Source organism: Lissotriton helveticus, chromosome 4_1 (assembly GCF_964261635.1).
Source record: "Lissotriton helveticus chromosome 4_1, aLisHel1.1, whole genome shotgun sequence".
Classification (NCBI taxonomy): domain Eukaryota; kingdom Metazoa; phylum Chordata; class Amphibia; order Caudata; family Salamandridae; genus Lissotriton; species Lissotriton helveticus.
Window position 1 is genome coordinate 1608671001 of NC_136063.1, and position 144179 is coordinate 1608815179.

Sequence of the window (144179 nt, forward strand, 5' to 3'; positions counted from 1 at the left end):
ACACATACGTTAAGTCAGATTTTTTAAGTCATGCATATCCACTTTGAGTGACTCCAAAAATCTGTAATAACACAGTGCAGTGCAAATCGCTGCGTTGCTTTACTCTGTCCTGGGAAGTTGTTCCATGAGCATTGCATGGGTGTTCCAAATCAGCTCCCATGGGTTTTGATGCGTTCCTATATTTACAAGAACTTGTAAACCTGGAAATATGCCAAAATCTTACACCTTCCGAGGGGAGGCGTAACAAGGAGAAATATCTCTATTTTTCCTTGTTTCTACCTCTTTCTATGTATGCTGCAGAATCCATTATGCAGCACACATGGAATGAGGAATATGCCTCACAGGATTGCTTTTGTGCCGGAAGGTGGTCCTTCCTGCACAAAAACAATCCTGCATGCAACGCAGGCACACTTGCACCATTATGTAAGGGCGCCTGCATTGGCACCAAGCAGCCATAAGGGTGCCAGTGGAATGGCCATGAATGCACCGTATTGTCTTAAATACAACACATTGCTGCCCTTTCCCAGTATAGTGAATTTCTGCGCTGTAATGTGTGACTTCCCCAAAAATAGGCCCCCATGTTCGTAGACCTCGGTCGAGGGCGGGGCCAGAGGCAGTACCCACATCAGTGCTTCATTTGTGAAAGAAGTTGTGGCAGTGCCTGAAGGTCTGATTAAAAACTGGTGGCTGGTGCATTTAATCCTCGGTGTGGTGCATATCAAGGTTGGTAGTCTTTAATCCACTACTAGAAAATCTTTGCACTTTTTTCTCATTCTTGCAAGGTCCTGATTTCTCCCTTTGTGATGGTTTGCCGTCCTTCTTTTTCTCGGCCTTTCCGATCAGTGTGTTTTTAAGTGCTGGTGACTTCAGCTGCAAAAATAAGACCTTCAACTGTCCGCATTAGCAGTGGAGTTAGCAGCTCAAACTTCAAGAGTACGCACCTTGTCTGGCACATTCGTGGCCCAACTTCCACCGGCATGTACCCTGTGCCTCTCAAAGCACAAAACCATATTTGTGAATTCTTTTCAAAATTCAGCCTTTTGTTAAAACCTAGAACTGCAACAGAGTAAATAACAGCTAAAGAGCCAGAATCCAAAAGAGACTACTTGCAGTACAGTGTTTTGCATTTTGTTCCAAGCCACCTAAAAGCAGCTCAGTGGAGCATTCACTAATTCCTTGCTTTGCAACATGACTGTGTGCAATTAGGCACAATCCATCTCCCTTATTCACATTAATGGGTCTGAAATCAGTAAGTGGGTTGGAGGTTCAGGATCATTCGCAAAGCATTTGTGTACTACCCTCTTTTGAATAGCAAGTGTTTGCAGTGCACTGTGGTTCACAAAAATCTGTTATTTGTCTGCACGTGTGTACATTGCAAATTATGTCATGCGTTCAAAAATCAGCTACTTTGACTTTGCAAAGAAGACATATTTGGAATTTGACCCACAATCATGAAGATGTATATGAGGGAAAGGATGAAACCATACACTGTTTGCTCACAATGAAGAATTATTGATATATTCGCAGACCATAACGGATCAGTGGCTGAGAGTAAGTCAGCCATGGTCAAACATGCAGAATTTCACTCCATGGTCTCAGGCAGAATTACATAACAACTCTACGACATTCTGTCGAGTTCTGCCAACAGGTGGAAAATGAACGTTTAGCATCTTGCAATGATTTTAGTACTTGCAGCACGTTCCGCACTGAAAAATCAGCATGAATGGCATCACACATTGTACAGGTGTGGGTGATTTTGTTTTAAAACCAGGCCCCAAGCCCTCCCAAAAATATGAAAAAGTTTTCGCCTAGAGAAAAACTATAAACGTTAATGTAAAATATGCCCCTAATGCAACTGTAGGCCACCCGTAATCAAATCAAAAACTTTGGGAAAACAAAAAAAGGCAAAACAATATTGCTGCATGCCGTCCATCAAATAACAAACTTATCCAATAGTTCTCTATTTTACTTGATTTTTTATAACTAAGCTTGAAATCCAATGGTATATTTATTTATATATATATATATATATCAACTCCTCCTCACTTCAGATTGTCACTGCCGCCTTCCAGAACAGCAGGTGTCTCGCCCACAAAAGGACCTCCGAAGTCAGGTCCTTACCACACTGCACCTCTCAAGTAGTTACCCACAAGCTTGACGAGACTGTGTGCTGGCCAAAGAAATTTATTTTTAGTCAGCCCTCGGACGCGTTTCGCCTGACCAGCAGGCTTGTTCACCGAAGCTTCATTACGTATTCCTCGCCATTTTAAACAACGTGTTTCACAAAACGATCATGTGATCCAAACTACTGGGAGTAGCAATAGCGAAGAAAGACTCGTAGTTTTACACAGAGCTTTCACGTACAAATAACTTATGTAAAGACATAACCTGGCATAGTTAGAGCATATTACGAAGGCACATGCACAATACATTAAATTCGTTTTCATGTTTCTACATTTTCAAATACTTTTTGAAAGACAATTTTGACAAAACTTTACGTTCACCGTGTGTGGCTAGATAACTTTACAGTAAAATAAATAGCAGGTCTCAAAATTGTCCCACAACATGATTAAGTTAAATCATCGCGCCTTCTAGATTATCATGGTATTCTTCCGGGGGTAATGTGGAGTGTTTGAGTGCCCACTTGGGCAATGTAAATAGAAATTATGATAAATCAACCTGGCAACCTGGTCTAGTATTAACTAATGATCAGACAGAGAAATGCATGCCCACTGGGGCAGAATTCATTGATAATCTAGAAGGCGCGATGATTTAACTTAATCATGTCGTGGGACAATTTTGAGACCTGCTATTTATTTTACTGTAAAGTTATCTAGCCACACACGGTGAACGTAAAGTTTTGTCAAAATTGTCTTTCAAAAAGTATTTGAAAATGTTGAAACATGAAAACGAATTTAATGTATTGTGCATGTGCCTTCGTAATATGCTCTAACTATGCCGGGTTATGTCTTTACATAAGTTATTTGTACGTGAAAGCTCTGTGTAAAACTACGAGTCTTTCTTCGCAAATGCTACTCCCAGTAGTTTGGATCACATGATCGTTTTGTGAAACACGTTGTTTAAAATGGCGAGGAATACGGAATGAAGCTTCGGTGAACAAGCCTGCTGGTCAGGCGAAACGCGTCCGAGGGCTGACTACAAATACATTTCTTTGGCCAGCACACAGTCTCGTCAATCTTGTGGGTAACTACTTGAGATGTGCAATATATATATATATATATATATATATATATATATATATATATATATATATATATATATATATATATATATATATATATATATATATATAACCTACTGGAGGTCGCCAGTAGGTAGTTATGGTTGGGACCTAGTTTCCATAGGAATTCCGCAACATTCTATTTGGAATAACTTTAGCGCCGGTTGACGAATCTTCCTGAAGTCTCCAAGAAGATGTCTCGCTCCGCTCTGCTCTTGTCCTGAAAGTTTCGGGGTTATTCGTCAAGCAGGGGCCGAGAAAAAAGGCGGGTCTCAAAACGAGTTTTCCCCATGCAGTTTCACATAGGGACATTTACCTGCGGCTACAGCCCTAGCTGCTGAACGGAATGACACCAAATATAGCAAAAAGGTAGAGGTTAGTTCACAGTTCACGCTTTTTGTTAAATGGCGTAAATCCGTGCTGTAGTTCCTGAGAAAATCGAAAGTAAAATTATGGATATATCTATGGGCGCGTAGGGTACGCATATCTTCCGCGTAATCTTACGAGCACGAGCTGCATGCTAATTGGCTGTCAACTGTCTGTCAACACTACAAACCAGGAAGTGTTGGCAGGCATCTTGTGTCTCGGTAAAACCGAGGCACAAGAAAACTGAAAAACAAGTGCGCAAAAGATGCAAAGGAGGTAGGGTAGAAACACCCTGACCCCCTAGGCCTGCTCAGGGGGCCCCACAAGGACCCCCAAGCCCCCCCCAAAAAGTTTTTTGGGGGAAAAATCACGGGATGCGCATAGAATACGCGTTTTACGTGGATAAAAGAAAAAAAACAAAGTCTGCTTTTTTTAAAATTAGCTCCCGGGGGGCCAAATCCCGGAGGCAATGTATTTAATTATAATGGGGACCCAGAGGGGCCCCTCAGCCCCGGGGACCACCACCCCCGGGGCTTTAATGTTATGATTGTGGGGGGGCTCACGGCCCCCCGCAGCCTCGAGGACCAACACCCCGGGACTTATTTTCTTTTATAATAATGGGGGGCCCAGAGGGGCCCCCCAGCCCCGGGGACTGCCACCCCCCAGGGCATCTTTTTTTAAATTAAAAAGCCTGTGTGGGGGCTTAAGCCACCCCACATGCCCTGGGGACCGCCACCTCCCCGGCGCACTAAATTCTTAAATTGGGGGGTCCGTGACGGACGCCCCAGCCCCAGGGACCACCACCCCCTGGGGCTTTTAAATGTTGGTAGGGGGGCCGCGCTGCACCCCACCTGGAGCCTTGGGGTGGCCCTGAGGACCGACACCTCCCAGGGCCGGCTCCCGCCCTACCATAGCAAACTGCTTTGGTTTTTGAAAGAGAGAGCAGGAAACCTGCTCTCTCTTTCAAAAACCAAAGACTATTGCTTTTCTATATGGGGAGCAGCATGTTAGGTGGTCCCCATGTAGAAAAACAATGCCGGCTACCACAAGAGGGGTGAAATGCCCCCCAAGCCCCGTGGTCAGCCACCTCCCCGGGGCACTAAATATTTAAATTAAGGGTAGATTTTTTTTTTACGGTAAAATTAGGATACACGTACCGAGCGCGGCGCTCATCGCGACCTCTGGTGTGCATGTGTTGGGTACGTGTAGCCTACCAAGTATGCTGCGAGATTTCTAAGGCGTCCGGTACGCATATCCAAGGAAGAAAAAGAAAAATATTTTTCAGATATTTATCATGTTTATGTGTTTAGATGTTGGATGGCTCTAAAAAGAGCCCTTGCGTTCATTGAGAGATTTTAGTACCTACAAGTAAGTACTGATGCAGAGTCTAAAGTTCAAGAGGAAGACTCTGTTCCCCTCATCTGTAAAATGTACACCATCTCTCCTATAGATGCCATTCATATTGAAACGCATATTGTTGTGGTATATGGACCCCATTCTATAGTCTCGGAGAAAAGCAGAAACAGATTTATTCACATGTTTCCTAGATTTCTCAATCTGTGGACAACATTGATTGGACCAGTTCCATTTCTGCCTTTGGCATATGTTAGAATAGACAAAGGAAGTTTGGGGAAAAGTGACATCAGTTATCCAAAGGTGTCCTTCATAAGCATTTCCAGACCTACCCCAGTCAAAGTGCCTAGGTCATTGCCACCACAGTGCACAATTATGAGGTCAGGGTGTTGGAGATGTAAAAAGGATTTAACCAATGGCATCAATTGTTGCCACTTTAACCCTCTCTGTCCAATCCATTTAATGTCTACATTTGGTAAACCTAGGTCTTTGTGAATTCCTTTCTGTTCTGAGTACCTTTGGCTCCAGAAAATATAGCTGTGTCCCACAATCCACACTCTAAGCATCTTGAAGAAAGGTCTGGATACACTCAGTTGGTCTCTGTAAATGAAATGGCAGTTTGAAAACTAAGATTTTTTTTAAATGGTGGATAAGATGCAGTTTTGAAAAAATAAAATAAATGATTGGCTGTTTGACAACATTCTACACTGAAAACTAGGGTGTATGTTTCTGTTTTTTAAAAGCATGATTCTTATTGGTTAAGAAAAACTGATAGAAAGGAACGTTACATAAGATAAGCTGATATGTTGAAAAGTCAAGCACACTAGCGGTTTTGATTAGCAAAATTGTGTGATGAACTTTTGACCTGTGTGCTCAGTTAAGTGTTTCATGAGGTGTTTCTATGGTAACAGGCAGAAGGCAGAATGGGGGTAGGGTTGAAAGTTCTGTCAGTTGGGCATGGTTAAAAAGTTCAAGCAATAGAAATGTGTGTTTGCTTTTGAATTAATGTGGGAAGAAACGTAATTTGTTATTTACATGTATATGTGTGTATATTGAGTCTGTAGATTCAGACGGAAAGTTTGCTATTTGCCATAGGACTTCCTGATCCCCAAGGCCTACTCAGGGGGTCCCACAAAGACCCCCAAAATGTATTTTTATTTTTTTTAAATCACGAGATGCACGTAGGATACGCGTATCGTGTCAATTAAAAAAAAAACGACAGACGCTTTAGTGCTAATTAGCCTCTGGGAGGGTCAAGTCCCGGGGCAATGTGGTTTATTATAATGGGGGGCCCAGAGGGGCCCCCCAGCCCTGGGGACCACCACCCCCTGGGGCTTTAAAATTATGTATGCAGGGGGCTGATGCCCCCCCCACAGCCCTGGGGACCGCCACCCCAGGGCTTCTTTTTATTGAAATTCCAAAAACCTGTGTGCGGGGGCTCAAGCCCCCCCCCACACGCCCCATGGACGGCCACCTCCCCGGGGCACTAGATTTTTAAATTGGGGGGTCCGTGACGGAACCCCAGGGACTACCACCCCCCGGGTCTTTTAAATGTTCGGAGGGTGGCCGCGCTGCCCTCCTCCTGGAGCCTTGTGGTGGCCCTGGGGACTGCCACCCCCCAGGGCCGGCTCCTGCAGTGTCCCAGGGTACCTACCCCGGGACACTGTAGTTTGCTATGGTTTATGAAAGAGAGAGCAGGAAACCTGCTCTCTCTTTCAAAAACCAAAGACTATTGTTTTTCTATGTGGGGAGCAGCATGTTAGCTGCTCCCCATGTAGAAAAGCAATGCAGGCTACCACAAGAGGGGTGAAAGGCCCCCCAAGCCCTGTGGTCAGCCACCTCCCCGGGGCACTAAATATTTAAATTGAGGGTAGATTATTTTTTTACGGTAATTTTAGGATACGTGTACCGAGCGTGGTGCTCAGCGCGACCTCTGGTGTGCACGCGTTGGGTACGCGTATCGTACCACGTATGCTGCGAGATTTCAAAGGCATCCAGTAAGCGTATCCAAGCAAGTAAAAACATTAAAAATATATATTTTTCAGATATGTTTCAAGCTTATGTGTTTAGATGTTGGTTGGTTGTAAAAAGAGGCTTTGTGTTTATTGGTACCTATAAGTAAGTAGCTATACACAGTCTAAAGATGTTGAGGAGGAGTGTTTTACAGTGTGCTGAACTTTTGACAGTTGAGGTTTGCATGATCTGTTACTATGGTAACAGCAGAAAGCAAATTGGGGGTAGGGTTCAAAGTTATGTGAGTTGGAAAGGGTTCAAATGTTTAACCAATAGAAATGTGTGTTTGCTTTTGAATTAATGTGGGAAGCAATTTGATTTGTTATTTACATGTATATATGTGTAGATTGAGAGGGAAAGTTTGCCATTTTCTGCTTTTGCTAAGAACAGTGAAGTACAGAGATTCTGTATAAGAATATCTGCTGTGTGAGTGACATTCTGCTTAATCTACAAATCAATTTGAAAGGTGAGTTGTTAACTTGGAAGGGGATGTATGTGGTCCATTTTGTTTTTAATAAGAGTAATGTGTTTTTCCTGCGAAAGTGCAAGGGGTAGTTTAGTTGTGTAGAATCACATTCTGAGTTTGTCTGCATTTGGATAATCATTGTGATAAAAGCATTTGCTAAGTTAATGTGTTTCGTGAGTCAGCTTTGTACAGTAAAGTGCAGTACTAAAAAATGTAGAATGTGTGCAGCCACTTTTCCATTTCAAGAGTGGTAATACTGTTGCTTGTTTAGAATTTGAGTTGTGTTTCAAATTTACAATTTTCCACTCAGTATACATACACTACTGCAAACTTTCTGGGGCAGATTTACAAGCCCCTTGCGCCTCTTTGAGCTGCCATTGCGTCACTTTTTTTAGACAATGTTGGCGCAAATAATGCAGCAAATTGCTTATGTATTTGCAAAATGAGTCAGAGTTGTGCACTGAAATGTAGTAGTTATATACATAGAATGTGTGCAGTCACTTTACCGTTTGTAGACTAGTAAATGTGTTTTGGTAAAATGCAAGGTCAAAGATTTTTTTGTCTAGAATCACATAGTGAGTCTGTGTGCATTTAGGAATCATTCTGAGAGAAGTGTTTTTGTACGTTTTGTGTTTGCAGACACATAACTGCTTAAAAATCTATCCTTTTTTCAACTTTTGATAGAATTAGAAACCAGTTATTTATTTTGTTTTTGCAAAATGACTCATGGTTGTACACTAAAATGCAGTATTTATATTTCTGGAATGTGTGCAGTCATATTAGCCCTTCAAGAGTAATTAATAGTGTTTCTTGTCTAGAATCCGACTTGTGTTTCAAATCTACAATTTGCGCCAGTCAGTAAACCTACACTGTTGCATATACTCTGGGGCAGATTTACAAGCTCCTAGCATCTCTTTGTTGTTCTATTGTGTCACGTTATTGATGTAATGTCGGCACCAATAATGCAGCAAATTGCTTATGTATTTGCAAAATAAGGCAGGGGTTGTATAGTACATTGCAGCAGACATATCTATAGAATGTGTTTAGTCACTTTTTCCGTTTCTAGACTAGTAAATGTGTTTTTGTAAAATGCAAGGTTTAATATTATGTGTCTAGAATCACATTGTGAGTCTATGTGCATTTAGGAATCATTCTGAGAGAAGGATTTTTGCAATATGCAAGTAGTAGTGTAACCATCTTCACATTTGTGTTTCAGGCCTACATTTCCCCAGTCAGTATCTATACACTTCATTTATAAGAAATACTGTTATTTGTCTAGAATCACACTATGAGTCAGTGTCTATTCTGGAAAATTGAGAGAGAATGGTTTGGTTGTTTAATGTGTTTGCAGACATATAAATATATGTACTGTTGCAGTGAGTCAGGCTTTAGGGCATGCAGTGCATGAAATTCCTATGCACTATGTAAGTAGTAGTGTAACCAAATTCACACTTGTGATTCAGGCCTACATTTCCCCAGTCAGTATCTCTGCACTCCATTTATAAGAAATACTGTTATTTGTCTAGAATCACACTGTAAGTCAGTGTCCATTTGGGGAAATTAAGAGAAAATTATTTGGTTGGTTGATGTGTTTGCAGACACATAAGTACATGCACTGTTGCAGTGAGCCAGGCTTTATGGCATGCAGTGCCTGAAACTCCTTTGCACTATGCATGTGGTAGTCTAACCATCTCCACACTTGTGTTTCAGGCCTACATTTCCCCAGTCAGTATCTATACACTCCATTTATAAGAAATACTGGTATTTGTCTAGAATCACACTGTGAGCCAGTGTCCATTTGGGAAAATTAAGACAGAATGATTTGGTTGGTTGCTGTGATTGCAGGCATATAAGTACATGTACTGTTGCAGTGAGCCAGGCTTTAGGGCATGCAGTGCTTGAAACTCCTACACACTATGCAAGTAGTAGTCTAAACATCTTCACACTTGTGTTTCAAGCACTTCAGTCAGGCACTCTCCTTGAAGAACTGTAATCATTCAGTCAGCCCCCCAAGTACTGATGCAGTGAAGTAGGACTTAGGAGATGGACTGCTTTAAAGCCCTATGCACTATGCATGCAGTCTTCTATCCGCCTGCACACTTGTCTTTCACATCTTCAATTCTCCACGCTGTATCCTTACACTTCTACCAAACACTCTGTCAGTGCTTTTGCACTAATGTAGTGACCTATTCAGCAGTATGTGCTAATGCAGTCACTGCGCTAAAACTCAAGCACTTAGAAATTCAGTCAGGCACTGTGCTTTCACAAATGTAATCATTCATTCAGTACCCAAGTACTCATGCAGCAAAGTAGGCCTTAGAACATGGACTGCTTCAAACCCCTATACACTATGCATGCAGTCTTCTATCCACCTCCACACTTGTCTTTCACATCTTCAATTCCCCAGTTTGTATCCTTACACTTCCAGCAAACACTCTGTCATTGGCCCTGCACTGTTGTAGTGATTCATTCAGCGGTATGTACTGATCATTCAGTGCGCTAAAACTCAAACACTTATATTTTCACTCAGACACTCTCCTTACAGTACTGTAATCATTCACTCAGTACCCAAGTACTCATGAAGTGATGTAGGTGTTAGGACAAGGACTGCTTCAAACCTGTATGCTGTATGCATACAGTCTTCTATCCACATGCACACTTGTCTTTCACATCATCAATTCTCCACTCTGTATCCTTACATTTCCACCAAACACTCTGTCACCGCTGTTGCACTATTGTAGTGAACCATTCAGTAGTATGTGCTAATCCAGTCACTGTCAAGCACTTATAAGTTCAATGAGGCAATGTCTTTGCAGAATTGTAATCATTCACTCAGTACCCAAGTACTCATGCAGCGAAGTAGGCCTTAGGACATGGACTGCTTCAAACCCCTATGCACTATACAAGCAGTCTTCTATGCACCTGCACACTTTTCTTTCATATCTTCAATTCCCCAGTCTGTATCCTTACACTTCCAGCAAACACTCTGTCATTGCCCTTGCACTGGTGTAGTGACCCATTCAGCGGTATGTACTAATCTATTTACTGCATTAAATGTCAAGCACTTATATATTCACTCAGACACTCTCCTTACAGTACTGTAATCATTCACTCAGTATCCAAGTACTCATGTAGCGAAGTAGGCGTTAGGACAAGGACTGCTTCAACCCTGTATGCTGTATGCATACAGTCTTCTATCCACATGCACACTAGTCTTTCACATCATCAATTCTCCACTCTGTATCCTTACACTTCCACCAAACACTCTGTCACTGCTGTTGCACTATTGTAGTGACCCATTCAGTAATATGTGCTAATCCATTCACTCTGCTAAAACTCAAGCACTTATAAGTTCAGTGAGGCACTGTCTTTGCAGAACTGTAATCATTCAGTCAGTACCCAAGTACTCATAGAGCGAAGAAGGCCTTAAAACATGAACTGCTTCAAAACCTTATACCCTATACATGTAGTCTTCTGTCCACCTGCATACTTGTCTTTCACATGTTCGGTTCCCCAGTCAGTATCCTTGCAGTTGCACCAAATACTCTGTCATTGCCCTTGCACTGTTGTAGTGACTCATTCAGCAGTATGTACTAATGTATTTACTGCACTAAAACTCAAGTACTTATATATTCTCCTAGACTCTCTCCTTACAGTACTCTAATCATTCAGTCAGTACCCAAGTACTCTTGCAGCGAAGTAGGCCTCAGGACATGGACTGCTTCAAACCCCTATGCACTATACATGCAGTTTTCTATACACCTGCACACTTGTCTTTCACATCTTCAATTCTCCACTCTGTATCCTTCCACTTCCACTAAACACTCTGTCACTGCTGTTGCACTATTGTAGTGATGTATTCAGCAGTATGTGCTAATGCAGTAACTGCGCTAAAACTCGAACACTTATAAATTCAGTCAGGCACTGTGCTTGCAGAACTGTTATCATTCAGTCAGTACCCAATTACTCATGCAGCAAAAAAGGCCTTAAAACATGAACTGCTTCAAAACCTTATACCCTATACATGTAGTCTTCTATCCACCTAGCATGGAGTGCTTCTACCCACCTAGCATGGAGTGCTTTAAACCCCTATACACTATGTATGCAGTCTTCTATCCACTTCCACACTTGCCTTTCACATTTTCAATTCCCCAGACTGTATCCTTACACTTTCTGCAAACACTCTGTCATTGCCTTTGCACTGTTGTAGTGACCCATTCAGCGGTATGTAGTGATCATTTAGTGTGCTAAATCTCAAACACTTATAGATTCACTCAGACACTCTCCTTACAGTACTGTAATCATTCACTCAGTACCCAAGTACTCATGTAGTGAAGTAGTCCTTATGACAAGGACTGCTTCAAACCTGTATGCAGTGTGCATGCAGTCTTTTATTCACGTTCGCACTTCTCTTTCACATCTTCAATTCTCAACTCTGTATCCTTAAGCTTCCACCAAACACTCTGTCACTGCTGTTGCTCTATTGTAGTGACCCATTCAGTAGTATGTGCTAATCCGTTCACTGTATTAAAACTCAAGCATTTATAAGTTCAGTGAGGCACTGTCTTTCCAGAATTGTGATCATTCAGTCAGTATCCAAGTACTCATGCAGCGAAGTAGGCCTTAGGACATGGACTGCTTCAAAACCCTATGCACTATACATGCAGTCTTCTATGCACTGACACACTTGTCTTTCACATCTTCAATTCCCCATCCCCAGTCTGTATCCTTACACTTCCAGCAAACAGTATGTCATTGCACTTGCACTGTTGTAGGGACCCATTCACCGGTATTTATTAATCTATTTACTGCACTAAATGTCAAGCACTTATTTATTCACTCAGACACTCTCCTTACAGTACTCGAATCATTCAGTTAGAACCCAATTACTCCTGCAGTGAAGTAGGCCTTAGGACATGGACTGCTTCAAACCCCTATACACTATGCATACAGCATTCTATCCGCCTCCACACTTGTCTTTCACATTTTCAATTCCCTAGTCTGTATCCCTCCACTTTCATGAAACACTCTGTCATTGGCCTTGCACTGTTGTAGTGACTCATTCAGCAGTATGTACTGGTCATTCAGTGCGCTAAAACTCAAACACTTATAGATTCACTCGGACACTCTCCTTACAGTACTGTAATCATTCAATCAGTACTCTAGTATTCATGTAGTGAAGTAGGCGTTAGGACAAGGACTGCTTCAAACCTGTATGCTGTATGCATGCAGTCTTTAATCCACGTGCACACTTGTCTTTCACATCTATAATTCTCAAGTCTGAATCCTTACACTTCCACCAAACAGTCTGTCACTGCTGTTGCACTATTGTAGTGACCCATTCAGCAGTATGTGCTTATCCATTCACTGCGCTAAAACTCAAGCACTTATAATTTCAGTCAGGCACTGTCCTTGCACAACTGTAATCATTCAGTCATTACCCAAGTACTCATGCAGCAAAGTAGGCCTTAGAACATGGACTGCTTCAAACCCCTATATACTAAGTATGCAGTCTTCTATCCACCTGCACACTTGTCTTTCACATCTTTAATTCCCCAGTTTGTGTCCTTACACTTCCCGCAAATACTCTGTCATTGCCCTTACACTATTGTAGTGACCCATTCAGCGGTATGTTCTAATCCATTCATTGTGCTAAACTCAAACATTTATAAATTCAGTCAGGCACTCTTGTTGCAGAAATGTAATCATTTAGTCAGTACCCAAGTACTCATGCACTGACCCAACTTTTACACACTATCATACTAATATAGCTCTTTTTTTCACCAGTGAAGTTAGTTCTTAAAATAACTTTTTTTGTGGGTTTTTTGTTGTTTTATATATTTTTTGTTTCTTCTGAATAATTTTTTATTTAACTTTTGTTTTTTTTAAAAGGAAAAAAAGGACACTGCAGGAACAAAACAGTGTGGAACAAATAAACAAAAAAGAAATCAAGAGTGCGAGCAACGGTGCTCCTCCTGTTTGCGTCTACAAATCAAGTCTATGGATTGTTCTCCATAACAAAGAGTCTCTTTACAAAATTTACATAGAAAAATGAAGTCTCCAAAATCTGGACGGATGTCCGGATGAGGACTTGATGGTCCTGCAGATGTGCTAGGTACAGCTGGTGGAGGTTGATCACAAAGTCTATCACATGCAGCAGGAGCATAGTTTCGGGGATGCTGGTTTTTCACAAGCTTCACCATGCTGGCAGTCCCAAATGAGGAGTGCTTGTTAGGATTGCCCCTGGATAGCACTGTTGAACATATCTTGCATGTTACTTTCGCTGCATTGACTTTCTTCTCTCCATCCGGAAAGGTAAAGAATTTCCATATAAGAGCTTCCTTGCTTTTGGGGACTGGATCTTCTTGCAGAAATTCTTCTTCAGAAGAGTGTTCTGACAGATTTTCCTCTTGCTGTGCAGCCATATTGAATATCAAGATCTGTTGAAAAAAACACCAGCTTCACAAAAAAGATGTTTCTTCAGTGAAGGTCAAAGAAGAATGATTAAAATGGGTGTGGTTCTTCAACAGTTAGAATAGGAAGTATTATGAACTAATCAAATCTGTTGTTTTGAAGTCACATGGGGTACGCGTAAGCTGCTCTTATGGTGCGCATACGTACGACGTACCCCGCGATTGGCGTAATTGCATTTAAAAGTAATCTACGCTTATTAAAACTAAATTAATACTATTTTCATGATTACCTCAGATAATGTCTTGCCATAATATTTACATTAAATACATAGATATATCTTTTTAAATATAAAAAAAATTGCGCGGTACGCGTACCGTGTGCCTTACAAATGTATGTGACGTCACGCGGAAGCGCCGATGCGACCTGCAACACAAAACATATGTGTGACATATACACGGGTAAGCGCGCCGTACGATTAGAGATGCGCAGGATACCATGCGCTGAGCGCTAATCTTAAGCATACCCAAATATTAAATGTAAAATGGCGACTATGTTTCAAGGAGTGTGCAAGGACGGTACGCGTACCCTACGTTTACCACAAAAAAAGCCCCAAAAATATAGAGAAATTAATTTTAATATGTTCACAAAAATATTAAATAAAAAAATTCATTTGTCATTTTTTTTATTATTTTACATAAAAAATAAATTAGCAACAAATTATTATTAAAAAATGTAGTAAATTAGTATCAAAGAAATAAATATAACAATTAATACATTTAAAAATTGACATTTACAAAACCTATGAAATTCACTGATAAAACCATAGGTTTTAGGCACGTTATAGTTAGGAATTAGCATTTAAAAAACCTTGCAAATTCACTGAAGAAACCATAGGTTTCAGCCACGTTATAGTTAGGAATTAGCATTTAAAAACCTTAGAAATTCACTGAAAAAACCATAGGTTTCACACATGTTATAGTTAGCTGGACATTTCACTCATACAAAACCATTGAAATTCCCCCGTTATAGTTAGTTCAGCTAACTATAACTCGCGCGACCGCAATGCACTGCTGATGACGTCACATATTACTTCACTCATGACATGGCCAGTGACATCACTGATGACATCACTAATGACATCATCCTTGTGAAAGAGTGGCAGACCTCCTCTCACCGTAATATAACCTTTGATACAAACATTCAAAAATAAAAACTACATTTTTCAAAAAAATTGAGATAAAATACCAGTTACAACAACCTATTCAGTAATTCCAACATCTACATACTCATCCACTCATTCACCAACAGTTCTATATAGTCACTCATATATGTAGTCACTCATCATATGTACTCATACACCTATACATCCTGTTACACACCGACACTCATCCATAGAGTTACTCACACACATACTCACACATGCAAATAAACCATCAAACATCCATTTACTTGCATATACAGCTATAAACACACCAGTACACTTACTTCTACAGAAACGTACACATACTTACTCTCTTAAACAATCACTTATAGAAACACATACTTATTTATACAGGAACTCTTCCAATCTCTCACTTTCACATATACTCATTTATATACATCAATACTCACATATACTAGTTTAAAACATATGTAGTTACTCATAAAGATACTATTGAGACAGTCATTCACTCACTAACACACCCATACACACACTCATCCACCCATACAGTCCTGCACACATGCTGTCTTCAAAACACATACAAACAGTGAGTAAGTCATTCATGCATCTATGTGCTAAGTAATACCCCACCAAACCATACAGACACTCATACTGATACTCCAAAAAACAACTAATAACCCAAATAGACACTCATATAGCTATTCACCAACCCATGCACCCACTTATACACAAAGTGAGACACTGATACAGATATTTACATATTTAAACATTACTCGCTAATACATGTTTTCTCTAAGATATACTTATTAAGTCAGTTATAGAATCAATTTTACAAAACAAATCCATTTAGACACTTATTTACTCATCATTTTCTCTCATCGACCTTTAGATATAGATATATAGAAAATATTTATTTTTCAGAGAGACACACATTCACTGGATGATGTCATCAGTGGTGTCATCAGTGACGTCATTTGAAATGTCATGAGTGATGTCATAAGTGATGTCACTGACCATGTCATGAGTGCTGTAATATGTGACGTCATCAGCAGTGGATTGCGGGTGGGGATGAATTTCAATGGTTTTGTACGACTAAAATGTCCATCTAACTATAATGCCCCTAAAACCTATGGTTTTTTCAGTGAATTTCTAAGGTTTTTTAAATGCTAATTCCTAACTATAACGTGGCTGAAACCTATGGTTTTTTCAGTGAATTTGCAAGGTTTTTTAAATGCTAATTCCTAACTATAACGTGCCTAAAACATTTGTTTTTTTCAGTGAATATATATATATATATATATATATATATATATATATATATGAACACCACGCTCACCCTCAAAAGAAAGAATGAGCCCGACATATGCTGGCTCCCTCCTGGATTTATTACACGCAAAATCACAGCAAAGTCCTATATATATATATATATATATATATATATATATATATATATATATATCCATCAATAGAAGTTATCTTCAAAAGGAGGGAACCACACACAGGTACGTATTTGTTCCAATCTTTAATCGTGGTTGCTACAGCAGGCAGAGTTCAATCAGGGAAGCAGCAGTATTGAAAAGGCCTGACACGTTTCGTGATTATATCACTTCTTCAGAGGCTTGCTTAACTATCATCACGCTGCCACAGGTGCCACAACTGAAATATTCGATAACCAGTCCCCAGTGGGTGTGGCCGCTCGCACGGCCTTCTGGAATCAGCAGTTCGGCATAATAAAACTACAGTGAGCTGGCGCGGGATACAGTTCATCATTCCAAACATTTTCCACAGTGGGTTGCTTTACCATGTTGTCATCTAGGCTGCTGTATTTTGCCGCAACCATCTCCGAACACCTGGCCCTTAATGCTCACGTTAGTCACGTCGCAGGGGTCCGTATTGACACAGCGGGTTTTCTCCACGGCTAGGCACAGCCGTTATAAATCCATCAATGAGAGACTCACCACTCGCTCCATTGCACAGTTTTATTCAATGGAACAAAACGCGGAGGAGAGAACCGCCTTCGGCACAGGTTAGATACGCAGCTGAGCGTGGAGTGGCAGTTGAAGGGAACCTTCCCTTCTGTTGGGCGCGCTCTCCCGGGGTGATCATGCACGCAATCCGAGTTTCTAACCTACTATAGGATTATAATACAGCTAAACAAATACAGGGAAACTGAACCTTCTCAAGGATGCAAATCACTCACCTCTCCTGGGACTTCAAAGACCAGCATGCTTCAGGTAGTCACGAGGATGCCACGCCCACTTAGGGCATTGTTCCATTGAATGAAACTGTGCAATGGAGCGAGTGGTGAGTTTCTCATTTCCCCTGTGCTGAGTCCAGATGAAGGGGCGTACCTGCCTTGAAACGCCTCGACATATGAAATAATGTGCTGAAGAACGGATCTGCTTGTGACAGCGAGGCTTATACACCAGAGGTGGGGAGAGTGCTGAGTGCCTTCTCGGAGCATGGGGGCTCATTTGTGGAACATATATATATATATATATATATATATATATATATATATATATATATATATATATATATATATATATATAAAAACGAATGTCTGTCTGTCTGTCTGTCTGTCTGTCTGTTTGTCCTTTATGCATTACTACAACATTCATCCGATCGCCATGAAACTTTGGGAAGTTGTGAGTACACTACCGCGAAGGCTTCTGGCATATATTTTTTTGAAATGTCGACCTCCCAGGGCCCTCATAATCTTTCGAATACTGATGTACACATCAGACGGGAAAACAACAAATCATGTATCCACAAGCACTCGAATAAATAAATAGAATTAAAACACCATTCATCCGATCGCCATGAAACTTTGGGAAGTTGTTGAGTACACTCTCGTGAAGGTTTCTGCCATAAAAATGTTTTAAATATCGGCCCCCTAGGGCCCTCATAATCTTTTGAATACTGATGTACGCACAAGAAGGAAAAACAAAAAATAGTGTATCCACAAGCACTCGAATAAATTAATAAAATTAAAACACCATTAATCCGATTGCCAGGTAACTTTGGGAAGTTGTTGAGTACACTCCCGCAAAAGGTTTCTGGTATACATTTTTTTTAAATATCGGCCCCCAGGGCCCTCATAATCTTTTGAATACTGATGTACGCACAAGAAGGAAAAACAAAAATAGTGTATCCACAAACACTCGAATAAATTAATAAAATTAAAACACCATTCATCCGATTGCCAGGTAACTTTGGGAAGTTGTTGAGTACACTCCCGCAAAAGGTTTCTGGTATACATTTTTTTAAAATATCGGCCCCCAGGGCCCTCATAGTCTTTTGAATACTGATGTACGCACCAGACTGAAAAACAAAAAATTGTGTATCCACAAGCACTCGAATAAATAAATAGAAATAAAACACCATTCATCCGATCGTCATGAAACTTTGAGAAGTTGTTGAGTACACTCCCGCGAAGGTTTCTGGCATACATTTTTTTAAAATATCGGCCCTCCCAGGGCCCTCATAATCTTTCCAATACTCATGTACGCACCAGACGGATAAACAAAAAATCGTGTATCCACAAGCACTCGAATAAATAAATAGAATCAAAACGACACTTTGAAATGTTTTCCATATTAAAATGAATACGTTTCAATAAAAATGACACATTGTAAATTGAATGTTATCATAACGAGTTTCCTTGAATTTCCTTTCTTCGGAGATCGCAGCAACGTGCGACGGGTAAGCTAGTATATATATATAAAATACAGTTACTAAATGACATTGGCTACACCTGCAGCCAAGAAACTTCATGAAAAGAAACTATAAACTTGAACTGTACTAACTATTATTCTAATGCATGCTATTCTAATGCATGCTATGGGAGGGCAATTTTAAAAACAGGATGTTGTAATTCATGTAAGAGAGCACACCTACCCTCCAAATGTACCAGAAATAGAAGTAAAAGAGATATTGCAAGATATAAAAGAGGTGAACGCCAGCTCCCAGGAACCCCCAAGCAAATCCTTAAAGATATGCTACCTAGAGTTCTGGAACACATACCAGGCCAACTCTCACCTACGTCCAAAAATCAAAAGAGCCACCAGCAATACCCAACCTGTCCCCAGAAGATACCAAGACATACACATACCAAAACACTTAACAATAACACATAGTGAGGATATTTTCCTTTTGCAAAACAACCTCAATAGCGAAAAACAAATCCTAATATTCTCTACAGCAGATAACTAAACTAAGACGTGATGTGGATGATAGATGGGACCTTCAAAATGTGTCCCAAGCCATTTACTCACATATAAACTATACAAAATGACTATAAAAAATATCAAAAAACAAACATCTTTTTTATGTATGCTCTACTACCAAATAACCAAAGCAGGACTTACTACGAGCTTCTGAACCATAACAAACTTCTAGACTTTGACCAAGTCATGATTCAAACCATTCTAAAGATTTACCCCCGCACAGCCATACAAGGCTGTTATTAGAATTTCAAGCAAAGTATATGGAGACACCCTTAACAATCTGCACTCAAGGCCTCATTACAATGTTGGTCGTGAAGCCTCCAACTGCTGTTCGGAAACCGACCGACTCTGCCAGAGGCATTCTGACTGACTTCGGCAGGTTGCGTTCGGACCGCCTGATTATGATGTCAGCGGTTGGAGCTTAAACCGCTCGGTCAGTCCAAAGCAGTTGCGACTGGCTCTCGGAGTATTCCGGGCAGTCAGAACCGTGCCGTAGTCTCCAATGGACAACGTTTCTGACAGACCAATTATGATATCGTTTTCCAACAGCCTTTCTATGCTGGCCTTTCCGACATGGAACTTTGGGAGCTCCTAGCAGGGCCCCTTCACCCTGCTGCGTATGGCTGGTGGCCGAGGGAGTACCTACGCCACCCCCTGTACATCCCTGCACGGTTTGACAGGCACCATGGGGTGCCTGCCACAGGGTGCAAGGTTTTCGACACCCCACCATTTTTGTATGGGAGCCTGTGTTACGGCCGGTGTACGGTCGTAACATAAGCTCCCATTGAGAAAAGGCAGTATTGAACCAAACAGTTTTTGGTCACTTTGTAATCAGGCGGTCGTACCTGCCGACCAGAGGTCAGTCGGTCCCGAGACCGAGACAGTGTTGGTCAGGAGCAATTCCAACAGACATCGTAATTGGCCGTTAAGTGCAGAATATTCTACAAACAGACAATTTACCTTTGAAATAAGAAAAATTATAGCACTAGATTATATTTCTCTCACAGAGGTAGTCAACCACTACTATGTACTATTAATAAGCCCTTCCTACCAACAAAATTAAGACAAACTTAGCCGTCAATGGGCTTTTTGAAATCACTTGGATTGAAAGACTGCATCACTCAGGACACAGACCTCAACCCAAATTCCGAATGCCATGGTCTATGACAGCACCTTGGCACAGTAAGCCAAAACAAACAAAGCAGTGGAAGATGGTACAATCCATCCCAATTCACCTTGGGCAGAAGCAAACCTACCCTGTACAAATGTATAGAAGCATTACAACTAAGAATGGAACAATCCATTACCCGAATCGGCCCTAAATTTAACAAACAATCCAAAAGAGTGTAATATATGCTACCATTTAATACACACTCTTAATAAATAACAAAGAAGTAGATTACTTAAAAATGATTACTGAAAGCTTATTACAAAATAAATAAAAACCTACCAAAACCTACCAAAATCCGAGCTTCCTCTGACCGGCAACGTGGCAAAAATGGGGCCAACCTCTGTCGGCGGTCCCGATTGCCTAATTAAGATGGGATTGCACATGGTGCAGTCGCATATCAACATGGGAGCATGTACTATAGCTGTAAACCGGTTGTAATACAAGCTCCCATAGAGAAATGGGAGATTGTGTTAATCCCTGCACCCCGTGGCAGGCACCTCAAGGTGCAGGGATTAACAGGGGGGGTACCATAGGTGCCCCCTTGGCCCCCAACCAGAGCCTGCAAGGAAAAGGGGGACCTGCTAGGAAATCCCGGGATCAGGAGCCTACCGGAAACCATACATCGCAATCTGGATGTCTTAATACACCATCCATATAGATTATGGGCCCATTCCAACTCCTGTCGGAAGCCAGCTGGAACGACCGGCTGGTTTCAATTCCGACCATACGACCTAAAATTGTAGGCTTTACAACCGTGATTGTAAGAGGCCCCTTAATGTTTTATTTGAAATAGTAAATATTGGGCCAGATGTAAAACAGTTTTTTAAGGTTGCAAATGGGGAATCGTCCCGTTTGCAACCGCAAAATAGGTCTGGCCCATGTACGAACCCTATTTTGCGAGTCGGTAACCTATTACCGACTCGCAAAATAGGGTTTGTGACTCGCTATTAGGAAGAGGCATACCAAGGGCGTCTTTTTCTGATAGCGAGTCGCAATGGTATGTACCATGTGGGTTTCCAATTATCCAATATCGATTCCATTTTTTTTTAAAACGTAATCCGCCAATGATTGTAGCACATAATTGCAGATAAAAACCTACAAGAAAGTAAAACAACCCACCTGAAAAACACATTACACTTCCAAAAATACATGTAGATTGCAAATAATCAGCAAAACATAATTTAAAAAAATCAAAAATAGTATATGAAAATGCAAACCTACAAATTACTGAAAAACAATGGCAATAATACATCTAAAGGCCTCATTACGAGGTCTGACCGACTCCTTGTTAGAATCATTTCTGACTGACTCGGGTTTGGGGAGTCCAAAAGACTGATTATGATGATTCCGAACACCGTTCATTCGGACTCCCATTGACTTCAGGCTCCCATTAATTTCCGCAGGTTCCCATTGCAAAAAGGGGTGGTTGCAGAAAACCCTGCACCCTGTGGCGGGCACCCCAAGGTGCTACCACACTATCCATGGTTTAAAAGAGGGGTCCCATGGGTACCCCCACAGGCCCCAAACGTAGGCCTCCAGGTGAAGGGGGCCTGCTATGGGCCCCAAAGTCAGTTTCCGACAGCCTTTTAGTGTCGGACAGACCGAGTCAGAAAGGGTGTCGGAATCTAACATCTTAATCGGATTCTCCGAACGCTGGTAATAGTAAATATCGTGTCAGAGGTATACAAGTTTTTTGCGGTTGCAAATGGGGAATCGTCCCGTTTGCAACCGCAAAATAGGTCTGGCCCATGTACGAAACCTATTTTGTGAGTCGGTAACCTATTACTGACTCGCAAAATAGGGTTTGTGAATTGATATTAGGAAGGGGCGTACCAAGGGCTTCCCTTCCTAATAGCGAGTCCCAATGGTATATACCATGTGGGTTTCCAATTATCCAAAATCGATTTCCTTTTTAAAAAAACGTAAACCTCCAATGATTATAGCACAAAATTGTAAACGAAAACCTGTAAAGTAAAAAAAACCACCTGAAAAACACATTATACTCCCAAAAATACATATACATTGAAGTTTCCGACAGCCTTTTAGTGTCGGACAGACCGAGTCAGAAAGAGTGTCCGAATCTGAAATCGTAAGCGGATTCTCCGAATGCTGGTCGGAACCGATTCGGAATGACTGAATGGTTTCCTTATATCATAATCGGTCAGTCGGAAATGTTTCCGAGTCGGTCGGGAACATGGGTTCCGACACCGGTTAGGAAACTCAGAATGCCATTCAGAGCTTTTCCGACCGACATCGTAATAAGGCCCTAAATGTACAACAAACCCACAATATTATATCAAACTTCTAAACTTCCCCTATTATTCTCCCCTATACCGATTGCCCTTAAACAAATCCTTCAAAACGACTTACCTGTTCTGACGAATAACAGCACCATAGAGTTACCTGGTTGCAGGACAATAATAGACTAAAAATGACACAAATAGATTAAAAACTAGAAGGTAGCAGTAAAAGAAATGGCTGCTAAATGAAACAAAAAAAAGACTATCTCCACATAGAAATGAAAGAGAAATATTGTAAAAATGTTGAATGAATGTATACAATGATGTTAAAAAATATTGAACATGTAAAATGTCAAATATGTTAGTATAAATATGTTTTAATTATTTAATATATACTTAAAAGATCTGAGATAAAATATTGAAAATAGGTACATTAAAAAAGTAAAAAGTGAACAAAACTGAAGATGTGCAACATAAAATACGATGTTTATATAATGCACATATATTTTATTATTAAAAAATACAAATACATGTTTATTTACTTACCTTTATAGAAATGTTTGTTTTTTGATGTGCAATAAAGATAATTAAAAATGTTGAAATATACAATTGATAAAGTTTGAAAAAAATAAACAAAAGATAAAAATGTGTGACATGCATTTATTATTTAAAACAATGTAATTAATAATATTTTTGTATACAAACATACAACAAATTATTTTTTATTTTATTTCTAAAGATGAGCAATGCTAATGAAATAACACAAACCTTTTCTACAACATACAAATAAAAGAAGAAAAAATTATAGAAACTAAGAGGTGACATTAACTATTCCCACTCCAATCCAACCGTACTGGGGGAAAGCGTTGGACTCTAAAGAGGTTAAACGTACTATTCCATCTCTGATCTAAACCAATTTGGGGAAAGTGTTGGATACAAAAGCAGTGACCTTTACCATTGCAACTCCAATCTAAACCAATGTGAGTAGGGATTTCGACACTAAAGAGGTGACATATACAATTCCAACTGCAATCTAAACTAATTTGGGGACTGTGGTGGACACTAAAGGAGTGACATTTGCTATTCCAACTCCAATCTAGGCCAATCTGGGGAAGCCGGTGTATACTAAAAAGGTTACATTTACCATTCCTGCTCCAAAATAAACCAATTTTTGGAAAATGTTGGATACTAAAGAGGTGATGTTTACTGTTCCCACTCCAATCTAAACCTATTTGGCGAAGGCGTTGGAGACTGAAGCAGTGGCATTTACTATTCCCACTCCAGTCAATACCAATTTTGAGAAGGCGTTGGACACTCACAGGGTGACATTGACTAATCAAACTTCAATCTAAACCAATTTGAGGAAGGTGTTGTACACTAAAAGGTTACATTGACTATTCCCACACCAATATAAACCAATTTGAGGAAAGTATTGGACAATAAAGAGGTGACATTTATTATTCCCACTCCAATCTAAACCTATTTGGGGAAGGCCTTGGAGTCTAAAGCAGTGACATTTACTAATACCACTCTAATCTAAACCAATTTGGGGAAAGTGTTGGACACTAAAAGGGATAAATGTACTATTTCCACTCCTTTCTAAACTAATTTGGGGTAGGCGTTGGACAATAAAGGGGTGACATTTACTATTCTTAAACTAATTTTAACCAATTTGGTGAAGGTGTTGACACGAAAGGGGTTACATTTTGTGGTAGGCGTTGGACATTTAAGGGTGTGACATTTACTATTCCCATTCCAATCTACACCAATTGGGGGAAAGTTTTGGACATTAAAAGGGTGACATTTATTATTCCCACTCCAATCTAAACCAAATTGGAGAATGCATTGGACAGTAAAGGGATGACATTTACTATTCCCTCTCCAATCTATACCAATTTAGGTAAGGTATTGGACCATAAAAGGGGGATATTTAATAACCTAACTTCAATGTAAGGCTATTTGAAAAAATTGTTGGACACTAAACAGGTGAGTTTTACAATAGGCTCTTCAATATAAATAATTTTAAACAAAGTAATACATATTAAAGAACCTAAATACACAATTTATACTCCAAACTCATACACTTTTTTAACTATAAAATAAATGTAAAAAGTTCTACAAAAATTACCTAATGGACAAACATATCTATGCAAATTAAAAAATTAAAATTAAAAAATATATGTTTATTACTATTAATCGTTAAATATTTTCAAACTTTGTTTGCAGCATTCCTACATTTTTACCCATAAAATAAAAAACTATTATTAAAAATACAAAGTTCATAAAATATAAAAAGTTGTTATTAAATGTTATACTTTTAGAAATGTAAAATATAATTTTTGAAAAAAAGTATAAATTAAAGCACGTCAACAATTTAAACATATTTTTAGCAAAAATATAAAAAAGGTACCATTTTACAAAATGTTTTACTTTTTTATTTTAATAAAAAATTGGCTATATATTTTGATTTAAAAAATCTTTTTTTTACTATGAATGTTTATATTAATTAAAATGTAAATCTTTTTATAAAAATATAAATATAAATATTATCGGTCATGCCCTAGCAGAGCAGTGAGATGTGTTCTGTCTTAGCTCTGGGCTCGCGTTGCCATTTCAGTACCTTCCAAGGCACCGGGACCTTGCTCACACAGTGAAAATGTGAGGAGAAGCCTTCTGTTCCCCGCTCTGTTAAGGGGAAGGTCTGTAGGCCCTGAGGGAGAGATCCTGGTAACAGGAGCACGGACTCCCACTGATGGTCTACCTTGATCCGCAATTTTGCCCACAAGCTCCAACAGCAAGGCCGGGGGATTGAAGCCATGGAGGGCAGACTCTCTGGACCCCAGCACACTCCGAGGCCGCGGAAGCAATGATTTTAGCCCCCGACACCCCCCCGCTGCTACAGCTCCCAGCTGAGGGACATTGACTCTGGGATATGCTCTACACACACCAGGCTGCCATCTTGTGTGATGCATGTTGAGGGTGCTGGACTAAGCCTTGCCAACCATCTATATTGGCAGCTCCCGGGCTGGATTGTGAGTGGAGAGGTGAGACTCCGGACACAATAACTTAACTCCCAACCTGATACCGTTGGCCAGTTGTTGCCGGGACTGTCCCTCAGGAGATGTACTTTTCAGCATTGTGGGCAGCCTTGTGATGTCTTGAATTGGAGCTGCAGGAGCAGGCTACTCTGACCCTGGTGCACACCAAAGCCGCGATGGACCCCATCAGAGGTCCCGGCCTACTCCTGCTGCCTAGGCTCCCAACCAAGAGGCATTGAATCCAGGGTGCACACTCCACCCGACAGGCCATCCCTCTGCGAGGTGCATATAGACCACCAGCCCCCAGACTAGGCACTGCTGGGATTCTGTATAAATTGCCCCCAGGAAGAACTTATATTGATATGGTGAGTCACTGGACAAGATTGCTTGTCCCTCGCGGCTGTCTAAAATGAGGCCACTGGCCCATTACTGCATTGATACGCATCAGGAAGTCTATCTTCCAGCAATGTTGGTTGCTGTGCAACATACCTGGACCTCTGGACTGGGATGATATCAGTCATCTCTACTGTCTGGCACCCACCAGTCCCCAGGGGGACATCAATCAGTGGGGAGTCACTTTCTTACAACTTAGTACTCCCTCTCATCACACTGGGCCCCTAAGGGGTTGAGGGACGATCACATTCTCAGGCCAGGGATGCCTAATGAGGCAGCTTTCCCCTGTCCCGGTGCTGGAGGACATCCTGACAGAACTGAGGTCTCCTTGAACCTGATGGGACACACTTTCGGCCACTGTTGAGTCCCCTACTTGGATTTAGCTATGGGGGTGACAAAGTCGGCGTGCTCCCCACCCACAAATTGTGACAGCTGCAAGCTTGAGCCTACATAGCAAAGATCAGAGCCCTGCATTCAGCATTGGCTACCACCTAACGAGATCCACAATAGGCGTTCCACAGCTTTTACCAGGCTCAGCACATTGAGGAGGATGCTCTCCAAAATCTAATAGGCTCGTACCTCAGCACCTGTGACTGGGACACTTTAAGTCAGCATCACATTGAAGTCTTGTAGCATCCATCACACTTGCTGAACTGCAGATGTCTCTGAGGGAAATCCCTATTGGCAAGATGCCTGGCCTGGATTGCTCCCGGTCTTCTTCTACCGTGCATTCCTACCCTACCTTCAAGACCACTTGCTGAAATTATTGAACTCACTCACATCAGATTTGGGTCTCTCTCCCACGATGGTGGCAGCTGATATTGCCCTTACCCCAAAGCTCAGTAAAGACCCCACACAGATACTAAGCTCTTCACCAAAATCTTGCCAAATCGGTTGGACCAGTACCTACCCAGTCTCATAGACCCAGATGAGGAGGGCTTTATCTGTCATCGGAAAGGGGCGGACAATATTTATCACATTGCACACTTGATGGAGAAGTTTCAATGCCATGGCATTACCGCATGCATTCTTTTGCTCGACGTAGAGAAATCATTTGACATATTACTGGGCACCGCATCTCTGCTATATCTCTGAATGGGGAGTCCACAACAGTGAGAAGCATTGGTTTCACATAGATTGGAGCATGGCTCAATCTATGTGAACCATGGCGTGCCCTGTGGGATCTTGCCTGGCTCCCTAAAAATGCTATACCACAAAGCACCTACATTGCCATTTCCTCCAAGACTGCCCTGGAGATATGGGTCAAGATAGCAACCAAAAGGGAACTCACCACTTTACCCTCCCCAAACACCTCAATTGACTGCAATCCACGCTTTAATCCTGCCCTTGAGACATACTCATTCCTCAGCTGGGTGGAGGGTACATGTCATACATTGTGAGACTTGATTGAGGGTGAAACAATCTTGACATTTGACCACTGCAAATCAGAATTTAATATCCCCGAAACGGCCAGGTCACAGTACTGTCAACTATGAAAATGGGCAATTCACCCCTCCAATGCCCATTGAGCGATACAACAATTCTCCCCATTTGAGGCACTGGTCAGACATTATGATGGTACTAGGGGATTAATATCGCACACCAATCCGGTGCTTCAACCCTCAGCACAGGTCAGGACACACCCATACCAATTTGCAATGGCATGACACCACTGCCGAGGGCATATCCCAGCAGCGTGAGACAGCCTACAAACTGGTGACTCAGTGGTATTCCAGAAACCGGTCCCCGGAAGCTTGTTTCCTTTCCAGTATAAGAATTGGCTTGGTAGTTTGGTTTGCCCTGTTCCCATCATGCACTGGGACAGGAACAGACTAATTTGCATATAGCCAGGTTCTGAGCTGGGATGGTGCAGTGAGCTAAAAAAACGGTGATGGATTAAAACCATGATCTATTGACTTGGTAAGAGTATTCTGCATCATTCAGAAACTCTGTCCATCACCACCCCCCTTTTCCAAAATCGGTTTTATCCACACTATTTGTGGGAGGGTATACTCAGACGTGAGTCCCTTGCTCATTGCACCATCAGGATTCAAGCAAGCCGGGCCGAAGAAGGCTGTGTTGCCAGAAACCGGTCCCCGGAAGCTTGTTTCCTTTCCAGTATAAGAATTGGCTTGGTAGTTTGGTTTGCCCTGTTCCCATCATGCACTGGGACAGGAACAGACTAATTTGCATATAGCCAGGTTCTGAGCTGGGATGGTGCAGTGAGCTAAAAAACGGTGATGGATTAAAACCATGATCTATTGACTTGGTAAGAGTATTCTGCATCATTCAGAAACTCTGTCCATCACCACCCCCTTTTCCAAAATCGGTTTTATCCACACTATGTGTGGGAGGGTATACTCAGACGTGAGTCCCTTGCTCATTGCACCATCAGGATTCAAGCAAGCCGGGCCGAAGAAGGCTGTGATGCCAGAAACTGGTCCCCGGAAGCTTGTTTCCTTTCCAGTATAAGAATTGGCTTGGTAGTTTGGTTTGCCCTGTTCCCATCATGCACTGGGACAGGAACAGACTTTATTATTATTAAAGAATTTTGTACCGCGCACGGTTACCCAGAGGCATCCCAGCGCTTATAGAGACCTAGAGCACACTACCAATACAGAGCGGAGAAGAGCTGAAGTTATTCTGGAAATAGGTACGTTTTCAAATGTTTCCGGAACCTGAGCAACTTAGGTTCAGAGCGTAGTGAGAATGGGAGGGAGTTCCAAGCGCGAGCTGTATGGATAGAAAAACTCCTGCCACCTGAGCGGGCTCTCCTGATTCTCTTTGTCTGAAGGAGGTGTTGGTTGTCAGAGCGTAGAGCTCTTGTGGGCTTATAGGGCCGAATCATGTCCTTGAGAATAGCTGGTCCTTTCCCCTGTAGGCTCTTGTGAGCAATGCAAAGGGCCTTGAAGGTCACTCTCTCTCTAACAGGCAGCCAGTGGAGTGCTTTTAAAGCAGGCCTGGCTGACTGCCTGGCCGGAACGTTCCGCAGCAGCCTAGCTGCTGCGTTCTGCACTTGTTGCAGGATCTTGAACGTTGACTCCGGTGCTCCGAGAAAGAGTGCATTACTGTAGTCCAGGCGTGAGATGATTAGACCTTGGACTAACAGCTTCCGGGAAAGTTCTGGCAAAAGGGGAAGAACCTTACGGGCCGATCGGAGCAGTCCATAGCACACGCCAGCGGTCTTCTTGGCGTGTGTCCTAAAGGACAGATCAGGCTCCAGCCAGACCCCCAGGCTCTTAATCTCCTTCTTTGGGTCAGGCGGGGTGCCCATGCAGCTGGGCCAGCTGCTCGGCGAGAGGGCAAAACTTGACTGGCCCAAGATCATCAGCTCAGTTTTTGAGCCGTTCAATTTGAGCGATGACCTGGACATCCAATCAAACACCTCTCTTAAGCATGAATGGAGCATCTCAGTGTGTTTCTCCAGCTGTGTCAGACCCACCACTAGCTGAGTGTCATCCGCATAGCTTATAGTCTTAAAGCCAAACGGAGACACCACGCCCTCCAGGGGTGCCATATACACGTTAAATAACGTGGGGCTCAAGGATGAGCCCTGAGGCACCCCGCAATGAAGTGGGAGGGGAGGAGTTTCGCGTTACCTTCCCAAACCTCGAAGGTGCGCCCCTCCAAAAAAGAGGCCAACCATTCCAGGGCCACTCCTGTGACACCCGACTCTGCTAGGCGTTGTATCAGCACTCCATGATTGACGGTATCGAAGGCCGCACTAAGGTCCAGGAGGATCACTGCCACTGACCCCCCTGTATCCAAAGTGCTTCTGGCCTCCTCTACCACTGCTAGCAGAGCCGTGTCAGTTCCATGACCCGGTCGGAATCCCGTCTGGGAGTCCCTCAACCGGCCATTCTCTTCGAGAAAGTTGGATAGTTGGCGGTTAACCAACCTCTCGGCAACTTTACTAACCCCTGGTAGCAAGGAGATTGGCCTGAAATTGGCCAGGTTCTGTGAATCCAGGCCGGGCTTCTTTAGAAGCGCTTTAACGACCGCACTCTTCCAGTCCGGCGGCACAGTCCCATGAGCGAAGGAGAGATTGACCAAATCGGTCAAAGGCTCTCCTATCGATGAGGCGGCCTGTTTTAAATACCGCATTGGAACTGGGTCTCGAGGCGAGCCACTTTTCAAGCTCCCGAGAGCCTTCAGTACCTCACCTGAGGTTACGGGGCCGAATGATGTCAGTAGATTTTCCGACCTACTTGAGTCCTCAGAAGAGGCCGAGGTTCCCATCACCAGGGGAAGAGAACTAATAATGCTGTCAATTTTGTTCTTGAAATAAGTGGCCACTTCCAGACATTTTTCCTGTGGTCTATCGTGGACAAGAATGGGATCAGGTGGTTTAAGAAGCTCCTTCTTCACTAGAAAGGCTTCCCTGGATGAGGACGCAGCAAGACTCACTCTCTCCCCAAAAAAGGAGGCCTTAGCAGCGCGTATTGCAAGTTTGTATGTCCTTAATTCCATACGATATTTTTCCCTGCTCTCTGTCTCCGGGTTCCTCCTCCATAATCTCTCCGCCCGTTTACAGTTCTTTCTCAGAGTTCTAAGCTCTGGGGAATACCATGGGGCGGACCCTACTCTCTTATCCCTAATAAGCATCTTCTTGAGTGGGAGCACATGGTCCACTGCATTGGTCAGCCAGTTCCTCATCATAGCATCTGCGGTCACCGGATCCCGCCCTTTCTCCGGCTGGGAGCCCTCCAATCGGGCCTTCCAGGCCTCTACCGGGAGCCTTGACCATGCCCTGTCTATTCTAAATTTCCTGGGTGGCAGAGTGTCATCACACTTTACCTCCCAGTTAGCCATGATCAGTGAGTGGTCGGACCAAGGAAGAGCGAGGGGGGACATAGCTGATAGACCCACCATATTCGTAAAAAAGGGGTCCAGGAGATGCCCTTTAACATGTGTGGCCCCGGTATTAATCAAGTTCATCTGCAAGGCACACAACTCACTCATCAAATTAGTTGCCATAGGGTCAGTTGCTTCATCGAAATGGCAGTTGAGATCTCCCAACAGAATGAAGTTGGACGAAGCTGAGGCCAGGAGAGTGGTAGACTAATTTGCATATAGCCAGGTTCTGAGCTGGGATGGTGCAGTGAGCTAAAAAACGGTGATGGATTAAAACCATGATCTATTGACTTGGTAAGAGTATTCTGCATCATTCAGAAACTCTGTCCATCACCACCCCCCTTTTCCAAAATCGGTTTTATCCACAGTATGTGTGGGAGGGTATACTCAGACGTGAGTCCCTTGCTCATTGCACCATCAGGATTCAAGCAAGCCGGGCCGAAGAAGGCTGTGATGCCAGAAACCGGTCCCCGGAAGCTTGTTTCCTTTCCAGTATAAGAATTGGCTTGATAGTTTGGTTTGCCCTGTTCCCATCATGCACTGGGACAGGAACAGACTAATTTGCATATAGCCAGGTTCTGAGCTGGGATGGTGCAGTGAGCTAAAAAACGGTGATGGATTAAAACCATGATCTATTGACTTGGTAAGAGTATTCTGCATCATTCAGAAACTCTGTCCATCACCACCCCCCTTTTCCAAAATTGGTTTTATCCACACTATGTGTGGGAGGGTATACTCAGACGTGAGTCCCTTGCTCATTGCACCATCAGGATTCAAGCAAGCCGGGCCGAAGAAGGCTGTGATGCCAGAAACCGGTCCCCGGAAGCTTGTTTCCTTTCCAGTATAAGAATTGGCTTGGTAGTTTGGTTTGCTCTGTTCCCATCATGCACTGGGACAGGAACAGACTAATTTGCATATAGCCAGGTTCTGAGCTGGGATGGTGCAGTGAGCTAAAAAACGGTGATGGATTAAAACCATGATCTATTGACTTGGTAAGAGTATTCTGCATCATTCAGAAACTCTGTCCATCACCACCCCCCTTTTCCAAAATCGACTCAGTGGTATTCTACACTGACCCACATATGTGCAATTTGGGGAAATGATGTGGGCTTACGTCTAGAGCAGCAGACCTTGGAGCTGGGGAACCGGGTTTGAGGCTCGGCGGGGACGCTCAACATCATGTGATTCTGAGCAAACCACTTAATCTCCCCGTGCCTTACAAAAATTAATGTGTCCTTGTGTAATGTAGCTGCTGCTCATGTAGGGCACTCTGATACCTGAAACCTTCAGGTCAAGTTTGCGCTATATAAAACTTCAGAAAAAAATAAAAAATTAATTTACCCTGCCACCTCCTGTTAGCAGTGTGGCACGGTATGGCCCTGGGGATACTTATTGGAAGGAAGTTCTCAGTCACATTAAAGTTACAATGGGCTTTCCTCTCTCTGCTTCCTACAACACAGCTGTCTTAGGCGTACGCACAATAGACTTGGAGATAATGACTCACACTGATTGCTGCCTACTAAGCCATATGTTAGATGCCGCCAGGCAGCTAATAGCACGTCACCGGAAGAAACTCTCCGCCCCTCCCATTGTCCTTAGGTTCACGCGCCTATGACTTGCAATGGCCATGGAGCTCATATCCCATAAGATAGCGCACACTGGCACAAAATTTGCCAGTACCTGGCAACCACTGCTCGGCTATTTCACCCACCTGGACCATTCCTGCTTTAAGCCTCCTAAGCTCAGAGCACTCCAATTCTTTAATTAGATAGCCACTTGACAAAGTGCACTGGGCCCAATAGTTGTGATTCCCTGAACCCCTCGCACCCTGACTTTCCCTCCCTTTACCCTCTCCTCTGTTCCCAGACTCTCAGACTCTCCCTCTTTGCATGGACTCTGGTCACTCTTGCACTTGGTTGGTCTTGTGATGTACATCTCCAGCCTTTATTGTATCACTGCTTAACTGTCATTTTTATTCAATTTTCTAGAGGAGCATGGTGTTCCTCAGTAGCACTGGCTGCTTTATGTTTAGAGTGTTGCATCACTGTACTCATGGTGATGAGGAGGATGCATTTCTTATGCTACCAGTTTCTCATGTTGTACCCTGTTTTGACCTGTGAAAACTTTCAATAAAAAGATTTCTAGTAAAAAATATACATATAAATATTACAAAATAAATGCAATCAATCAAAATTAATAACACATATTTGTATTTAAGATATAAATTTTTTTAAACTCTCCCCATCCTAATCCTGTTAAAAACCCAATATCCTGCTACTGATAACAAATTAAACCATTATTTTTACACATAAAACAAATAAATTCGCAAATTCATAACTAAAAAAATACATTACTATAAACACAGACATAAACAAACCTCATGCAATAAAACATGGTACAATAAATTATACACTAATTACCACTAACAAACAATGTTACATACAACAATATTTGCTGCATTGATATTTTAAAACAATATTAAAAACAACACTAAAAACAATATTTTAACTTTGATATTCCTGTCAACGATATTTTTGATTTCCCGATATGCTTGACATGACATTGAGTACTTCCACAGGTAGCCTCTGGCCCCCACACAGTGTGGTGTGCGTTACCCATCTCCCTTCCATTCCTTATGACCTGACTAGTCCTGCCTCCGCCACCTCATGAGCGTCAGGCTAGAGAGATGACACTGAGGGCATAACCCGTTTCACCTTCCAGCTATTCTTGAATTGGGTCATTTTTTAATGGGCTAGCACAAGAACATAAAGCCAACTGTATATGTGTGTACATGTATGACGTGTGAATATATGACTGTGTGCTACAGTCAACCTTTTTTGTCCCCACTCCTTCCTAATATAGGATTTGGATGCCACCTTGAGTGCATGCTCCAAGGGTAAGGTGCCACTACCTCACCCGACTATGAGGGTAAGCATTACAAATGCATGATCCTGACACTGTGTGAGGCCACATCTGCACTGATAATGTATGCATGTAGCTTAGAATAAGAGAAATGTGTTAACACTGCTCTCATAACACTTGTCTCTTTTCAGGGAAGACACTAACAAGCAGCATTCTTGACTGTTTAAAATGCTTACTTGCTGGTTGTATGCTCTTTTAACCACCTACTAAATTTGGTACACATGGTTGATTAACCTTAATCTGCACTTTTTTGGTCCTGAAGAAAGCCTTGTCACCTCTGTTGAGGGCATAAAGGCTGAAACATGTCGACCAGTTAGAGTCTATGACAGGTTGAATTCTCCTGCCATAGCCCTTTTCTTTTAATCCTGAACTCTGGATATCCTAATAAAGTTTGTTCTGACGAAGCAGGGAGTTAGTTTTAACTCACTTTCACCTTCCTTTTTCACTCCCTCCATGCCCAGCTCATCTGAAGGTTTTAGAATACCTCTTGGTCATAAAATGAAACATCCCTGAGCTCCTCCCTCTCAGTGAGGGTTTTTTTATTCTGCACTGCAACTAGGTACGGGGTGCGAGAAGGTTACCCAATGACTACGCATGCCACCTATGGGTGGGTGAGGGAAACTGTCCTTTAAAAGGGATTCTGTGCACTCCTTTTTCATTCTAGACCCTGGGACGCTTTTTTGTGTTGCTAGATTACATTAGAGGGGAATTGCCCCTTGCTGGCTATTAAACCTCCTCAGGCCTCCTTTGTGTGTACTGCATGATATTTTTGTATGACAACATACATTTTTATATTTTGTCCAAACAGTGTGGGAACACCCACGCTCCTCCCATGTAATGCCTCCATGGGACATAGTAACGAACGGCAGCGACGTGCGCTGCCTTGCGTTTTTCCACATTTATCAAGCCACGCAGGGCCACGCAAGGTGGCCTTCCGTGGCTTGGTAAATATCATTCTAGGTTTTGCATTGCCCTTGCACCCCCTCATGTGGCGCAAGGGTGAAGCAAACCCATGATAAATATGGCCTATGAGGGCTTGCACTAATCCACCCAAGTAAGGCTCCCTTGATGCAAATTGTCGTAAAGCGCAATATGCACTAAGAAAAGAGCAGCTTTCAATCATAAAAATACGTTTGTGCTTGAGAGTAAATACCATTTGAAGATTATCCATGCACTAATCCTTAGGAAATGTGATTTTACGTTTCTATCAAACATGGTCAGTTGTGAAAATAAAACAGAATCTGTTTTTATGAGCAATTTTATTTTGAAAGGAATTTCAAATGTTCTCTCCCGACACCAGGGGGAACTTTCAAAGGTGGTGGTGTCCTGGGCAATTTCCCACTTTGCCAATGCCTTAAAGCGTCTCTAGGAAACAGAAACAATCAATTGTTAAATGCTAAGATATGCAGTACCGCTGGAACTATATATTTTCATAACTTTGATATAACTCATGCTAATGAACAAAATGAATCCCTTTAAGTTTTTTCAATGCTTTAATAGAAAGAGGATACGCTATTTAGCACTGTTATGGCGTTAATGCACTTTATGTTTTCATTGTTTGTATAATAACCTGGGGTGCAGGTGTTCTCAGCCCCATGGATTATTTTGAGAGGGTCATTATTGTTAATTGGTCCTTTTTTCATCATTTCTGAATTCTGAAAATGCGTTTTACAGTGTTATCATGTCTGTTTATGTGAGTTTTCTGTTTTATCAACTCATGTGTCCATGTGCATATGTGTTTTCTTGAATGACCTCACATCATATGTTCCCAGTTAGTGTATTATACAAATATACCTTTTTGAGTTCACATTTATTTTATTGGTAACTTGACTCTCTTGGGTGAATATACTTTTATTCTAATGACTCTAGGTTGCTGTTGCGCTATTAACGTTTTCAATAGTATGCGCACAACAGGACATTCCCTCCTCCCCAAAATCCTTCCCCTTACCGCCCGCTATGCCGAAGAACTCTCGGAATCAGGACATGTTGTCTACAGCATTGCCTTTTATTCATATTAATCCAAGTGAATCATCATAGTCCATTGCCAAATAAAAGTATCCTTCTTGTATATAAAAGAACTATTCACAGTATCACTCTTTATCTGCATCAACCTGTCAACTGCAATAAGGAGATTAGGTACGACATTACACTTTAACATTTATCTCGGCCGTACACTAAGACAACTTGGCCGCACATTTCAAACTTACACTTTAACTTTTAACTCGGTCGTACACGAGAACTTGGCCGTCTAGGCCGCCATTTTCCCACTCGGCTGTGCACATTGCGCTGGCAGGCCCCTATGCGCTACAGCAAATAGTTACATTACTTGACATCAAGGGCACCGCATACCGCACGGGTCCACCGGGGCACCTGAACACAGGCATCTTCCCCACAATCCCCGACTCGGCTGCCCACATTGCTCTGGCGGGCCCCAACGTACTACAGCCAACAGTTACATTACTTGACATCCAGGGCAACGCAAACCGTACTGGCCCACCGGGGCACCTAAACACAGGCATCCTCCCCAAGATTCTACTCAGTCCATACGTGGTGGATTAAGGCAGTGGAGTCCATGACTACCGGCAGGCCAGTCCCTCTGCACTCATGGAATCTACCCCTTCCAGGGGTCCATTGAATGTCTGTACCTCCATTGTTGTGCATCCCCCTTTATTGTAAACTGTCAGCGCTCCGCCTCATGAAGCCTTGGCCTTCTGCAGGGTGGGTGGGTGGTCGACTACGCTCCTGTAGCCAGGCTGTGGTCCGAGGAGACAAAGAGAATGAAATCCCTGGAGCACAGCCATAAATATCTCTGCTAAGTTTCGTTTCTGATAAGTTTCGTTTTCCACACCGCCAGCCCTTTATTATTCAGCCAGCCCCACCTCCTTCTCTGATCCACGGCAGAGGCTCATCCCTGCGGCGCAACTAAGGGCGCCCCTCCCCTAGTCGCTGGAGGCGCCTGTTCAGTTTCATGTAGTGTTATTTCCTGCTTATATTGTTTTGTATATAATTCCATTGCAGTCCATTGGAGTGGCATGTGTGAGGTATGTGACTTACTTCGTGACTGTTTCTGTGTACATTTGAGCATGTTTTTTGCCTCTTGTGCTACGTAAACAGTAATGGGTGTGAAGTGACCTTCCGTAAGACTGACTTACCCTCTTGTAGGATGAATTGTATCACCATCACTGTGGCACTTTGTCATTTTCCCTTTTCCATACCCAGTTTTGAGTAGGTATTGCCAATTTTTGTGCCCATATGTTAGTACTCACTCACATTTACACCCTTGCAGTACGTTTTGGACTGCATACAATTCCATTTACGTGGCAAATAATTGCGCTGGTGAAATTCAAGCTACTACAGCATGTAAGTTTCCAAATTGGATTTGTGCACAGCAGAATTGGTTTATGAATCAGGCCCACTGTCTCACCACCTTGTCTTATTTTAGCTACTAAAAGGACTTGAGAACTAAGTGTCTTGGAATCGGTACAGAACCTCTAGATGTTATTTCTATGATTCTCAATGTATATGATGGATAAAGATGAGTCACATAAAGGGGCATTTTCACAATAACGTGGCAAAGCTTTTTGTTAAGTCAAGAAGGCTAACAACAACCTTTGTCACTTTAGAAATCCAGGGCTGCACCATATTTACAACAATGTGGTGCAGCCCTGCATTTCCCTCTGTGCTGATGCTAAATTTAGCTGCCAAGCGCCAACACAGGCACACTTGCACCATAGTGCGAGGGTGCCTGTGTTGAGGGAAAGATTGTTTATGTGCAGGAAGGTTCTTCTTCCTGCACATAAACAATCTTTAAATGCTGTTTTGCAACTTCTAGGTGTGCTGCCTAGTGCAGCACACATACAAGTTGCAAAACAGCATTTTTTTTAAAATGATTATTTATGTCCAGGACGGTCAGGAAGGGGGACCTTCCTGCACATAAACAATCATAGGCAATTTACTGTTTATTTGTCTGATGCACAAGGTAGCACACATGGAAACGGCAAAAACGAGGAGAAATAAAGCATTGCTCCTCGTTTTGCCTGTTTAAGGCCATATTTTTCTGGTCTTAATTTTGGCACTGCCTCCTATTTACAAGCCATGTTAAGTGGCTTAACGCTGCCTTGTAAATAAGGCGATACCCCTATCACCATCAAAATGTCACGGAAAGTGATGTTGTGGTGGCGATAGAGGTTTGTAAATATGCCCCAAAGCTTTCGATCTATTGCATTAGTAAGTAGTAATATATAGTTTTGGAGGACAGCAGCTCTCCATTGGGTATCTTCTAAGAGAATCAAACCTGCATTTCTGATGCTTTTACTATGGTGTCATTTATTGGTCACCAGAGCTAACAACTTTGACCCCTGGCTTGCTCCCTGTGATTCTTGATAGTACTTTGCAACCCCTGTTCTCGGGAGGTGGCAATTTAGTGCAGGGGTGGTTCACTCTTTTAGTCCTCAGGGTTCTGCTCATGCTTGCTTTCTACTATTAGTAAATGATAGACTATTATTAACTATAAATAGAGCTGGAGCTGCAACAACACCTGTGTTGGCATAAGAGTATTTAAAAAAATGGTTTTAAATGTATGTTGTGTGCATGCTTGTGGGTGAGAGAGTGTTTGTGTAAGGGAGACGGTGTGCATATGTGTAAGCAAGTCTGTATGTGTGAGCATTTATTTATTTATTTATTTGTTAAGCTTATAAGGCGCGCAGCTACCCACAAAGGGTTTCCGGGCGTGGGTAGCTGAGTGTGTGAGTAAGAATCAGTAGCAGGTAGTGAATGAACATGAGTGAGACTGAGTTGTAAGTGAGAATGGATGAGTCAGAATGAGAGAGACTGAGTGACTGCACGTAAGTGACATTGGGTGAGTGATAAGGCGTAAGAATATGTGTGAGGGAATTTTATAGTGTGGGTGAAAATGAATGAATGTAAATGAGTCAAAGTGAGTGAGAATACGTGAGAGGGAGTGAGAATGAGGCAGTGAGAGTAAGAGTCAGTGCAAGTGACTGAATTAGTTAGAATACACAAGCGAGTCAGTAAGAATGAGCGAGTGAATGCAAATAAGTGTCAATTAGGGAGCATGAGTGCAAAAGAGTAAGACTGAATGAGTGCAAGTGAGTGTTGAATAAATGAGAGTGAGTATGAGTGAGTAAGCATGGGTGTGGCAGAGTTAAGGCATGTGATCATAAGTAAGAATGTAATGTTAGGCTTGTTAGTCTGTCATTGCCCCTGTCAAATAGAAGGTAAATATTGCCGTCTAGATGCACCCATGGCAAATTGGGTTCATACTGGAGGCAATTCATAGTATGATAGACATGCATTACAAAATTCTGGTATTGACATACAAGAGGTAATTCTTGGCATATGCCACACACAGAGAAAATGCTGGCACTGGCATACTTGAGGAAAGCTCATGGCATGGAAAAACCTATGGGAAAATGATGGTATCACATTCATAGAAATCCTTGTCATAAAAATAATCGTGGCACACGGGAGAGGGCAATCATAAAAAAATGCTGGTCTTGATATGCGAGAGGTAATTTTCCAAGTAAGAGTCACCTGTGGTATATGGACGGCACTAATAATTTTGAAATGGCGCATTGTATGTACTTTTTGCCATATGGGGCACTCATGACATACAAAGGGTACCCACGACAAATGTTGGTCCTCGCACAATGGAGGTAATTTTTTTATATATGGGAATGTATAGCACATTTCTAAAAAATGGGTTCAACCCCCGGGGGAGCATCGGATTTCGTTGACTTGGAACTCCATTAAAGGTTTGTAATCTGTGTTCTTTCAGGGGCACTGTTATTTCACAAACCTATGTGAAAAGTGTGATTTAAAATAACTATGACCTCATTTTTTTAATTGAGTTCTCTGGGGAGGACCCTCCTGATACCTGCTAGAATATGTCTTGATCATTTGCTTCACTTGTACTCTAAAAATCAAGGTGAATCTTGTGCCCTACCACTTTAAAAGATCATATCAGCACCTTAATATAGGTGATGACTACAATTGACATTTGTCTGTTTTATGTTGTTATTTTAATTATGCAGTTATTATGGCACTTCAGCCGTTGAAAGTATTGTAAATGTCATCAGGGCTAAGAACATGAGACATCACTTACTGGGAAGATGCAATGTCATAGGCCATATGATGTCACAACCTCTACCATTTTGGGGAATTGATGTCCATGTCCTCTTAAAGAGTTTCCCAAAGTTCAAATAAATCACTGATGGCCCAAATAAATATATGTCAGATCTGACATCCTTGATGTGGTATTCCCCCTACTGTTTGCCTTTGCTACCCTCCTTGGCTGAACCTGATTTTATTAGGACTCTTCTCTCATGCTGCTAACCAGTGGAAATGTGTTTTTGCTCTCTCTCTTGACAATGGTAACATTGGTATACCTAATTGGCACCTTTAATATACAAGTGGGGTGCTCACTCATTGTGTCACCCAGTAAAGTAACATTATTGTGAAATATATGTCATCCCTGCCACTGCAGCCTGTGCAGTTTTAGCAACCATTTTGACCTTGCAAAGTTACCTTTTTGCCAGGCCTTAAACCAATTTTTTAATACTTCTACGTCATCCCTAATGTAGGCCCTTAATGCACATAGGGCAGGGTGCATGTTTTTGAAAATGTAGGACATGTGTACTTCAGTTTGACATGTCCTGACAGTAAAAAACCTCTAAAGATGATTTTCACTGTAATACGCCTATCTCTTCAATAGATTAACACCAGGTTAACTTTTTACCCTCAGAAAATGATGCCGTTAGTTTGGGAGCAGGTACAGAAATTATTCTTCCACTCATTTGAATTGTAATTTTAAAACGTCTTTAATAGTAAAGTGAGATTTTAAGTTACTATTCTGAAAATGCCACTTTTAGAAATTTGGCATTTTTCTGCCTAAACGAAATATGCCATTCTAAGTAAAATAGGAATTGGTGATTTAATGGGAAATGGTGCTCAGAGACAAGTCCACTAGAAGTATTTACCCGGTTTTTTATAGTCCTTGCATGTAGTGCTCTCTGATTGGTGCTGCTGACAGTTTCCTCGCACTTGAGGCAAGATATGGAATTACAACCTCCTCTAGATTGGTTGATACACCCCAATGAGGACATATATATTAAAAATGACTGATGCAGGGACTTGGCCTCGTAGTTCTTTTATTTTGCTGAATATCTGTTCATATACAGACGTCCCGCTTTGCAGGTCACGTGGATAGAATTAGATAGGGGAGGCTCACAAGAAATTTAAGGGACAACTACATTTGCTCTGTACACAAAAGGATAAAGGGAGAATACTCAAAACTGTTACAACACCTGCTTGTCAGTACATAGTCGTTATTGATCATGTGGATTTGCAACCCACTTTGGATTTGATTTGGTGTAAAGATAACAGAATTGCAGCTCTGAATAAGTATTGGGGAATTCCCTATAAGACAAAATACATGTTGACTACAGAAACAAGAAAGAAAATCCAACAAATGACGAAAAGATTAAAGAAAAGAAAGAATTCCAGAGCAAGGGCAAATCAATTGGTACAATGTGCATTAATTGACTGATTCAATTTGTGCACTCTAATTAGCGTGTGCTAGAGACTTGTGTGGTCAAATATGCTGTTCTGCCAGTGCCCAGGTTCACATGACTGTGAATGACTCTCCTGTGGTGAGATGTGTATTCCTTCCAGACAGGGAACACATGTGTCTAGGGTGAGGGTCTAGGGTGTTCTTCTACTGAACAGGATGGCATTGGGAGTGTACCCTTCTTGCGCTTCATGGGGTAGCCTATGCCCACCCCCTTCCTGACCTCTAAGACTGTCTGTCACTGGAAAATGCAGCTAACACTTAGGCCTGCTTATCCTTTGTCCCCTAGACAGATTGAAACCACAGGTTTATTTAGTAATGTATGTGGTTCATTCTGACAAGGATTTTAATTATTATTTGTGTGAGAACCCCTGCCCCTCTCAACTAGCAACTCAGTTTCAACAATATAGTATTTCTTACTTCAACAAATTTGCCTTGAGTAATATTTGAATGAATTATACATATTTTAATTGATCCAGAGTGACTCATAAATGGCAAAATGAGGATCGGCTGCCAAATGTATGGATAGCTGCAGTTTAAAAGACCTGTGGGAGTATTTTATAGGACTTGTAAGCCTCAAGTTAAACCCTTATTTTGGGTGCACCCTGAAGTGACCTGCTTTCAAATGAAAACTCTTTAATGTGTGGATTTGTTCTTTCAACTGGAAAATACATTTGAGAAGTACTTAATGTAGACCTATTGCTGTAGAATACTTTTTCTTCCTTTACTATCCTTTAATGAAAATGCATTAAAGTATTAGATTTGGCTTGAGACCTTCCTTGAAATTGGGGCTAATGTTGGCAGCCATTTTGAAATGGTCCAAACATTTTAAGGTGACTGTCCACTTACAGTGCAGTGAAAGAGGGCTGGGAGGAACAGGCATATGTACACGGGGAGAAAGGGGTGTGGGGTGCTTTCAAGGCTCGGTTCAGTAGTCCATAAGTGAAGAACTGTTAAGTTCCAATGCCTCGTCGCTCTTTTCAAACCTCAAGATTCCTGTAAGGTGTTTGAGGAAGTTAGGAGCAATGGAAATGGGGAAAGAGAAACACGAAGATATCTCCCTTAGGACGCAGTTGCACTGTAACATATGCTCTGCCTGCACTGCTCACCTGGTTCCTCCGTCAGCTAGATTAAGTGTTTGAATACTACATAAATAAAATCGTACTAGTTAAGTTCTCCTCTATAATGTTCCTCTCCTCGCATTATTTTTCTTAGTGTTTAACTATACCTATCTGTCTAACGGAGAGACCATCCTCTATGAGTTCATGAGTAATATTGTATTTGACAATATTCTGTTTGCTTTTATTTTCTTATCACACATCATTTATTTTGTAAATTTCGATACTCATCATATTCTTTAGATAATAATTGAGTCTTTAAACTGCATTTGTTTTCAATTCTGGCTTTCCATTGTCAAGAGTTGATCTTTGCATTTTTCTTTAAAAAAGAAAGAAATCACTTCTATGTGTGAATTTGAAGGGCTCCCTTTCTTTTCCATTTCTGGACGTTCCATGTCTCAAGAGATTTCTGCTTTTATTTAAATAGAAAATAAGAGAGGGTTTTGATTTCCCCCTTAGGACGCTGCTGAGTAAGCTGGATGGCATCTGATGATTGATGCACGTGCAGCTGTTTGCAAAAAGTGTATGTGGTATCACGGCCATTTATGGAGGTGCACAATAGGCCGAGGGGTGGGCGAAGGCCTTGCTGTTGAAGGCAAAACAAAGGATAAATCTAACCTGCGGAACTCATGGTGGAATTAACCATTACAGCACTAATACCATGGACCTGTTTAATTGCTTCTTTAATTATTTAACAGTATGCCAAGGCCAGGCAACAAACCAAACGCGAAGCCCCTGGTAATGGGCAGTTCACTGCCCAACCATAACATTGTAAGGCCACTTAATACACTCATTTATATTCAGTGCCAGGTTTATCTTTCTTTCACGCGGTGCAATGCAGCAGACTACCTTGCTGCAGTGCATGAAAAGGAAAGGGACAGAATGTGCAGTATGTGCCATTATACAGTGCATTCCTATCCTTTCCTAGTACTGGTGCACTTTTGGCTGCATAGAGCCAATGCAGGCACCCTTGTGTCATGGTGCAAGGGTACCTGTGCTGTAGGCAGGATTGTTTTGGGCATGAAGAGACATGTTCCTGCACAAAAACAACCCTGAGAGGCATGTCCTCTTTTTATGTGTGCTGCAGAATATAGCACACATAGAAAGAGCTAAAAACAAGGAGAAATAAAGGTATTACTCCTCGTTACGCCTCGCCTGCGGGGGCACAGCAGTTTGACGCATTCTCAGGTCTACTACTAATGGTAAATCTGAGAAGGCACCGAAATTCATGGGTGCATGCATGGGAACATCCACCCTCCACCATCGGAATTCCTTCCTGCCACAGAGTAATGCAAGGCTACAATTTGCATTACCTAGTGTTAGTCCAGATGTATCAAACCATTCAGGGCCAAGCAAGATTAATCTCACTTAGTTTTTGTGTTTCCTACGTGCCCCATTGCTTGCCGCAAGGCTGACTCAAAAACTTGAGAACATGGGACCCTATTTTTTAGCCTGCTCAGCGACAGATACATGAGACCTACTCTTAGTAACAGACGTCTACGTTGTCATCTGTGACCGTGTGCAAATCCACCAGTACCAGATCCTTGACCACACCCAAGCTGCCCAAGTTCCTTTTCCCTTATTTTTTCAATAAGTCTGCAATTTTTTAAACTTTCTAATAGATTTGAGAGCAAATAGTCCCTCACTCAGCCACTGCAAAGCAAGGTCTGACATGAACAGTGGAAGAATACATCATACAATCAGAGCACTGCGTAACTAAAACGTTCCTTGACAGGGCAGACATAAGAATAAGAAGGAAAGCCATAGAATTGTGATTTCTGAAGTGAGATAGACAATAATGCATTCTAAATATGAGCAATGAGCTAACGTAAAGCTTACCCTAAAATGAATGTAAAGTATTGGAGACTAAGGGGCATATTTACAAGGAAATGGCACAGCGCGAAGCTGGGGCACATTTTTCAGTGCCACCCTGAGTCATTAAAAAAAATTCTGGGATGTGCCATATTTACAAGAATACTGCGCACCCCTGTGTTTTCCCTTGTGCTGACACTAGAAATAGCTGCCTAGAGCCAACACTGACACCTTAGCACCATAACACAGAACAAAAACTAGGAGAAATAAAACTATTTTTCCTCGTTGCTTTTGCATGGCGATAGTTTTTGACACTGCCTCAGATTTACATATCCTTGTAAATCTGGGGCAGCATCACAAAGCAATGGGTGTTGTGGTGGAATGGCCACATCAGTACCCATTACACACCCCTTTGATGTAAATATGTGAGTGAAGCGCTACCATTTTTACATGGTGGCTTTAAGCCATGCAAATTGGCATAAAGTCACTTTGTAAATATGTAGCAGGGCATTTCACCACTGGAAGGACTGAAAAAGTGACCTTCTGGTTTCGCAATCCCCTTTTATACATACCCAAATTGAGATTTAACAGCAAACCAATAGAATGGTCCTATTTCAAAATAGCTGTGCTCCGCGGAGAACACTGAGGAGAAGACAAAGTGTTCTTATGAAGTCCACAGTGGCAGTCACTCTCAGTCTTGAGTATGTGCTTTACTGTGAAGTAGGGTAATGTTCTTCCCAACATGATTGACATCTGTGATGCACCCGCTCTCAGGGCAACAGTGATGTCTATAGAACTAATACATGGAAGAGACAGCCCTAAAGTCATACAAATCAGCATTTCTGCTGACCAAGACCACAAGCCTATCAAAAGTAGACAATGTCCACTCAGAAAATGATCAAAGACCCACAAGTGAGAGTGAGTGAAAATTATCACTTTCATCCTTTGGAACCTTTTCCACTTCTGCTACCATTTGCCTTAACTTATTTTCAGCACTGGCCTACCTGATTCATGTAGAAAGCGCTGAACCCTTAACCCAGCCAGGGTACACTAAGCTTGAATGGCCTGAGAGATATGATACTCAGTTCTCAGCATTTCTATTTCCTCTGACATTGAATGAACTTAATTGCTTTCGGGGAAACATGTCATTTTCAACACCGCTCAATTTTTTATTTTTGTGACACCTAGTGCATATTGTTGTCCAACCTAAACTCACAGCTACTGGCTCATTCTACAACATATGCTTCCCCAATTATTACAATCCCAAGATATTGAGACTTCTTATCCTCAATTCAGGGCTTTCCTGCAACCTTTTATTGTTGTCACTCACTCTAGGAGTGAAGGGAGTAAGTCTGGATGTGACTTCGACAGTAAATAAAAAAGCCCTCCTGGTTTTGAAGTGGGAGTTATCCCTTTATGCCTGTGTGATGTTCTTTCTACTCCAGCTGTATCAATGTTCATGCCCTGCTACACTACAGTGGCATCGAAGGTGGTCCCTGCTGCAATGCCGTGCTGCTGTGCCTCTTCCCATTTACTGTGGATGCTGACCTTGCATGGCTCTCGAGCCTTAGCGCCACACGCTACCACATGCAAAATCTCCTGCCCATACCTAGAAGAGTATGCCTGCTTCCTGATGTAAAAGCTGTGTACCTCTCTCAACCAGCAAGCACATCACCTGATTTCTCTGTGAGGGAGCACAGTGACAGTGTGCACCTACCTGAGGGTCCAAAGCCACATTTTTTCCTGGCACATTATGCATGATTTGGACTTCACAGTGCCCCGTCCTCTGCACCTGCTGGACAACCTCAAAAACTGCCTAACCCACAGTTCTATCATCCATCCAAGCTGCCACTCCCTACACTCCACCCATTCTTGTGACCCAAAGAGGTCTGGCTGGCTAAGGACACTCTGAAATCAGTAGCCATGACTGTAATTTCTGTGAATGAGCCCTTCATCCTCTCCTGGCACCCTCCATGCAGTGCCCTAAGTGGAAGTAATAGGTAGAATGTCTGGACTTATATTTCACTGCCACAGTGGTGGCAGCAGAATGAAATCTAGAAGTACTACTCGACCAAGAAGTAGGAGACGTATATAAACCTTCTCATACCCTCACAGAAGCAGAGTCACCCCACATGTATGGTACAATGGTCACAGTCCTCAATGCCTACTTTGAACCTATGGTAAATCCCATTTACAAGAGGGTTATCTTTCTTCAGGCCCCTAAGGAGCCAGAGGAATTGCTTGCTGGGTGTTACATGAGACTCAAAGAGCTAGCTGCCACCCGCACGTTCACAACAAACTACATGCACACACCATCCAAGGGTCCACGTCCTCCAAGTTAAGGGAGCTGGTAACAGGTGTGCCCCTCCATGATATTCCCACTATGGGCCAAACCAAAGAGCTCTCAAGAACCACAGCATTCCACATTGTTGTGGCCCAGCCCGAACCAATTAAGTCAGATTCCCTGAACTTGGTCACACCTGCCTAGTCACCCCACAAAGAAAGCCATGACCCTCACTGCGAGCCCCTTGTGGCTACCGTGGCAGCTCAGCTCATCACCCAGGGGAGTGCCCAACATGTGGCAAGGCCTGTGTGTCTAAGCAAAAGTGTGCCGCTCTAGCCAGCAGGCAGAGGCAGCACCACGGAAAATGGAAACACATTTGCTGGCTCTCCAGAGGACAAGGAAGGGGAAGTCCTAATAGACATGGATGAAGATGGCATGGCAGAAGTGGTGAAGTGGTGATGGCAGTAGGACATGGGCACACTGCAAACCACTCTCCAACAAAATGGCAGGTCCTTGTGGGAATGAAAGGCCTGGCAGCCAACATCAACACAAGGGCCCCCATCAGCATAATGGTAGGAGAGACCTGAGATTTTCACTTTCGCCTGGTGAAAATCAGAATTTACGCATATGGGCAAATACACCTATTGTCACTCAAAGGGTGAATCATGACCAGCATCACCCACGACGATCAAACGACTGACATCACAGTCTTTTTCTTCTATGAAGGCACTGGCATGCTACCGAGTAGCCGGACTCTAGAGAAACTCTGACTCACAATTCGCACTATGCGTTCATACCAGCCAGTTAAATGACTTCCTGGTGGACTTCCAAGAGATATTCAAAGGTATTGGGTGTCTAAGGAACAAAACAATGGCTCTCTACATTGACCAGTCAGTCCAACCAGTAGCTTTAAGACAACATACGTTTTTTCCCTAACTATTCTCATCTGGCAAAATGGCCCCTCATACAGACAAGACTAGTTCTGCCCATTATATGTCTCAGAGTTGTTTAGGGAAGGTGAATTATTAAATTCGATATTCAAAGACCTAACCATTCTCACCCAACCGAAGCTTGCAAAGGCTCAGACCCCAATGGTTTGGGAGGGCATCGTGAGGTTATATGTCTTCTCTGTTGACTCTACCTTGGCCTACTTTGAGCCTATCAAGGATATCAGGCAGTCCATGAATGCCAGCCCCATATGGCTAGGTGCAGTGTTGTCACAGAAACAGAATTGTGGTAAATTGGCACCAGTGGCCTATGTGAGAAGAGCACTTACTCATACAAAACAGATCGAAAGGGAGGCAATTAAAATTCACTGGGGATGTCATCATTTTCATCAATATGTGAAATACAGTGACCACAAACCTCTGTTCCTCTTGTTCCAAAGGTTGGCCTCAAAACCACCACCTCACTTAGAATATTACAGAATAACTCTTTCAGAGTGGAATACACACGGGGGTCCCACAACCCAGCATTACACATGACACCACTGAGCTGCTCCCCAGCTAGAATAAATTGAGGCCCAAGAAATGGAGACATATATATGGTATGTGGTAGAAGGGTCACAGCTAAAAACCCATGATGCTGTGTGCTATAGCAGTAGCCATGCACCAAGATGACTGCTGATGTTAGTCCTCACACTAAAAGAAACGAGATGGTGGGCAATCATGCGGTCTCACTGGGGGCAGTGGACCCCCAAAGACCAGAGGATACTAAAAGCACTCCATAATGTATGCCACGAGTGGTTAGCAGTTGGTGAAGGATGCCTGCTCTGGTTAGTCATCCTGCACAGCTAAGTGCCTGAAGCATTCCAACTGGCTCACAACAGTTACCAATGAATGGTGAAACAAAAAGTGTGGTTCCCCCTGCTAGATGAACTGGTGGAGATGACCCTCCAAAACGGCATTCTTTGTCAGGTCATGGGGAGCTTCAACGACCCCCTTCCTCCATCTCCATTTAGACGCCTCTCCACCACAAAGACCTGTACCGCCATTACCCAGGCCGATCCATGAAAATGCATTATATGCAGGATGTTAAAATTTACAGATGACATGTAAATTTAGAAATGTACATAGGACAGGTCTTGTCTGACTGTAATTGATTACGAGTCCATTTCAATCTTTGTACTTCTCTTCTTATTTTTCCTCCCTTTTCTCACACTTTCCCATTTACTACTACTGTCTCAACTACTCCCCTATGTTGTGCAACCCCCTTGTTCCTAAATTGTATGAATAAATTACGAATGAGTTACGGCAGAATTGCTTTGGCGACTTTTCTAATTTTTCTATGTGGTTTAAACTATTGTTGTGGTCACTTGCAATATATGTACTCCTTAAAATGTGAATTGAGGGCATATGTTCTCCATACCGGCTATTGATATTAAGTATTAGTATTGTAGTTTATACACACAATACCGACTCCTCCTTGTAATGAATTTACTTTCTCAAAATATCGGTTACGGACCACTTTCGTATTCCCCTATTGCACCCAGGTCCGATTGACTTTTTGGGTTACCCCGTTATTGATAACCCCTTCCTCCATCATCATAGCGGAAAGGCCTCGGCACTTGTGGCTGTGTGAGAGCCTGGATGTTAACTAGATGATGGTTGTCAAAGAATCCAAAATACCCGGTGATTTTGATAGTGACTCCCACCACATGAGCTATTAAAAGAGCTCTGAGTCCAAAATGGATCTCGATTACAGGATCAAGAGATGACTGAATACTTTAGATCATGGGATATAACACACAGAAAGATCACCCCATGGCCTCAAGTCAACTGAGAGGTGGAATGTAGCATGAGAACCATGAACAAAGTGATCCGTAGAACGATGATAATCAGCCAACTGAATAGGCTATATATATCCCTTTTTGCAAGACTCCACATACCACCACTGCAGTAGTACCCAGTCTGGTCTGCCTAGGACAGGTAGTTAGAAAGAACATTCCCCATCACCCTTGTTTGGTAACAGGATTATTAATGAACAATGCATACTCGAGCAGCGACAGAAGAACAACAACAGCTTTAATGACAATTGGTCAGTGTTAGCCTCTGAGAGGGAGATGAGGTGATAGTAAAGGACGAGTACCCCAGCAGCAAGTTTCGAATAACTTTATGTCAGGGCATCATGGTCACAGCCCAAAAAGGGACCAAATAGGTCACACAGAATATATCTTTCTTCCAGAAGTATCGAAGTTGTGATTCTGTGAGGATAGTAGCTAAATACAGTGAATGTCAAGAGGTCGAGAAAAACAGCTCAGTGACAAATGGGAGCCAATTTATGATGGTGGGACAAATTCTCCAGCTCTAAGTTCAGAGACTAATGTCAAGAACGGTTCCACTCCTGGTCCAGCTCTGCACAAGGAAGCCCTTAGTGATGAAGTGGTGTCCACCTCTGTTCTGCCCAGGGGTCTGAAGATCTGATATCACCGGAGAGGATGATCCGCAACGCACAGTTGCCTCAAAGACTTTGTAGTATAGAGATGCTTGGAACCAGTATGGGAATATGTTACTCTGGAACCAGTTTGTAGGATACAGTTGGTTACCTAAGCTTTGTTTAACGTTTTTCAAGTTGGGGAGCAATGCAATGATGTGACTCCCCCTAGGAGTTAAGAGAGTGAGTCACTTGAGAAAAGGTGTTTTGGTTGCCATCTCTGGATTTGGGATCATGGTGGTCTTGTCCAGACGTACATCCACAGTAAATAACTGATCCTACTTAGTGTCGGGTGGAAGTTATCCCTTGATAGCTGTGTGTGGTGTTTTCCTGCTCCCTCTGCATCCATGCCCCTCCCCCACCACACTACACATCCTACTAACTACTCTCTGAGCTGCTGGGCACCTATGAATCATTTAAAGCACCAGCACTGGAATGTTTGGATTGCCATTAGTAGAAACTGATATTCAGGTCCCTGATGTGTCATTCCTTTACTTTGTGTGACTTGCTGAGATCTAGAAGAACAGGGTTCGACAAACATTGCTTTCCTTAGATCTAGGGGTGGATATATATATATATTAGAATGTTTAAAACAAATACATTGATGTTCAAAAATATTGTGAACTAAATATCAAGTATCAAAATAAGGCTAGATTTGGTGTTCTTAACTTCATATGCATGTTCATTGACAATATACATACTGTCGTGTCAGGGTACATAAGTGGAGGTAACTATGTTAAATCATAACCACATCTATGTACGTTTGCCCATGTATGTAGATGTTTAGTTAAGTATATGTAATATTTACTTACCTATACACTTCACTATAAGTAGGAGTCAATATTTAGATCAAAATATTTTAGCAAATTAGCATTTTTTGTTGACATATTTTGAGATTTTCTAGTGGTATATCATGGAGGCATATTGGTCCTGAGGGTTATGTGGGTATACACCTAATGTCTCAGTGTTTTCTGTGAATTTCTTTACCTTCTCCAGGTGCAAAGTTCAATATTTATAAAAATATGACTATGGAGTAGGTGGTGCCCGATCCGAAAATCTCTGTTGCATTCCCCATCCCTGGTGCTTAATATATATAAATTAGTCTTGGTACACAAAATCTTTCTCAGGAGGTCACTGCCATTTTCCATCACCCGGGATTTTCTACTTCAACCGGTGGCATGGCCCTCTGCCCACAAGGGCTGAATTCAGTTGGAATACCTGATCCGATTTGCAGAGAGTGAGGGAGTCTGACCCCCCTCACCAGAATTAAATGTAGCTATAAAAAAGTGAGTTATTAGTTGGGGGTGGTTGGGAGTCCACCATATATAATAAAGTCACCAACCTGTTAGGTCCATTCAAAAGTTTCAGTAATTTAAGCGTGACCTCAACCCTTGGTAGTTATGACACAGAGCAGATGGGTTTAACTTAAAGAAAATGTGTACAGCATTTAGAAGTACTAAAATAGTTTAAAAGATAAAGGCATAACACAATAACAATCTCACTCCGATTTAGGAACATTGAGCAAAAATATATTAAACAAAATGAGAAAAAATCCTCACAGGGCAAACAGATATACATTTTACCTTGGGACTTAGGGCCTGATTTAAATTTGGGCGGTCAGCCCATCCTTTACCAGAGTGACAGAGAAAATGACTCTGTCGCCCTGGCACTGGCTCCCGACGACCACATTTTGAAATGTCTGTTGGCCCGCAGAGCATATCATATAATATATAAAAGAAATGAGCGGGACCCCTTGTGCCAGACCTGGGGAGTAGGGTGCTACTGACAGGTAGAAGTAAATGTCCCTTGGGGGAAAGTTATACCAAATCTGGGTCTCAAAGTACCCAGCAAGAGAATTTATAGCCCATATGTTAGATCATGCAGAGTTATATATACAACTATTACAAATATGAAATGTATATTAAAATATATTTTTTATAAAAAATCGACAGGTATTACAATTAAAAACACTGTAAAAATGATTACACTAGCAATAAAGTCAAATTCATATACCATTAACATCAGATATACCATACACAAAGAAAACACCAATGATTTACTGTGGAAATTATTGCAAGAGCATTGATACCTGATTCATGTACAATTGTGATTGTGAATCTTATCCAGCAAACCTAAAAATCGTATATCTAAATTTTATGTACCAACAAACATTCAACAGAGAGACAAATATACAGACAGTACATTTTGTCATTTAGAAACACATCCGGTCTGAACAATTCAATTACTAATCCTAGATACAATCTATTGTTCTTATCTGTAGGATAAGCTATTTCCACGGATTGTGCTGGATGAAGCGTCAACTCGTTTCGATAGTTCTATTGATATCCCATCTTTATCAAGACAAATATAAGTCTCTCTTTATTGGCACTGTTTACTGACACATCAATTCACTTGACTTGCCGGGCATGTTATTGGCTCTTAATCTAGAGATTTTGGTGAGGTCAATGGTGGAGTCTTTATGTTTAATTTCTGTAAGAGTCGTTTTTATCATTGGCTTTTCACATTAAAATTTCTCTATGGCGTTTCACATTGAAATCCTTGCTTATAGATCTGTAAAGTCTTGCTTCTTATCACCTACTCACTTTAAATCTTATTGATAAAATCTTCAAATAAGCGGCTGTCTTGTGTAGTGTCTCACATTAAATTACACTTGGAATTGTGCTAGCTAGGCTCCAACTCGTGCTTACACTGCAGGTAAGCCGGCTGCTGTCAAGGCAGTTCCTGCCAAAGCATTGTCATTTTGCTGGCCAGCTCCGTCAAACATGACAGAGCCATACAGCAAAGTAAAAAAATTTTTGTTCATAAAGAAAATCCTACAGCAAGATTTTCATTTCGTTAATAAAAAATCAATGACCCTCTCACCATGGGAGTTTTCTCCAATGGTTCAAGAGGCATTGTGCACTTTTTAATGTCCCTTACCGACAGATTTTGACTGGTGGTGACGGCATTGAAAATTGGCTGTATGTTTGCCCATTTAAATTAGGTGGGTTGACATATAGCCAAATCTCTCATGGCTTGACGAAGTAAGGTTGACGACGGTGGAAACAGAATAGTCTCCACCGTCGACAAACTATGGTCCACCTCATTTAAAATCTGACAGGTCTACAGTAATGTATGTGGGAAACTCAGTCGCAACAAATTTGCCTCTCTGCCAACATTTAAATTGGGCCCTAAGCCTGTGAAACAGAAGTGGAAATCCTACAGTGGGGTAAGGTTTTAGACTGTATCCTAGGATGAACTCTCAATTCTAGACCACCGTTAGATGACATCATGCTGAAGCCATTGATTTGGGAGCGAAAGCTCAAAGCAGGAAAACTCAAATTTTGCATCCAGGGAAGTCCTCTCTTCAGCCTGATACTTTCCACACCTTTTTCCGTTAAGGTTTCTACTTTCGAAAAACTGCAAAATGCCACCATCACCATGGGAGAAAACTCCCATGGTTACAAGGGACATTGTTTTTTTTATTTTACAAAACATAATCTCACTTTGTTTTTTTTGTTTTGGGAAAAAAACATATTGTAAGTTTGTGGTGCTGCTACATTATGTTGATGGAGCAGTCCACCAAACTTACAGTGCATTGACTGGAACTGCCGATGCTACAGATGTTCACCGGCCAGAATCCCTCCGGGTGACAGAATACTTTACTCCATCACCCTGATGAAGTAAACACCCGTACAGCAAACTCTAAATCAGGCAGTTAGTCTCTTTTCAGAGCTCAGAATCCTTCAGTGATGAGTACCACTAGGTGGACCCCTTCTCTCCAAGCTAATGGATGTGCTGCTTGAAAGAAGTTTAGCGATGTAGAAACCTGTTTCTTCAGCCCAGAAAAAAATCACACCTTGAGCAGGTTGTCTTCACTAGTTGGCCTGAGTTTGCCAGAGGCCTGGAAGTACAAAAATGCCTAAGTCTTACCTTTTCAGAGTTGATGTGTGAAGTCCAATTAGAAACAGCCAAGGGTCTCAGGACGTAAGGAACAGTACTTGTGGGGTAAAAGTCACTCCAGCAGGGGCCACCAGCAGAGTTCAGTTCAGGTCCAGATGCAACTGGTCAGGTGTCCATGCAGCCACACCGGAGGTAAGTTAACTGACCTTTGGAGTCCATTTATTTGTCCTGTTTACGATAGGTAGCAGTTCCATCCCTTTAGGTCTCCACACAGGTCTCAAACAGTTGGTGCTGTCCTTCTTCTGTTCTTCCACAGGTTCATAAAACATTTTGTGAATGAGGAGACAGGATGGCACATTTATGGCTGGCACCGGCTAGTGAGTGGAATTGACTCCTGGCTCCTCCCTAACCTTTAGAAGAAAAGTTCCCAGAGGCAACCTGTAGGAGGGATGGGCAGATATATGGATTTGGAGGGTGATTTGATTTACTATTCTTGGGATATATATTGGTATCACACAACAGTAACATATAGATATAGAGCTCTACGAGTGTTGTTCCTTCCTGCAGGAAACAGGTAACAACATTGTTGGTTTGGTTTTCTCCCCTTTGCCATGGGTCCTCCAAGGAGGCTGTCACCACCAGTACCCTCAGGGAAACAGGAAAAATGGGGGTAAGTGATCTGGTGAGACTATGTGGTTGTTTTTACCTTTAACATAACACCGGTGAGTTTCTTCTTAGGCCCAACATGCTTGCGATCTTTCTTAACCCATCTCAAGTGTTCTATGATTACCCAACTCCAGGGGTGAATGTGAACACCCTTCACCAGTTTTCAGATATATGCCCACATTCTTGATATTTCTATGTCTGGCCCGGGAAATTTTGGTGACCAATGTCCTTACTTCACTGGAATGGAGCAAACACCTGCCCTTGTAAACTGGATTAGGGAAACTCAACTAAAGGACAACATATTTTGTGCCTGCAAAACATTGCTAAAGCTTGGTAACTTGTCAGAGCAATTCATGATAAGGAACAGAAAGTACAGAACCACACTGCTCAATATGACAATGGTGCTCCCCTCCACCCATATACAATCAACCAAAAGTAAAAACGCTTCTATCCCAGGGTTTTACGGGCTTCCCCAGTTCTGGTCACTCGTCGCACTGCCACAACCTATCGGCCTCTAGGCGTCCTCTGGCAGTATCCACAACTCCTCCGGCTACACTTCATGAGGGTCCTCAAAGCAGTTGGTGTTGCTTGTTCTGGCTCCCGGCATTCCTGCAGTGCAATCCATGAACAACACCCGATGCTCTGTGTTCTCTCCTCCTCTTGCGCACTCTCCAAGTCATTTTCCTGTGTCCTCTGTCTCCATAGAATGGTTCTTGAGATACTGCGGCACATCCTCCTATTGGTCTGCCCTTCCTTTGGGGCCATTGCTCTGCCCCAGCACCAAGAATGAGAAGTCCCTTCTCAGTGTCTGTAACGTTTTCATCTTTCCTAGACCCTCTTCTGTCCTAACGTACTGCCTTTGTTTCTCTTTCCAGGATTGATGGCGATTTCATCATTTGGAGGTTTGGCTTAAAACGGCTTCAGGCAGTGAGTTTTTCAAATTGGGAGGGGGTTCTCCACACAACCTTAACCACCTTTGTAGCAGATCATGTTTACGCTAGGGGGAACCTTCACCCCTTGTGCAGTGCCTTTGTGCCCACCCGGAGGTGTGGCGAGGATAATAAGTCGTCCCCTCCTCTGTGGTCACTCCAAATTAGTTCTGGGGCTAGCTCTAATCCCACTGGGTTTGGTGTTATCCTTACTGGGGGGACAAACGCTGACCATCTCCAAATTGTATCTTACATTTACATGTGACTGGGCAGGCCTGTTTGAAGGTAATGAAGTTCTTGAGTCCATCCAAGCTGTTTTTCCTGACCAGAGAAGAAAAACACCTGCCCACACCTAGGCCAATGTTTCTGATTTGGGAGCAGTTCTCACACCTCATTAGGTCATTAGGGTCAAGCACTTTGCTGGACAGTTGCTGGAGAGCAAATGTAAATTAGCCTTCACAAATATCAGGCAGGGGAAATATAACTTTCTAAAAGTTACAGTTTCTAAATACATATTAAAATGCAACTTCACTATTGAATTAGACCTTTAATAAAAAAGAGTTTGAATTATTTTTATAGCTGGTTCCAAACTTAAGATACAGAATTAATATTTTTTAAATCTGTACTCTAAAAGCATTGATACCTGATCTGGAGAAACATTTCATGAGAGATGTTGCAATAGGGGGCATCATCACCATAGTTTAGAGGGGAGTAGTTCACATGGGTTAAGTCAAGCAGAGAGCCAGGGCCCTAAGTTCCTTAGTGATTTCTGGCAGTGACAGTGATATACCTTAGGGGTAATTGGGTTTACAGCATGGCTCAACCCAGACCTGTGTTTGCTGACAAGGATAGACCTGTACTTTTCAGTTTGAGTTCTATCAGTGAACAGGAGAGGGTTTCCAGGTGAGCTCTTGGTCAGAACAGGAGGAATGTAGGTCATCAGATGTACATAACGTGGTTCATTATCCTATGAGTATCATTATTTTTGCAGCACTCCATGTGTTGAGGGAGTAATGTTAAGCTAGGTTGATGACCGGCTAAGAGATTTTCCATTAGTCCTCTTTCTGTGTCAGCAGTCATAGTGGCTTCAGGAGTAAAGTCATTCATCTGTTTTTTTAATTTCAAACCATCTATGTTCCGTGTGGCTTGATTTCTTCGGCTGTTGATTAGACTAGGTGAACAGTCCTTTCTTTCAGTTGATAATTTTGAGTTGTTGTACTCTTTTCTCAGTGTAGGCGATTTATGTTGTTTTAGTCCTTTTTTTCTGTTGATATTATAAGTTAGTCTGTTGGTCTTATTAACCTATTCTAACCAGAGCACAAAGAAAAGGTCTGGAGACAAATGGCACCATCCACAAGGAATTGGTCATTTGTGCTCCCAGCTCTATTCCCTACTTGCTGCCCTGATATAGGTTGAGAACAAGTCCCTTTTGTTTCTCCATTGGACCTTGCTTAATTGACTGCATCTTTTGAGATTCTACAATCATTTTCCCATGCAGCATGATCAGACACAAATTGAAACAGGCAATTAACAGTAATTGTAGCCAAAGGAGGACCATGTTTGAGGAAAAGGGGGACTGTGCCCTGGGCTTCATTGATCGGACTCCTGACCATGTACTTGAGGCTGTCTGGAGAGAGAGAGCAGTGTTCACAGGTTGGAGAGGGGACGCCAGGGGACCTTGGTTTTATCAAGTCACCCCAATGTCATCGGGATCTTCACCTGGGGCTTTTGATCTTCTTCTCTCTCAGGATTCACCTCTGTTGAATCAGCCACTAAGGCATTCACTGGGTAATAGGGCAGGGGTTCAGAACCAGCACAGCAGCCTGAAGAGACAGCCCAGTGTGACAGAAGTGAGGCTTACCAGTCAGATGCAAAAACAACAGTTGATTGACAGAATGCAGAGCAATGTCATACATTCACCCCAGTATAGAGATCTGGGCCTAAATCCATTGTTGTTTTGCTCACCTTGCAATTCAAGTTTGAACCCAGCCATATGCAAATCAGTGTTAACCCTGTACCCCCTGGGAACAGTCCAGCCCGAACTGCCAAGCTAGGTCCTCCCTGGACTGGAAACTAGCATACTAGGACCGGTTTCCGACTTTCGGCCCTCATCATCCAGGATAGCTTGATTCCAATGGCATGGAGAGCACGGGACTCACGTCTGAGCATATCCGTCCCACTCGGGGTGACAAATGCAAAAACAACAGTTGATGGACAGAATTCAGAGCAATGTCATACATTTACCCCACAGTACAGAGATCTGGGCCTAAATCCATCTTTTATTTGCTCACCATGCCATTCCAGTTTGAACCCAGCCATTTGCAAATCAGTCTTGACCCTGTTCCCCATGGGAACAGTCCAGCCCGAACTGCCAAGCCAGGTCCTCCCTGGACTGAAAACAAGCATCCTGGGACCGGTTTCGGGCTTTCAGCCCTCATCAGCCAGGATAGCTTGATTCATGTGGCATGGAGAGCACGGGACTCACGTCTGAGCTGCCTGTCCCACTCGGGGTGACAAATGTAAAAACAACAGTTGATGGACAGAATGCAGAGCAATGTCATACATTCACCCCAGTACAGACATCTGGGCCTAAATACATTGTGTTTCTGCTCACCATGCCATTCCAGTATGAACCCAGCCATATGCAAATCAGTCTTTACCCTGTGCCCCATGGGAACAGTCCAGCCTGAACTGCCACGCCAGGTCCTCCGTGGACTGGAAACAAGCATTCTAGGACCGGTTTCGGGCTTTCAGCCCAGACGTGGGTCCCTTGCTCACTTTGCCACTGGATTCAAGATAGCATGGCTGATGAGGGTTATGAACCCGAAACCGGTCCCAGGATGCTTGTTTTCCAGTCCAGAGAAAACATGGCTTGGCAGTTCGGGCTGGACTGTTCCCATGAGGCACAGGGTCAGACTGATTTGCATATGGCCATGTCTGAACTGGGGTGGTGGAGTGGGCTAAAGAGCGGTGATGGATTAAACCCAGATCTGTTGACTGGGTGTGAGTGTTAGATTGGTTCAGATGCTCCGTCCATCACCACCCTCTTTTGTACCACTTTGTTTGCCATAAGTTGGCAGGGTATGCTCAGACGTGAGTCCCTTGCTCACTTTGCCACTGGATTCAAGCAAGCAGGGCTGAAGACGGCTGAAATGCTAGAAACCTGTCTTCGGAAGCTTGTTTCCGGTCCAGTGAAGGCATGGCTTGGCAGTACGGGCTGGACTGTTCCCATGAGGTACAAGGTCAGACTGATTTGCATATGGCCATGTCTGAACTGGGGTGGCAGAGTGGGCTAAAGAACGGTGATGGATTAAGCCCAGATCTGTTGACTGGGTGTGAGTGTTTGATTGGTTCAGATGCTCGGTCCATCACCACCCCCTTTTGTACCACTTTGTTTGCCATAAGTTGGCAGGGTATGCTCAGACGTGAGTCCCTTGCTCACTTTGCCACTGGATTCAAGCAAGCCGGGCTGAAGACGACTGAAATGGCAGAAACCGGTCCTCTGAAGCTTGTTTCCAGTCCAGGGAAGGCAGGGCTTGGCAGTTTGGGCTGGACTGTTCCCATGAGGCACAGGGTCAGACTGATTTGCATATGGCCATGTCTGAACTGGGGTGGCAGAGTGGGCTAAAGAGCGGTGATGGATTAAACCCAGCTCTGTTGACTGGGTGTGAGTGTTTGATTGGTTCAGATGCTCCGTCCATCACCACCCCCTTTTGTACCACTTTGTTTGCCATAAGTTGGCAGGGTATGCTCAGACGTGAGTCCCTTTCTCACTTTGCCACTGGATTCAAGCAAGCCGGGCTGAAGACGGCTGAAATGCCAGAAACTGGTCCTCGGAAGCTTGTTTCCGGTCCTGGGAAGGAATGGCTTGGCAGTTCGGGCTGGACTGTTCCCATGAGGCACATGGTCAGACTAATTTGCATATGGCCATGTCTGAACTGGGGTGGCAGAGTGGGCTAAAGAGCGGTGATGGATTAAACCCAGATCTGTTGACTTGGTGTGAGTGTTTGATTGGTTCAGATGCTCCGTCCATCACCACCCCCTTTTGTACCACTTTGTTCGCCATAAGTTGGCAGGGTATGCTCAGACGTGAGTCCCTTGCTCACTTTGCCACTGGATTCAACCTAGCCGGGCTGATGATGCCTGAAATGCCAGAAAACAGTCCTCGGAAGCTTGTTTCCGGTCCAGGGAAGGCATGGTTTGGCAGTTCGGGCTGGACTGTTCCCAGGAGGCACAGGGTCAGACTGATTTGCATATGGCCATGTCTGAACTGGGGTGGCAGAGTGGGGTAAAGAACAGTGATGGATTAAACCCAGATCTGTTGACTGGGTGTGAGTGTTTGATTGGTTCAGATGCTCCGTCCATCACCACCACCTTTTGTACAACGTTGTTCGCCATAAGTTGGCAGGGTATGCTTAGACGTGAGTCCCTTGCTCACTTTGCCACTGGATGGAAGCAAGCCGGGCTGAAGACGGCTGAAATGCCAGAAACCGGTCCTCGGAAGCTTGTTTCCGGTCCTGGGAAGGAATGGCTTGGCAGTTCGGGCTGGACTGTTCCCATGAGGCACAGGGTCAGACTGATTTGCATATGGCCATGTCTGAACTGGGGTGGCAAAGTGGGCTAAACAAAGGTAACGGATTAAACCCAGATCTGTTGACTGGGTGTGAGTGTTTGATTGGTTCAGATGCTCCGTCCATCACCACCCCCTTTTGTACCACTTTGTTCGTCATAAGTTGGCAGGGTATGCTCAGACTTGAGTCCCTTGCTCACTTTACCACTGGATTCAAACAAGCTGGACTGAAGACGGCTGAAATGCCAGAAACCGGTCCTCGGAAGCCTGTTTCCGGTCCAGGGAAGGCATGGCTTGGCAGTTCGGGCTGGACTGTTCCCATGAGGCACAGGGTCAGACTGATTTGCATATGGCCATGTCTGAACTGGCGTGGCAGAGTGGGCTACAGAACGGTGATGGATTAAACCAAGATCTGTTGACTGGGTGTGAGTGTTTGATTGGTTCAGATGGTCCGTCCATCACCACCCCCTTTTGTACCACTTTGTTTGACATAAGTTGGCAGGGTATGCTCAGACATGAGTCCCTTGCTCACTTTGCCACTGGATTCAAGCAAGCCGGGCTGAAGACGGCTGAAATGCAAGAAACCGGTCCTCGGAAGCTTGTTTCTGGTCCAGGGAAGGCATGGCTTGGCAGTTCGGGCTGGACTGTTCCCATGAGGCACTGGGTCAGACTGATTTGCACATGGCCATGTCTGAACTGTGGTGACAGAGTGGGCTAAAGAACGGTGATGGATTAAACCCAGATCTGTTGAATGGGTGTGAGTGTTTGCTTGGTTCAGATGCTCCGTCCATCATCACCCCCTTTTGTACCACTTTGTTCGCCTTAAGTTGGCAGGGTATGCTCAGACGTGAGTCCCTTTCCTCACTTTGCCAATGGATTCAAGCAAGCCGGGCTGAAGACGGCTGAAATGCTAGAAACAGGTCCTCGGAAGCTTGGTTCCGGTCCAGGGAAGGCATGGCTTGGCAGTTCGGGCTGGACTGTTCCTATGAGGCACAGGGTCAGACTGATTTGCATATGGCCATGTCTGAACTGTGGTGGCAGAGTGGGCTAAAGAACGGTGATGGATTAAACCCAGATCTGTTGACTGGGTGTGAGTGTTTGCTTGATTCAGATGCTCCGTCCATCATCACCCCCTTTTGTACCACTTTGTTCACCTTAAGTTGGCAGGGTATGCTCAGACATGAGTCCCTTTCCTCACTTTGCCAATGGATACAAGCAAGCCGGGCTGAAGACGGCTGAAATGCTAGAAACAGGTCCTCGGAAGCTTTTTTCCGGTCGAGGGAAGGCATGGCTTGGCAGTTCGGGCTGGACTGTTCCTATGAGGCACAGGGTCAGACTGATTTGCATATGGCCATGTCTGAACTGGGGTGGCAGAGTGGGCTAAAGAATGATGATGGATTTAACCCAGATCGGTTTACTGGGTGTGAGTGTTTGATTGGTTCAGATGCTCCGTCCATCACCACCCCCTTTTGTACCACTTTGTTCGCCATAAGTTGGCAGGGTATGCTCAGACGTGAGTCCCTTTCTCACTTTGCCACTGGATTCAAGCAAGCCGGGCTGAAGACGGCTGAAATGCCAGAAACCGGTCCTCGGAAGCTTGTTTCCGGTCCAGGGAATGCATGGCTTGGCAGTTCGGGCTGGACTGTTCCCAAGAGGCACAGGGTCAGAGTGATTTGCATATCGCCATGTCTGAACTGGGGTGGCAGAGTGGGCTAAAGAGCGGTGATGGATTAAACCCAGATCTGTTGACTGGGTGTGAGTGTTTGATTGGTTCAGATGCTCCGTCCATCACCACCCCCTTTTGTACCACTTTGTTTGCCATAAGTTGGCAGGGTATGCTCAGACGTGAGTCCCTTGGTCACTTTGCCACTGTATTCAAGCAAGCCGGGCTGAAGACGTCTGAAATGCCAGGAAACGTCCTCGGAAGCTTGTTTCCGGTCCAGGGAAGGCATGGCTTGGAAGTTCGGGCTGGACGGTTCCCATGAGGCACAGGGTCAGACTGATTTGCATATGGCCATGTCTGAACTGGGGTGGCAGAGTGGGCTAAGAACGGTGATGGATTAAACCAAGATCTGTTGACTGGGTGTGAGTGTTTGATTGGTTCAGATGCTCCGTCCATCACCACCCACTTTTGTACCACTTTGTTCGCCATAAGTTGGCAGGGTATGCTCAGACGTGAGTCCCTTGCTCACTTTGCCACTGGATTCAAGCAGGCCTGGCTGAAGACGGCTGAAATGCAAGAAACTGGTCCTCGGAAGCTTGTTTCCGGTCCAGGGAAGGCATAGCTTGGCAGTACGGGCTGGACTGTTTCCATGAGGCACAGGGTCAGACTGATTTGCATATGGCCATGTCTGAACTGGGGTGGCAGAGTGGGCTAAAGAACGGTGATGGATTAATCCCAGATCTGCTGACTGGGTGTGAATGTTTGATTGGTTCAGATGCTCTGTCCATCACCAATCCCTTTTGTATCACTTTGTTCGCCATAAATTGGCAGGGTATGCTTAGACGTGAGTCCCTTGCTCACTTTGCCACTGGATTCAACCAAGCCGGGCTGAAGATGGCTGAAATGCTAGAAACCGGTCCTCTGAAGCTTGCATCCGTTCTAGGGAAGGCATGGCTTGGCAGTTCGGGCTGGACTGTTCCCATGAGGCACAGGGTCAGACTGATTTGCATATGGCCATGTTTGAACTGGGGTGCCAGAGTGGGCTAAAGAACCGTGATGGATTAAACCCAGATCTCTTGACTGGGTGTGAGTGTTTGATTGGTTCAGATGCTCCGTCCATCACCACCCCCTTTTCTACCACTTTGTTCGCCATAAGTTGGCATGGTATGCTCAGAGGTTATTCCCTTGCTCACTTTGCCACTGGATTCAAGCAAGCCGGGCTGAAGACAGCTAAAATGCCAGAAACTGGTCCTCGGAAGCTTGTTGCCAGTCCAGGGAAGGCATGGCTTGGCAGTTGGGGCTGGACTGTTCCCATGAGGCACAGGGTCAGACTGATTTGCATATGGCCATGTCTGAACTGGGGTGGCAGAGTGGGCTAAAGAACGGGGATGGATTAAACCCAGATCTGTTGACTGGGTGTGAGTGTTTGATTGGTTCGGATGCTTCCTCCATCACCACCCCCTTTTGTACCGCTGTGTCGCCATAAGTTGGCAGGGTATGCTCAGACGTGAGCCCCTTGCTCACTTTGCGACTGGATTCAAGCAAGCCTGGCTGAAGACGGCTGGAATTCCAGAAACCGGTCCTAGGAAGCTTGATTCCGGTCCAGGGAAGGCACGGCTTGGCAGTTCGGGCTGGACTGTTCCCATGAGGCACAGGGTCAGACTAATTTGCATATGGTCATGTCTGAACTGGGGTGGCAGAGTGGGCTAAAGAACGGTGATGGATTAAACCCAGATCTGTTGACTGGGTGTGAGTGTTTGAATGGTTCAGATGCTCCGTCCATCACCACCCCCTTTTGTACCACTTTGTTCACCATAAGTTGGCAGGGTATGCTCAGACGTGAGTCCGTTGGTCACTTTGCCACTGGATTAAAGCAAGCCTGGCTGAATACGGCTGGAATGCCAGAAACCGGTCCTAGGAAGCTTGATTCTGGTTCAGGGAAGGCATGGCTTGGCAGTTCGGGCTGGACTGTTCCCATGAGGCACAGGGTCAGACTGATTTGCATATGGCCATGTCTGAACTGGGGTGGCAGAGTGGGCTAAAGAACGGTCATGGATTAAACACAGATCGGTTGACTGGGTGTGAGTGTTTAATTGGTTCAGATGCTCCGTCCATCACCACCCCCTTTTGTACCACTTTGTTTGCCATAAGTTGGCAGGGTATGCTCAGACGTGAGTCCCTTGCTCACTTTGCCACTGGATTCAAGCAACCCGGGCTGAAGACGGCTGAAATGCCAGAAAACGGTCCTCGGAAGCTTGTTTCCGGTCCAGGGAAGGCATGGCTTGGCAGTTCGGGCTCGACTGTTCCCAAGAGGCACAGGGTCAGAGTGATTTGCATATGGCCATGTCTGAACTGGGGTGGCAGAGTGGGCTAAAGAACGGTGATGGATTAAACCCAGATCTGTTGACTGGGTGTGAGTGTTTGATTGGTTCAGATGCTCTGCCAATCACCACCCCCTTTTGTACCACATTCTTCTTCACAGCAGCAAAACCTTTTCAGGGGTCCTTTGCAAAAGGGGTATCCGACCTTGTGGAACTATCTTCGGCCACAGCCATCTACATCATCCGTGTTTAGATTTTTTTCTTCAATTTTGGCGACTATATCCAAACGTAGAAATGTTCACCACAACCATCCAGCGATGATGCTCCCTCATTGGACACCTCTTACAGCCTTGCCCCGCTGAACTTTATCTTCTCAGACATGTATTCTCAGAATTTATTCCAAGTCCGAAGATAAGGGCTGACCTGGCCCAATCCACTTCTTGTATCCGAACTGTGCTGCATCGAGGTCAAACACATTTTTTAACTTTGACCCGGTCTTATACGACCATATGCCCGCAGTTGAGGCTTTGATCATTTAGGCATTCATTTTTTACTAAAAGGATTAAACATTTGTTACATCTGTACTACTGATTGGATGCGTTTTGTTTTGGTGCCAAATAATTTTTAAAAATGTGCTCTATTTTTTTTTATTTGGCTTGGGATTTTTCTTCCTTTGTGGTTTCACTACATTACTGTTTGTTTGCTGCATAAATACACTACAATTTGCCTCTTAGTTAAACCTCAGTACTTTTTGTGCTAAGCTACTCAGGGTTAAGCACAGCCTAATTTAGTGACTTTTTGTGGTTCACACTGCAAGAGAATGTGGCTGTTGCTTGACCCGGGCTCACACCCTTGTCAACCAACAACTAAATAGCTCACATTGGTGTTTATTGGTATAGATCTGGACTTGTGTTTGTACAGTGCCATACAGTGATAAATTAATAAAATAAAAACCCCAGATAAAGAATTTGACATCAGAGTGACCTCTTTTTAAATTGTTCCTTAGTTTTCCATTGGCTATTTCCCCTTTTCCAAATCCAAGTGCCTTACTTTCCTTTTTGTACAATGTAGATGGAGCTGTGCAGCTTTAATGGCCTTAGCAATGCTGAGCTTCTGAAACTCTGCAAGAAGGGGGCTGAAAGCAGGAAGGGTAGCTACTGAACTGGATCTCCAGGTTGCTTTCAGAGCCTTTGAGGAGGTGCCGAGGTGGCACTCTGCCCTAGGAAAGGATTATGGTGATGACAATGAGGAGGAGGGAGCAGATACAGAGCAGGGGGATAGATAGGACCCTAACCAGGGTCCAGTGCGGCCAGGAAAGCCCAACTCAACCCCAGCAGATAACCAGAATGCCCCGAGGACAGGAGAGAAAGCTCAAACTAGAGCTGGCCAAGTTGGTAAAAATGGAAGTGAGGATCTTGGTCCATGAGCTCAGTCTCCATGAGCTGGACATAAAATCCATGCATGTAGAATCCAGCAATATTGGTGGAAGTGTACCAGCATTGCCCACTGGAGAGGTGAGGGTCAACATATCCAAGAATCTGGTGCCCAGCTATGTGGTGTGAAATGATATTGATAAATGGTTCTCGGTATATGAGGTAGCTCTGAGGGTACACAAGGTCCCATACGAGTACTGAGGGGGTAGCTTGTGGAGGTTCATGCTCATAGTGGGGTAGGAGGACACATGCCTTATACTTGAGGTAGAGGATGAGACCAATATCCTCTATGAAGACCACACTTAATTACAAATTTGGACTGTCCCATGAGAAATACCATCAGAGGTTTAGGGACAGCTACGGATTCCCAAACCTGTCCTGGGTGGACTACTTTCATTATGCCAGCAAGGAACGGAAGGGCTGTGTGAGGGGAAGCAAAGTGGATGATTTTGTTGGGCTGTACAATGTGATTGTGAGGGAGCACATGCTCAATACCTGTTTTACAGAGCTGCATCAACACCTGGTAGACAGCAAGCCGGCTGACCCCGGGAAACCTGCTGAGGAGATGGACCTGTGAGTCAGCACCAGAGCATCCAAAAAGGCATCTGGAGGGGCCTCTCAAAAGGGTGGTCAGGGTTCACACCAGAGGAAAAATGAAAGACTTCTCTCAAGGCCCTCAAAACATTTCTCAGTGGATAAGGTACCAATCCCATGCTTGTAAGCTAAAAAAATACTTCTTTACTAAGAACACTGTCAGGTTTGTCCCGAAGTGCTATGAGTGTTATCAGCATGGGCTTATCAAATGTGATCACAAGTCCCCAAAATGGGCATACCCCTCCAGTGCTGGGCAGACCCAGAGGTTGGCTAGAGTAGTGCTTGGGAGGAGATGCCCCCGGTTAGTCAGGGAGAGACCGGTGAGGTTACTCCAGTGTCCTTTGGTGACATGGAGATGGTGCCCAAGGCACACATGTCTTCCAATACCTCCAAGTATAGGCAGTGGGTCACCATCAATGGGCAGAGGGTGGAGGAACTGGAGAACACAGGAGCCAGTATGAATACTGTCAGGTGTCATCTGGTATCCTCAAAGCAGGTGATTCCCAATACATTGCACAGGGTTGTATTAGCAGACAACCAGGACAGACACTACCCTGTAGCTCTGATTCTCTTTGAATGGGGGTGTCCTCATGTCTTCTGAAGTTGCTGTGAGCACTGGTATGCCTGTAGACTGTCTGCTAGGGAATGGTACAAGAACACATTGCATGATAGGAAGTCAAGCTCAGGTCACACCTAGAAATGTTGGGATTGCCTGAGTGGGTCTCTGTGACCATCAGGTCTATAGCTGCCCAGGAGGGGAGGAGTAAAGGTGGCCTGGAGCCGGGAAAAATGGCTGAGACACTTGCCAAGAGAAGGAAGGGGAAGGAGCATTGGAAAATAACCTTGTATGTACCATGAAAGTGGTAGATAGAGCGCCAAAGTATGCCACCCCGGGGACTAGAGGGGAGGACATTGCCTTGCTTGGTGATCTACCTGAGCTTGCTAATTGGCAAGCTGAAAGGATACCCACCAAGGAGGAGTTCTGTAAGGCACATAAGGAGTGCACAATATTGGAGGGCATGAGGCAGCAAGCTGAAGCCCAGGCAGCTGGTTATATCTCTGGAGATCATCTCATATACTGGAAGAAAGACCTCCTGTATACTGAGCCTAAGGCACCTGTGCATGGGGCAACACATGTGTTGGGGGTCCCCCTATGCTACAGCATCATTCTGCTGGGGCTGGCTCATGAGATTCCTCTAGCAAGACATCTGGAGCAGGACAAGACCTTTAACAGACTTGTCTCACACTTCTATCGGCCCCGGATGAGGATCTCCACAGATGAACTGAGTAGGACCTGCATAAACTGTCAGGCCAGTGGGATGTCAGGGAAAAAGCTAAAAGCTCCCATGAGCTGTCATTGCACCCCCTTAGAAAAGGTGGGCATCAACATTGTAAGGCCTTTAGAGTCCAAGACGGCCTTATGCAACAGTTTTATCCTGGTCTTGGTGGGCCACACGAAAAGAGACCCATAGGCCATACCTCTGAGGTTTGTAACTGCACCTACAGTGGCTAAGGCCCTTATGAGGACTTTCACCAGAGTGGGTTTTGCCAAAGAAGTGGTGTCAGACAGGGGTACCAATTTAATTTCTGCATACGGGAAGGCAATGTGGAAGGAGCATGGAGCAACTTACAAGTTCTCCACACCCTACCATCCACAAACAAATGACCTTATTAAAATAATTAACAATACCCTAAAAGACGTGATCATGGACTTGTCTGAGCCCATGAGGCAGAAATTGGATGTCCTCTTACTGTGCCTGCTGTTTGTGTACATGAAGGTGCAAGAGAAGAGGTTTGTGTTTGGCTCCTTTGAACTTCTTTATGGGCACCCTGATAGAGGACCTCTCAGTCTTGTCCAGGAGTGGTGGGAGCAATCTCCCATGAAACCCATCAAGTATGTGATTAGCTATATGTTAGCTGTTAGGAACCAAGTGACCAAGATCTGGAAGATAGCTTCTGAAAACTTGTACATTTGGCAGGAGGTTATGAAGCAGTGCTATGACCAGATGGCTACCCCAGTGGAATTCCAACCTGGGCAGAAGGTGAGGGTAATAGAGCCTGTGGAGCGTAGGGCCCTCCAAGACCATTGGACGGGGCCTTGTGAGGTGGTTTGCAAGAAAGGGGAGGCCACCTAGCTGGTGGACTTCAAGACCCTGAGGTACCCTTTCAGGGTACCACATATCAAGTGCCTCAAATCACACTATGAGAGGTCTAAGGTCACCATGCTGGTGGTGATAGATGATGGGAGGAGGAGAGCATTCCAATCCCTGACCTCATGTCATCAGAAGGCAAGGATGGGTCAGTAGAGGGTCTCTGCCTTGCTAATATCCTAACCCCAGAACAGCAGAGGTACTCGCTTTTGGGCTTACATATCTGTGTACCTATGATTTTGAAAGTGAAGATAGCCCCCTTTCCACAAACAAAGTATACAGGCTGTCTGACAAAGTAAGGACCATTTCAAAGAGGGGGTGACTAAGATTTTGCAATAGGGGTGATTAAGAACTCCAAAAGCCTCTGTTCCAGCACAGTGGTCCCGGTAGCAAAATCTTCCCCACCGGGCGCTGCCCAAGAATTCTAGGACTGCGTGGACTACAGGGGGCCTTACTCAGTTACCAATACTGATGCTCACCCCAGGCCCAGAGCAGATGAGGTCCTTGACAGATTAGGGGCTCCCAAGTTCCTGAGTACTTTTGACTTAACTTCAGGTTACTGGCAGATTGCCCTATTTGAAGGGTTTAGGGAAAGGTCAGCCTTTTCCACCCCAGAGGACCACTTTCAATTTAGAGTGATACCCTTTGGGCTACAAAATGCCCTATCATATGACTCAGTTAGACCTAGAAGGAAGTATTGCCATTTTTCATGAACACATGACTTTCCTAAAGTTGCCATCACTTTTTCACATAGGCTTGTGATACACATTTGCATTTGTGACACTTTCGGTTAGTTTCCTAAAAATGCCAACCTTGCTTACACGAGTCAACTTTGCAAGAATACTATTGCATTGCTTTGACAATATGTGCAAGTGCTACCGGTACGTTGTGCAAATGCACTTGTTATTTTCATTCATATGGTGACACAGCTATCTCTAGCACACAAATAATGGCAGCCTGATCACAATCTCAGCACAGGGCAAGGATGCCTTGTTATAAATAAACATCTGTTTCCAGGTATTGGCAGAGGAGGCACTTCTGCTGACATCGAGCGGTCTTTACAGGCTGACGCCTGTGGCCACCAGCTGACTAACATCTATGTGAGGTGTATTCAGCACGTGAACAAGACAGAGTCCTACATTCTTACCCAACCTATAATGTGGTTGGATCATCCAATAAGGGAAGTCTCGGTAGAACATGCACATACACACTAGACATGCAGGTTAGGGTCAGCATTGACGGAGGACACCAGATGGTTATATTATTTTATATGCTTGCATGTATATGTTGTTTCTGCATGATGGCTGTACTTTTTGCATTGTTCATTCAATCAAGCATTTGTATAGCGCGCTACTCACCCGGAGGGTCTCAAGGCGCTTTGGGGGGGGGTCTGCTACTGCTCGAACAGCCAGGTCTTGAGTTGCTTCCTGAAGGTGAGGTGGTCTTGGGTCAGTCGGAGGTGGATGGGGAGGGAGTTCCACGTCTTGGCCGCCAGGTAGGAGAAGGATCATCCTCCCGTTGTGGCTCTTCGGATGCGGGTACGGCGGCGAGGGCGTGGCTGATCAATCGAAGCTGGCGGGTGGGAGTGTAGATGGTCAGGCGTTCGTTGAGGTATCTTGGGTCTTGGTTGTGGAGAGCTTTGTGTGCTTGGGTGAGGAGTCGGAACGTGATTCTCTTGCTGGCCGGGAGCCAGTGCAGGTTTCTCAGGTGTGTGGAGATGTGGCTGTGTCAGGGAATGTCCAGGATGAGGCGTGCTGAGGCGTTCTGAATGCCCTGGAGTCTTTTCTGGAGCTTAGCTGTGGTTCCGGCATAGAGGGAGTTGCCGTAGTCCAGTCGGCTGGTGACGAGGGCCTGGGTGACCGTCTTCCTGGTTTCGGTGGGGATCCACCGGAAGATCTTACGTAGCATGCGCAGGATGTTGAAGCATGATGAGGAGACGGCGTTGACTTGTCTGGTCATGGAGAGGGAAGAGTCCAGGATGAAGCCCAGGTTGCGTGCGTGGTCTGTTGCTTTGGGTGCGCTGCCCAGGGCAGGGGGCCACCAGGAGTAGTCCCAGGCGGAGGGCGAAGATCCCAGGATGAGGACTACCGTCTTATCTGAGTTCAGTTTCAGGCGGCTGTTCATCATCCACTCGGCTACGTCTTTCATCCCTTCGTGTAGGTTGGTTCTGGCGGTGGCGGGGTCGTTGGTGAGGGAGAGGATCAGCTGGGTGTCGTCGGCGTAGGAGATGATGTTGAGGTTGTGTTGGCGTGCGATGGCCGCAAGGGGGCTCATGTAGATGTTGAACAGTGTGGGGCTGAGTGATGATCCTTGTGGTACGCCGCAGATGACTTCGATGGCCTCTGATCTGAACTGGGGGAGGCGGACTCTCTGTGTTCTTCCGGCGAGGAAGAAGATGATCCATTCCAGTGCCTTCTCCTGGATTGCGATGTTGTTGAGGCGCTGAACTAGGGTGCGGTGGCAGACCGTGTCGAACGCCGCGGAGAGGTCCAGGAGGATGAGGGCCGCTGTTTCACCGTTGTCGAGCAGGGTTCGGATGTCGTCGGTGGCTGCGATGAGGGCGGTCTCGGTGCTGTGGTTGGCCCGGAAGCCGGACTGCGAGTGGTCGAGGGATCCATTCGTCTCGAGGAAGGCGGCCAGCTGTTTGTTGACGGTCTTCTCGATGACTTTGGCAGGAAAAGGAAGAAGCGAGATGGGGCGGCAGTCACTGCCTTGATATGTCTTATAACTTTCACCCGCTTGTGTCCATTGATCAGTGCAGCACATATAATCCATACAAGAATCACGTTGGTTCAATAAACATTGAAAACATCCCTGTTAGAAATGGGCGTCTCTAGTTGGCAGGTTTGTGCCCTGTCCAAGTAGGGACACTTCCTTCTGGTCAGGATAAGGGTGTTACACTTCTAAAATAACTCCGGCTCACCCCTTTGGTAGGTTGGCACAAGCAACCAGGCTTATCTCAGAGGCAATGTGTAAAGCAAGGACTGCAACACCGCCGCCCTGCTGGACAACCTCGCCAACCTCGGACTCAAGCAACTGGTCAACACCCCCACCCACTTCGCCGGCCACACGCTTGACCCCGTCTTCTCTTCCAGCAGGCACATCACCTTCAGCCACTCCACTGGACTTCACTGGACCGACCACAGCTACGTCCACTTCAGCTTCAGAAGAACCACGACCCACCACCACCCGCAACAGGTCCCTCGCAGGAGCTGGAGCAAGATCACCGCAGAGCAGCTCACCGCCTCCCTCAGCCAGAACCCTCCTGCCAACACAACGGACCCCATCGAAGCAGCTTGCAACTTCACACAGTGGCTGACCGCCTGCGCCGACGACCTCGCGCCACTGAAGAACCCCCCCAGCAGACCCAGAAGCAAGAAAGCCTCCTGGTTCACCGACGAACTCAAGGACTCCAAGAAGCACTGCCGCACCCTCGAGAAAGCCTGGCTCCTCAACCAGACCACAGACAACATGACCGCCCTCAAACACGCCACCCGCAAACACCACCAGCTTATCCGCACCACCAAGAAGACAGCACTGAAGGAACGACTGGACAACAACACCCACGACAGCAAGGAACTCTTCAGCATCGTCAAGGAGTTCTCCAACCCCAACACCGGCAACAACAACATCACTCCCTCACAAGATCTCTGCGACTCTCTCGCCTCGTTCTTCCAACGCAAGATCGCCGACATCCACAACAGCTTCGGCGCACCATCCACGCACCCAACCGTCGAACCAATGCCCCCCACTGCCACCCTCTGCACCTGGACCACGGTAACCACCGAAGACACAGCCCGCACGATGAACACCATCCACTCCGGATCTCCAACCGACCCCTGCTCCCACCACGTCTTCAACAAGGCCGACTCCACCATCGCACCCCAACTTCGGGACATCATCAACACCTCCTTCAACACCGCCACCTTCCCGGAGAGCTGGAAGCATGCCGAGCTCAGCGCCCTACTGAAGAAACCAACGGCGGACCCCACCGACCTCAAGACCTTCCGCCCCATCTTGCTCCTCCCTTTTCCTGCCAAAGTCATCGAGAAGACCGTCAACAGTCAGCTTGCTGCCTTCCTCGAAACGAACGGATCCCTCGACCCATCGCAGTCCGGTTTCCGAGCCAACCACAGCACTGAGACCGCCCTCATCGCGGCCACCGACAACATCAGAACCCTGCTCGACAACGGGGATACAGCGGCCCTCATCCTCCTGGACCTCTCCGCAGCGTTCGACACTGTCTGCCACCGCACCCTAGTGCAGCGCCTCAGCAACATCGGTATCCAAGAGAAGGCACTGGAGTGGATCATCTCGTTCCTCGCCGGAAGAACCCAGAGAGTCCGCCTCCTCCCGTTTCGATCCGATGCCACCGAAGTCATCTGCGGCGTTCCACAGGGATCTTCACTCAGCCCCACCCTCTTCAACGTCTACATGAGACCACTCGCAGCCATCGCACGCCAACACAACCTCAACATCATCACCTATGCCGACGACACCCAACTGATCCTCTCCCTCACCAGAGACCCCGCCACCGCCAGAACCAGCCTACACGAAGGAATGAAAGACGTCGCCGAGTGGATGAAGAACAGCCGCCTTAAACTGAACTCAGACAAGACGGAAGTCCTCATCCTGGGACCCTCGCCCTCCGCCTGGGACGACTCCTGGTGGCCTCACGCCCTGGGCACGGCTCCCAAGCCAGCAGACCACGCACGCAACCTGGGCTTCATCCTCGACTCTTCCCTCTCGATGACCAGACAAGTCAACGCCGTCTCCTCATCGTGCTTCAACACCCTACGCAAGCTCCGCAAGATCTTCCGATGGATCCCGACCGAAACCAGGAAGACGGTCACCCAGGCACTCGTCACCAGCCGACTGGACTACGGAAACACCCTCTACGCCGGAACCACAGCCAAGCTACAGAAAAGACTCCAACGCATCCAGAACGCCTCCGCCCGACTCATCCTGGACATCCCACGATGCAGCCACATCTCCGGCCACCTGAGGGACCTGCACTGGCTCCCCGTCAGCAAGAGGATAACGTTCAGGCTCCTTACCCACGCACACAAGTCTCTCCACGACTTGGGCCCCAAGTACCTCAACGACCGCCTGACTTTCTACACGCCCACCCGCCAGCTACGTTCTACAAGCCTCGCCCTCGCCGCCGTACCACGCATCCGAAGAGCCACCGCCGGAGGAAGATCCTTCTCCTACCTGGCAGCCAAGACATGGAACTCCCTCCCCATCCACCTCCGGCTGACACAGGACCATCTCGCCTTCAGGAGACAACTCAAAACCTGGCTATTCGAGCAGTAGCGGACCCCTCCCACAAGCGCCTTGAGACCCTTCCGGGTGAGTAGCGCGCTATACAAATGTTATGATTGATTGATTGATTGACATAACACATAGTAATACAGTGAAAACATTGCAAAAGGGCAGCACATCAGTTAAAAAAATATCCTAAATGTATCTGTATAAAACTAGAAAAAAATGATAAAACTCCAACTTACAGTACTTAAGATAAACATTTAGCAAGATTACTCTTAAAATACAGTTCCTTGAAGTTAATATCTCCGTCTGGGACTATAAAAACAAACACAACAGTTCAGCAAGACTGCGAGGTTGCAGGCCAGCTACTGTGTCCAGAATAACCACAAACAGTACCTTGGAAATGCAAGGCATCATGGATATTGCGATGAGCTCAGAAGAGGTGGTGTTGCTGGCATTAGCAAGCGTTGGCAGGCATTGGTTCCTGAGGTCAGTGCAGAAGTTGTCGGGCCCTCGAAGTCACATTCGTTGCAGATCGATCTTTGTGAGGTTCTAGTCAGCAGTGCTGGCATTGATGGCGTCAGGTCTTCTATGTGAAGCTGGAAGATGTGACGTGCAGTGTCCACAAGTCCTGGTGCATACAGCGCCGTCATCGTTACTGAATCGCTATCATCAGTAGACCCAAGGTTGCGATGCGAAATGGGGAGATGCTTCTTGCGGGTGTCCACTGGTAGCGGTGCAAGCTGAAGCATTGGGTGTTGAGGCTGGAGTCGATGGCATTGATGTCCGTGGTCTAGGTCTGCATGTACCTCATGAGCGGTGTCCATAGGCCATGGTTTAGGCATCAGCGTCTATGTCAGCATGGAGTGGGGCTTCAGTGAGCCGAGGGCTGTGATGTGAAGTGGGCGATACTTTGTTTTTGCCAGGAGCAGTGTCCACAGGTCATGGTACAGGCAGAGGCATCAGTGACAAAGTCGTGTCATCATTGGTGATACCAGGGTGGTGATGTGAAGCTAGGAAATGCGAGGTGCGGTTCCCACAGGTCATGGTGCAGGCAGAGGCTTCTGTGACAAAGTTGCGACTTCATCGGTGATACCAGGGCGGCAATGTGAAGCGAGGCAATATGAGGTGCCGTGCCCACAGTTCACTGTGCAAGCAGAGGTGTCAGTAATGGCATCGGGTGTTGTCGTTGGTGAGACCAGGGTTACATAGTGAAGCAAAGCAATGCTCCGGGCAGTACTTTCAGATCACAGAGCCCCCAGCAGGGTCGCTGATGGGTGTTGATGTTGTTTTTCTTCTGTTCCAGCACAAAACACACAGTTCTCAGTTCTGTTGGCAGAAGAACCTGAAGTCTTTGATGTTCCTGATACTTCCAACTTCAGGCAAGTTCTACTTCAAGCCCTTGGAGAAACTCAGGCATTAAGTTGCAGAAAGTTCAGTCCAGTCCTTTCACTGCCCAATGCAGAAGCAGAAACTAGAGGGCAACCCCAGCAAAGCAATGCACAGCAAAGGGGCAGTACACCTCCTGGCAGTTCTTTCAGCTCTTCTTCTTGGCAGGGTTCTTAGTCCAAAAGTTTTCTAAAATTGTGGGTCAGAGCCCCAGTGCTTATACCTGTTTTAGTCTTTGAAGTTGGCAAACTTATAAAAAAAGTAGTTCTTGCCTTACTAGAACCAGTTCTGTCCTCCCTGGTCCAGCCACATTACAGGGGGTGGACATAGCATTGTGAAAGGGAGACACAGCCCTATTCAGGTGTCAGTGACAACTCCTCCGACCACTCTAGCTCAGGAAGACCCATCAGGATTTGCAGGGCACACCTAAGCTCCTTTTGTGTGAGTGTCTGGAACAAATGCACAAATAGCTCCTGTCAGTCTAAACCAAACATGGATTCCAGAGGCAGGCACAGAATGGTCAAGCAAGAAAATGCACACTTCCTAAAAGTATATTTGATGTTATTGGTATTTGTTTTTTGTCAAATTTATGTATCATGTATTGTGGTAAATGTTGTAAATATGTGAATAGGTGTAAATAGTGGAATTAATTCAATATGTGTTGGACGAGAAGGATTAGAAGTCTTTTTGCATCTACGTTCCCTCTTTTGTATATAATTTTGAAAAAAAAAGTAGTGTTGAGAGGAGAAAAATGTCATTGATTGGAGTGGCGTGTCGTAGACTATAGTGGTGTGGAGTGCAGAAGAGTGGAGTGGCGTAGCATACAGTCGAGTAAAGTGGCATAGATTGGACTACCTTGTCATACAATAGAGTGTTTTAGCATGCAGTAGAGTATTAGAAAGTGTTGTAGACTACAGAAGAGTGAGATGCAGTCTAGTTAAGCATTGTAACCAGCATTACAATATTTTTGAAAAAGACAAACAGTTTAACCATGATTACATTACTATACAGTCATACTCCTACCTAGCACTACATATACTATTGAGAGCATAGTGGGAGTACCGTCTTCCAGTACCCTTGGGATAGCCTAACTCCCATACATGAGTATGATGTTTCAGGAAGCTGGCTATCATCTATGAACAGGCTATAATCTATTGTAGGCTAGAGGTCAATGTCAGCAGGACTGCACTCACCCACCGTGCCTCGCGTTCCAGAACAATCCCAGCAGAAGTGCTCCTCTGCTGAATGTAATGCAGAGGCAGTTTATATAATAGAAGCACTGTTCCGCCAAAGGTCCAGAGCTGATGGGATGGTGTGTCTGGAGCCTTAGAGCTGTTTCCAACCGAACAACCAAATACAAGGGCATTGCTTTCTGTGTTCCTAGCCTTGAACACAATGTATGAGCATCATCATAATAATGTTTGCTCATAAATAAACTGCATGTAGAACAGATTCATAGTAATTTATTGTGCAAATGTAAAACGTGAAAAGTCACCATTAAAAAAAAATGGCACGGTAAAATGTGAAGTTGAAATGGGGACTCAGGGCGGGCCTGGTTATGCCTTACAACACCAATAATGATCACAACATACTTGGTATTAATATATCACAAAGTGAGTGGTGTAAATGTATGCAATTGTTTCCTGAGAGCACATGACTAATCACAATAACCACCAATAACCACTAGATTAACCACCAGTTTAGTATTCCAGAGTAGCGTGCTACTCACCACAAAGTGCTTCAATGCCTCTTCAGGGGTAGTAAGCTATATACATATATATTTACACTTGCAAAGGTTTAGGGGTGGGTAGAGGTAAGGGGAGGTAAGTGTGAAACATGAACCTTCTGAAAATAATATGTTTGATAATAAATAAGCATTGTCTAAATTATCAAATAGGTAATCAACAAATAAGCAAATGTGACACCGTGGCAAACGTTAATTCAGAAAAACATATACTGTACACAAAGAGAGCGTGTTTACAGCTTTACAGCTTCATCATCAATAAAAGGTGGCCAAAATGTATGTTTCAGAAATTGGTCTCATGTTACAAAGGTTTGTTACTGCAGGTTGGTTGCGTTCAGTTGTTGGAAAGGCCGTGAAGCGCAAGCTTAAACTCTGATGGCTTCAAGGTGTCTTGCAAGCAAAAGCAAAAGAAAAGTACCGCAATCCAAGCGCAAGCAAGCAGAAGAACACCAATCAAGAAATCAGTAATTAGTCCAAGCTCCAGGGAAGAAAACAGGCACAAGAGACAAAGTGAAGTCCACAGTCCACACACTCTGACACTCACCAATGAAAAGAAAGTAAATAAGCGTGACAGTGAAGCCAATTAATGGTAAGTAGTACGTGGGCTAAAAGCCTCTTTTGACAGTTTTTTTTTAAGAAACCAAAGATTACCGCAAACGTCAGCTGATGCGCTGTCTCACGCGAGACGCAAAACCTATTTATACATTATGACTATAGACTCAAATCCCACTGGAAGTATTTTGTCCAAGACATTTGTAGTTTGGTGTTATTCTGTTTAGTTCTTCTCTATTGAGGAACAAAAAATTAAATGTAAATTATCGTTTTTTACCTCCCCCCTTTTTTTTGACTCATGCACAAACCTTGCCATTATAAATTGACTCCATCTAAATATTTATACCCAGATGAATGCCATGAATGTAACAACAGCGGTGTAATAAGGCGCCGTTCTATCAAGAAAGCTGACCTTCATGATAGAGATAATAAAATAGTGTACCTGCACACACACACACACACACATATATATATATATATGTATATATATATATTACCTACTGGCGGTCGCCAGTAGGTATATATAGTTAGGATTTTTTCTCTATGGGTTTTTTGAAAATTCTATGTCTAATAACTTTGGCATTTGTGGATGGAATTGGCTGAAATTTTCAGGAAAATGGCACATTTTGTTTCTGAGCAGCCCCTGAAAATTGGGGGGGGGTTCGTCCAGGGGGGGTCGAGAAAAAAGGGGGGTCCCAAAACGTGTTTTTAACATTGAGTTTTCCATAGGGCGGTTGGCCTCACTTTTAGCCCGAACGGCTGAATGGATTTGCACGAAACTTGGCAAAATTGTAGGGACTGGTAGCCCGATGTGCCTTTTGTAGGTCTCAATATATGTGCTCCAGTGGATTTTGAGAAATTAACGTTTAAAAAAAGATATATATCTGTAACAGCGGACCGGGCAGCGCTCCAGTTCGCGTACTTTTCGCGCAACGGAGCTTTGTGAAGCGAAGCTGATTGGTTCTCCGGCGTCTGTCAACATTCCAAACAGTCCGTAGCGGCCGCCATCTTGTCTCTCGGTAGGATCGAGAGACAAGAGGAGGCGAAAGGGAAGGGGCAAATGACGATAAGGGGGCATAGTAGATCCTCCCTGACCTCTTAGGTTTGATGTACCATTTTGCCAAGTTTGGTGTAATTCCGTTCAGCCATTCAGGCTGTAGACGTATCTAAATGTCAATAATCGAACGGCTGAATGGATTTGCACGAAACTTGGCAAAATATTAGGGACTGGTAGCCCGATGTGCCTTTGCTAGGTCTCAATATATGTGCTCCAGTGGATTTTGAGAAATTAACGTTCAAAAAAAGATATATATCTGTAACAGCGCTCCGCTTCGCGTACTTTTTGCGTTACGGAGCTTTGCGAAGCTGATTGGTTCTCCGGCGTCTGTCAACATTCCAAACAGTCCGTAGCGGCCGCCATCTTGTCTCTCGGTAGGATCGAGAGACCAGAGGAGGCCAAAGCGAAGGGGGAAATGACCATAAGGGGGCATAGTAGATCCTTCCTGACCTCTTAGGTTTGATGTACCATTTTGCCAAGTTTGGTGTAATTCCGTTCAGCCATTCAGGCTGTTGACGTATGTAAATGTCCTATGGAAAATTGCATGGGGAAAACACATTTGAAAGTGTTGAAATTTAGAACCAATTAAAATGTTACTTTGGTTTTGTATTTGTGTGTGATGAAAGTTAATTGGTTATGTATATATGTCAAATGAGAGGAAACCACAGCCATTTTGTGATACTACTGTCTGAGGTACATTTGTGAGGAATTTTTGGTGGTGAATTTCTGGTGTTTGATTTACACAGTACTAACACTTCTCCTACTTTTAAAAAGGTGAGTTGTTAATTTGTAAGGGGAACTATGTTGTACACTTGAAGATAATTTGAAAAATGTTTTCTGTTATTTATTTGCAGTCCTTTCTGTTATACTAAATACTTGATAAAGTTAGTTTTATATTATGTATTACTAAAAACGATAAATGAAAGTGATTATTTTTTTCTGCAATTTACAGCAAGCAATTTCAAAATAAAATGGCTCACAATGAAGAGACCGTGGCAATTTCTTTTGAATTGTCCACTACATTGATTGAAATTGAGAGCACCAATAATGAAATATTGTCACATGGAGGAGATGACTTGTATGATTCCATTAGATTGATTGAAATGGACAGCACCAATAATGAAATATTGTCACAAGGAGGAGATGACTTGAATGATTCCACTACATTGATTGAAATTGAGAGCACCAATAATGAAATATTGTCACAAGGAGGAGATGACTTGTATGATTCCATTAGATTGATTGAAATGGACAGCACCAATAATGAAATATTGTCACAAGGAGGAGATGACTTGAATGATTCCACTACATTGATTGAAACTGAGAGCACCAATAATGAAATATTGTCACGAGGAGATGACTTGAATGATTCCACTACATTGATTGAAATTGACAGCACCAATAATGAAATATTGTCACAAGGAGGAGATGACTTGAATGATTCCACTACATTGATTGAAATTGACAGCACCAATAATGAAATATTGTCACAAGGAGGAGATGACTTGAATGATTTTTTTGATCAATCTGTTGATGGCGAATTTATCGAATGTTTGGAGACCATAGAGTTACAAGAATCATCATTGCAGACTTTTCATGAGGAAATTGCTGATGAGGACATGTTACTAGTTCTTTCAAATTTAGAAAATTCTGAAGAATAAATTTATATTTAGAAATCAAAAATTGTTTGAGACATTATTCATTTTTATTTTTAATTTATGAGGTTGTAGCGAAGTGATTGTAGTATAAAATGAGACTTATAGTATAGAGTGCAACATTTTTATGTTACATGGTAAGTTTACTCATATTTACTTCCCTTCTGCCACTATATTATCTCCAATGTGTATTTGATATCTCTTCTTCATCTCCGGCCTCCTTTCTCTCACTGTGTGTCTCCGATGCATCTTATCGCTGCTATTTTGTGTAATTACAGAAGAGAGTAAAATAAAATAGTTCGGAACGTGAAAAGGGGGCAAAGTAGAGTACCCCTCACCCCGTAGGCCTTTTCAGGCGGTCCCAAAAGGATCAGTTTCTGCTTTCCTGAGAGATTATGGTATGAGTTCCATATACCACAATAATTTGCATTACAACATGCAAGATATCTATCTCCTATTACCAACTTTTGGAGATATTCGCGCTAAGCGCGAATATCTCCAAAAAGTTATACCTGCCCTGAGCAGTTGTTAGCCATGTTATCCAATGGGAGGTGGATAACATGGCTAAGAGCATTAGCTCGGTAATGCATGAATATCGCTGACTTTTTAGCGATATTCATGCATTGCGGCCGTTTTTTATCGCATTTGCGATAAACCTTGATAATAGCAAGGTTTATCTTCGATCATTTCTGACGATGCTTAGCGGTAAAAAATTCGTTGGTAAGCATCGTTAGCGATAAATATCGCTTAACTTTGGTAATATGCACCAACGTCTGTTAACGTTCGATTCGAAGGAAATGAGGAAGTGTTGAAAAACATTGTTTGCGCCATCTTGCCTTTTTTGAAATGCCACACTTTTGTCGTGCACGGCAGCCATTTTAGATGCCTTGACCAGACCCACTCTCTGCACGCTGTCGATTCGTAGCATGGCTCCCCACCCTCGCAAGCATCTTCCCCAGGCACTGGTCACCCCCGCTCTCTGTCTTATGCATGGGCAATAAACCTCCCCCCATCTGCGCTGCTCTTCCCTGAGAATCACACTCTGTGCCCGCCCGACACCTCCCTTTCGCCCTATTCACTACCGCACCCTCTGACACTCCTCTTCCTCTGTGTCCGATTGTCCAGGCTATCAGCTAGCCCTGCAGATGTAGTTTATGGCTCCAGCTGTAAAGAATCACCCCTCTTTAAAGGAGTTATAGTAGATCAAGGCCCACACCCTATGAGATCCGTCACACCACACGTGTTCCTACTATCTGAAAACCATCCTGTATTGTGATTGGGGAGGGGACCGAGCCTGAAGCGGAAGATTCCAGGAATGACTCTTTGTACATCAAAGTTTTTACAATTATGTGTCACATTAAAAATATATAGCACTCCAACAAAGTAGTAGGAATATAAAACTTTAATAACATATAAATATATACAACAAAACAAAAACAGTAAAAACATTTAAACAACGAAGAGACCGTGGCAATTTCTTTTGAATTCCTGATGAGGACATGTTACTAGTTCTTTCAAATTATGAAAATTCAGAAGATGTTGCCTGGGGGTGGGTCGTCAGTAGCAGTCTGTTGTGCGAATAGTTCCAAGGCAGCAGAACGCGCTGAAATCTAGATGGCACGAAAGTGATGTCTAGTAAGTTGCCGCCCAGCAAATAACGGCGTGGGGCGCCGCGGGGGGTGGATTGTCAGTAGCGGTCTGTTGTGCGAATAGTTCCAAGGCAGCAGAAAGCGCTGAAATCTGGATGTCACGAAGGTGATGTCTAGTAAGTTGCCGCCCAGCAAATAACGACGTGGGGCGCCGCGGGGGTGAGTGAGTCCAGTAGGCACCACAGCTATTCTTACCGGCATTGCAGAATTACTGCTGGGGACAATGCCTGTGCTGTAGCAGGGTCACAGCAGAAACAAAAAGGATTCTGTTGAAGATGTTGTTGGTTTTCAATTTGAAAACAGTTCTGGTGTCAATTGCTATGCTAATGTAGTGGTTAATGTTTTGTTTTCTCTAGAAAATGTAAAAGAGGGGGAGGCAGTCCAAAGTTCCGTTAAAAGGGCAAAGGAAAGGATCGGTGGTTTGAACTATCAGTCAAAAAGGGGAGGGGGTGCAACAATTTTTCCTACCGGGTCACACTGTGCTTTCACCGGAACTGAGGTCTGCAGGATTCTAGTAATTCAAAGTGAGGCTGGCGCCAGCATGGGAGCGCCGACGTCCCGCGGATACAGTTTCGTCACTCCACGGGCGATCATGGCAGTCATTCCCCATCGGGGGTGTCTGCGGGGGTCGGAGACTCCCGCGGCTCCTGTAGAATCTTCAAGGTCGTGGAGGACTACGGTGGTGGAGTCAACCAGTGACCGGGCCATTTCTTTATGCTGGGCCCGCTCTTGCCAGGTCGACCGCCATTTTGAGAGTTCGGTAGCTACTGGCGATCGCGGGGTCAAATGAGCGGACGGGCTCCACCCTGCCGGGCGAGACGTTGCAGCATCGCCACAGTGGAAGAACCCTTTTCCGGGCGCTTGGAGCGCCGAGGGTGCAGGTGGGAAGCCTCCACTGGGGAGGCGGGAGAGGCCTGTTCGCATCGTCTCTCCCTCCCAGTGCACCCCACGGCGTCTCGCTTGAGATTTGTTATGGCCGGACCAGGCGATGAGGACGAGGGGGGGGGTCGGAGGCATGTGCAAGACATCCCCCCCCCAGTGTTGTCGCAGCCATTATTCAAGAGAGAAGAAGTGTCCCGTCCGTCTTCGGGCCGGGCTTCCGGTGGATGTCGGCCGGACGCCCCTGGCTCTGGCCCCATGAACGGGTTTCTTGGTTTATCTGCTGCAGCCGGATCCCGTCGGCCTCGGCCCCCCGACCGTTGGTGGCCGGACCGGAAGAGCATGTGGCGGGACTACCTGCAACTCTCAAGGGCCACCGCGGCCGGACTGGGAGAGAGAGGCGAGGGTCGAGGAGACATTCCCCCCCCCTGAAACTCTTCAGCGTTGTAAAGGCAATCCCCTGGCCGGGTCCCGCTGGCCTCGGCCTCTCCTCCGGCTACACCCTATGTTAGGATCTCCTGGCCGAGGCGTGGCAGCAGGATCCGCCTTATATGGGCTGCTCCCGGCTGGGCGTAGCCGCAACCCTGCCCCACCTTGGAAGTTTCCAGAGTGGGGGCGGATGTTCTACTGACTTGCATTTTCCCTAGTCTATCGATTTTTTTGGCGTGGCAGGCGGTGGGACAGCGAGGGGTGATTTGGTTTCTCTTACTGTTTTTCTGGTCTCTCACCACTGGCATATTTCTAACGTTTTCTTGTTTCTAGGACATTAATAGGTTTTATCATTACGTTATGTTATCGTTTCTTTGTTCGTTGTTTAATAAAAGTTTATGTTCATCAGTGGCCTACTGATTTTCGTTTTCCTATTCTTTTCTTTCCAGGTTGTTTCATGCTAAAGTTTCTGTTAACAGGATACAGTGATCACTTCGTTATTATTGCATATGTCCTTTTCACTAGGGGTGCTCTCTGGTCGGGCCAGATGACGTATCTCTAGTAAATGGTCCGGGTGAAACAGGTGCATCAATCAGTGGGGAGTAGATAGGCATGACAGATTACAACGGGGGAGAAAGGTCCGCATTACGTACCCTTTCACTATTTGCAAAGATTTTCCTACGTATATTTGCAAACAGGGAATACCTCCAAAAAGAACCAATTCCCAAACAGTCAATGTTTGGGGAAACAATCAATCAATGAGGAACGAAATAGGCACGACGTGTTAAAGGTTTGCGTTACCTACCCTTCACTATCTGCAAAGGGAGAGAGAATATTCCTATTCTTCCTCGTTTGCAGGCAGAGAAGATTCTTAAGAGAACCAACTTCGAACAATTCAATGCTCGATTCAAACAATCAAGAAGGGGTACTGTGAACACAAATGAACGCCGCTTATGTACATACACATTGGTATTATCAGCAGGTTGTTCCTAATGTTTCTATTTTAGGGAGGTCAAAAAGAGATCCCATTAGTGGCCTACTGATTTTGCTCGATTCCTTTTCTTTTTTTACACGATTTTTCGCTATCTGCAAAGACTAAACAGAGTATTGCGACTCTGTGCTTGTTTGTAAATAGAGAATGAACCAAAGAGAACAATCAATCAAATGGAGAGAGAAGCAGGCACGACGGATTACAACGGGGGCAAAGGCCTGCGTTAACTACCCTTCACTATCTGCAAAGAGAGAGTACTCCTAATAGAAATGAGGGGTGGGGGGCAGCATTCAAAGCAGATCAGTGTGCATAAACACGAAAATGTTTTTACTTACCACGTACTTGACATTCGACAGCTTATGATATGTGCTATTAAAAAAACATTGAAATTCACTGAAAAAACCATAGGTTATAGACCATATATAGTTAGGAATTAGCATTTAAAAAACCTTATTTTACTCACACAAAACCATTGAAATTCCATATATAGTTAGTTGCACTAACTATATATCGCGCACCCGCTATCCACTGCTGATCATGTCACATATTACATCATTCATGACATGGTCAGTGACATCACTGATGACATCACTGATGACATCTTAAATGACATCACTGATGACATCACTGATGACATCTCATTTGACATCATTCTTGTGCTAATACGATAAACCTCTTCAGACTTTAATATAACCTTAGATACACTCAGTGTATACAGACACTCACACACTGCCACTCATCCATGGAGTTACTCACACACCCAGTCAGTCATGCAAAGAAACAATCTCACCTCCATTTCTTCAACTATACAGTTAAACACACCTTACTTATTGAAACATATACTAACACATATTTACTCTCTTATACAATCCCTGATACAAGTTCACAATGATCGATACAACCACTCACTCATTCAGTGGCTCTCATGCACAGTTATTTATATATGCCAACTCTCACATGTACTGTGTTTTACATATGTATTTAGTATGACATGTAGCATTGAGATATCCATTCACTCATCAATACACTCATGCACACAGTCAACTGCCCATGTAGCTGTTTCCACATGCACTCTTGAACTCATACACCTAGTGAATAAACTGCTCACACATCTATGCACAGAGTCACACACCTTACAGCCACCCCCACACAAACTCAATCTCCCATAGAAATACTTGGGCAACCAATTAATAACACATATAGCCTCTCGTATAGCTAATGATCAACACATGCAGCAGTTTACATCACAACAGACATAATGATGCACAAATTAAGACAGTTTAGTCACTAACCCATGCATTCAGTGAGACATATTTAATCACTCACTCATACAGTCAGTCACGCACCTACTAAATCCTTCATCCAGACACTTATACATCCACTCATTCTTCAATATGTAAGACATATTTTAACTTTACAGAAACATACAGTCACTGGATGTTGTCATCAGTGATGTCATCAGTGATGTCATTTGAGATGTCATCAGTGATGTCATCAGTGATGTCACTGACCATGTCATGAATGATTAATATGTGACATGATCATCAGTGGATTGCGGGTGCGCGATATATAGTTAGTGCAACTAACTATATATGGAATTTCAATGGTTTTGTGTGAGTAAAATAAGGTTTTTTAAATGCTAATTCCTAACTATATATGGTCTATAACCTATGGTTTTTTCAGTGAATATATATATATATATATATATATATATATATATATATATATATATATATATATATATATATATATATATATATATATATATATATATATATATACATATATATATAAGGTTATACTGTACATTTTAATCATATAAATGAAGTGTAGACTCAGGAATCTTTGCTGTCATGTTAATTATGGTTAATTGGCTGTGACAGACGGTTTACAATGGCACCGGTTCCTCTTGTCTGGGAAGGCTGTATCAATTTCAATGGGCATTGATAGGAGGCTCTTTGATTCATTGTGCTGCCAGGTTAGCACTTACCACACACAGATATTACCAAGAAGAAAGCATAACATTGTTCCGATGTCACTGACACATAAAAATGTGTGAAGAGATGAAACATAATTTCGTGGTACACGCAGTTTCATGAAGGCTCCAAAATAAAGGCCTGGTTCTGCCTTAAATCATTGACGTTTTCAAACAGAAAAAATACTTTTCAAATTACCTCACATTACATTGTCAATCCTACGTCAATATGAGAACACGTTTGCAAAATAGCCGGTGAATAATAATACTTTGCTCTGCGAAAAATATGATTAATCATATAATATATAATATAATATATGATATGATATAATCATATAAAAAGGACAAGAGTTGCACTTCATAGTGGAAATCCACATGCGAATATATCACCCCTTGGGTTACGTAGTCACTCCAATAAAACTCTTTCTCTGCTCTGTGATCCCCACAAACCCCAGTAATAACCAAGAGGTTGACCTCTCCACATCGTTTTTTTAGGTCACCCAGCAAGGGGTGTGCATCAATGTTTAAATCATCTAAATCTAATCCTTCATCATAGCCACAACAAATACGTGAAGAAAGCTTCTTTAAAGAAATTTACTTTAATATTTTTGCTAAATTTCTGTATTATTACTTGATGATGCCAAAATATATCATAGCGTAATGTACTACGTCACGTACCACACACAATGGAAACCAGACAGAAACAGAAATGTTACTTTTCATAACAATTTTGTATTGTTTCTTTACTCTTATCTTGTAGGATCGTTTGAGTAGACAGTCACAGGGGATATAAAACTGGACCTCCACATACAACCAATGCTTTACCTAATAAGTAGACTACGCCAGCATATCTTGTCAGGTGGTCACTCCCTCTCATTTCGAATACAGCCCTAATTAGTTTAAACTATTAGTATCCGCACGAGAAATAGAAAACCCCATTAGAAAAATGAGTAGGACTGCCTTTTTTAGCGATTCTGTTGCTTATGGTAATGTTCACATGCTTGTGTGTGATAGATATGAATGCACTAAGAAATCATATATATAAAGACATCCATACGCATACAGAAAATATCCATATGTGCGCGCACACACATACAGAGACACATGCAGGCAGATAAGACACATGGGTACAAGTACACAGGTAAGTGATGGTGGTTGCATGGTTTGTTTCTTGACTGTTTGCATGCATTCAATGATGAATGCATGGTTGGATGACTGCAAGTCTAAACAGTGGGGTGTGTACGCAGGATGGATGGACTTGATTGCAAAGATGGTCCGATAAATAGATGGAAGTCTGCATCAATGGATGAATGCTTAGGGCCCAATTTGGAAGTCTTTAGGAAAGCATTCCCACCGAATCAGTTCCAGAATGCTTTCAGAACGACTCGGATTGGGGGAGTCCGACTGAACGATTTGGATGCATCCGGACGCATCTGAATATGATTATGTCAGACTCCCATTTACTTCAATGGGACCCTGTGTTCCGAACCTAAATAGGAGTACAAATAGGATTATGCAAGAGTAGGAATGAATAGAGAAGGCGTAAGAAGTAGTAAGAGTAATTAGAAATTGCTATATGAGTAGGACGATGTATAAATAAGTACGACTAGACAGGAATATGCAGGAGTAAGTAGAGCCATAAGCAGAAATAAATAGTAGTAGGAGCAGGAATAAGTAGGAAGGCGTAACTAAGAATATTTATACCAAATGAGTGAGAAAATAGAAGTTGACATAAGAGTAGGAGAAAGAATGAGTACACACAGGTGTATGCAGTAAATGATTAATACCACCGGGCCACACCGCTGCTCAAAGCACTACATTGGCTTCCTGTGAAAGAGCGTGCCCTTTTTAAACTTGGCTGCCTCACCTACCAGGCTAGGTCGGGTACCGCCCCTGAGTTCATCTGCTCTGCTATTAAATCTTACCTACCAGGCAGAGAACTTCGCTCCACTCATTTGGCCCTACTAGCCATTCCCCGCTTCAAAAAACAGAGGGTCGGTGGAGCGAGGTTCGCTGTTCTGGCTCCAACTTTCTGGAACTCCCTCCCTGTTGCCCTGCGGACCTCACCTTCCTACCTTCAGTTTCGGAAGGACCTCAAAACCTTCCTCTTCACATTAGCTCACACCACTTAAACCTCTCCTGTTGCTGCCGACCTCCGGTTCACTCATAGCGCCATGAAACCGCTGGGTAAAAGCGCGCTGTACAAATGTTTTTAAATTCAAATTCAAATTTTAAATTAAGAGTAAATAGAAGTTGGGGTAGTAAGATTAGGTGTAAGTATAAGCAAAATAATATGTACATGGCAGTGAGCATGAGTGAGAGTTGGAATAAGTAGAAGTAAATAGTTTGGATGAAGTAAGAATATATAGGATTCCGACAATACGTGTGCAGGATTAGGTAGATGAAAGAGTACACATAAGTATAGGCACTAATAGAAGAGAAGGCAAAACTATGAGCAATAGCAGGAGTATGTTGAGTATTTGTAGAAGTAAGAGCGGGGTTAAGCAAGAGTAAGTAGATGTGTTGGAGTAGGAGTAGTGATTGATAGGTAGGAATAAGTGAAAGTAAGTTTGGGAGAATGCATAGTCAGAGTAGAAGTGAGCAGGAATAAGTAGTAGTAAGGCTAGGGCAACAGTATGATTAAGAATATGAGTAGGAGTTGGTTGCGGGTGTAAAAGTAAGAAGAAGCAAGAGTAATAGCTGTAAGTGAAAATAAAAGGAGTAATATATAGCTTTAGGGGTTAGAAGGACCAAGTCAGAGTTAAATGGTGTGAATAAAATAAAATAAAACTAAATACAAGTAAGAGTAATAAAATATAGGCGTATGTATGACTAGGTAGACAGAACAAAGTATAAATGAAGGCATGTAGAGTAAGAGTAGTATTATATTCAATAGTAGTAGAGGTACGAGTCAGTAGGGTAGAATAATTACAGGTATGTATGAGTGAAGTATGAGTAAGTAAGAGTTAGAATTCGCTAAAGTATGAGTTAGGAAAGGCATCAGTTGTGGTAACAGCAAATGGGAGTTGGTAGAAGCAAGAGAATGAATAGGATGGTGTAGGAACAAGTAAGCGTGCGCAGGAGTAAATTGGAGTACGTTGAAGGAATATTATAAAAGTATGTGTAAGTAGGAGTAAGAATAGGCATAAGTACAGTAAAGTGTGTGAGGGGAGCAGCAAGACTAATGAAAGGAAAAATGATAGAAAGAGCTTGAGAGTATAGGAGAAAGGCAAGAAGGAAGAAATGCAGGGGAGCAGAGCAAGAAGATTGATAGCGAGAGAAAGAACGAGAGTGCACAAGACAGATAGCGAAAGAAACAAGCATTTGCAATGCAATAGGTCTCGCATTAGGAAAGTTTGAGCTATTGGTATTGTAAATGGCAAAGTTTTTATTTATGGTTTTTTTTTTTAAATAGCTAAATTAATAGCTTTGTCATTTACAATGCCAATAGTTATAACTTTCGCAAATGTGATACCTATAGCATTTGTAATGCAATATGTTTTGTATTTACAAACCGCGAGAGGACAAAAATACCGCAAATCAAACATTCTCGACGACAGAGAGCCCCTGAATTTGGTGTTGTCCTTGTCATTTTTCAACCCAGGTCATGCCAAAGTCAGTGGCGGAACCTTATCCGTGCGCTCAGGCTACCTGAACCGAACCCTAGTTTAAGGAATGCCGTCTTAAAGCTGAAAGCTTATTAAGTGCTATGGTAACCAAACAGCTTTTAACATCTAGTCATAAATTGCAAAAAACACCACCGGAGATGAATAATTTGCAAAAAATAAATAAAGAATAACTCCATGCATTGTTTTATGCGGTACACAGACTGGCACTTTTAAGCTCTCACTACACACCATCACCAAACAAGCGGCCATTACAAAAAGTAAACAGCAATCCGGACACCCACCTGAAAGAAGCATTTTCAGGGACAACGGCGTCCATCTGAGAGGACGATGTGGTGAGTGAATCGATCCGACTGAGCAGGGAGGGGCCAACATCGGAGTCCCTGGGTCGGCATCTGCAGCGGGCCGCGGTCCACAGAGGGATGTGAAGGAGTGAACTGGGAGCTCTCTCCCCGTAGAAATAAAATACAGCAGCTGGGAAGCAGGCAGCCCGAGGTGAGGCTGCCGTAGCCAGTGCGAAGAAGAGACGGTCTCCTCGAGGCTGCGTCTGGTGAACTTGGGACCGCAAGGGAGAGGAGTGTGCACCGAGAGCAGCCGGGTGAAACTTCAGCGGCAGATCGAGACTGCAGGGAAACAAACAAGTCAAAACGAAACCTCAGAGCCGCGCGCGTGAGCTTCTACCGTAGACAGCTCACGTCGCGCGGCTCTTAGGTTTCGCTTTCCAAAGCGCATGGCAGAGTCGCGCTCGCACACAAGCGCACTCACGAGGTCAAATCCGAGACGGAAAATGCGCGCGTCTGACTCTGTCCACATTTACAATGCAATAGGTCTCGCATTAATTAAGTTTGAGCCATTGGCATTGCTAAATATTGCAACACCAATTGCAACAAAAGTCTATAAATTGTAGGCCCAAAAAATGTGTATTTATTTTTGTAGCAATGGTGGCATGCTGCCCTTTAAATGAATATGTTAAAAAGTAAAGTGCGCCATACTGAGATTGCTACAATAGTTAATTGTGGATGCGTTAACAATTGATGTGTGCACTGATGGCTGGTGGTGTGTGTGCCTGTAGAAATAGTGCACTGATGCTGTGTGGTTGTCGTGGTGGTGGTGTGTGTGGTGGTGTGTGTGGTGGTGTGTGTATGGTTGTGTGTGTCGTGTGTATGTGGTGTGTGTGATTGTGTGTGTGGTTGTGTGTGTGATTGTGTGTGTGGTTGTGTGTGTGGTGTGTGTGTGGTGTGTGGTTGTGTGTGGTTGTGTGTGTGTTTGGTTGCGTGTGTGGTTGTGTGTGTGTGTGGTTGTGTGTGTGTGGTTGTGTGTGTGTGTGTGTGGTTGTGGGGGTGTGTGGTTGTGGGGGGGTATGGTTGTGGGGGTGTGTGGTTGTGTGGGGGTGTGTGGTTGTGTGGGTGTGTGGTTGTGGGGGTGTGGTTGTGGGTGGGTGTGTGTGTGGTTGTGTGTGTGTGGTTGTGTGTGTGGGGCTGGGTGTGTGTGGTTGGGAGTGTGTGGTTGGGTGTGTGTGGTTGGGTGTGTGTGGTTGGGTGTGTGTGGTTGGGTGTGTGTGGTTGGGTGTGTGTGGTTGTGTAGGTGTGTGTGGTTGGATGTGTGTGGTTTTGTGTGGATGTGGTTGTGTGTGGTTTTGTGTGGATGTGGTTGTGTGTAGTTTTGTGTGTGGGTTTGTGCGTGGGTTTGTGCGTGGGTTTGTGCGTGGGTTTGTGCGTGGGTTTGTGCGTGGGTTTGTGTGTGGGTTTGTGCATGGGTTTGTGCGTGTGGTTGTGTGTAGTTGTGTGTGTGTGTTTGTGTGTGTGTGGTTAGGTGTGATTGACTCTCGCTGCGCAGTGTATCGCGCTAGGCGCGAGATCTAAAAACACTTCATTAAAATAACACGCTCATCGGATGAAAGTGTGAAGACAGAACAGCGGGTCACACTTATGAGAATAGTCTAAAATGATATATAACAAGCTCGCATTACGGCAGAACAGAGCTATTATGTAACAGAGCTCTTATGTAAACTAGCCATTACCGAGCCATTCTCTGCTGACAACCGATACAAAGACAGCCCTGTCTGGCAATTGCTGACTGTGCCTGTAACCTTGTTCAATGTTACCATACAGAGGCGGCAGAAATAAACAGGAATTTACAATCATGTTCAAAAGACCTTTATTGAAATATAAATATATTAGCAATATGACATGGCAACGGGTTCCCACCTAAGAAAACGTGAACCATGGTACCCTAGTATTGGTAGCTCAAGGCGATGCATTGTCTTTACATTCTGGGGTTGTGATAATGCCTCGGGGAACTAGAAGAATTTTCCAGCCCCTGTTGACAAGCTCACCCACTTAAAATGTCTACACCCACTCCCATAGACTACACACACCTTGAGGAGATGGCATGTCCTCAGCCATTGTTCCATGGGGAAAGCCCACATAACCAGACTATAAACATATGGAGACTAAGCATAGTGACTGGCACACACCATGTTATAAAGCATACACACTGAAGAACTGAATAAAACTGATATTAAATTGCAAAACTAGACAATGGAATGTTTACCTGGCACTGCGGCATACCAGTATGATTCAAGATACTACTACACTTGAAAACTCAGCCCATTTACAAGTTACACGGTATATCGACTCTCGGTATATATCATCACAATAAGACATAAAACACGATACCAAAAAAGTTAACATCGACTCGTGTTTCCACAGTGAGCAATGTAACTCTTAGTTCCGACTTCCGGAAATCCAGCCACTCACACAAAACCCAGAGCAGCGAAGCAAGCTATTAAGAGGTGGATCTGCAAACCGTGGCTACTCACACTTTAAACAGGTGGAGGAGGAGGACTGGGGAAACAAGAGGCTTATGGTCTCCTGCCAGTAGGCATCAGCAGTTTCGACATCTTCCCTCCACAGCCACCCCTCCTTCACAGGTAATCAATCCCAACGAGATTGGAAGCATGTATCGCGGGCTCATGAATCATTCTACTGCCAGGGTTTCCAACCAAAACCAATGTGTGTCCAGTGAGCGTTAGGCATGGAGCAAATCAACCTCACCGCTAGCCCAGTACACTGAACGATCAACCTATTTTTCCTTGTACATAACAATAGAAGGTAGGAAAGATTTTCGGGTCATTTCAGAGCGCTGGGACACAGACATTTTTGCTTGACCGAAACAACCGAAGACTTAGGGTACAACAGAAAGAGAGCAGTGCTGAGCTGTTTCAGAACGAGGGATACTGTTAATTTCTCAATTAATCTAAAACAAGCTCAAAGTGCAAAAGAAACAATAACTAGATACAGAGCTGTTGTAATAGGTTTGAGCTTGAGGCTGTTCTCGTATGCAATCTTGCAAAATTGTGGTCAGCAAGTAAGGCATTGTGAGATTACAGTCGTCATGAGGAGCTATGCCTACACTCCTATAGCCAACATCTTAAATTAAAATAGAAAAAGTGTTTTATTTTAAACAAGCATTTTGCCCGGATACAACCATTACAGGACGGCATAATGAGCAACATGGAAACAAACAAGTCAAAACGAAATCTAAGAGCCGCGCGCGTGAGCTTCTACCGTAGACAGCTCACGTCGCGCGGCTCTTAGGTTTCGTTTTCCAAAGCGCATGGCAGATACGCGCTCGCACACATGCGCGCTCACGAGGTCAAATCCGAGACGGAAAATGCGCGCGTCTGACTCTGTCCACATATTCAGTATACTAAAGTATACATGAGGTCCCTTCGCTACGCTCGACCTAAACATGACTGGGAATGACAGAGAGATGTAGTTAGAAATCCCCAGAGAGAAGCGAGAAAGAGGGCAGGAGAATTTAGATGAAAAAAGGGTTGTGGAGGGATAATGGGGATAGTAAGAGTATATGAGAACATTCTGAAGGAATATCAGTTTCGCCATGAGATATTCAGTGTGCGATTAAGTAGTGTAATGACATGCCTCTGGTTTGTTACATGAGTGTCCCCTAGCAACACAAAGGGTATCTCGGTCTATGCCGTCATTATCTTAGCACTTAGAAACTGGCTAAATTGCAGCATTTAATGATATGTGAAATGAACTGACATTGTCATATTCTGAAAAATGCAGACACTTTAAATTGGTAGATCCTACCTCAAAACGCTGAGGATTTAATTGGTCATTGACAGTGCATTCGCTCGGCTGTAATTTGGTGTCATTGCAGTTTTATACACAGTACCTCATTTATTGCTCTTCATGGACATAATTTAGGGGTCGTCAAGGACCTCAACAATGAACCCTGGTTTTCCCTTGCGGTCTCTGACGCTGGCTTTGAGACCCCTGGCCACAGAGGTGGCAACATTAATGACAAGATTATAGGGGCGGCTGTCCATTTCATATTTTCTAAACATTTTATTTTATACAAATAGTGAATAATGTTTTATTATTAACTATTAGTGTACTAAAACATAGACCATGCTTAGCTGACACAGAACATTTAGTGGCAGCTCCAGTAAGTAAGCATATGTTTAAATGTATGTTGTGTGTCCGACCATGAGTGTGTGTATGTGTGAGCATGTTTCTGTATGTGTAAGCATGTGTTTGTGAGTAAAAGCGAACCAGAGTCAGTGACAGGTAGAGAGTGAGATTGTTTGAAATTGAAGCCAAAATCTTCTATACATCAATGCTGCGCCAAAGATGCTGTGCTGTCTTGCGTCAAAGGGAGAGAAAAAATGCATCACATCTACTAAGATATGGTGCACTGTTTTTCTCTTTTTCCACTGGTGCAGTTTTGGTAACCATGAGCCAATGCTCACACCGTTGCGCCATGGTGCAAAGGTGTGTGCTTTCTCTGAAGCATAGGATTTGCAGCTTTAAAGCTTTTCCCACACTGTAAGTGTGCTGTACAATGCAGAACACATGCAAAGTTGGAAAATTAGGAGAGAGAAAAACATTTCTTCTCATTATGCTTTCCTCAAGCAGTCGTAAGACATCAGCGGAAATTCCTCCTTACCAATGTTTTTAGATAGGGATTTGCTTCAAAACCTATAGGTGGTTTCATGGGGACACCCATGCACTAAACATGGAAAGCTCACTTGATGCAAAATATTTGCAAATCAGAACACAGCACAATTTTGCGTTAATATGTGATATTTTTAAAGACAAATCAGGATTTGCGTTGTATAATAAATGCAAACCTAACACTTTTCACGGGGTTGGCATCGCAAAGGTGAAAGAAACAGAATGCAAAGTGTACGTAAACCTGGGCCTTAGTGTCAGAGTGAGTATAAGGTACATTAAGAGTACCTTATACTATGCAAGTCCCTGGGACCACTGCATGTTCTTTAAAAATATTTTGGCACCCATTCACAAAGGGTTTGTGAGTGGTTTACCACTTACTTGAGTTGGTGGTAAACTGCGGGTGTTTTGCGACCGCAGTTGCGGTCGCAAAACAATAGTACATTGGTGTTAGAGTTGCTATTAGGAAGGGTGCTCTTGGCACGCCCCTTCCTAATAGCGACTCGCAAAATAGCGTTTGTACATACCACCACTGTTTTTCGCAGTTGATTTCCCTTTTGCAACTGCAAACAACGGTCATACATCTGCCCTATTGGTTATGTGCTGTCACTTCTCTATCTCTATCTCTGGCAATTAAAGGTGAATCGATGCGTATGTTGCTGTGGCTAAAAAAGAAGAGGCAGCAGAGCCCAGTATTATTTACTTCTGATGCTGCAGGGCTAGGCATCTAGGAGATGTGCAGACCTCTCCTATATCAACCTCAACTCGATAAATTCGGCACCTCTGTCCCAAAATAGTAACAATGCCTCACTGAATTCGTTTTTCCCAAAAGAAGGAATTGCAGGGACCCCAGGTGGAGATGTGATGAAGCCCAATGTATTGTATATATTCTTACTAATTAATTCAACTGATTTAAAGGTAGCACTAATTACAATGGTTAAAAAATAGTCTTGGACTCACATATGACAAACAGCGTAGCCCTTTGGAATGCCATGAAGAGAGAGGGCAGGCTTTTACTTCTGGAGGGAGGGGGAGCTTTCACCAGTGGATACTCTGGGACATGCCTGCACTGGCACAAGGAGAGTGGGCTGTGTGTTCAGGGGACTAGTTCAGCAGTCTGCTCCAGATCACCATTGCACTACAACAGGGAAATGAGAGAGGCTTTCAATGGTGGCCTTTTCGGTGCCTTTTCTGAACTTGAACAAGAAGGGAGACAAGGTTTTCTTCAGCAGCCTGCTCATACACTTGCATGATGTGGGAGGTAGGTTGGGCTTTCTCAAGGGACCTATTCCTGCACCAAAAATGGGGGGGGGGTGTAGGGCTGAAGTGCCTACTTTTATCAAAAGCAAGGCTTGCACACTGGGGCCGCTAGCTCATGCCTAGTTGGCCTGAGGCGAACATTCCTATAAAGGAATATTTTGCCTTTGTGAACAATGGTTAAAGGGGCAAACCTTGTTAATTGTTTTACCTTGCTCACTTCGTTTCGGTGCTCACACACTCTTGAGGCACTTTTATTCCACCGGACAGATCAGCTGGGAGCCCTGGTCTACGCCCTGTTCCGTCATGGCTTGTGCCGATTGCGCGCAGGGCGTTACAGACCGGGCACACCCTTCTGGTCATGTCAGGTGCTCGGCAGTCATTTCCGGGTGCGGAGTGGTGTAGTTTCCCTCCACCACCATCTACTAAGGGAGAGGCCTGAGCGGACGCACTTACTCCGGGGGGAAGCTTGCCGCTGCTGCTCTGGCCATTGCAGCTTACAGTGGTGTCCTCTCTTACCTGACTTATTTTCAAAGCCTACTTTTAAGACGCTTACGCTGTATGTTAGTTTAGCCTGTTTCTTAGAGCAGCTGTATCTGTATATCTTTTAAAAATAATCTTAATTGTTTTACCTTCCTCACTTCCTTTCGGTACTCACACACTCTTGAGGCACTTTTATTCCACTAGTCAGATCAGCTGGGGGTCGCGGTCTAAGCCCTGTTCCGTCACAGCTTGTGCCGATTGCGCGGAAGGCGTTACAGATCGGGCATACCCTTCCAGTCACGTCAGGTGCACAGCAGTCATTTCTGGGTGTGGAGCAGTGTAGTTTCCCGCCGCCACCACCTACTTAGGGAGATGCCCGAGCAGACACGCCCAGCGGGTGCGCCGCTGGCTCACTGAAGGCAAGCTTGTCTGCGCCCATTTGTACCTCGACCAGTCCCAGGGTCATAACCTCTGCCCGGTACCTACCTGAGGGGTGGTCTGGTCTGAAGTACTTTAGAAATTAACTACTGACCCGTTACCCAGTAGACAATAAGGGTATCTGCCCATTGTTAGATCTACAGAGTGAGCCTAAGCAATTAATTCATTGCAGGTTACCCCATAACTGTTGAAAGATCAGAAATCGGTCTGCTATAAAGCTTCATAAATATTCAGAGGAAAGAGACATGAAGGTGTTCCAGGGCATGCATATTAATGCGTGTTCTCTGGTTAAACACAACACAGAATTTGCAGAGATGGTGAGCTCCCACAGGATCGACCTAGCATTCTGTGACGGAAACGTGGGCCGATACTACCTCGAACTCAGTCCTGGGTCTGGCCATCCCGGCAGGCTATGCAATTCTCAAGGCAGATCAGACTGATAAGAAGGGCGGTGGACTAGAAATTATTTTCAAAGACCACCTGGTGGCAGCAGTTTTATCCTTCCAGATTACATTAAGCAACACTTATACGTTTAAGGGCCTCCTGCTATATAGGCCCCTCGGAGCTAAAACCACCTTCTTAGATTCCATTGGTCCCTTCATCAAATCGAGCTGCTTGTTGGGGGACTTTAATTACCACTTAGAAAAACAGGCTGACCGATGGCCAGTTTCTCGCTTTGACAGATTGGTGAACAGCCCACTCTCAATGCAGGACATACTTTAGATGGTATATTTAAGTCTAACCCTCATCTGAAGATCTCAGAAGTAATACCTGTCCCATGGTCAGACCACAAGGCCATAAAGCTATCTTGGAGTTTCAATCAACATAACACAAGACCGGACAGTTCCAGTGTCTTAGTTAACAGGCAGGACTGGAGCAATATCACTGCCCCATCCTTACTAGTGTCCCTCTCCAAAACACAGCCCAACTTCAACACAGACGCTAATACAGCTGTCCTCAGGTTCTCCAACTGGATCAAAAATGCTGTAGAGCACATGGCACCTACAAAGACCTTTTCCAATAGGTGGAACAAGCCCTCAGAACCCTGGTCCGAGCCTTGAGAGAGGGAGACATTTGTGAAAAGGAATGGGCTTTTCCAAATGTGGAGAAACCGCAGATGGCCAGCATATACGGCATACCGAAGGTACACAAGAATGTAACGGACCCACCTCTAAGACCCATAGTAACTACCATAGGCTCAGCTACGGAGCCTCTAGCCAAATATATTGATGCAATTCTATGTGCACATGTATCTCGGACACCGGCCTTTGTACAAGACACAAGACACATTATCAATCTAGTGGAGAACATTACCTTTTGTCCAGATACTCAATATTTGGTAACAATGGACATTGAGGCACTTTTGTAGTAATATACCTATTGATGGAGCCTTGGAAGCCGTACATTGGTCTATCAACATATAATATCCAGTGTCCAACCTTATTTGTCTTAGAGTGCCTCAAAATAGTACTATGTGATAACATCTTTGAATTCAACAACAACCTATTTAAACAAAAGCAAGGGGTAAGTATGGAGGCATCATGTGCACCGACGGTAGCCAATATCTATATCTCACAGTTCGAGAAGAGATTTGTTTTTAATGAGATAGCCCCATTCTATAAATCAGTGACCAAACGGTCATGATACATAGACAACATTTTCTTCATTTGGAATGACACTTATGAAAATCTTCAACAATTTCTAGAGTGGATCAATCTTTGTGATGATAATATACATTTTACTCATCACATAAGTACAGAACAGGTTGAGTACTTGGATGTGCTGATAAAGCATGAGAGAGGTATCCTGATGGTGGATTTATTTGTCAAGCCCACTGCCAGGAATACCTTATTACATCATGACAGCTACCATCCAGCAATACAGAAGAATAGCGTCCCGTTTGGCGAATTTTTACGTCTGCGATGGAATTGCACCAATATCGCAGATTTTGATATTAGGGCAGAAACAATGAAAAGCAAGTTCTTAGCTAGGGGCTACCCCAAAAAGATCATAGGAGACTCCTATAAAAGAGCTCTTTTTTACGATCGACAGCATCTATTGACTACTATTAAAAAAAGGAACCAGCATTAGTGTTTGTTACCAGACACTCCATGCTGAATGAGAGAATCAGGCAGGCAGTATGTGCAAATTGGCATATACTAAATGTGAACACTCCTAAAGCAGAGCAGACTCCTGAACCCATGTTTGCCTACAGATGAAATAAGTCTATAAAAGATCATGTGGTACGTTCACGCATGAAGAAAACACATGTTTATCAATAAAGGAGTATCAGAGAAAACAAACCAGTGGTAGGAACTTACAAATGTAGGAAGTGCAAATCCTGTGCAACAGCCATAGAAGCACCAACACTACATTTCAATGATCAAGTAATTGCACCGGCAGAACTGAACAATTGTAGGACATCGAACGTGATTTACCTGTTAATATGTCCCTGCCAACTAGGATATGTGGGGGAGACAAGTAGAGCGCTGAATGTACGATTAACAGAACATAGGTCAGCGATTAGAACCAATAAAATGACGGCACCTATGGTGAATCTTTATATTGAAAAGAACCACGGACCAAAAGACATGCAATGGTTTATTTTGGAGAGAATCAATCAGAGAGAAGGGTCACATACAGATAAAATGGTCTTAATCTGGAGATACCCTGGGATCAGGCTATCAAATAGAGAGTAACTCAATAGAGAACATATAGTGCTCTCAACCAGTTTTGTCATCTTGTTTGCCCTTGCCCTCCTCCCTTAAACAAAGAGGTTCTGCTTTATTAACACTCTTAATACAAGTTACAGGATTGTAGTTTGTAGTGAACAGAAACATTTTCTTTACGATAGTATGTAAGCTATAATGGACTATAGGTACCGTTCAATGTCTCATCCATACAGTAATAAAATATTGCCCTTTGGATGTTAAGAGAACAACCTCTATAATACAAAATAAACTAGTCCCTGGTCTCTTGTAATATGTATCAAGGACTTTTCTATTATCGATATAAGGACAGAAAGCAGGTGGAGCCAAATTGATTACCTTAAACATTGGAATAGAGTGACGTATGTATATGGGCAACACTTGTTAGTTTGTCCTGATGGCGCAGTGAATTCAGCATGCCGAATAATGTTGGTGGTAATGTTGGGTATAGCTAAACGGATGCAGATCTGTGGTGCATTACAGGACTATTTATTACACCTATGTGGGACTCATATTAAACATCAATAGACACAAAAGAAGGTGATAGAAGCATGATACAGATAGTGCTCCTTTAAAACATAATACTATAGGCTTATTAGCTCTGTCAAGGGTGGCGCCCTTTACATTATCTGCTTCATCTGAGACATCGAAAACAAATATAGGGCCATATTATCAAAGAAAGGGTGATACATTATCACTGCTTTAATCAGCAGCAAACTGCTACTAAAGCGGCGAAAATGGGCTTGATAATATGCCCTTGTGAATTCTCATAAAAGCCCAGGTTAACACCACAGTCCTGCCAAGTCTCACGCATCAGGCGTGACACTAAGACATTTCAGTGTGGTACTCCGCATTACGGCACTGAAATGATTATGTCACGCATATGCTGTGTTAGCTCTGCCACTAAAAGCCCTGGTTAAAGCTGAGCCTGTGGCAGCGCGCCGCCTCTGACTTGCACGTGCTGCTCCAGCAGTCTGTTGGCATCCGCACTCAGCTGCTTGCTGCAGTATAATTTCGCTTTCCAGAACGCGGGCGCGGCTATCACTATTCGCCTGACATCATCGCAGGGGACGTCACGTCACATCCTCCTGCCGGAGCGCAGGGTTCGTTTTGGGAGCTGCAAGGCGTGTAGCTAGTTTGCGGGCAGCACTGCGAATCATGGCCGGAATGCTGCAAATAATTTATGGAGCAGGCATCGAACGATGCTGCTCTCAGCGCTGCCTGCTGCAGCTCGCACCGGGCCACGCCACAGCCTACTAGTTTTCCCAATCACCATAGGCGCCACGGACGAGAGCGGCTGTGCGGCATTAGTTTCAGTTGTTTGGCAGACAGCGCACTATGGGCCTGCTGCTGCCTTCAGCTCTCAGCACGCGGCCCGGCAGGCTTCATGATCATTAGGCTGTGGTGGTGCATCAGCATGACTGCCTCAGTTGCCGCCTGCAGTCCAGTGTAGCCAGTTCTGCCATGCCAAGAAAGTCGGAGAGTAGTGTCCAATCTGGACTGTGGCCGTGTCGCTGCCCGGGACTCTGAGATCATCGCAGCTGGCCCGTGTTATGTCCACGTACGGCCAATGGGGCTCTGCGCGGACACAGAGTAAGTGAAGTGTCTCGCACTGTTTCTTCTTGTATTCCTACTGTAATTTACTTTTAGTAATACGTCATTCAGCCTTCGTACAGTTACATACAGCGGTTCTGCATGTAGTCTGCACAACCAAGTTGAATTCAGCTGTGAAAGTAAAGTCTGTCTGATTCAAACCTACGATTTAAAGGTCACATATACATGACCTAAATTCCTAATTATCGCCGTATCAAGCCGAACCTGCCTCAGAGTGAGTATACCTTAAGGTCCTTTTCACAGGTCCGGACCGGCAGGCAGTTTGGTCTTGTGGCAGCAGTGGCACCTTTATTTGTCTGACCTTAGCCCAGTTAATTAATGTCCTGATACGCAGTGTTGGCCAACTGCATGTTGAGCAGTTTAATAGCGCTAACTCGGCCCGAAGGTATTCAGTCTCCAGCCATTATCAGGGTCTTGTTTGCGGGGGCAGACTCTTACTCCCCAGGACCACCATGGTCACAGGTGTACCGGAGAGAGATTGTGGGCCCTCCTCTGTGTCCGCTCGCATGCAGGGAGGCTCAGGAGTGCCATCCGCTCTGCTGTCTGGCGGTCCGGCTCGGCCTTTAGCAACTCCGTTTAACTGCAATCTCATTAACGCTGCCCTGGCCTCAGAACACGAATCCGAGGAGGCTTGAGCCACAAAGTAATTGCCTCCACACTCCTGGGGCCAGAGGGGGCACCCCCAGGGTGTCAGTTAGGAGTGCCACTCTCTCTGCAGCTCTGTGCCCGTACTTGGTCTTCTTTGGACATTAACTCAGTGGCTATTTCAGCAGCGCAGCTGCGTGATTGCCGGCGCAGGCCTTGGAGTGCCAATCCGGGATGGCTGGGGTCTCTCTGTTGCCACGTCTTCCCTCCTGGGGCCCAGGGGGGAGCATCCTCTAACTAATGGATACCCCATCGGCTCACTTTTAAGTCAGGATACTACCGGATGGGACCCGCCGGCTGGTAGCTTTGATTTCTGCTCCTCACTCCATCAGCTCATGTCCACGCCCCCTCTCTGTTTGTACCTGCCTGACTATAAGTTTGAGTGTGTTCATGTGTCCGATAATTTGTGAATATGTGCATACAAGTGTGTATCTATTTATATGTATGTGGTCAGCCCTAAGCAAGTGTTAACACGGAAGGTGTGCACTAAAGCGGAGCCCGATAAGAGAACTCCAGTCATATAAATCTGACGCTCACCGGAAAGGTCAGTGACAAAATCCGTCATGGGGAGCGGGTTAGTGGTGGAAACCGGAAAGGGCATACGAGGGTGGACACTGCCTTCCCTCTGGGCTGGGAACCAGCGTAGGCATGTTTAAATGGGTATTCAACACTCAATCACAGCCTGTGTACACTGCACAGGCATGTAAGTGTGTTGATTAACAAAGACAAATGACCTATTTTTACCTCACACCCCCATTTCATGGCCCTCTTCAGATACGGGATTGCAACAACATCACAATGGGATCAGCATCCTATACTATCATGGCACTCGAGATAGGTGAGGTTTGGACACTAGGTCCAGTATTCACCATTCTGAGTATTCTTCACAAAGGACGTTTGTGTCACTAGGACTTAAGCATTAATGATAAGTGAGGCAAAGGAGTTCATTAACTCTTGCTCAGGCATTGTCCCAGGTGAGGGTTCACGCCAGCCTGCCCGTAGCTGCCAAGTTTTCACATTGCTATATGTGACATTTTCATAATTTCATTGTAATTATAAGTCAGCCACCGCAGTCGTTTGCACCAGTTTTAAGATCTTCTTAGAGTTTCTTGATCTAATTTCTGAAATTTTTGTGTCACCCTCATCTAAATTGCTTGATTTTATGCTCGCAAGAAAATGTCACTCATAATTGCATTGAAATTTTGAAAATGTCACACATAGCAATCTGAAACCTTGGCAGCTATGATACCAGAACCTGGGCTTCTATGGGAATTCACAAGGGCATATTATGAAGCCCATTATCGCCGCTTTAGCGGCTGTTTCCTGCCAATAAAATCAGCGATAATGTAGCGCCCTTTCTTGATAATATGGCCTATAGTGCTTGGTGATCCTGTAGGGCTATATTATACCTAACAATTTTTAATATGTATATTTACATAGGTTAAACATTAAGATCACCAAAATTATTTTAAGCAGTGCTAAAAATAGTAAGATCGATATTTTTTAAATAAAAGGCACGTAAACATAAACAATATAAGTATGCGAGGTACTTCTGGACGAATAAACACATATTAGAATATGGTAAAAAGACACCCCATGATGGAGGACGATACATACACATTAGACAATATGAACAGGAAAGACTAACGTCATGACGTCATTACGTCAGCCAGCATCGCGAGACAGTATTTAATCCTGAAGTAAGAGCAGGCCAGCCTCACGTCATGGAGAAGCCAGTCGGAGATATGATTAGTTAGGCCACATAATCGGTAAGTTAAAATCGACCACGTAAGGGCGGGAAGACTCACACAATAAGGTCAGTCAGTGGCAGAATTCGGGGAAAATTGACTCGCGTAATCAAGCTGAGTCACTTTTTAGGTTTTGCCTCGCCAAAAAGATGCGCTCTGCGCATCTTTTTCGCGCAGGCGAAATCCTGATGAGATCTGTAGTGTGGCTTTGGTTCGGCCCTCGTCATTCATTGGCTGGCTCCATAAATGGAGCCTAGCCATTGGACGAGGGGCCTGTCCGTCAATGCCGGACCAGATTCGGGGGCGTTCCCGACATTCTTTGGCTTTTGCCGACGTCACGCGACGCCGGGAACGCCCCCGATTCTGTTCCGGCATTGCCGGCACCTCCCTTGCTCCCCCTCCCGCTTGTTTCCTGGTGCCCGCCTTCGTGCTCCGGCCGGCCGTCGTCAGCTCTCTCCTCCCCCTTTCCCGCCCCCTCTCGCTTCTCTCTGATGCCCGCCTTCCGGTGAGACACTGTGATGAATGCCACTGAAAGCCCTGGATGGACTGGGCTGGGTCCGGGTCAGTCTGCTCGGTAGTGGGCTGACTAGTGACTTGAAACATTGAAAGAACATATTTGAACCAGCCTTTGACAATAAATTATGACGTAATGCAGCTAACACAAATGTTACGTGTGAAACTGCAGACTGTTATGTTCAGCCAGAGTGGAGCTTCAGAGTGGAGCTTCAGAGTGCAGAGTGGAGCTTCAGAGTGGAGCTTCAGAGTGCAGAGTGGAGCTTCAGAGTGCAGAGTGGAGCTTCAGAGTGGAGCTTCAGAGTGCAGAGTGGAGCTTCAGAGTGCAGAGTGGAGCTTCAGAGTGCAGAGTGGAGCTTCAGAGTGGAGCTTCAGAGTGGAGCTTCAGAGTGGAGCTTCAGAGTGCAGAGTGGAGCTTCAGAGTGGAGCTTCAGAGTGCAGAGTGGAGCTTCAGAGTGCAGCTTCAGAGTGCAGAGTGGAGCTTCAGAGTGCAGCTTCAGAGTGCAGAGTGGAGCTTCAGAGTGGAGCTTCAGAGTGCAGAGTGGAGCTTCAGAGTGGAGCTTCAGAGTGCAGAGTGGAGCTTCAGAGTGGAGCTTCAGAGTGCAGAGTGGAGCTTCAGAGTGGAGCTTCAGAGTGCAGAGTGGAGCTTCAGAGTGCAGAGTGGAGCTTCAGAGTGCAGAGTGGAGCTTCAGAGTGGAGCTTCAGAGTGGAGCTTCAGAGTGGAGCTTCAGAGTGGAGCTTCAGAGTGCAGAGTGGAGCTGCAGATTCAGAGTGGAGCTGCAGATTCAGAGTGGAGCTGCAGATTCAGAGTGGAGCTGCAGATTCAGAGTGGAGCTTCAGAGTGGAGCTTCAGAGTGGAGCTTCAGAGTGGAGCTTCAGAGTGGCGCTTCAGAGTGGAGCTTCAGAGTGGAGCTTCAGAGTGGAGCTTCAGAGTGGAGCTTCAGAGTGGAGCTTCAGAGTGGCGCTTCAGAGTGGAGCTTCAGAGTGGAGCTTCAGAGTGGAGCTTCAGAGTGGAGCTTCAGAGTGGAGCTTCAGAGTGCAGAGTGGAGCTTCAGAGTGCAGAGTGGAGCTTCAGAGTGCAGAGTGGAGCTTCAGAGTGCAGAGTGGAGCTTCAGAGTGCAGAGTGGAGCTTCAGAGTGGAGCTTCAGAGTGCAGAGTGGAGCTTCAGAGTGGAGCTTCAGAGTGCAGAGTGGAGCTTCAGAGTGGAGCTTCAGAGTGCAGAGTGGAGCTTCAGAGTGCAGAGTGGAGCTTCAGAGTGGAGCTTCAGAGTGCAGAGTGGAGCTTCAGAGTGGAGCTTCAGAGTGGAGCTTCAGAGTGGAGCTTCAGAGTGGAGCTTCAGAGTGGAGCTTCAGAGTGCAGAGTGGAGCTGCAGATTCAGAGTGGAGCTGCAGATTCAGAGTGGAGCTTCAGAGTGGAGCTTCAGAGTGGAGCTTCAGAGTGGAGCTTCAGAGTGGAGCTTCAGAGTGGAGCTTCAGAGTGCAGAGTGGAGCTTCAGAGTGCAGAGTGGAGCTTCAGAGTGCAGAGTGGAGCTTCAGAGTGGAGCTTCAGAGTGCAGAGTGGAGCTTCAGAGTGGAGCTTCAGAGTGCAGAGTGGAGCTTCAGAGTGGAGCTTCAGAGTGCAGAGTGGAGCTTCAGAGTGGAGCTTCAGAGTGCAGAGTGGAGCTTCAGAGTGGAGCTTCAGAGTGCAGAGTGGAGCTTCAGAGTGGAGCTTCAGAGTGGCGCTTCAGAGTGGAGCTTCAGAGTGGAGCTTCAGAGTGGAGCTTCAGAGTGGAGCTTCAGAGTGGAGCTTCAGAGTGGAGCTTCAGAGTGGAGCTTCAGAGTGCAGAGTGGAGCTTCAGAGTGGATCTTCAGAGTGCAGAGTGGAGCTTCAGAGTGGAGCTTCAGAGTGCAGAGTGGAGCTTCAGAGTGGAGCTTCAGAGTGCAGAGTGGAGCTTCAGAGTGGAGCTTCAGAGTGCAGAGTGGAGCTTCAGAGTGGAGCTTCAGAGTGCAGAGTGGAGCTTCAGAGTGGAGCTTCAGAGTGCAGAGTGGAGCTTCAGAGTGCAGAGTGGAGCTTCAGAGTGCAGAGTGGAGCTTCAGAGTGGAGCTTCAGAGTGGAGCTTCAGAGTGGAGCTTCAGAGTGGAGCTTCAGAGTGCAGAGTGGAGCTTCAGAGTGGAGCTTCAGAGTGCAGAGTGGAGCTTCAGAGTGGAGCTTCAGAGTGCAGAGTGGAGCTTCAGAGTGGAGCTTCAGAGTGCAGAGTGGAGCTTCAGAGTGGAGCTTCAGAGTGCAGAGTGGAGCTTCAGAGTGCAGAGTGGAGCTTCAGAGTGCAGAGTGGAGCTTCAGAGTGCAGAGTGGAGCTTCAGAGTGCAGAGTGGAGCTTCAGAGTGCAGAGTGGAGCTTCAGAGTGCAGCTTCAGAGTGCAGAGTGGAGCTTCAGAGTGGAGCTTCAGAGTGCAGAGTGGAGCTTCAGAGTGGAGCTTCAGAGTGCAGAGTGGAGCTTCAGAGTGGAGCTTCAGAGTGCAGAGTGGAGCTTCAGAGTGGAGCTTCAGAGTGCAGAGTGGAGCTTCAGAGTGGAGCTTCAGAGTGCAGAGTGGAGCTTCAGAGTGGAGCTTCAGAGTGCAGAGTGGAGCTTCAGAGTGCAGAGTGGAGCTTCAGAGTGCAGAGTGGAGCTTCAGAGTGGAGCTTCAGAGTGCAGAGTGGAGCTTCAGAGTGGAGCTTCAGAGTGCAGAGTGGAGCTTCAGAGTGGAGCTTCAGAGTGCAGAGTGGAGCTTCAGAGTGGAGCTTCAGAGTGCAGAGTGGAGCTTCAGAGTGCAGAGTGGAGCTTCAGAGTGCAGAGTGGAGCTTTAGAGTGCAGAGTGGAGCTTCAGAGTGCAGAGTGGAGCTTCAGAGTGCAGCTTCAGAGTGGAGCTTCAGAGTGGAGCTTCAGAGTGGAGCTTCAGAGTGGAGCTTCAGAGTGGAGCTTCAGAGTGGAGCTTCAGAGTGCAGAGTGGAGCTTCAGAGTGCAGAGTGGAGCTTCAGAGTGCAGAGTGGAGCTTCAGAGTGGAGCTTCAGAGTGCAGAGTGGAGCTTCAGAGTGGAGCTTCAGAGTGCAGAGTGGAGCTTCAGAGTGGAGCTTCAGAGTGCAGAGTGGAGCTTCAGAGTGGAGCTTCAGAGTGCAGAGTGGAGCTTCAGAGTGGAGCTTCAGAGTGCAGAGTGGAGCTTCAGAGTGGAGCTTCAGAGTGCAGAGTGGAGCTTCAGAGTGCAGAGTGGAGCTTCAGAGTGCAGAGTGGAGCTTCAGAGTGCAGAGTGGAGCTTCAGAGTGCAGAGTGGAGCTTCAGAGTGCAGAGTGGAGCTTCAGAGTGCAGAGTGAAGCTTCAGAGTGCAGAGTGGAGCTTCAGAGTGCAGCTTCAGAGTGCAGAGTGGAGCTTCAGAGTGGAGCTTCAGAGTGCAGAGTGGAGCTTCAGAGTGGAGCTTCAGAGTGCAGAGTGGAGCTTCAGAGTGGAGCTTCAGAGTGCAGAGTGGAGCTTCAGAGTGGAGCTTCAGAGTGCAGAGTGGAGCTTCAGAGTGGAGCTTCAGAGTGCAGAGTGGAGCTTCAGAGTGGAGCTTCAGAGTGCAGAGTGGAGCTTCAGAGTGCAGAGTGGAGCTTCAGAGTGCAGAGTGGAGCTTCAGAGTGCAGAGTGGAGCTTCAGAGTGGAGCTTCAGAGTGCAGAGTGGAGCTTCAGAGTGGAGCTTCAGAGTGCAGAGTGGAGCTTCAGAGTGGAGCTTCAGAGTGCAGAGTGGAGCTTCAGAGTGGAGCTTCAGAGTGCAGAGTGGAGCTTCAGAGTGCAGAGTGGAGCTTCAGAGTGCAGAGTGGAGCTTCAGAGTGCAGAGTGGAGCTTCAGAGTGCAGAGTGGAGCTTCAGAGTGCAGAGTGGAGCTTCAGAGTGGAGCTTCAGAGTGCAGAGTGGAGCTTCAGAGTGCAGAGTGGAGCTTCAGAGTGCAGAGTGGAGCTTCAGAGTGCAGAGTGGAGCTTCAGAGTGCAGAGTGGAGCTTCAGAGTGCAGCTTCAGAGTGGAGCTTCAGAGTGGAGCTTCAGAGTGGAGCTTCAGAGTGGAGCTTCAGAGTGGAGCTTCAGAGTGGAGCTTCAGAGTGGAGCTTCAGAGTGGAGCTTCAGAGTGCAGAGTGGAGCTTCAGAGTGCAGAGTGGAGCTTCAGAGTGCAGAGTGGAGCTTCAGAGTGGAGCTTCAGAGTGCAGAGTGGAGCTTCAGAGTGGAGCTTCAGAGTGCAGAGTGGAGCTTCAGAGTGGAGCTTCAGAGTGCAGAGTGGAGCTTCAGAGTGGAGCTTCAGAGTGCAGAGTGGAGCTTCAGAGTGGAGCTTCAGAGTGCAGAGTGGAGCTTCAGAGTGGAGCTTCAGAGTGCAGAGTGGAGCTTCAGAGTGCAGAGTGGAGCTTCAGAGTGCAGAGTGGAGCTTCAGAGTGGAGCTTCAGAGTGGAGCTTCAGAGTGGAGCTTCAGAGTGGAGCTTCAGAGTGCAGAGTGGAGCTTCAGAGTGGAGCTTCAGAGTGCAGAGTGGAGCTTCAGAGTGGAGCTTCAGAGTGGAGCTTCAGAGTGGAGCTTCAGAGTGGAGCTTCAGAGTGGAGCTTCAGAGTGGAGCTTCAGAGTGGAGCTTCAGAGTGCAGAGTGGAGCTTCAGAGTGCAGAGTGGAGCTTCAGAGTGGAGCTTCAGAGTGCAGAGTGGAGCTTCAGAGTGGAGCTTCAGAGTGCAGAGTGGAGCTTCAGAGTGGAGCTTCAGAGTGCAGAGTGGAGCTTCAGAGTGCAGAGTGGAGCTTCAGAGTGCAGAGTGGAGCTTCAGAGTGCAGAGTGGAGCTTCAGAGTGGAGCTTCAGAGTGCAGAGTGGAGCTTCAGAGTGGAGCTTCAGAGTGCAGAGTGGAGCTTCAGAGTGGAGCTTCAGAGTGCAGAGTGGAGCTTCAGAGTGCAGAGTGGAGCTTCAGAGTGCAGATTCAGAGTGCAGAGTGGAGCTTCAGAGTGCAGAGTGGAGCTTCAGAGTGCAGAGTGGAGCTTCAGAGTGGAGCTTCAGAGTGGAGCTTCAGAGTGGAGCTTCAGAGTGCAGAGTGGAGCTTCAGAGTGGAGCTTCAGAGTGGAGCTTCAGAGTGGAGCTTCAGAGTGGAGCTTCAGAGTGGAGCTTCAGAGTGGAGCTTCAGAGTGCAGAGTGGAGCTTCAGAGTGGAGCTTCAGAGTGGAGCTTCAGAGTGGAGCTTCAGAGTGTCAAGCGCAATGCCAATAGCTCTAACTTTAACAAAGGCAAAACCATTGCATTGTAAATGCTTGTTTAATTTGTTAAAATCAACCACGCAAGGGCGGGGGACTGGCACAATAAGGTCAGTTAGTAGCAGAACTCAGGGCAAATTGAATTGCGTAATAAAGCTTAGTCACTTATTTAAGATAACTCCAATTATAGCGAGAGGAAAACCGTGTAAAAAGCAAGAAGCGGGCATCAGCACATGGACGTACTATGTAATCCCTCTAAAATATTAAAAAAGGGGAACAGGAAAAAACATCTTTTAATAGTTATTGGGATCCATGTAGCACGCTATATAAAACATGCATCCATATATAGGTGCAAGCGTTGTTAACAAATAAGACTGTACGCCACAAATATGCCTTCCTTAACTGTCATAAAACATATATATATTGGGTGTTCACAATCATATTGTATGAGAGAATTGTGAACATCTCACCCGTAAGAGGATAATAAAGAAGTCTGTGTACGTATTTTGGATAGAAGGTCCATCTCATTTATGTGTTTTACCCATAGAGGTCGTCATATTAAAAGAAAGAAACCTGAAGGGTCCATCAAGGAAGTAAAATCCTAACCTGGAAGTGACTACATAAGTAGAATAAAATCACATATGTGACTTCAGGTAAATTATATCCTTTTGTCTGTCATGTTGCTATCTTAAAAACAAGCCTTCATTATTACTGGTTCGGTTTAGGGTTACCATTGCCTTCTTTTCCTCCTGCAGTGTATTGGGACGCTTGAACCCTACAAAATAGTTTCACTTATCCTCCGTCTACAACATTAGAAATATCGCACTGCTGATGAGCCCGTGCTCATAATAGGTCAGTATATAGACTACATAAGACTGAATTAAAATGTAGATATGTCTAGAGGAGTAATTGCCTATTTATTCCCGTTTTTAGATAATCCGTGTCAGATTCTGGTGTATCCAAAATAGTGGAGACATATAGTCAAGAAAAATATAAAGAGAACTATCAGCAGATAATAAGCAAGTGATAGCAAACAGGAATCTGTATCAATTATATTCTGCATAGTTTCCCTCCCCTTCCAGAAAATGAGACCCTATGAACCATAGATGGCATCCATAGTTAGGATGATTACATTGAATTGTATTGTGTATTAATTACACTAGTCCGAATTATAGAATATATGGTTTAGTTACGGCACAAGAGCATGACAAAAATCTCTGTTTTGAGAAAAGATAAGAGGTCCTACCTAGTTACAAAGAAATGAGTAAAGCAATATAGGTATGTTATATAGGTATGTTGGTATCGCAAGTTTATATATACATACACATACATACCTTTCTATCCTTTTGTATTTGGTACTGACTTAGACTAGTCAATCACAGTACGTTGCAGTACAAGCGAGGAAGGGCCAGCTTGAAAAAATCTCCATAGAGAATAATACAGGTAATCTTGATTCAAATTGGAATCACTGTCAGATAAAAAAAGTATAAGGATGCCTGTAGTAAATCAGCCACTAGGAAGGATACAATTTAAGTAAAATGTTCCTATTTTTTGTTTGGTGCTGATTAGATGGATTATTTATAGTGCTTTCTGGTTTAAATGAGGAAGGGCCAGCTTGGATAAAATTTCCCAAGAGAAATATACAGGTAACCTAGACTTAATTCCATCTAAAGGAATTCCTGCTAATTATATGTAGTATAAATATAAGGAAGATTGAAGTATAGTAGCATTAAGGAAAGTATAATCTAAGTAAAGCATACTAAATGGAGAGATCCTTCCAAATTAGAGGATCCAATTCACTTACGATTTTGTTAACTAGTCTCTTAAGTCCTGAAGCTGACATATATATTTATATATATATATATATATATATATATATATATATATATATATATATATATATATATATATATATATATATATATATATATATATATAGTTTTATTATTGACACATACAACCAAAGAAAAATAAGCCCTGGGCGACATCCGAGCATACAGTGTCCGTTGGTAAATCTTCCAAATAAAGAGACTAATAAGCAAACAATAGAACTAGAGATCAAGGCATTTCCGATACGACAGCATCCTCCCTTGCTGCTGGGGGAGCACAAATATCTCCTCTGTAACTGTTCCAGACACCCCAGATTTTCCCCCACTTCCCGGGCCTCCCCCTGGCGACATATACTGATCGTTCTCTGAACATACACCAGTCTATGTCCTCCATCCATTTCCCAATCTGGTGGGTCTGACTGGCCCCCCAAAGCTGGGCCATATTGCGCTTGGCCCCGGCACACGCCAGCGCAACCCATATCTTCCCATGTGTGGTGAGATCAGTTGGCTCCCAAACATTCAGGAGACAGCGGCGTGCCTCCACCCCCAGGCTCACACCCCACACTTCACGTATCTTGTCATGAACATTGACCCAATATCTCCGTATGTCAGTACAATCCCACAACATGTGCATAAACGTTCTGGTCTCACCACAACCCCTTCGACACTCTCCGGTCACAGCCAGCCCCATTCGCACCATCCACGGTCCTGTAACATAAGAGCGATGAAGGACCTTCACCTGCACCAACCGAAGCCTCATCTGTATTGCGATCACTCTTGGGTAAGACACGGCCTCCCTCCAGTCCTCATCATCCAAAACCAGGCCATCTTCTCCCCATTGTTCCCTAAGAGTTACAAGCGGGTCCTCCGTATGGTTAATGAGTTTTTTATATATCAGGGAAATTGTTTTGGTCGGAAGATGTCCGTCCAACACTCGATCTTCCAACGGGGAGGCTTTCGGGGGTGTAACTCCACGGGGGATTTTGCCCAGCAATGCGTGTCTAATCTGTGTGTACCGAAACCGCTCGCTCTCCCGCAATTGATGTCGTTCCTGCATAGCCTCAAATGTAAGGATCCCGTCCTTCCCCCACATATCTTTGACCTGTGAGATCCCAATAAGATCCCATCTGTCAAAACCTTTTGTCTTCCATAGGCCTCCCAGACATTCAGCGTTCCATAATGGCGTAGCCAAAGTTATCCTCCCGTCCCATTTAAGGGAACGATTGACCTCATGCCACACCTGCACCGCAACCGCCGCAGGCCCAACCAGGGGAAAGCGGCCTTTCTGGCATACAAAGCCCTTGTATATTCACCGCCGGGCATCTGACCACAGTCCATTGCGTATCCGGGGTCAAGTGGTGAACCATAAATTGCTTGATTGATCGCCGCCAGCTGGGTCGCCCAATAATACTTCCGAATATCTGGCAGGCCGATCCCCCCATCATACCATGCCAGCGTAAGCTTCGAAAACGCAATCCGCGGCCTGCCATCCCAAGAAGCTGCAGCTGGAGAGATTCAGCTTCCTTAAAATATGATGTGGGTACTGGGTCCAAGGAGTTCTGAAGTGCATACAGGAAGCGAGGAAGGGCCATCATTTTGAACAGAACGGCCCGTCCCAGCAAGGAAAGCGGCAACGAGGATCAGAATATAAAAGACGGACCCAACCTACAAACTCCAAACCAATGCCCATCTTGCCCAAGACCGCAAAGAGATAAGGCCATTCGACTCTATCGAAGGCCATGGTAGCATCCAATGACAACAGGGCTGCCGGCTCATGTATTTTCGATGCACCACCCAGGATCCCATGCAGTCTACGCAAATTAAAAGCGGTATTTCGGCGGGGCATAAAGCCGGATTGATCCGGATGGACCAGCGTCGTAATAACCTTTACCAGCCGATTCGCGAGTAGTTTTGCTAACACCTTCAGTTCCGCGTTCAAGAGTGAAATCGGCAGATAGGAGTAACACTCCACCTTCAGTTTACCGTCCTTATGTATAACTACAATATAAGCGACTCGATGATCGTCAGGTAGCCGGTCCTTTTCTCTACTCTCAAGAAACATTGCTCTAAGGAAGGGGCCAGTTTATTGGCGTTCACCTTATAGAGTTCAATGGGGAGCCTGTTCGGGCCAGAGGCTTTCCTGAAGTGGACCCCTCTGATAGCCTGCGCCACCTCGTCGGTCGTGAACGCGTGGAATCTAGGTAGTCCCTGTCCTCATCCGATAGGGTGGGCATCGGAATATCGTGTATCATGTCCGCATATATATATTTTTTTAAATAATTTTTAGTGTGTCACACTATTCACAAAAACCCTGTAATATAATGTTTAGCACAAAGCACTGTTGTATGAGAGAATGTATGGATGCTCACCTCACCTGAATCGTCACAGTGTTGTTCATTTTCATCTTTCAGACCATAGCCTTGAAAACTCAGCAATGTATGATAGATTGGACGAACTATTGAATATATAATATCAGTAGGCTCAAACTCTAGATAATATATTTTTCTTACTTTTTAGTTTTCACTGGTAAAAGAAAAATCCTGAAGAAGGCATTTGCCGAAACACGTTGGTGGTATTCTGCAAATCACTACCAGTGGTTCTTGTGTACATGATGTCATCAATTTTTGTTGCATATTGTGTTTGAATATTGTAAAATGTGATAAATAATGTGTTATTTACCGTGAATTCTAAAGCTATCTACGGACAAATGTATCAATAGAATATAAGGTATTATGTGCAACCATTCATGTGCTGACGCAAATTGTGTATACATTGTATTTATATATATTTTTATATCTACAAAAGTAATAAGAATATTTTTCTAAATTGGTTGATATAGTGTTGTTCATGTATCCAATATGTCTAGAGTTTGCGCACTACCCTATTGCTAATCAGCACTGAGCCCGGTGTTTCCATATTTTACAAAATATTCATATGCTGATAATACAGAGCAAGTTTTATCAATCTCCAGCAACATTGAAGAGACAGCAGACCGGTTCAACCACTGTATGACTCAAGTCCATCAGTGGATGAGTCAAAACTGTCGGAAATTGAATTGGGGAACACAGAGGTTCTTCTATTTGGTTCAGACACCTCATTCTGGACACCTAGATGGTGGCTGTCCTGTTTGGGAGACCTTCCGGTCCCAGTGGAAAAAGAAAAGAATCTAGGTTTTGTTTTTGAAAATAAATTGTCTTTTAAAAACCAGATTAGCTCCCTTACCACCTCAACCTTCTACATATTGAAGTTGATTAGGGAACTTTGCCCCTTCATTCCTCCGGAATCTTTAAATATCCTGGAGATGGCACTAGCCTTGTTCAGGGGGGGTGTGGCTTGGAGGCCGATGGAGTTGACTGCTTAAGCGCAGAGCTCCGCTTCCATCCCCGCAAAATCCTGATTTAAACCAGTGCTCTGGATTGCCCGACGTAACCAAGCAACATAGGAGGAGTGCGAATCTGCCCTGGCTCCTGCCCGACAACAAACAGGCTGCGGGCTGCAAGTTTTGAGCAGTTTTTTGGCCTGGGAGTGCTGGCAGTGACGGAGCTTAAAATGGCAGCGATGTTGGTGAGGGGCGATTGAGTCTGCCACTGAGGCTGCAGGGAACCACCCGTTGGAGGAGCGAAAAGCGGCAGGATCCGGTGCGCTGGTGCACCGTGGGACTGGCTGGCAGGCTGTGTGTCGTGGAGCACAAGGAGATCGTGAGGTGAGGCACCCGGCGTCGCGGGTGTGAGGCGCAAGTGCAGACCGCAGAAAGTAACAGACAGGTGGGGAGAGCCCGAAGCCTGCGGCCCTGGTCCCTGAAGGCGACGCCATTGAAGCTGCGAGACGTGCAGCAGAGAGCAGATGCTGGGCAGTACACGGCGGAGCGGAGGCGACCTCAAACCTGCCGCGGTGAGTGGGGTGCGGCCTGAACTGCGGCCCCCGGCTGCGGAGGCGGTCGCGGGACTGAGGGGGCAGCTGCGGCCTGCAAGTTGTGGTGCGGAAGAGAGCTGGTGGACAGTGGGGGCCCATGCTGTGAGGACCACTGGAGCCATTGGGCGGAACCGGTGGCTTGAAGAGGGGGGCCCCCTGATGTCAGGGGGGCTCGCGTCTGGCCCCTGCGGCAGTTTACTCCATAGAGGGGGAGCACGACGGACAATAATGAGGAGCGGTTGGCAAGTGGTGAGTGCCCGGATCTGTGCACTGATGCAGTTAAGAGCGGACAAGATCGGGCGAGGCTCTGAGTTGCCGGGGGGAGATGAGGGCGCAAATACCAGCATTTACTGCCATGGTAGCATCAAGGGGCAGGAGGAGCGGACCCTGAGCTGGTACAAATGGAGGGGTATGCAGTGCGGTGTGCAGGAGGCAATGGAAAAGCAGTGTATTGACCACCTGTGGGGATCTGACACGTGGCTTCTCTGCGCTATCGACGGCTCATTTGTAGGAGAGAGAGACATTGCTGATTGAGGCCAGGGGGTGTTGGGCCTGGTTCTGTTCGAGATCTCCGGCCTTGAACTGTCGTAGAAGGCGGGCATCCGGTACATTGGGGCATCTGCGTTAGTGAGGGGGCTCTCCAGGCGAGCAGGACATCAGTGCTTGTTCGGGGAGGACTTGGCCATTGACAATCCTTCGGGGATTCGGGACACCGTGGCAAGCCCACTTGTGCCTCACCACGATCCGGAGGCCCAGGACATGGGGAAACCAAGGAGGAAGCAAGGAGGGGGACCCCAACCGCCGGACAGTGAAATGCGGTCTCAGGCTGAACTACATGAAGCAGGAACATCTCAGGATCCTGGTCTGCAGCAGCAGTTTGACTGGATACTGGCGGCAATAGCGTACTCGCGCACAGCCCTGCAACAAGACATTGCACAGGTGGCGACGGGGCTGGGGCTCCTGAGAGCGGACCACTCTAAGCTGGTGGACAGAATGAAACAGGTGGAGGTTACACTGCAGGAGGTGGCACCGGCCCACACTGTGGAAAACAAAATGACGAACGCACTGTAACGCATACAAGCATTGGAGAACTGGGCAGATGATGCGGAAAGTCAGAATAGACGAAATAACATCCAGGTGGTAGGCCTGCCTGAAAAAGTGGAGGGGTGGACATGGTGCGGTATTTGGAACATTGGCTGAGCACAGTAGTGGCAGCGGAGGGTTTGTCACCCTTCTATACACTGGTACGGGCGCACAGAGTACCAGCTACACCGCCACAGCCAGGGCGTCCCCCCCACCAGGTGGTGGCTAGGCTCCTGCATTATAGAGACAGGGATTTCTTGCTCCAGAAAGCGCGAACAGATGGGCCAGTTGAAAATGGTAAAGTGACTATATTTCCGGATTATACATTGGAGATCAAGCGCCATCGCACGTCCTTCCTGACAGTTAAGAAAGAGCTGCGGTTGGAAGGCCTTCAATACTTGTTGTTATTCCCAGCAAAGCTGAAAATAATGTTAGACGGTGGCACGCATTTCCATAACACTCCGGAGCAAGCATGGGCGTGGTTGGAAACCTATAGGGCTGGAACAGACCGAATGTAGCGGCGCCTTCAGGAGTCCCTTGGGGGCTTTCCCCAATGCCAGTTACAGTGCCTTCGACGCAAGCGACAGGACAGATGGAAGCCGTCGCAGTCACAAACTGGGTTTGAGAGTCAGGAAGTGCTGGATGCGGTGATGGCATTGTCAGGTGAATCGGTGTTGCAGTCGCCGGGGAGTACAGACTCAGAGAAGGACAAAGCACAATCGGACGCAGAGGCTTTGGAGGCGGAGAGTGTTAAAATGTCACAGGTTACTCCGGTCACAGCGGATGGACTCTTAGATGAGTGATGGTCTGCTTTACAGTAAATGGTGGAGGAGATGTGGGTCGGATGAAGGAGGCTTGATCATAGGCCCTGCATCAGTTACGGAAGGTTGTCGGGGGAGGGTCTGCGGAGTTTCATGGGAGGCTTTGTTGGGGTGGGAAAGCACCTCTATATGCAATAGCCTGCAGATGTATGGTAGGGTGCACGGGTAAGAGGAGTTACCTGTGTTTAATTGGGGGATGGAGGCGAGGTTACTATTTGGACGCAAGTGGTCACCTGTTGGCGCTGGCCCCCCCCACAGCCCATAAGGCATGCCTGCAGTGACTACTGGTAGGCTTAGGTGTGTGGTAAAAGTTGGAATGGTTTGGATGGGGACTAGCAGTTTTGTTCTAGGTCCTGTTCTTGGGGGGGAGGGAGGGGGGTTCGGGGATGGGTTGGGGCATGGTGTTCACTGGTGTGTTCAGCTTTTTGCAAGGAGGAGAGGGTCGGTTGCTTTATGATGATGGGGGCAGTGCCTGATTTGCGTTTAGTCACTTGGAATGTACAGGGACTACACACGAGGACAAGGCACCACAAGGTCCATGCGTTTTTAGTTAGGAGAGGTATACATGTAGCATTGCTTCAGGAAACGCACCTCACTAAATCGGAGGGACTTGCATTGCAGCGTGGATGGAGAGGGCAGGTTTTCAGTACCACATATTCAGCATTTGTGAGGGGGGCATTGATCTGCATCAGGGGGGTCCCCTTTCAGGTGACTAAACAAACGATAGACTCTGAGGGAAGATTTGTGGCGATTGAAGGGCGTTTGTATGACAGGGATGTAGCGTTATGTAGTATATATGCACCGAATGTGGACCAGGCACACTTCCTAGACAGGATGTCTGGCACATTGGCACATTATCTGGCAGGCCCGATATTGCTTGGAGGGGATTTTAACTCAATAGTGGATCCCTCTCGAGACAGGTCGCATCCTCCCTTTCTGAATTCCCCTGTTCACAGATTGTACAAATATGGGAAACATCCTTTACAACGCAACTTTTACCATGCAGTGCCTTTACGACACAACTTTTACAACGCAAACCATTACAATGCATTGCGCTGGGGGGCGCTCTAGGATAGGGAATAAGTCTAATTTACTATCCAACACTTTCCATAGTGTCCACGGGGACTGGAGTTGGAATAGTAAATAAAACTATTCACTATCCAGCACCCCAAAGCGCTATGCGTTGTGAAGGTTTGCGTTGTAAAAACCATGTTGTAAAGGCATGCGTGGTAAAAGCATGCGTTGTAATGTCATACATCCTCCAAATATAGGTTGGATTGGCAGATTAGATGGAACTTGGTGGATGTGTGGAGATCGCATCATCCGCAGGACTGGGATTATTCCTATTCCTCGGCGCTGCACGAACTTCATGTTCGAATGGATGTGATATTATGCTCAAAGACGGTAGTGTCCACCATAGCCCACTCTGAGTACCTTACTAGGACACTGTCTGACCACAACCCGTTGTTGGTTACCATGCACTGGACGAGGGCGAGGTCTGACATTCCTACCTGGAGACTGCGCCCGAAACGTTAGATGACCCAGTATTCCTAAGAGAAGTGGGAGAAGGGATAATGCAGGCCAGGTTCTACCAGGGCAGTGGAGTGGGATGCTTTTATGGTGGTGGTAAGGGGACTATGTATTAGTAAGTATGCTGGAGTGCGGAGGGTCCTGTTGCAGGATGTAGACAGAGCAGAACTTAGATTAAGATTGGCAGAACAGGCAAGACCTGAACGGCCGGATGTGCAAAAAGAAGTGGAGGAAGCTAAGGAAGCAGTGGCCACGGAGGTAGAGAGATTTTGCTGCTTTGATTTTAGGAGATATGTGGAGAAGACCCATGCGGAGGGGGATAAAGCGGGTACGCTGCTGGCATGGCTGGCTAATCCAACTCCGAGGGGCTCCCCGATCATGGCACTGACAGCGGGGGATGGGAGCGCAGTATACACGCAGAGAGAGATTATGACTCGGTTTCAGGAGTACTACGAGAAGCTGTATGAGAGTAAGTTGGTGGCAGGTGAGGTGGATATAGACTCCTTTTTGGAGAGCTTGCCGTTACCACAGCTGGAGGTGGAACAGGTGAAGCAGTTAGGCGGAAGTATAACGATCGAGGACATTCGGAGTGCATTCAAACATATGGCACGTAATAAAACCCCAGGCGTGGACGGATTGCTGATAGAGTTTTACTCACAGTATATAGACTTGCTGGCACCAAAACTGCCTGAGGTCTATAGTGAAGCCCGAGAGTTGGGTCAACTCCCGATGTCGATGCGAGAGGCACTCATTATTCCACTGCTAAAGCCGGGACGAGAAGTTATGGATACAGCTGCTTATCGTCCATTGTCAATGTTATCCACGGATTATAAGATCCTCATTCGAATCCTGGCTTCGCGCTTGCTGCAGCATATGACCTGTTTAATCCATGAGGATCAAGCCGGGTTTATCCAGTCTAGAAATACCACCACGAACATACGGAGATTGGTGAGGATTTTAGGGGAGGCCCTCATTGATTCGCCCATGGCCACGATACTCGGTCGGTAGACATAGAAAAGGCTTTTGATAGCTCAGAATGGCCATTTCTCTATAAAACAATGGGGTGTTTTGGGTTGGGGGACGCCTTTGTGGGATGGACAACAGTGTTGTATACATCTGCAGTGATGAGAGTAAAGGTGGGGACGATGATCTCGCCCCAATATGTAGTGGCTCGTGGGACTCGGCAGGGTTGTCCACTGTCCCCACTAATATTTGCTTTGCCTATAGAGCCTCTCGCAGCGCGCGCTCAGCTGGGACAATGGTACGAGGGCCTGACGTTCAGGGGAGAGAAACAATACATTTCGCTTTATGCGGATGATTTGCTGATGTTTTTGGCAGACTCGGTGAGTGCACTAGCGGGGGCGACACGGTTGCTTTCAGATTTTGGCGGCATTTCCGGATTGAAGGTGAATTGGACTAAGACATGCTTATTTCCAGTACAACGGGGGAGGGCAGCACCTACGATGCCGCGGGCCATGCGGTGGGAGCCATCTTGTTTGGCCTATCTTGGTGTGCATATTTATCATGAGGCCAATGCTATCCTGGAAGGAAACATAGGGAGGTGTATACGAGCACTGAAGGGCAGCATGGCATTTTGGAGTAACCTGCCGTTGTTCGTGATGGGGAGGATAGCCTTGCTAAAAATGGTGGCACCTCCTAGGTTGTTGTACTTGTTTAGAACATTACCAGTGTGGGTGCCGTGCTCGCTGTTCAAGCTATTGAAGTCCATGATCGGGGGGTTCCTCTGAGGGTCTGGGAGACGCAGAGTTGCACAAAAGACACTGTTGAGGCCGAAAGCGGAGGGCGGGCTGGCGGTTCCTGACCTGGAACTTTACTATATAGCAACGCAGCTAAATGTCCTTACACAGGCGGTAGCAAAGGAGTTTAGGGGTCCTGAGAACTTGAGGGGTAGAGGAATACCAAGGCATATCCTATCCTTTATCATATTACAGCAGCGGTTGGACCTTAGGGATCTCACATTGGAGGAGAAAACACTGCCGTCATGCTGGAATCGGAGTCAGCGGCGAGCTGGTGTACCACACCCATATGCCTCTGAAATTCCATTGGGGATGGTTACAGCATTACCCCATGGTGGAGACTGGTCGACCTTGCAGGAATGGGAACAAGCTGGGATCCAAGTGCTTGGGGACTTATATGAGGACGGAGCAATACTGCCCTACCAGGCGCTGCAGGAGCGATACGATCTCCCTAAGGGAGGATTCCTGGTGCACGCCGCCCTGGTGCGGGCGCTGCAAAAACATTTGAAGGGGGGATTGATAGAGCCTACAACAACGATGGCGTGTCAGTATGTGGTGATGGCGGCAGGCACATTTAAGGCAGTTACATACCTATACACGAGAATGCTGACAAAGGGACTGGTTCCACTGGATACATTAAGTTTAAAGTGGGAAGTGGGCATTGGAAAACCCATACCGGAAACTGTATGGGGACACATTTTGCGCAGGCCATGGAAAAGCACCAGAAACGCACGATTTCAGCTGGTGCATTATTTCATAATACGCAGGGCATATTTGACACCGGGTAAGATCATGAGACATTTTAACATTGATAATGCGGTTTGTCCTAGATGCACTAGGGTAGGAGTGGAACTAGAGCACATGTTGTGGGAGTGCCCGCGCTTGGGGGATTACTGGAGTGAAGTGGGATATCTCTTGATTCTAGTTACAGACCGTGAATTAGACTTTGACATGGCCACGTGCATACTACATTGGTTCCCACATACCCCCAAGGCAAAGGTGACGAGCAAATTTGTAGATATGGGACTGGTGCTGGCGAAAAGAGAAATAACAATGCCCTGGAAATCCAGCGAGGGTCCCAGTAGTAGGAGGTGGAGGGCCGAGCTGATTAAATGGGCTGGTGCGGAGAGCACTATTCTGATTAGGCAGGCGCGACGCTTGAACAACGAGAAAACATTAGAAGCGGCAAGAGCTTGGGAGGGACTAGTTCAATCCCTGACCGACCACCAATCAGGAGAAGCACGAGAACGAAACGACCTGGCGCAGGAAGGACACAGAGACACCCAATGGGGTAATCCTGATTTTTGGTCAACACACCCCATGCACTATACATTTGCGGATTTATGGACACACCGGTGAATGGGGGAGGGGGGTGGAGGGAAGGGGAAGGGGAGAGAGGAGGAGGTGCTGGTAGTGGGGTTAGAATAGCTGATAGTTGGGACTGTTTTATGGGACTCTGAACAGGAGGTATATTGCAACTGTGAGCAGAATGTTTAGACTACATTTGCAGCAAGACCCGGTACATGGCGGAATAATTGGTATAATATGTGACCTATTGGTTACCATGGAGGTTTTGGATGGGTCATGGTTGAAGTGAGCAATAAATTACCTGAATGTTGTGCTGTAAAACAATAAAATATGTTTTTTTTTTTAAAATAGCCTTGTTCAGATTGGACTACGGGAATGCACTCTACGTGTGGATCCAATCACAGCACCTTTAAAAACTGCAGCATCTGCAGAATACAGCTGCTAGACTGCTGATGGGTATCCCAAAGTCTCAGGCAGTCTTGCACGAGTTCAAAACTTTGCTTTTGGCTCCCAGTGGCCAAGAGGATTATTTTCAAATCCCAATGCTTAATGTTTAAGGCACTCCATGGGGTTGGTCCTCAATATCTGAGGAGCCTACTGAATTGGTAGATACCTCCTAGAAACCTAAGGTCTGGCCAACTTAAACTGGTACAAACACCCAGGATCAAGAGAGCTTGTTGGGGTGGAAGAAGTTTCCTGGATGGGACTACTAAAAGCTGGAACTTTCTCCCAATTAGTATAAAACATAGCTCTACATTTTTGGCTTTTAGAAAAGCAGTAAAAACATGGCTCTTTGTCAATTAAGTTTCACACACCACGCTGCAGTGGTGGCTTTGCTGTATCACCGGGTACTAGCGCATAGACACCTCCGGGCAGTTGCGCGCTCTATAAATGCTCACATCAAATCAAATCGATGAAATCAAACCTATAGCCACTGCGTGTATGCTTAGTTGGTGTTGAATAAATAATTAAGTTAAAGTGTCAATATTCAGGTGTAAGAGGAACTTGACCTAACCTCTTTGGTGTTGTGATTGCGCAAAATATCAAGTAAAAGAATTATTATATGAAAATATCATGTCAAGAATATTGGGATGTCAAAAATATCGTCAACAGGTATGTCAAAGGTAAAAATATTTTTATTGGTTTGATTTCAATATCATTGTAAAAATATCAATTTAGAAACTATCATTGTATGTAATATTCGTAAGTGCTAATTTGTATGTAATTTATTGTAGTGTGTTTGATTCTATGTTTATTCTTTTTTTATTTGTGTTTTAGTAAAATAGTTTAGTAATTATGAAATTGTTGAAATGTGTCTTTTTAGTTGTATTAATGTTTAAAAATAATGGATTTAGAATATTTTCGAGCAGTGTGATATTAGCTTTTTAGGGGATAAGGGTGAGGAGCTTTATAAAAAGTGGATATTTTTGTCTAAATGTCATGTTAATTATCTTAATGTTATGCAAATTCATATACTGAAAGGCTTGTTATAATAACAGTTTTACGAACTAATAATTTGTGATCAATTACAATATAAAGTAGTTATATTGCAATTAAAAATATTTTTATTGAAAATATTGATATACATATTTAAATTACACATAACATACATATTAAAAATATTATAAAATGAAATGCAATTTGAAGCATATAATATTAGAGTGTTGTTAACAAAAAAAGTATCAAAATTAAAATGACTTTTTTTGTGTTGGAAATTACAACATCATTGTAAAAATATATTTTTTTATATTTTTCTTTTCAAAATGTGTTTTATATGTTTCATAAATTTATCATAGCTAATTTTGGAGTTTGATTTCATTTTTTATTTTGTGGGTCAAAGTTTAGGAGTGGTAGTAAAGATTATTAAAATTGTATGTATTTTTATTAGTGATAAACATTATTTTATATGTTAATTTTCAATTAGGAATTTATAGGATGGTAGTTTGGTTAGTGAGTTTTTCTGTCAATGTTATTTTATTATATAGATGAAAAATATGCATGAGTATGGAATATTGTTTGCGTAGATTTCAGTAGAAAATTTACATTTCACCCCTTTAGCATCCAATACCTCCCCCATTAGGCTTAGATTACAATGAGAATAATAAATTGGAACCCTATTGTGTCCAGCATGTACCTCAAATTGGTTTAGATTAGAGTGGGAATAGCAAACATCTCCTCTTTAGTGGCAAACCCCATCCCCAAATATATTTAGCTTTGAGTGGGAATAGTAAATGTCACCTTTTTAGTGTCCAACACCTTCTTCTAAATCGGTATTGATTGAAATGGGAATATTAACTCGCACCCCTTTAGTATGTAACATCCTCTCCAAATTAGTTTATATTGGAGTGGGATAAGTAAATGTCACCTTTTAGTGTCCAATACCTTCCACAAACTGGTTTAGATTGGAGAATAATAAGTGTCACTGCTTTAGTGTTCGAAACCTTCTGTTTAGACTCAAGTGGGAATAGTAAATGTCACCCCTTTTGTGTCCAACACCACCTTCAAATTGGCATAGATTGGAGCGGAACAAGTAAATGTTACCCTTTTTGTGTTCAGCACCTTTTCCAAATTAGTTGAGAATGGAGGGGGAATAGTAAATGTCACCCATTTAGGGGACTATTAGGAGGGGGGGCAGACTTTCATCCGCCCGCCACCCTAGTAGTGCTAGGACCGGCCGCCAGTGGTGCGGCGGTCCAGCACCGGCAATTAGGATGCCACCGCCACGGTGGCATCCACAACATTGCTCACAGCACCGCCCGGCACAATGCTGTGGATGCACCTTGTGCATTTGCATGCACAATGTGGCAGGACCACGCAATGCCTGCCACATTGTGCATGCAAATGCAGGGGGGTACCATAGGTACCCCGATGTGCACCCCCCACTCCCCAACACCCTGGCCCCCACAATCAGGGCCCACATGCCTTTCCATGGCGGCGTTGCCCCCATGGAACGGCACATCTCCGCCTGAATTATAATATGAATGGTGATGTCTTCCAGACACCACCACCATATTCAACCCCTTTTCCAACCGGTCAACTCGTCGATGGGTGGAAAAGACCATCCACCGGGGTCCCCCCGCCATCGTAATATGGTGGGGGTTAAATGGGAGAAGGGCGGTAAATAATGCCAGGCGGATCGCCACCGCCATATGGGCGGGTCCGATCCACCCGCTATTATAATAGACCACTTAGTGTCCAACACTTTCTTAAAAATGGCTAATGCTGGAGTGCGAATATTTAATTTTATAATTTTAGTGTGAAATCATTTGTTTAAATTATATTTGTATGTTATAGAGATAGTTTTATTGCATTTAATTGCTGATGTTTAGAAATATAATAAAGCGAATAGCTGTACATTTGCTATAAATAATATTGCTAATTATATATTTTTATATAATAAAGATATGTAACACATTTTCAAATTTTATTTATGTTTTCAAACTTTATTTAATGTATATTTTTCCATTTTTATGTATTTGAATTTCAAATAAAAAATAAACATTTATAAATAAAGATGTTTGGTAAATTTTTATTATTAATTAAAACATTTACATCATGTTTTAATAGTATTTTATGTTGTAAAAAAATGTTAATGTAAACAAAAGTGAAAAATGTACATTTCTTGATTTGTTTTATATACACATTTAGAGCAGCATTTTAACATACGATTGTTCAGTATCTATCAGATATTTATGTCTATTTTATAATATATCATTTATACTGTACAATTTAAAAAAACATTCTACAACATTTTTTGACATGTTTTTCATGTTGGTGAGTACTTAATACATTTATTTAATTTTTTTAAATGATTTCCTAATTATTTTTATTGGCGGATAGTCTTTTCATTTGTTTCATTTAGCAGCCATTTTGTTTTACCACTACCATCTATTCATGCCATTTTAGCCTATTTTCTGGAATCTACGTTGTGGTAAGTTGCTGCTCTTCGTCACAACAGGTAAGTCCTTTTTAAAAGTTAATTTTAAGGGTTTTGAGGGTAGGAGAATGTTGAGGGGATGTCTAGAGATTAGATAAAGTGTTGTTTTTGTACATTTTGTTGTGCTACTGGATGATTAAATGTAATGTATATGTTTTTTTGGGGATTGTAACATGTTTTTGTGGGTGGGTTACCGTGTTTACATTGTCTATGAACAGAGAGTTACCTTATTTTTTTAAGGAAATTACTTTTAGTTTAGAATAAAGCAATATTTGTAACTTTTTTCAGTTCAAAAGAAATATTTTAAACTTTGATTTCCTTTTTTTCATGTTTTCAGGAGGGTTTATTATTTTAGAATGTTTTCAGGTTTTTATGGTTCTTAGGGGCCGATTACGCCGCCCGCCATCGTTGGGGCAAAAGGCACCACCCACCACAGGTGCGGCGGTCCCGCAAAACGAATTAGGATGTGCCCGCCACACTGGCAGGTGCATCCTGTATTTTAACAATGCGGTGGGTGGCAGCACCCGCCACAATGTTAAACATGTTTTGCCTATGCATGTACTACGGGACAGACACCGTGCGGTGCCTGCCACCTTGCACATGCATATGTAGGGGGGTACCTACACCTACGGCATCCTACCCCCCACCCCCTGGGGGCCCGCAATGGGCCCCAAAAGGCATTCTCCGCCGCATCATAATGCACGGCACCACCTCCATTGCCCCATGGTACCGGGTCCGCAAGGTGGGCGGAAAAGGCCCGCCTTGCGGGAGCACGGAGGACGGTCTTTCCGTCCGCCGCAGTACCTTGCCCATTCCCACCGCCATCCTAGTTTTCGGTCGGAATTTTCAGGGTGATGGCAGGAAATCCGCGACCGGCGGGCCGGCGGTCCTCACCACCGGCCTGGCGGTCGCAGATTTCCCGCCATCGTAATCGGCCCCTTAGATACTTTGGATTGTTTCAATGGCTCTCTGTTGGATTCATATTATTGTTGCATTTTTTGGGGGCTTTTTTGAAAGACTTATTCCAGTTGTTTGGTGGATTATTATTTTTGATTACATGGATATAGAAGAAGATCTGCAGGTACAGAACAGTAAGTCATACTTTTTTTTCTTTGTTTTGGGTGGGAAATGTTATATTTTATTTTCATGTCATGGCTATTTGAAAATGTGTGGCTAATGTTTTGTATTTATTTTACATGATAGATTGATTTTGAGCTTTTTAGTTGGTGAGGTTCACATTTTTCAAGTAAATCATTTATATATTATTTTATTATCTCAGTCTTATTTAATATTGGAATTGTATTTAATGTTTTAGCTGATGTAATAAAATATTATTTTTATCATTTATATAAAAAAATTATTTGTCAGGTTGGTTTAGATTTTGTGACACTTATTTGGGACGTTTGTAGGTTACTATATATTTATAATATGTGTTTGGCTATTATTTGCAATACATCTGCTCCTTTTTTGTTTAAGAAGAGTTTGCCTTTAAATTGCAGCATGTCAGACATTCTTTTTTTTTTTTTTGCTAAGTATAGTTGCAATTTGGCTAACAGATTGCTCCATTCGTAGTTGTTGGTACCTTTGCTCTTTTTGCAATGCATTTATAAAATTATAGAGTGTAGGTCGGGCTCTGCCTCATGTGGATTGGAAGGCATCTTTCCACTGTGTTGTTTGTTTTGGTTTTCTGTGCCAAGGTGAATTCATAGACATTCTACCAAGGTCTTTGGAATTAGGGTTGGTGTCTGTGACCTGTGAGATGAATTCTGTCAACTCAAGTGTCTCCAAAATAATGCATATCCGGTCTTAGTTTGTCTTTGTTTTGTTGTCCAAAAGGACATTTCACTAGTCCATTGTAATTGTTAGTTACCTCTGTATCAGGGACATGGGGTAGTGCTATCATTTATTTTATTTCAAAGGCAAATTATCGGTTTGCATTATATTCTAGACTTAGGGGCTCATTACGATGTCGGGCGGAAACACCAACTTGGAATTGGGACCGACCAACCTGGGCTCAGCGGTTCTGACCTCCGGATTACGATGCAACCAAACACTGTTATGTTGTAGTCCTATTGTTTACTGTGGGATCTCATGGTATGCCCGACAACCAGCCATAATACTGGCTCCTATGGGGAGAGAGGGAGTTTGTGGAAAACCCTGCACATTGTGGCAGGCACCCCACAGTGCCTGCCACACAGTGCCAGGTTTTACAGGGGTTTCCCTTAAGTACCCCCTCGGCCATCAACCACAGGGTGTGGGGTATAGCGGACCGTGCCAGGGGCCCCCAATGTCCCTTTTCAACAGCCTTTTTGTGTCAAACAGGCTGACTCAGAAAGGCTGTTGGAAATCAACATTGTAATCTTGAGGGTGGAAAACGCTGTCCATAAGGGTGTACAATGCTGTTCCGACTGACACAACACTCTGTGAGTTGCTCAGAACCAAGTCAGAATTAACCTCAAGCAGTAAACTCCGCTACGCTGACTGAGTTTGTGGAATTCAGACACTCCGTACTCCACTGAGGAACACAAAATTCCTAAACTCCGCCATTCGGGCACGGAGCTGAGTTTTTTTTGTTCATGCGCTCAAGCCGCAAGGGCCAAGAGTCTCAGGCCACTCGCAAGGATGTGCAAAACTACTCACACTGCTAGAGAGCTCCCACGAGACTTCACGCTCACTCGCACAAATTCCAATCTAGCATTCTTAGAGCCGATCGTGATCATTAGTGGAGCGGTCGAGCAACTTTTGTGCTTGAGAATGCAGTTGAGAGGGATTTGGAGTGGATTTTCTTCTCAAATTGGCCATTAGTTGACTGCAAGAAGCTATTTTAAAAAACCAGAGACTCCAACTTACTGTTCCTGCCCAGCAGGCTTGTCCCAGTGCGTTATCCCTCTCCTGTTCATTTTTTATTGGTATTTGGAGCTGTAAAGATCACTCTCCTTGTCTGCTACATATATACTAAAGGATTTGAGGGCTATGGGGCCCATTACGATGCCGGCCGGAAAAGCCTTCCAACCGCCAAGTTGTCATTAAAAATCCCCCCACATGGGCAGCGGCATTTCCGTTGGCCAAATTACGATGCAACGTACGCAAAATCAGACTGCGGCAGACAGATGTCACAAAACACCGTCCACCACGGTCAGAAAAGCTGCAAATCTGACCGCGGTGGACTGGGAAAGCTGTACAAAGCTCAAAAAGACGGTTCCTGCTGCAGCATGACCGCATGGCCAATTACGATGAGAACGCGGAGCTGGCAGACCAAGCACTGCATCGGACCGCCTCGCATGCACACAGGCCAGATGAATGGCATGCAGAACCAACACCCCACATTAAAGCCGAAGTGTGCCTGTACTCCTGGCTTCCCTCAATCACAACACACATGCCACAAAGATACACCCCAACCTGCACCTGGTAGGAAAAGCCATGCACATCATGGAAGAGACATCTGGAGATCAACACCCATGTGGACACACCCACATACCACAGTACAAAAACAACACCTACCTGGACCAGTAGTCTTTGCACACCACACGCCGAGACAGAGAGACAGGACACCATTAACTCACACTGCACAACATCACAGCCACCTATCTCCACACAACACCACTCACACCCACACACCGCACACACTACACATCTCTCCACCATTACCTTGCACACTGTACCCCTCATTCACCTGTACCGTGCCCCTCGAAAGTGCCCAACATCCCAGACTCAGAGTTGAAAATGATGCCAGACGAGACAATCAGGGAGGAGCCACATTTGCTTGAGCACCTGCTCCAACACACTCCACTTGCGCACAAGAATCAGATGTGGGCAAGGAGCGACATCTAAGTCAAAAGTTGTAGGGACCACCCTATGCAATCTTCATGACATCAGGAAGAGGTGGAACGACCCCAAGGGCCAGGACAAGCATCTGGCCCACATGAACCACACGGTGGCCAAGAGTACTGTTGGCATCCCTCACAGTGCACCACCAATCATTACCGAATAGAAGGCAAGGGTGCCTGCCTTAATGCATCCAGGGAGTCTCACATGAATCGGGGGGACTGGACGCTGGTAGGTACCAACAAAATGATCACATCACACTACAATACACCATAGTGCACAACAAGTGAGCCCCACTCGCCCGCCCACTTCAAACTCATGTGGAATGCACGCTTACAATATGAATCGATCACAAGGACAGCATCTCCCAAATCTGCTCAACCCCACAGGTAGGTGGCAGGTCATGCACCCTGACCTCCCTCCCAAACAGCTAGGCTCACCCTCCACACCCCACAGCCATGTGGCAGCAACACCGTTGACTGTGCTTACCAACAGTTAGCAGCCATCTAACTGGGGAGGGGGATGTAGAGCCCTGGCCTCAACATTACAGCTCCCATATGGCCCTCTGTCTCCCCTCACAAACAGCATGGCTTCAAATGACCCCCACAAGGATGTTGCTGCTCATGAGTCTCCAAAGGAGTGATTTCCCTACACAAAATGAATCCACAAAGGACATCACTCCCCCACAACGGTCACCTGGCATGACGTCATGCCATAACTAATCCACCAGTGAGAAGTGAGGAGTGTGACCATGTGCACATCGATGTGCCTGCTGGCTATGCATTCCAGCAGGACGAAGGGGCCGCCTGTGGCAGGGCACAAACCAGAGCACAAAAGAAACTTGTACCTAAGCCCACTCTGAAAAAGGGACAATGAACAGCACCAGTGAGAACTGGCCCCCTGAAAGACCTGTATGTACATCAACACCATGTGCGATTGATGACATACTAATAGGAATGTTCAGTAAAGCCAAGGCAAACGTCATGTCACCTCAATTCAAATGTGGCAGACATGAACAGCTAAGTTGTGCTGTGTGCAGAACATGCTAACAAAAGGGACCTAACTCCAAGAGGTGACTTGATAGCAACAGGAGGAGATCGTGCCATGGACGAGTCCAGCTAGCCCCCCACCCGGAAGGTGAAGCTTTGGATGCAGAGTCCCTAGTCTGTACAGGTGAGGAGGACCTACATGCCCCTCCTGCATGCACAGGCCATGCATTACATATATGGGAACAGTTGCACAACATGTCCATTTTGACTCCCTAGAAGTGATTGTGAATAGTCAATCGAGGCCTCACATTCCCACAGTGAAAGCATACTTCAATGAGTGTGCAGGCACAATGAGCCTCTCTGTAGACAAGTATTCGCTCCCACACCAGCCCAGTGACCTTCGGATACAAGGTGTCTTGACCATCTCACGAGATTCAGTCAGTGTAGAACACAGCTCGCCCACTACACAGTGAACTTGCACACAGAGTATTGATAGCGTCCGATACTGAAGGCCGTTGCATACTTTTGATCGGACTTGTGGGCTCTGCCATTGTCCATTCCGGCCATGCTTTCCCGGAAGTACCACCGGCTGTCTGTCCTCCAATGTGCACCCTGCATTTCGCGCTTTCTGACAATTACTTTGCCTGTACAGCTGAGCACTGGGTCTAAGATTGCTCTCACGCCATGTCTAACCGTCGAGTGGGCCAGGCCCAGCCCGGTGTGTTGCAACTGTACTGTGCCCACATGCAGCTCCTCTTTAGAAGTGTCCCACTAGCTGTGATGGGCATCTGTTACATTATGCCTACTTCACCTGCGAGCGACCCGTCTTTTTCTGCAGAAGATGTCTGTTTCAGTGAGCAGTGGATGTCTGCCTATTAAACACATCCCTGGTTGACCTGGATCATGAGCTGTAGGTGACTTTTTTTGTTGGTCCACGTACAAGACTGCTTTGGTGAGACACATTTATGGGATGCCTTACAATGTGTCAGGCAGGCTGACAGCTGCGCCTGTGCGTTAACACAATGTCTCCTGTGCCATGCTTACATCGAACCTCTCTCAGGTTGCGATGGGATGCTACTTGCAACCTCATGGAATGAGAAGCACATCTGTTCCTTCATAATGCTGGATGGGATGGCGGTCTTCTTCGCTGAAGATGAACTGGATCGTCTCTTGAACCTGATTGCCTTCGAAGCTGCCTGTGCCTTCTTGGATTTGTAACTACTCCACAGCAGCAGGAACTGTTGGTAATTCATTCAATCATTGTTTCCCTTTCTTCACGCCTCCTGACCAGAATTGCCACCCAGCTCTCTGACTTTGGCCCTGTCTGCATTAATTCAGACTGTGCTGTGCTCTGCATTCTATAGTGCTGTGTACCACAGACCAGGGCGAGTGGAAGCAGTCATCTGACCGTCGTGGACATTGTCGTCTGGCATGAGCCTGGCTTACATTATGCAGCTGTAGCGCACGAAGAGGACATGGCGTTGTTGATTTTTAAGTACCCAGGGCTCGAGTCGTGGGTATATGCAGGTACACAGTGCCTGCCCCACTTTGCACAGGTTTGACGCCATCCTCCCACTAGTTATGTACAATGGACAATAACCCAACTGGTATTATTTGAAGACAAATACCAAGGATATCTATACAGCATTATCCATGAAGGAACAAGGAGACTCAGTTTAATTTTTCATATGTGCTCAAGGCATCATTTTTATCAGCATTTTGAAGAATGTAGGGCAAAAATAATTACAGTTAGTATCAGCACTGCAATTTAATAAATAACAAGTGACAGCCCAGAGTTCTACAAGGTGCACGAGTGCAAGAAGTGAGTGGCACTACGGAGGCACAAGTGACATTGAGAGCAGCGTGGACGGCGCGAAGAGTATTGGTGAATAATTATATACAGTGAGTAAAAGCAGAGTGGTTTTCAAACAGTTCAGTTTATGTTTTCCATTTTTTCGAGAACCACTGAGTGAAGGGCGCCTAATATCTTGCTGGGAAGTCGACGGCGTTTCGATCCATAAAGGTAAGGATCATCATCAGGACTGAGGGGCTGGATGCAGTGTGTCAGGTAGCTAATTGGTGGCCGGGATGGGGATCCGAGGGTTGGAGATCTGTCTTGATACCTCGGGGAACGTCCCGGTGTAGGGTAACTAACGTGTCCGGAATCGGATCTTCGGTACCCCAAATGCCAGAGGTTAGGAGTAAAGGCAGGAAGGATCCGGAGCCATGTGATCCCTGGCAAGCCGAGAGCCGATCTCGGCGTGATCCGGGGTGGGGGGCGAGTCAATCAGGGGTTGGTAGTCATAGTAGGAAAAAGGGGGCCGTGTGGTCCGTGAAAAGGCAGGAGCTGATCTCGGCGTTGCCCGTGGGGTGAGGCGAGTAAATCTGGCCTCGAGGTAATTGGGCGAGCGAGTGAAGCGCTGTCCAGGAGTTGCTATATCCTCCCACTAGGACGTTGGTCCCCACAGGGATATGCTTAGCTTGTCCTGGTGTACCGTCCAGATCCCTGGACATGTTTAGCTGCACATGCACGTTGTCTGCTGTCCATTCCCGGCAGCCACATGCAAGCAGCAAGTGTGCCTTTTTTCTCCTCCAGCCGGGCCTCAGTAAAGGGGCCATCCAGCCTCCTTTTGTTGGTACATGCTGACTGGGATCCGCCTTGAACTTACATTTGAATGTAGATGCCACAGAAGGGAACATATGCACACAGCTTGCCATCTCTACACAGCTACTTAAGTGAGGCATGCTTTCACCTTTGTTCTGTCCCTATATGTCGATGCAGACACTGTGAGACTGTCAGATGGGTTAGTCTGTCCCAGTATTTGCGCAAAACCTGTCAGTCGCACTATTGTACTACTTTCATAGCACTACGTCGTGGTGTTATGAGCTCATTAGCATTTAGTCCCCCAACTTTCTGTTTTAGGACTTGTGCCCTGCAAGTACCGTAGTACATGTCTGTAACATGAGCGGTGTCCCCAGAACTTGTTCACTGCGCGGTCCAGGAGCATTGTCTTAACATTCTGTCCATTCTCTTAGAACCCTGTCCCTTTTCATTTTGGTCAGTCCAGTCCATGGCACCCCTAATCAACGAGGTCTCACAGCAGTTGGAAGACGAGGATCCCCTTTGATTGACATGTGAATTTGAGCCAGTTGCCCCACACTTGGAGGATCATCCATCCAGTGATGAGTGTGACTCAGCCATTGTGGTGTGATGTCACCATGTATTCTCTGGTTAATGGGTTCTACTGACAGAGCCCGTAGACCAGGGACATCCCATACAACTCCTTCCTGCAAGGGGTGGGGGGATATGCTTGTGGTTCAACGTCCGAAGGTGTTTTTGATGCGACATCTTGCTTCATGTTAAATGGATATGCACTGTGGTGACTGGTTCAGTGCTCATGCTTTTTCAACCTGTTTTGGCACATATATTGCATGCTTTGACACTATAATAAAAACTTCACGTTTGGAAACGTTTCTTGTCCTCAACTTCTCTGCTTGTGTACATGCGCTTGGATGTCTCCGACTGAGTGAGGTTTAAGTGGGGAGAGGGGTTGGCCTAACGGCTAAGGCGCTCGACCTCGGACCTGGGGATCTGGGTTCGAGTCTCGGTAACAACGCCAAAAACCTCCTGTGATTCTGGGCAAATCACTTAATCTCCCCGTGCCTAAAAAAAAAAAAAATGAAAGTGTGTCCTCATGTAACGTAACTGGTGCTATGTAAAGCGCTCTGATACCTGATTCGGTTCGGGTCTAGTTTGCGCTATATAAAGCTCTGCAAAATAAAAAAATAAATTAAAAAAAAGTGAGGCAGTATGGCAATGGTGTCCTGTGCGTTGTGTTGCTTTGGGGTGCTGTGTCCCTGCATGCATGAGTTCTCTAATCCAGTGCATAGTCCAGTATGTGGATGGAATCTCAGGGACATTTGTCAAAGTCTGTGAGACAACTGCAAGGCACACAGACACAGTCATAGTCACTCATGTTTGCATCTCACTCAACGGAAGTAGTAGACGATGAGCTGTAGACGCTGGTCAGGGCCTTTTTCCTCACCACTGTCATTGTCACTGGCCATGTGTGGTGTTGGGTGTGGGGGTGATGTTGCTGGTCCGCCAGATGTTTAAGTCATGTGCCGAACCCGAGTACTCTGCGCACACATGTGTGATGATCTGCTCCGCCTGTCAATCCACTTGCATATTGATGGGGTGGTAGTGTTTGGGGTTCCTATAGATGGGTTCACTTGCCTGTGGTGGTACGAGGCAGATGTGTGTGCCATCAATGGCTGTCATCATCATTTTGGATGCCTCCTAGGCAGGGCAGGCTCAAGGAATCTTCATTTATACGGTCCAACAATGCATTCGGGTGGGCCACTGCGTGCCCGAGTTGTCACTTATGTCTCTCGCCATGCCATCTTCAGGGCCCTCCTTTGTCTCTCCTCAGTTTTTCAAGGGTCAGGGAGACGCATTTTTTCCTTCCAGATTCTGTTGCTAGATGTTGTTACTCTCAAGACGTGTGTTTTTCCATTGGAAGTCCTCCTTATGGGAGGATGAGGTTTCCTGAGGTGGGAGTTTCAGGCAAGTGACACTTTACATGCTCTCACTCAGGCCCTCCTCCTCGGATTCCCTCTCTGCCACCCTCGTCCACCACCCCTCATCTCTCCATGTCCACACGCTCATGTGCATTTCACTTGTTGCATGGCGCTAATGATACGTGTGTATGGTGTGACAGTGCTTTACATAACGCACACATTGTATAGAGACAATCAGTCATGTAAGTATGTGAGTACTTCAGTCAACAGGGAAAGTCGCGTGAGCCAAAGAGGATTGCAAGGTGTGGTAATCACATGTCATCCATGCTGGTGAGCAGGATTTTTTATGGCGTTTGGTCAGGAGACTCACTGACTCTGGACAGATGTGAGGACATTTACTGGCAGTGGCAGTTAGGTAGACTGCACGCCACACCAGAACGTGTGTTAAGTGTGCTAGATATTACATGTATGTCTGTTTTGCAGACAATGGTCACCTCTGGTTGTCTGCCTACGCCACGGAGCCTTCACAATTCGACCCCTGGCCAAGAGACGCCAGTCAGATGTCCAGGGATATTCAATCGGGGTTCACAGGTTTGATGTTTCATTGTACAACATTGGTACTGTGTGGGAGGCCTTTGTCCTGTTTGATTCCTTTTCTCATTGAAGTCCATCTGGCCACAAGGCATGGCTAAATATGAAATTTCGCTCTCCTTTCCTTGGACATTTCATGTGTGTGTACACTTGGCTCACGGGTCACACTCTCTCATACCTTCGCAGTTTGGTGAGCAGCTGTTCACTGTCCTAGTTGTTCTGATGTAGCAACCACTCCCAGAGGGCTGGCTTACCCCCCACCACACGGCCACCAAGCACGGTCATGACTGGACATGTAACCCTACCAACAAACGGGTCCAGACACATGCGCCCTGGGCAAGTTCGCCTATGCATGTACTGTGTCTGTGTGGTTACTTGGAATGCATGGGGACTTTGTGCCACACAACATTACACATGGGGTCCACCAATCACTTTCAGCAGATGAGTTGTGATGTCATAGTCAGGGCGCTGATGCAAATGCTGTATGTGTTCGCATGTGTGGTGGCTGGAATTCACGCCTTTGAGACACATTAGCCCCTCTTGAAGATTCCAGGGTTGCGGTCGCAGCTTACGGGCTGCCAGGGTGTGGCACACATGTGGATGAGCCATCAGCCAATGAGTGCTTTCGGCGTCAGTGTTTAGATGTTGCGATGTGTGCGCTCAGCAACTCCAGGGCTCATCATTGAAATGAAATGAAAGTAGCATTTATAAAGCGCTTGCTTTCCCGAAGGCATCCCAGCGCTAGCGGCAGCAACTTATCACTTAGGGAGTCATCAAGGAAGTCCGCCCCCACTTCCAACTCTTCTAATTTTCGGGACTGTGACCAAACGTTTATTTACAGATCTCAGCTCTCTATTTGGAAGGTAGGGCTGGATGAGAGAATGCATCAAGGGAGAACCTTTACCCATGAGTGCTTTATGCGCAATGCATAAAGCCTTAAACTGAACTCGTTCTTTGATGGGGAGCCAATGGAGGGAAGCAAGAGCAGTTTTGGCCGAGATGCGCCTAGGAGTATTCAGCAACATGCGGGCTGCGCAATTCTGCACAGTCTGCAGTCTTCTAATCGTGGAGAGCAGTGTTCCAAGTTATAAGGCATTGGAGTAATCTAACCGCAAAATAATTAATGCCTGGTCCAGCAGCCTATCAGCACCAAAAGGTAGTAGAGGGAAGATCTTTCTGATCATCCTCAGCTTTCCATAGCAGCTGGCCGCAACCTTTCGAGCTTGTTCTTTAAGGTCTAGGTTACTGTCCATCCACACACCAATGCTTTAAATGTGTTATTTGGGGTTAGGGGCTGGACCCAGACAACTGGGCCACAGGTGATCTATGTTCAGGGGGGCTGAGTTGCCCAGTAGCATAAGCTCTCTCTTAGCCCCATTAAGCTTTAGGTATGATTCATCCATCCACTTAGAGACGGCTCCAAGACATGAAGCTAAGCCTGGTGAGGAACTATCTTGCTGGTAATAGAGACCACCAGCTGGGTGTTGTCAGTATAAGTGAATATTTTTACCCCATATGACAGTACTATTTAAGCCAAAGGGCCCATATAGATATTAAATAAAGTGAGGCTGAGGGAGGACCACTGGGGAACCCCACAATTTAATAGCATCAAGTTTGACATTATGTCATCCTCCAAGACTGTGAAGGATCTGTCTTCAAGAAAAGACTGCAGCCATTTTAACACAATTCCTGTCACACCCACATTTCTAAGTCGTTGAATCAATAATTGGTGGTTCACAGTGTCAAAGGCTGCGCTGAGATATAAGAGAATGAGGGCAGCACAGCCTCCACCATCAAGAATTATTTCGGCTTCCTCCATAACACTGATGAGAGCAGTTTTCCGTACCCTGCTGCGCTCTAAATCATGTCTGGTTAGAGTGGAAACAGTTATCATTTTCCAAAAAAGAGGAGAGGATGGAATTCACATACCTCTCGGCTATTTTACTTACTCCAGGTAACAAGGATATGGGGCGATAGTTTGCCAACTCCTCATGATCCAAATTGGGTTTCTTTAGGAGGGCTTTAACCATCGCTTGCTTCCAAGGAGGGGGGACAATTCCTGTCCGCAATGAGGCATTAATTAAATCCAGTATCACTGGGGATACTAAGATATTAACTTGTTTTAATATGGCGGGGGGACAGAGTCTAGAGGGGAGCCAGATTTTAAACGATCCAGGATCCCCTGGAAGGATGTCATGTTCAAGGGAGGGAATTCTTCCAGTAAACATAGTTGGGATGGAATAGTGATGTCGACATAAAATTCATCTGAGGTACTTTGGTCTGAGAGAAGGACCTGTAAATCAATTGTATTTTATTTAAAAAAAAGTTTGCTAACTGGTTACATCGAAGTTGAGTGTCCTCTGAGGTATTATGGGGAGTGTAAGGGGTAACAAGAGCTTTTGCGATCCGAAAAAGTTAATGGGGGGAATTTGCAACAGATATGATTCATTCTATCTTGGAAATAGAGAGTTTGGGCGTTCTTTATTTCGACTTTATAAAGTTTGATTGCAGCTCTGTATTCAGTTTTTTTGGAGACCGAATAGTCCTTTCTCCAGCTCCTTTCCAATTTCTTACAAGATTATTTGATCTCCCATAGTTTCGGGGCGTACCAGGCATTTTTATTAGTGCATACTTTTTTGTGAATAGGTGTTTTTGGGAGGACAGAGTTGAGAGATGACTCAAGCCAGTTGTTGGAATTGTCATTGGCTATAATAGGGTCCACGTCCAACACGGGCACACTATCTTCAAATTGGCTCTGATTGCCTTCGGGGCCACCGAGGGTCACTCTTGGGGATTGGGTGGGTATCGCACTTTGCATTTGGCAGGTTGCTACATTCATCACGGAGCTGTAGTTGTTTAGGCATTGCATGCGTGGAGAAGTCTGGTATGTACCTCTGTTGTTGGGTACGGCGGCGTCTTGTCTGCCGTAGGTGCAGCAGGTGGTGCAGCGGGAAGGCATGTGGCGCAGGATCCATGGTGGGTCAGGGTGTTTAGATGGGTATAGTATCCTCTCAGATGTTGTATTTCTGCCATCCGCAGCGTGGTGGTTTTTGCGCAATGGCAGGAAGGGCTGTCTGCAACATTGTGATTTGTTTGGCGGACGGAACATGTTTCTGCATGCCGTTCTTGCCCTGTTGGCTCCGTCTGCCACCCTTGCGTAGGCAGAAAACGTGTGGAGCCTGACAGACGGCAGTGGACAGAAAATCGCCTCAGTGGGTCCATTGTGATTTGTTGGTCCTCAATGACCGCACATGGGCCTGAAGACATGACTGTTTTCTGCCACCAGCACGGATGGCATTCTGGCCGGCATCGTAATGGGCTCCTTTGTTTTTGAGATATCATAAGGAAGTTAAAAAACTGGTGTATAATGGTGTTGCTTGTTTGACTGGGGGCATGCACCTGGATTAATTTATACTTTAATTCCATTTTTTAATTTATAGTGGTGGGTGTCCTGCAGTTTTAGTAGAGGCCTAGTTTTTTTGTGCATGCCATTTATCTTCTTTTGTTAAGGAAAAATGTTGCTCAGTTCAGTACATTTTCTTTTTTCTTCTCCATGTTTTTTAATACGTTTGCAATATTGATTGATTTAATTAATTCACTATGTGACCTAGTTTTCCAATTAGCCTTCCTGCCAGTAGGCCCTGTACTATACATGTGCGCACAAAACAACTGTTTCTGTTATGTCTATAGAATTTAAACATCATTTAGTCCATGGATGGGGTTGGTCACGTTTTTTCCATGCAAGCAGTGTTTAGGTGGGGAATGCATTTGGAGGATGTGTATTGATGTGAACAGAATTTTAGCACTGTTCATTTTCTTTTTTAGCATTGCCAACTTAATGCCTCTTTTGTCTTGCCACTGTGTGTGTGTATGTGTGCTTGGCATAGGCCACCATTCACTTTTCTTTTTCAAGAATCAGCTTGCCATGTGGCCAGGGGCCATTTTGTATAGTCAATATCCACCCTAGACCTGCATGTGTTTTTTTGTTTTCCAGGCCTCCTGCTTGCTGTTGTTGTGACCATGTGGCTGGTGGCTATTTTGTGTAGCCAGCCAGTGTTCTTTACTTTCCCATAGGCCTGCATTTCTTCTTTTTTGTGGCCATGTCCCCCTGCTGATTGTTGTTGTCAGACCATGTGGCTGGCTGTAATTTTGTGTAGCTAGCCAGTGTGCTTTTTTGTGCATGAAATTCATCTTCTTTTGTAAAGGAAAAATGTTGCACAGTTCAGTAAAAAAATGTTTATTTCCTATGTTTTAAAAAAAGTTTACAATATTGATTGATGTAATTAATTCACTATGTGGCCTAGTATACCAATGAGCCTTCCAGTCACTAGGCCCTGTACTATTTATGGATGCATGAAACAAGTGTTTCTGTGGTGTCTGCAGAATTGAAACATAATTTAGGCCATGGATGGCATTGGATTAAAATACAAAATGTGTTTTTTTAATGGTTGTTCATGCTTTTTCCACGCAAAAAGTGTTAGTTGGGGTAATGCACTTGGAGGATGTGTGTTGTTGTGAGCCCTGTTAATTTTTTTGCATTACTGAATGAATGTTATGTTCACTGTGTTACCATGCCTCTATTGTCTGGTGTGTGTGTGTGTGTGTGTGTGTGTATATGTGTGTTTGGCATAGACCACCACTTGCCTTTGTTGTTCAAGAATCAGTCTGCCATGTGGCCAGGGTCCATTTTGTATAGTCAATCTCCACCCTAGGCTTGCATGTGTTCTTTGTTTTCCAGGCCTCCTGCTTGATGTTGTGACCATGTGGCTGGTGGCTATTTTGTGTAGCCAGCCAGTTTGCTTTCTCCATAGGCCTGCATTTCTTCTTTGTTTTTGGCCATGCCCCCTTGCTGATTTGTTGTTTGACCATGTGGCTGGTCGTAATTTTGCATAGGCTTCCAGTGTGCTTTTGCCATAGATTTGCCTGTGTTGTTCTTCTATCATTATGTTGCAGCCATGCCTCCTTGCTTCCTGGTTCACCATGTGTCAATGGTAGGCAGTCATTGTGTTTGTCCAGCCAGTGTGGCCCTTTGCCATATGCTTGCTTTGATGGTTGAGCAATGAGATAGCAGTTTAATAAATAAAAACATATGATATGCTTAAAGATAATGTCACTTATTCATAATTTTCTTAATTTTAGTTTTTTTCAATGTTATTCTTTTTATAATATTAAAAAAGCTGGTATTCATTTTACTATTTTCATAGCCTTTGGTATTAATGAACCAACCCCATGCCTGCTATAAGTTCCCAACAGCAATCCTTTTGTAAGGATTATTCAATTGTCAATACATTTGTCAGCTGCACCTTCCTGCGTGCCACATCTCATGTGATGCATTGCACATAAAGCAAACAGTTACAGCTGTATTGTTTTGTTGTTGTTTCTCTTTGTAATCTCTCCCGAGTGTACAGCCACCATGAAAGATTATTTTGGTGTAGTTTTCCATTTTAGAAATGAACACTGTATACTATTGTGAAATATTTATAATACCTTAAGTAACCACACTGAATTATAGTGTTTTTATTGTACTACTACTTGAACTGCAACAATGTCATGTTTAACTGATGTTTTTCTTGCTTTTTTTCTTTAAGGTTCACAAGAGAAGAGACATCACCCACAGAACTGCTAGACAGAAGGTCTGTGCACAATGTGACATGTGACTGACAATGCAACACAGTCATCTCTTCAGCATGTTGTGAAGCTCAGTGCCACTACAAACTAACAGCTTCAAGATGGCCCCAAAGAAAGGTGTTGCCAAGAAAGTGGCTACTGGGGAGAAGAAGTAGATTTCCACCCCTGACGTGCTACCCGAAACCCTTTTCAGGAAAGTTGTGCCTGTTACACTGGCCTTCGGTGAGCAATCTGAGAGCAGCACTCCTCCATCAACTGCACCACCTCCCCAACCTAAGCCCAAGACCATGTCTGTCAGTGAGTCAGCCAGTGCAATCATGTCAAGGCCGATTATTAGCGATGTTGAATTCGATTTGTCCCTTTCACAAAGTAGTAGACAATATTTTCATGAAACACAGCAAAGTGGACAGCAGCTGCAACCAGCAATGGATTTTTCTGATGTTGGAGAAGAACAGGAGGCTGAGCTTCCTTCAGAGCAAGAAGTTGAACCTCCGCTTTTAGAATCATTGGCTTCCACATCTCAGTCAAGGAAAGGAAGGGTACTGCAGCACCATCTTCTTCAAGCAGCATCACGTCTGATGATGATGATGATGATAGGGACTTGGAGTGGATCCCAGCAGAGACCAGGAGGCAACAGGAGATGCAAGAGAAAAGAAAAGCTCCGGAAAGGGGCATATTCTCAAGGACTTATCCCCGAGTTACCAGCACTTTATCGCCCCCAAAGTGGTGATAAACGTATCTCCCTATTCACAAGCTGGTGCTAACAGCCCATACTGTTGAAGGGATTCTGATCATACACATAACTGTGCACAGAGACCCAGGACCTCAGTGAATTGTGGTGGACCAAAAAACTCACCTCAGTACCTAGAACCCCCTAACCGACTAGCATCAGTGTCTCATTAGCTCTTCATCCTATAGCAAAGGTACCAATGATTAGACAACCCAGAACATGCAACTTAGGATACACTCAGGAATGGTGGAAATCAAGAAAACTCTTTCATTATATTCTCATACAAGTCCACAACATGGATAAAAAGAGACACGATAAAGTTTAAAATGTTTGTTTTAACGACGTGCTCTAAGATGCAGTATTTTTGCTAACATAAGCAGGCATATGATTACAAATAATTCAATCAGCATTGTTACAATTCCATAAAACACAAAAGGAGAAATCATATTATAATGATACTGGAAACAGGCCCTATAGTGCCTTGTATGCCACCCTCCCTAGCTAGGAGTTATGTTTTAAATAATATTAGAAGGTCTCTTAGGCTTGAATGGGGGACCCCATACCTCCAAGATCAGTAGAGATGAATCACATCAGGATCTGCAAAAGTTCTCTCTCTGTGGAAACTGATTTTCTCCAAGTGTTCAAATCATGCATGCAGTGTAATATTAGAGCGCCAGAATTTTAGCTAGCTGCAGCGGCGTGCATGTCTAGAGCATGAGCATGAGCCGATAAGCCTGAACAACACCTAACATTGTTATGATAACCTTGGAGGCTTCAGCATTCACTGTGCAGACTAAGGTCGATATGTAAGTGTAGGGATGTTAAAAACAAACCATTCTCATGTGAAGAATTTCACACAGCCTAACTTACAACAACAGTTACATGTAGTGTTGTGTGCAAAAGCAGCTAAAAGGTAAAATGGCGGTTATACTTCTAATAAGCCTATGCTAACATAGCAATGAGCGCAAGCAGGGCCCTGCCTTCACTACACCCTCCCTTGATCGGAACACGCACAGAAAGGGGAGCAATTTGTAACGCAGAGTTCAATTTCGAGTGAGACAGAACCAAGTTCAACATTTGTCAAACTGGACATTTGGGAGTAAAATTCAGAATTAGTAACCACAAAAAAAGTGTTTTACTCAAAACCAATCAGGGGCTGTATAATGTCCAAAGCACAGAATGTGAATAGAGTAAATAAATGAATGAAAACATCACGAGCCCAAAACGCGTTTGAAGCAGAAACAAAGCCACTTCAATCCAAAAGCGTATAGGCACAGTAAGTTGTAACTGCCTCCAAGAGGAAGTATCATCCAAAAACATTTCCGCCATCCAATTCAATAATGGGAAGGAACACACATGGTCTTCAACAGCTGGAGCCTCTAGCACAATCAGAGGACAACTCCGGTGTTCTTCGAGATATCTGCGTGCCAGAAAGTCATGGGCTGCCATCCATATATTCCAATTGCCTGGGACTCCATGTGCCACTGCGCAGGCCATTATTCGAATACCAGAACAGTCTAACTCATGAGCTACTAAGGGACTCATTAGCAGATCCTAATCCGGGTTAGGAGACACCGTGTTGAAGAGACACAAATCCAGAGCCTATTCAAAACTGCAATCCAGGCAATGGAATACAGGCTGCACACACGTAAAGTACGAAAACCAGAAAGATAATCTATACGCCACACTCAAGGTAGCCAGCGGTAGCGCTCCATAGTATTCAAGCATCCGGTTACAAAGGTGGAGCAGCCGGGGCAGGTTGTCGTGTGACACAGATTGTGCAGCCATTTTTAGGCAAGCAAATCAACAGCAGTACACCGGCAGCCTAAGCGAGAACTAACGGTAAACCGCCAAAGAGGCTGGAAAAAATAGAATGAAAAAATGCTGGTATCACACCAAATATAGTTTGGAATGAGTTAACAAGGCTAGAAGAGCGTCAAGCCTGTGGTTGATGAGGTGTTTAAGATAGTGTGAATCAAGGCACCGAAATGCAGGGGGAGATCTGTATTCAAAAGGGCATGCACCTCGGTGCGAATGTTCGTCACGTGAAGGACAAATGTTCACGCGAAGAAGTAAGGGCGACTTCTTTTTTGAGACAAAAGAGCCCTTATTCAACTCATCTTGTTGAACTCTGCTTTCAAGGTCGGAATGGAAGGCCAGATGGATACATCGAGCTTCCCATGCGGAGGAGGGAATAGCACATATTTGCAACAAACTGCACGTTGCGAGACAGTCACAATGTACTGAATCCCTGTCAGCATACCACAGCAATTTTCATTATTTAAAAGGAAATAACTACCGTTTGCTAGCAACGTGAACGTTGGAGTCATGGCCGGGACAGGATTACCTTTTAAAATGCATGCAAAATTTGGTGCTTCAGAATTGCAAGAGCAGTGCAATTGGATGTTCATGCAAACTAATGAGTGATCAGGTGTTGAAGTGCAATTTTACCCCTTAAAATAAACTTCTTTACCCTCCCTCAGGCACCTATAGGTGAATGGCAGAGACCAAACTTCATGGCGAAAAACGCTACCCAAAGGTTCATATCTGTCTATGGCATAGTATTTCACATATGAATCGAATTTAAATAGGGGAAAATGTA